Raw genomic sequence first — 117,580 nt, 5'->3', positions numbered from 1 at the left:
ACATCTCTTGTACTAAAACTCAGTAATTTCTTCTATTTCATTTTAGATTTTTGGTCTTTAAATTTAAGCAAAACAAAATTTAATGCTGTTCATACAAAAAAAATAGCTTTCATGGTGCAATCTGTTCTATAAAATGATTATCTGCCTTTCATCTCAATTATTTCCCTTTATCATAATGTCTAGAACTATAATCATGAAACATTAACCCTGATTTTTTTCCTAAGTGGTAGAGTTTTGGTAGATTTACCAATTTCTTCTTCATATCTCTCTGAGTGGATTAATTTTAAAAAAAGAATGAGAATGTATAATTTTTTAAAGATTTATTTATTTATTTGAGAGAGAGAGAGTGAGTGGGGGGAGGAGCAGAGGGAGAGAATCTTCAAGCAGATACCCCACTGATCATGGAGCCTGATATGGGGCTCAATCTCACAACCCATGAGGTCATGACCTGAGCTGAAACCAAGAGCTAAATGCTTAACTGACTGAGCCCCCCAGGCACCCCAAGAATGTATAAATTTTTTTTTTTAGATTTTTATTTATTTGAGAGAGAGAGCAAGCGAGCGAGTGAGAGAGAACAGGAGCGAGGTGAGGGACAGAGGGAGAAGCAGATTCTCCACTGAGCAGGGAGCCAATGTGGGGCTCGATCTTGGGACTCCAGGATTAAGACTGAGCTGAAGGCAGACACTTAACTGACTGAGACACCCAGGTGCCCTATATAATTTTTATATAAAAGTCAAGTCATGACTTCGGGTATCTGGGTGGCTTAGTTGGTTAAGAGTCCAACTCTTGATTTCAGCCTAGGTCTTTTTTTTTTTTTTTTAAGATTTTTATTTATTTGGCAGAGAGACACAGTGAGAGAGGGAATGTAAGCAGGGGGAATGGGAGTGGGAGAAGCAGGCTTCCTGCTGAGCAGGGATCCTGATGCAGGGCCTGATTCCAGGACCCTGGGATCATGACCCGAGCCGAAGGCAGACGCTTAACGACCGAGCCACCCAGGCGCCCTCAGCCTAGGTCTTGATCTCAGGGTCGTGAGTTCAAGCCCCACTCTGGGTTACATGCTGGGTGTGGAGCCTACTTAAAAATAGTAATAATAAAATAAATAAAATTCTAATCTTTGTATCTCTTTCTCTCACACACAAAGGAAAACATGGTAAATACATACAGTGAAATATTATTCAGCCTTAAAAAAGAAGGAAATCCTGTCATACACAACAATATGGATAAACCTCGAGGACGTTATACTAAGTGAAATAAACCAGTCACAGAAGAAAAAATACTGCATGAGTCTATTTATATGAGGTATCTAAAATGGTCAAACTCATAGAAGCATAGAGCAGAAGAGTGGTTGCTAGAAGCAAATGGGGAAGGGAAATGGGGAGTTGCTAACCAACAGGTATAAAGTTTTAGTAATGCAAGATGAAAAAGTTCTAGAAATCTGCTGTACAACATTGTGCCTCTAGTTAACACTATTGCATTGTACAATTGAAAATCTATAAAAAGGATAGATCTTATGTTAAGACTTACCAAAATAAAATTAAAATCAAAAAGAAAAAAAGCATGTCGTGACTTCAAAAATTTACCATCTTAAGTTTTTCAAACACCTTGAAAGCAATTTCATTCCTTAATATCACTGCAATGTTGCACTTTACTAATCTTTTCCCCAGTTTTATTGAGATATGATTGAAATATAAAATTGTATTAGTTTCATGAGTACAATGTAATGGTTTGATACATGTCTATGTTGCAAAATCATGAGCACAGTAAGGCTAGTTAAGTCCATCATTTCACACAGTTACAATTTTTTTCCCTTGTGATGAGTACTTTGAAGATCTGTCTTAGCAACTTTCAAATTTACAATACGGTGTTGTTAACTGCAGTTATCACGCTGCACATCACAACCCCAGGACTTATTTATCTTATAACTGGAAGTTTGTACCTTTTGGCCACCTTCACCCATCCCCCCTGCCACCCTTCAACACTTTACTCATTTCTAGAGATCACTCACTTCTGATAAAAGCAGGAAATATTCATCACTGTCTCAGTGTCGGACTCATTGTGCTGTCTTAAAAGGTTTCACACAGAATGTCCCATGCAACCATCTCATCAACACCTCAGAAATAGGAGCTGTTATCATCCCAGTTTGACAGATGTGGCAATTGAGGTTTCGGGAAGTTCATGAGCTCACCCCATGGTACTTGAATAGTGCAGGAAAAAGTCCTAGTTGGTGCCTTTAGTGTCCTGCACTGCCTCTCCAAGCCCCTTATAGTACTCTCAGGACTCTCACAGTTATGTTACAATTATGTAGCAGGGCACACAAGGCCCCAAGACTTGGTCTCTGGCACATGTTTGTCACGATCGCTCTCCTTTGTTCTTCCCCTCATCCCCTGCATTGTCATTTCTTGTCTTTCCCTTCTGCAAAAATATTTTAAACCTCAGTTACCTGGCAGACTCCTCTATTCATCCTTTAAAATTTATGGGATTTCTCCCCTCTGTATTCTATGTTCAATGCACCAACATTTTCCCCCAAGTATTTATTTATTTATTTGAGAGAGAGAGAGCGAGCGAGCAAGTGCACACATGGGTGGGGGAGGGACAGAGGGAGAGAAAGAATCTCAAGCAGACTTCCTGCTGAGCATGGAGTCCCGTGAGGGGCTCAATCTCACGACCCTGAGATCATGACCTGAGCTGAAATAGAGGGGGGGAGGCTTAACTAACTGAGCCACCCAGGTGCCCCAATGCATCAACCTGTTAATCTGCCCACATTTGTTTGGCTCAGGGTTTGTCTCTCCCACCAGATCATACATTCCTGGAAGACAGAGACCATTTGATTCATCTTTCTGACCCCAAAGTGTCACATAAGGCTTAATAAATGTTTGCTCAATTCCATGATCAATTTCAAGATCCAGTTCATTTGCTAACCCCCTCTGTCACTCCTCTGCTGTGATCATTTCCTTCTCTAAATGCTGAAATCACTTTTATTTTATACTTCTGGTTTACTGCTTAACACATCTGCTGTCTGTTGCCACCTTTCTGTTTTATAGACACAGTCTACAATAAAACAGCCAGGAAAATACAAACCTACTTTACTTGTCTGTCCTCAGACTTAGCCCTAGGCCTTGTTCACATCAGAAACTCAAGGCATGATGATGATGGAGTCAGAAGAGAAAGCAGCATGTTTTCCAAAATGCAGTTATGTTACACACTTAAAAACAACGGCTCCTGGGGCACCTGGGTGGCTCAGTTGGTTGAGCGTCCGACTCTTGATTTTGGCTCAGGTCGTGATCTCGGGGTTGGGAGATGAAGCCCCGAATCGGACTCCACACTCAGCAGGGAATCTGCTTGAGATTCTCTCTCTCCCTCTCCTCCTCACCACTCCCCACCATTCCCTCTCTTTCTCTCTCCCTAAAATAAGTAAATAAATATTGAAAAAAAACTGCTCTTAAACCCACCTGCAGTAGACAGAAGTCTAAGATGACCCTCAAGATTCCTGTCCCTTGGTGTTCATGGTCTTTATAATCTATACTTCTAGTGGGGGTGGGAATGTGAATGTGATAGGATTTCACTTCCATGACATGGTTTCATCATATGGCAAAGCCAAAGGAATTTTGAAGATGTAATTAAGGTCTATAATGGGTCAGTGTTAAGTTAATTAAAAGGGAGATCAGCCTGGATGGTCCTGACCTAATCAGGTGAACCCTTTAAAAGAGGCCTTCCCAGAAATGAGAAATGTGAAGCTAGAAAAGCACTCCTTTGGGCCTTGGAAAGGCAAACCATTAGTTCAACAGGAAATGAATTCTGCCAAAAATGTGTGAGCCTAGAAGAGGGCTCAGATGAGCTCCCAGCCCTGGCTGATACCATTGTTGCAGCCTTGTGAGGCCCTGATCAAGGTCCCAGTGCTGGCCTCTTGAATCATGGAAACAGCGTATTAGGGTTCTTCAGAGAAATAGAACCAACAGGAGATATATCTGTATCTATTTACATTTATGCTATTTATATCCCATATATATGTCTGCAATAGATCGATATCTATTATCTTTTTTTTTAAATATACACTTCAATTTTTTAAAAAAGATTTTATATATTTATTTGACAGAGAGAGAGCCAAGCAGGGGCAACAGCAGGCATAGGGAAAGGGAGAAGCAGGCTCCCCACGGAGCAGGGTGCCAGAGGCCCCGCTCGATCCCAGGACCCTGGGATCATGACCTGAGCTGAAGGCCGATGTTTAACGGCTGAGCCACCCAGGCGCCCCTATCTATCTATCATCTATCTATCTATCTATCTATCTATCTATCTATCTATCATCTATCTTCTATCTAACTATCTTCTAACTGATGAGATTTATTATAGGACTTTGCTCATGTGGTTATGGAGGCTAAGAAGTCCCACACACTGCTGCCAGTAAGCTCTAGAACCAGGAAAGCTGGTGGTATAATTTGGTCTAAGCTGAAGGCCTAAGAACCAAGGGACTACTGATTTAAGTCCCAGTGTGTGAAGGCCCAATAACCAGACCAATGTCCAAGGGCAGGAAAAAGATGGCCCAGCTCAAGAAGAGAGAGTGAATTCACTCTTCTTTTGCCTTTTGGTTCCATTTGGGCCCTCAGTGGATTGGGTGGTGTTTGCCCATGGAGGTGAGGGTGGATCTCTACTGAATCAAACGATAATCTCTTCCAGAAACACTCTTACAGACACAATCAGAAACAATGTTTACCAGCTTTTTTGGGCATTCTTTAGCCCAGTCAAGTTGACACATAAATTAACTATCACAAGTCTACCACTTGTCAACTATACATATCTCCAAAGCGATACTTAATCTCCAAAGAAACACAGTAACAAGGTCATAATTCCTCTTAACGTGATACTACTATCCTGCATACAACCCAAAACCCACTAACCCCTTTCCCAGAAGAGAAGGTAAAGTCCTTGAGTGACGTTTGCTCTTTACTTCGATATTCCATAGCTCAAATAATATAATGTAAAATTAACAGTACCTAGCACAATGATATAAAGTCAGCATATCTATAGTACATGGTAAGAGGATAAGAGAGGAGAGAAAACAAAGATATTTTCTTTTTAAAAATATTTATTTATTTATTTGTCTGAGAGAGAGAGAGAGGGAGAGTGCAAGCAGGGGCACTGGCAGAGGGAGAGGGAGAGGCAGAAGCAGGCACCCACTGATCAGGGAGCCGGACACCAGACTCCGTCCCAGGACCCTGGGATCATGACCTGAGCCAAAGACGGAAGCCCAACCAACTGAGCCACCCAGGCGTCCCCAAAGATATTTTCTTAATATATTTATATATATATATAAACACAAGTGTATTCAATACAAAATTAGGAGGAAATACTCATACAATTACAATCCTCATTTTTGTAACTGGCCATGAGGTTGCAGCTGGTATTTATAACCACCTTCTACTCACCATTTTGTATTCACTTTGCCTTCAGCAGGTCCCTCAGCTGGTCATGGTTTTTCACCTGGTGGGGTGACTCAAACCTTCATTTCTGAAGGGTCTGGGTCATTAATTACTATTCCTACCTGGTTTGGGTTGTTGTAGTTTATATCAACCTTATTATTATTATTTAAAGATTTTATGTATTGGGACACCTGGGTGGCTCAGTCAGTTAAATGTCTGCCTTCAGCTGGGGTCATGATCCCAGAGTCCTGGGATCGAGTCCCGCATCAGGCTCCTTGCTCAGCGGGGAGCCTACTTCTCCCTCTGCCTGCTGCTCCCCCTGCTTGGGCTCTCTCTGGCAAATAAATAAATAAAGTCTTTAAAAAATAAAGATTTTATTTATTTGAGCAAGAGAGAGCGAGAGAGTGAGAGAGAGCCCAAGCAGAGGGAGGGGCAAGGAGAGGGAGAGAGAGGTACAGGCTTCCCCACTAAGCAGGGAGCCTGATGCAAGGCTCAATCGCAGGACCTGAGCTGAGGGCAGATGCTTACACGCTTAACTGACTGAGCCACCCAGGAGCCCCTACATCAACCTTAATCATAGGATATGGAAATACTAAGTGACAGTGTGAGGGTGTCTTGAATTCCAGATATGCTCTTATTTCGCTCCATCATGGAGTATTTCAATTTCCCCTTGGTAGTCGGGACCAATCACCCCAGTAACTCCCTTCCTTACCTGTTGATACAGAAGCATGAGGAGCCCAAAGTGGCTGGGTTGCAGTCTTAACTTTCAGTTCAATGGAACCATTGTTGTGTCTCCTGGTAGAAGCATCTCTTCCTTTGGAACTAGGACTTCTAGGCGAGGAGAGCATAAAGTCATAGGAATAGGAAGCAGACATTTTGTTTGTGGGTTAACAGTGAGTAATATCCCTCCTGTTTCTACCCCTTAATTCCAAAACCCCTGAATCCTGGCTCTGGGAGGGATAGCACCATATATTAGTTGCTGTTTCACAGCATAACCTACCTTTTGGAGAACCTTGCCCCAGTCCTGCAAGGTACTGCCACCAAGCTGGGACTGTAACTGAGTCTTCCAAAGCCAGCTTTGGAAGGATGGTGGGACATGGTAAGAGTGAATTCCATGAGCATGAGCCCATTGCTTCACTTCTTCTGCTGTGAAGTGAATTTCTTGAACTGTGGCAATGCTGTGGGAAATACCATGAAGGTGGATAAGGCATCCTGTAATTCTACAGATGGTAGTTTTAGCAAAAGCATTGCACGCGTGGAAGGCAAATCCATATCCAGAGTAAGTGTCTATTCCACTAAGAACAAGACACAGTCCCTTCCATGATGGAAACAGTCTAATACAATCGACTTGCCACCAGGTAGTTGGCTGACCACCCTGGGGAATGGCGCCATGCTGGGGGCTCAGTGTTGGTCCCTGCTGCTGGCAGACTGCACACTCAGCAGCGGTCATAGCCAGGTCAGCATTGATGAGTGGAAGGCCATGCTGCTGAGCCCATGAGTAACCTCCATTTCTGCCATCATGGCCTCTTTGTTTATGAGCCAGTTAGGCGATGCCAAGGGTGGCTGGGGAAAGGCTGACGGATATTCATAGAATGGGTCATCCTATCCACTTGATTATTAACGTCCTCCTCTGCTAAAGTTATCCTTTGGTGAGCATTCACATAGGACACAAATATATTCACATTTTTTTACCCAGGTATGTTCTTTTCACATACCCATTCCCCAAATTTCTTTGTTGCCAAATTTCCAATCATATTCCAAGTCTTTGATTATTGAACCAAATCATCGGCTCAGACATGAATCAGTATATAATTGCACATCTTGCCACATCTTCCAAGAAAAGTGAACAAGGTGGTGCACTATCTGAAGTTCTGCCCACTAGGAGGGTTTCCCTTCACCACTGTCTTTGAGGGATGCCCCAGAAAGGGGCTGCAGGGCTATGACTGTCCACTTCTGGGTGGTGCTTGCGTATCATGCAGAACCATGTGTAAACCAGGTCTGCATCTTTTCTTCCTCTGTCAGTTTATCATAGATAACTCCCCATGAGGCAACAAGTGCAAGATGGAGGCAAGAAGGCCATGTAGTAGGAGTGGGGAGCATGGGCATTTGGGCCACTTCCTTATGTAATTTACTTGCACCTTCAGGGCCTGCCTGGGTTTGATCACATATATACCACTTTCATTTGATGCTGGAGTGTTGCTGTGCATGCCCAACTTTATGGCTTGGTGGGTCAGATAACACCAGTTCATGATGGTCAGCTGAGCTCACATATAATTTGATGGCCACAGTCAAGCATTCAGCCTCTTCCAGGGCCTAGAAGCAGTCCAGGAGCTATTTCTTGAAAGCAGAGTAACTATCTGAGGAGGATGGCTGGGCCTTACTCCAAAATCCTAAAGACCTGCAATGCAATAAATCTACAGGGGCCTGTGAAAGGCTCCAGGCAGCATCCCTATCTGTCACTCCCACTTCAAGTACCATTGGATCTGTATACCGCGCAAGTGGCAGAGCAGCTTGCACAGCAGCCTGGACTGTTGCAGAACCTTCTCTTATTCTGGGGCCCAGTAAAAACTAGCAGCATTTTGGGTCACTTGGTAAATGGGCCGGAGTAACACACCCAAATGAGGAGTATGTTGCCTCCAAAATCCAAAGAGTTTGGAGAGTTGCTATCCTCCTATGATAAGACAGTGTAGGTGTATTGCTGGTCTTGCCAGCTGAAGGCTGGCTCTGGTGGGCTTTATGGACAGGTATGGAGAAAAAGTCATTTGCCTGATCAATAGCTGCATACCAGGCACCAGGGTATATTAATTTGCACAATGATGAAGTCTCAGCTGGTACAAGAGCTTCACTTGGAGTCACCACCTGGTTTAGCTTGTGATAATTTGATGTTATTTCCTAAGACCCACCCATCTTCTGCATAGGAGAGCACAGTGGGTCCTTCCAGGAATGCCAAATGCTTTTGATAGGCTGTTTTCTTAGATTTGTACAGTTCTAATGGTTTCCACTTGGCCTTCCCCACCATAGTAACCCTCACTGCACAGGTTGAAGAACAAATTGTCGGGATTCTGCCAGCTGCGAGGTACGTCTACTCCAATTACGCATTCTGGATCTGGGGAAATAACAACAAGATGCCTTTGGGGACACACTGGACCCACAGTGAGATGGACTTGAGTTAAAACTCCATTGATCGCCTGACTCTCTTGAGCCCTTACTCTGACCAGAGGGCCATAGTGGCATTTTGGGTCTCCTGGAGTCAATGCCTATTCACAGCCAGTGTCCAGTAGTCCCTGAGAGGTCTAATCATTTCCTTCTTCCCACTGCAGTTATCCTGATAAATGGCTGTAGGTCCTTTTGGGGAAGGCTGGGAGAAAGATTAAGAGTATAAATTTGGTAGAATACTGGGGTGCTGCCTCAAAGGGACCCATTTCCCCTGTTCATTCCAGAGGTTCCTGATTTGTGAACTGGCTCAAGTCTGGGAACTGATTGACGGGCTGTGACACTCTATTTTGTGATTTGAATTAGACTTTTGTTCACTTGACCTAGAACTCTGCTTGTACAGGTCAAGTAAGAATTTCATAGGCTTCCTATTGATTTCATTTCTAGGAACACCATCATTAACCAGCTAGTGCCATAGGTCTGTAGGAGTCAGACTATTCCGCTTGCTTTGATCTGCTGTCCTTTGTGGTAACTACACCCACCTTCCCTTTGATGTTGTAAAGCCAGAAAAGCACTCCTTGGGCCTTGAAAAGGCAAGTCACCTTGAGTTCAATAGGAAATGAATCCTGCCAAAAACCTATGAGCCTGGAGGAGGACTCAGATGAGCTCCCAGGCCTGGCTGATGCCATGATTGCAGCCTTGTGAGACCCTGATCAAGGTTGTAGCTATGTTATACTGGACTCCCAAAGCATGGAAACTGAAATGATAAATGTTGTTGTTTGAACCTGCTACTTTTTTTTTTTTAAGATTTATTTATTTTAGAGAGGAGAGAAAGAGTTAGAGAGAAAGACAGTGTGTGTGAATGGGGGGGGGGAAGGGCAGAGGGAGAGGAAGAGACTCTCAAGCAGACTTCCCACTGAGCATGGAGCCCCACTTGGGGCTCAATCCCAGGACCCCAGGATCATGACCTGAGCCGAAGGCAGATGCTTAACCAACTGAGCCATCAGATGCCCCAATATATGTGAGACTTTTAAAACACTTGTGTGCCAGTTTGAATGAAAAAAATATATATACAATTTTTGGGTAAAGTATCTATTTCTTTTTTTGTAAAATAAAAAGGTAAACTATATGTGAATTAAGAATTTTATTAAAGTCAGTCAAGCTGAGAGTCAACTACGAAAGGTGTGGACAGATCATTAGTGATACACTAGAACTGAAATAATATTGTATCACTAAGTCCTTTTTGAGGAATCTACTAGAGAGCAAGTTCCAGACAACAAAATGACTAAGGCACTGACATAACGGTTGGTTGTGAGCATTAAATATACAGGTATTTTTCTAGAAATTAATACTAATTGAAGATTAACAGGGAGAGTATGCTACCTACTGTCAATATGCTCTGACATTGTAGGTATAGCACAACTATTTAAAAAATAGGGGGAGCCTCTGGGGCACCTGGGTGGCTCAGTCGGTTAAGTGTCTGCCTTCAGCTCAGGTCCTGGGCTTGAGTCCTGGGTGGGGCTCCCTGCTCAGTGGGGAGTTTGCTCCTTTCTCTCTTCCTCTGCCCCTCCCCATTGCTCATTTTCTCTCTCTCTCTCTCTCTGTCGCTCAAATAAATAGGTAAATAAATAAAATCTTTAAAAAATGGGGGGTGCCCCTGAAAGAGGTGGAGATTAATTCCCCACCCCCTGAATGTGAGCCATATTTTGTGACTTGCTTCCACAGATTAGATTATAGAAAGGCAGGAGGGAGGGATAACTTTACAGTGGACAAAACTGGTAAACACAACTTAAATATATGTCTGTGTATCTGTTTACTAAAAAGTCCTATCAACAATTACAAACCCAAAAGCAATGATCATGCCCCACTGCCTAAATTGTGCTATTAAAATATTGCTTCCCAGTAAATAAAACCAGGGATTCTTAGAGAAATGACCGAAGAGTAGGAAACATATAAGATGTGTCTAGAATATTCTTGCCATACCAGATAGCAAAATCATATCAAAAAGAATCAAGAGCCAGCCTAAGCTTGATCCTACAGAAAGATAGAACCAGATAATAAGTAACTCCTAATGAAAGAACACAATACCATAAATAGCCTTTCAAAAAAAAAATCACATATGAGCTGACCAAGAATCTGAATCCAGAGGACAGAGAATCATGTTTGAACTATAGTATTAAGTACAATCGGCAAAAAATCAGACTGCAGGAAACTTCAAGTCAAAGAATTGAGTGCCTTTACAAATAAATTGTAAGAAAAACCAAGGGCCACTTACAGACTAAAGATTTAAAAGGTATATCAAAGATAATAAGAAAACAGGCAAGATAAACTGTAATGTTAAGAGAAATACGTTTGGTTCTTGAAACCATAGAGAAATTTAAAAATGTGATTACTGTAAATGTCAAGTTAGGGATGTCCATTAATGGCAGAGTAGATTTACTAAGATAAATCACACTCTGGGCCACAAAATACATCTTAACAAACTTAATACTATAGAAAGATAGCCGAAAATTCCCCAAGTACTTGGAGGTTAATCCACATACTTTTAAATAGCATATGGGTCAAAGAAGAAGTCTCAAGAAAAGGTAAACATTTTGAACTAAATGAAAATGAAATACAAAGTTTCAAAATTTGTGGAATTCAGTGAAAGCAGTGTTTAGAAGGGAATTTATGTCCCTAAATACATATAGTAGAAAAAAAAAGACCTAAGAATAAAATAATGTAAGCTTCAAGTTTAGGAAACCAGAGAAAGAACAGCAATTTCAACCTAAATCAAGGAGTAGAAATAATTATAGTCACAGTAGAAATAAATGAAATTGACAGCCAGAAATCAATGCAGAATATCAACAAAACCAAAAGTTGGTTCTTCTTTTTTTTAACAGTGCATGTTTTTAAAAAAGATTTTATTTATTTGAGAGAGAAAGAGAGACCACACAAGCTGGGGAAGTGCAGAGGGAAAGGGAGAGGCAAACTCCCCACGTTGCAGGGAGCCTGACACAAAGCTCGATCCCAGGACCCCGAGATCATGACCTGAGCTGAAGGCAGATAATTAACTAACTGAGCCACCCAGGTGTCCCCAAAAGTTGGTTCTTTAGAAACATCATTCAGATTTGTAAAACTCAAACGAGGCTAAGCAAGTTAAAAATAGAAGTCACAAATTACTATTATCAGAAATTAAAGAAGGGACATTAAACTATCAACATAACAGAACTAAAAAAGAATTAAAAGGGAATACTAGAAACAACTTTAAGCCAAAAGATTAGATAATTTAGAAGAAATGGACGAAATCTTAGAAAGACACAAACCATCAACACTGACTCAAGAAGAAACAGATATGAATAGATCTAAAGCAAGTTAGCAAATTGAGATAGCAATAAAAAAAAAAAAAAACTTCCCACAAAAAAAATCCCAGGATCAGATGACTTCACTGATGAATTCTGAGGCATTACCCTGATACCAAAATGGAAAAAGACATCACACACACACATACACACACACGCGTACACAGCAGTATCTTTCATGGCTACATACTGAAACAAACAAACCTAAAAACAAAAGTTAGCAAATGAAATCCATTTATAAATAAAAAAGAATATATGTGATCATCAAATGGGATATATCCAAAGGAATGCAAGGTTGATTTAACATATGAAAAATCAATTAACCTACATGACATTAATAAAGACAAAATCCACATGGTCATCTCAATAGATGTAGAAAAAGTATTTGACAAAATGCAATATCCTTTCATGATAAAACACTCAGCAAAAGAGAAGGGAACTTACTCAACTCATAAAGGATATCTATGAAAACCCCACATCTAACCATCTAATGGTGAAATAGTAAATGTCTTTCCCCTAAGTTCAGGAAAAAGACAAGGATGTCCTCAACACTTTTATTCAATATTTACTAAAAGTTATAGCTAGGACAATTAGACAAGAAGATGAAATAAAAGGTGTCCAGACTGGAAGGGAAAAAGCAAACTCTCTCTTTGTAGATGACATGGTCTCATATATAGAAAATCCTAAGGAATCCATTAAAAAACCACTAGAACTCATAAACAAGTTTTGCAAGTTTACAGGACACAAGATGAATATACAAAAATCCACTGTAGTGACATCAGGGAAGATGGCTAAGTAGGAAGTGCTAGGAATCCCTCACTCCACTGGAACAGTAATCAGATTGGCAGGAAGTTGTCTGAAAAATTAGACACTGGTAACTCTGGAGTACGTAGAACACTTGTAGCATCCAGCAGAGAGTTTGATGAGGAGGCTGGTAAATTTTGTCAATTGCAACTTTGATGAGAAAGGGGATACCATTTCCCATCCTCCAGCCCTGGAGCAGGCATCTACAGGGTCAACAGCCCATGGTCCTGGGTGGCTTGTTGGAGGCAGAGTGGGCAAGAAAAACTTTGTCCTCCAAAAGTCAGGGTTGTACATTCTGATTGCTGTTTTTGATCAGTGTGTGGCAGGCATGGAAGTTGGTGGTTGTTTCAACTCCCATGAGCTGAAGTGCCTCTCAGCCATGAGAGAATTTAAAGACAGGATGTATTTCTCTCTCTCTCTCTCTCTCTCTCTCTCTCTCTCTCTCAGGAGCCACATTTAAGGAAATCTTTGTCAGGTCACTGGATGACTATAGAGACAACAGAAGGGAAACTTCAATGAACACATACAACAAGAAATACACACTTTGCAATACCATATGGAAAAGCCACAAAGGATGGTTTCAGCCACCAACAAGCACAACCCAGCAATCCCTGATAAGTGGGAGAATTAGATTTCCAGAATTACCACAACATGATGCTCAGAATGTCCACTTCTCAACAGAAAATTACAAGACATACAAAGAAATAGAAAAGTATATTCCATCCACAGAAAATAGAGTTTGACAAAAATAATCCCTGGAGAAGCCCAGGTATTAGAATTATTAGTCAAAGAAGTTACATCAACAGTCTTAAATGTGTTTGATGAGCTAAAGGAAACCATGGACAAAGAACTAAAGGAAATTGGTAAGATGACGTCTGAACAAAATGAGAGTATCAGCAGAGATAGAAATTATAAAGAGCAACCAAAAACAAAAATTCTGGAGCTGAAAAGTACAATAACTGAAACAAAAAACTCACTAGTGGGATTCAATAGATTTGAGCAAGTAGAGGAAAGGATCACTGAACTTGAAGATTAGACATTAATTATCCAGAAGAGCAGAAAGAAAAACAAAATGAAGAAAGTGATAGTCTAAGGAGCTGATGGACACCCCCAAGCATACCAACATATCCATTATAGGAATCCCAGGAGAAGAGAAAGAGAAAGGGGCAGAAAAAATATTTGAAAAAATAATGGCCCCAAACTTCCCAAGTCTGATGAAAGACACATCCAAGAAGCTCAACAAACTCCAAACAAGATAAACTTACAGGGATTCACACTGAGATACATGACAGTGAAGTTGCTGAAACTCAAAGACTAAGGGAGAATCTTAAAAGCAGAGAGAGAGAAGTGACTCTTCCTGTACAGGGGATCCTCAACAAGGTTCAGAGCAGATTTCACATTAGAAGCCATTATGGCCAGAAGGCAGTGGGATGACATTCTTAAAGTGCTAAGATAAAACATGTCACCCAAAAATTCTATCTCTAGCAAAACTTCAAGAATGATAGAGAAATTAAGACACTTCCAGATAAACAAATGCTGAGGGAGTTCACTACTAGTGTAGCAACCCTATAAGAAATGCTAAAATGAGTTCTTCAGGCTGAGATGAAAGGACACTAGACAGCAAGTCAAAAACATCAGAAAATATTGAAGAATACTAGTAAAGGTAATTTCACAGGTAAATATAAAAGCCAGTTATTATTGTACTTTTGGTTTGGTTTATGTCTCCCCTTTTCCTATATGATTTAAAAGGAAAATGTATGAAACAATTAGAAATCTATGATAATGGTATACAACGTATAAAGATGTAATCTGTGACAGTTAACATAAAGAGGGAGGGATGGTGATGTACAGAAGCAGAATGTTTATATACTAATGGAACTACATTGATACTATCCAAAGCATATTTCCATAAATTTAGGATGTTAAATGTAATCCCTAAGGTTACTCCTAAGAAAATAACTTCATATATACAGAAACTGAAAGGAGGCAATCAAAATGGTACACTACAAAAAATCAACTAAGTACAAAAAAGGGCAGCAACCGAGGAACTAAAGGAACCCAAGCCATAGAACACACACAAATAAAACAGCTAACTAACAGAAGTAAATTCTTCCTTAACAGTAATCACATTAAATATAAGGGCATTAAACTCTCATATTAAAAGATAGTGCTTGGTAGACTGGATTAAAAGACAGCATCCATCTGTATGCTATCTATAAGACACTTACTTTATTTTTTTATTTTTTTTAATGATTTTTTATTATATTATGTTAGTCACCATACAGTACATCCCTGGTTTCCGATGTAAAGTTCGATGATTCATTAATTGCGTATAACACCCAGTGCACCATGCAATACGTGCCCTCCTTACTACCCATCACCGGTCTATCCCATTCCCCCACCCCCTCCCCTCTGAAGTCCTCAGCTTGTTTCTCATAGTCCATAGTCTCTCATGTTTCATTCCCCCTTCTGATTACCCCCCTTTCTTTATCCCTTTCTTCCCCTACCGATCATCCTAGTTCTTATATTCCATAGATGAGAGAAACCATATGATAATTGTCTTTCTCTGCTTGACTTATTTCACTTAGCATTATCTCCTCCAGTGCCGTCCATGTTGCAGCAAATGTTGAGAATTCGTTTTTTCTGATAGTTGAGTAATATTCCATTGTATATATGGACCACAACTTCTTAATCCAGTCATCTGGTGAAGGGCATCTCGGCTCCTTCCACGATTTAGCTATTGTGGACAATGCTACTATGAACACTGGGGTGCATATGGCCCTCCTCTTCACTACGTCTGTATCTTTGGGGTAAATACCCAGTAGTGCAATGGCTGGATTATAGGGTAGCTCAATTTTTAACTTTTTAAGGGACCTCCACACTGTTTTCCAGAGTGGCTGTACCAACTTGCATTCCCACCAACAGTGTAGGAGGGATCCCCTTTCTCCACATCCTCTCCAACAATTGTTGTTTATTGCCTAAGACACTTACTTTAGATATAAAGAAACACAGGTTGAAAGTCAAAGGATAGAAAAAGATATTCCATAAAAATAGCCAGCAAGAGAGCTGGGAGGGTATATTATACTCAGACAAAAATAGACCGTAAAAGAAAAAGGATTAGAAGAGACAAAGAAGAAACATTTCATATAGGTAAAGCTTTCAATATAGCAATTAGACATAACAATTATGAACATATCCACACCTAAGGTGCCCCAAAATATATGAAGCAAAAATTGACCAAATTGAAGGGGAAAATAGATAGGTCAACGATAACAGTTGGAGACTTCAGTATCCACCTTCAACAATGGATAGAAACAACCAGACAGATGAATAAGGAAATAGAAAATGTGAGCACCATAAACTGATGAGATCTAACAGACAGAGAACACTTAAGCAACAGGAGAATACACATTCTTCTCAAGTACCTATGGAGCATTCTCCAGAATAGACTGTATGTTAGATCACAAAAGAAATCTCAATAAATTTAAGTAAATTCAAACTACAAGCAATATCTTTTTCTTTTCTTTTCTCTTCTTTTCTTTCTTTCTTTCTTTCTTTCTTTCTTTCTTTCTTTCTTTCTTTCTTTCTTTCTTTCTTTCTTTCTTTCTTTTTTTTAAGATTTATTTATTTATTTTAGAGAGAGAGCACCCAAGACAGCCAGCACGAGTTGGGGGGCGGGATAGAGGCAGAGGGAGAGGGAGAATCTCAAGCAGATTATGACCTGAGCTGAAATCAAGAGTTGGATGCTTAATGGATTGAGCTACTGAGGTGCCCCCACAGTATCTTTTCAGTCACCGTAAAATGAAACTGGAAATGAAAACAGAAAGAAAATCAGACAATTTACAAATAGGTGGGAATTAAACAAACACTCTTAACCAACCAAAAGAAGAAATAACAAGGGAAATTTGAAAGCACTTTGAGACAAATGAAAACATAACATAGCAGAACTTAAGGAACGCAGCAAAAGCAGTGCTCAGGGGGAAGTTTATGGCTGTAAATGTATGTGTTGAAAAAAGGACTATCTCAAATCATTTGATAACCTTCATTGTACATCTTAAGGAGTTAGAAAAAGAAAAGCAAACTAAACCCAAAGCTAGCAGAAGAAAGTAACAGAACAGAGATAAATAAAATAGAAAATAACAACGCAATGAAACTAAAAGCTATTTTTTTTGAAAGATCAACAAAATTGACAAACCTTTATCTAGATTGACCCAGAATAAAAGAAGATTCAAATTACTAAAATCAGCAATGAATGTAGAGACATTACCATCAATTTTATAGAAATAAAAAGGATATTCTACCAATGCAAGAAGAAATGGAGGCATGTAAGTGTTGCCATGGGAGTGAGAGGGTAGTGTTGAGGCCTGCTGGGGGAGAAGGCACCCTACACAATTCTATCGCTAGATATAGACACTTCTATCCTTGAAAGGTAAAAATTTCAGTGGGAAACTTTGTCTGTAAAGATGGAAACAGTGTGGCCCTCTGAACTGACACTAAAAATAGCTCCCATCTCAAAGAACCCAGCATGAGAACTTAGATGCTGGGGAACAGCATTTGGTGAATGAATCCTTCCAGCCAGATACAGCACTCTCTTCGAATTCATCACCTTGCATTTGTAATCGGACTGGATCACATCCCATCATGAGGTTCCTGACGACTTTGAACAGTTTTTCAATGATCCTTATAGAAAGACACCTTCCCCAAAGAAATGTAGCACCTATATACAGTCCGTTGGTACGTACTGGATCTTCAGAGAACACTATAATCACTAGTGAAGAGTATATTAAATGGCTCAAGGGTTACTATGGAGAATTTTTCTATGGCGTCACAGTAAATCTCCTAGAACCACCTCCTGTTTCTGCAATGAGGTGTTCCTTTAGAGTCAATGATAATGCGCAAAATCCACAAATGTACGCAGGGCAAATCCTGAAGGTTTAAAAAAAAAAAAAAAGAAACCCGAAGATGCATTCTGTTGTGGGGATAATGGCAATTGATCTCTTTCTTCGGACAGGTCTCTTTGACATATGGTGTGGAAATACTCAGCTTTGCCAGGTATGACAGTGATTTTTTTATAGCTCACGATGTGAAGAACAAACAGGCTCTAGAAAACATCTTCCAGTGGCCATCCAATTTCTGGTAACTATTCTATCACTAAAATGACTAGTGTTTTGCTGCCTCAATCTTCTAAGACTTTAGCTAATGAGATTGAACGCATATTAAGACTGCAACACTGTCAGGAGCTTATATGGCTAATGGGAGGCTCCAACCACTTAGAAAAAGCCAACCACTTCCTTCTAAATCTTTGCCCCATCAATTTACACAAGTTGCAGTGCACTGGTTTCAACATACTGTAGAAAGACACAAGGTGCTGGTGAGGTGGATTGACGGTGAATCTACTGACATACCTGGATTCACTCCAAAACATAGTCATGAAGATAATGTGAATTTGCCAAAACTTGTGGAAACCTTTAAGGAATGGAAAGAGTAGGTAATAGAATACCTTGCAGTTCTCCAAAACTAAGTACCTTCAAATAGGAGTAATTAAAATCAAACACTTGCACATAAATAGAAACTCTGAATAGCCTTATGTTATAGATTTGATGTTTCTGTCCCACCAAAATTCATATGTTAAAATCCCACCCCTTAATGTGATGGTAATAGTAGGTGGGGCTTTGGGAGGTGACTAGGTCATGAGGGTGAACCTCATGAACCGGATTGGTGTCCTTATAAGAAGAGACACCAGAGAGCTTGCTTCCTCTCTCTCTGTTCTCTCCCAGGTGAGGATACAACAAGCAGACTGTCATCTGCAAACAAAAAAGAGTGGTCTTACCAGACATCGGATATTGCTAGCACCTTGATTGGACTTCTCAGCCTCCGGAACTGTGAGAAAGAAATGTTTGTTTATTCTGTGGTATTCTGGTACTGCAGCCTGAACTAAGATACCTGTAAGTGGTGAGATTGAATTGGTGATGAAAAATCTCACAACACAGAAAATCCTAGAACCAGGTGGCTTCACTGGTGAATTCTGCTGAACGTTGACATAAGAATCAATATCACTTATTTGCAAACTCTTTCAACAAACTAAAGAAGAGGGAATGCTTCCAAACTCACTCTGTGAGGACAGCACTACCCTGATACCAAAACTCTAAAATGGCACTACAAGAAAAGAAGCTACAGACAAAAATTCTCTATGACTATAGATGCAAATACTCAAGAAAATACTAGCAAATCAAATTCAGCAGCATACAAAAAAGACCATCCCATGACCAAGTGGGATTTATTCCTAAAATGGAAGGATGGTGTGACATATTAAAAAATAGTCAATGCAGTAAATCACATTAATGAAAGAAAGGAATAAAAGCAACAATCTTCTCAACTGATGCAGAAAAAGCATTTGATAAAATATATAAAAACACTCAATAAACCTGGAATAGTAGGGAAATTCCTCAACATGACAAAAACCATATATGAAAACCCAACAGCTAACATCATACTCACTGATGAAAGAGTGAAAGCTTTCCTTCAGGGTCAGGAACTAGGCAAGTGCCAGATTTCATCACTTTTATTCAACATAGTTCTGGAAGTTCAAACCAGAGCGGTAAAGTAAGAGAAATAGAAGGCATCCAAATTGGAAAGGAAGAAGTAAAGTTATCTCTGTACATAGATGACATGGCTTTACATGTAGAAAAACCTCACGATTCCACAAAAAACTGTTAGACCTAATAAATGAATTCAGCAAACCCGCAGCATACAAAATCAACACACAAAAATCACTTGTATTTCTGTGCCCTTGCAATGAACAAATCAAATGCAAATTTAGAAAACAATTCCAGGGTGCCTGGGTGGCTCAGGCGGTTGAGTGTCCGACACTTGATTTGGGCTCAGGTCATGATCTCAGGATCATGGGATCCAGCCCCGTGACAGGCTCTGCACTCAGCAGAGAGTCTCTTTGGGAGTCTTTCCCTCTCCAGACTCTGCCCCTTCCCCCACTTGCGTGAGCATGCACTCTCTCTCTAAAATAAATTAATAAAACATAAACCCCAAATTCCATTTACAATAGTACCAAAACAAAAAAATACTTAATGTAAAATGGTATAGTTGCTACGGAAAATAGTTTGGTGGTTCTCAGAAAGCTAACCACAGAATTATCATGATTCAGAAATCCTACTCCTAAATATATATCCAAAGTGAAGTAAGGCACTTGAACAGATACTTGTATGCCAATGTTCATTGAAACATTATTTACAATCCAAAAGGTGGAAACAATCTAAGTATCCATCAACAGGTAAATGGATAAAATGTGATATATACATATAACAGAATATTACTCAGACATAAAAAGAGATGAAGTTTTGATGCGCACTACAACCTGACTGAACCCTGAAAAGCTTATGCTAAGTGAGATAATTCAGATACAAAGGACAAATATTGTATGAATCCATTTTCATGAGGTACCTAAAATAGGCAAATTCATAGAGAGAAATAGTTTAGAGACCACGAGGGGTTGGGGCAGGGGGAATGAGGAGTTATTGTCTAATGGTTACAAAGGGGTAATGAAAACATTTTGGAAACAGATGGTCGTGTTTACATACTGTTAATATAATTAATGCCACTGAATTGTATATTCAAAATGATTAAAGTGGTAACTTTTATGTTTATATATTGTTTGCTGTAATTAAGAAATAATGTAACATCAAAAACCACTGAATTGTATACTTCAAATGGGTCAACTATATGGTATGTGAATTATATTAGAGTCAAGCTGTTCAAAATAAATTAAAAAAAATAAGTATTTAGGGTGCCTAGGTGGCTCAGTCAGTTAAGCATCTACCTTTGGCTCAGGTCATGATCCCAAGGTCTTGGGATGGAGCCCCACATGGGGCTCTCTGCCCAGCAGGGAGTCTCCTCCCTCTGCCCCTCCCCCCTGCTCATGCTCTTTCTCTCAAAAAATAAAATCTTAAAAAAAAATTAAGAAAAAAACAGTTGTGTCTGAGTTTAACAAATGAAAAACTTTGAATACGATAGAACACTGTTCAAAGAAATTAAATTAGAACTAAATAAATGGAAAGACAGTCCATATTCAAGATCAGTAAATTTAATATTAAGGTGGCAAAATTTCTTAAAATTATATAAATTCAACATAATACCCATCAAAATCCCAGATGACTTATTTGCACAAACTGACAGGCTGATCTTAAAAATGACCTGGAAATTCAAAGGACCCAGGAAATTCAAAGTACTCAGGACAATCTTGAAAAAGAATAACAAAAAAGAGAACTCACACTTTCCAAATTCAAAACTTACTAAAAAGTTTAGGTAAGATAAGACAGTGTGGCCTAAGTTTAGACATACAGATCAATGGAACAGAATTGAGAGTTCAGGGGCACCTGGCTGGCTTAATCAGTAAAGCATGCAACTTTTGGTCTCGGGGTTGTAAGTTCAAGTTCCACACTGGGTGCAGAGATAACTTAAAAATAAAATCTTATAGGGGCGCCTGGGTGGTGCAGTCGTTAGGCGTCTGCCTTCGGCTCAGGGCGTGATCCCGGCGTTATGGGATCGAGCCCCACATCAGGCTCCTCCGCTGAGAGCCTGCTTCTTCCTCTCCCACTCCCCCTGCTTGTGTTCCCTCTCTCGCTGGCTGTCTCTCTGTCAAATAAATAAATAAAATCTTTTTAAAAAAATCTTATAAAAAATTTCGAGTTCAGAAGTAATTCTTCACATATATAACTAACTTTGACTAATTGCCAGGACAATTTCATGGTGAAATAATAGTCTTTTTAACACATGGTAGTGGGAACAAGCCATAGGCAAAAGAATGAAGTTAGACCCTTTAGTTTACATCAGGTGCAAAAAATAACTCAAAAATGGCTTAAACTCCTAAAAATGGGAGTAATGGTTACAGGGTAAAGGGCTTATTTTGGGGGCAATGAAAACATTCTAAAATTGATTGTGGTGATGGATGCACAACTTTGTGAATGTAGTAGAAGTCATTCTATTATATACTTCAAGTAGGTGAATTGTATGTTATGTGAATTATGACTCCTTTTTTAAAAAAAGATTTTAAGTAATCTCTATACCCCATATGGGGGACTGAACTCATGACTCTGAAATCAAGAATTGCATGCGCTTCCGACTGAGCCAGCCAGATGCCCCTGTCATCAAATTTTTTTAAAAAATAAAAAGAAAGGTTATCACTACTGAGCCCATGGACATGAAAAAGATAATAAAAGAATGCTACAAAAACTCCATGCCCACAAATTTATTAACTTAGATGAAATAGTAAAATTCCTTGAAAGAAATTGCCAAAACTCACACAAAGAGAAGTAGGCCTATATCTATTTTAATAATTGAACCAATAACTCGTAATTTTCCAAAAAAGTACCAGATCCAAATGTTTTCACTGATGAATCTGACCAAACATTTAAGGAAGAAATTATATGAATTCTCTACAATCCCCTCCAGGAAACAGAAGCAGAAAGAACACTTCCTCATTCTGATACTAGCATCACCCTGACCCTGATAAAGTACAAAAAATAAACCACAGACCACTATCTTTCGTGAGCATAGATGCAACTAAACTATCAGCAAGTTGAAACTAACAATGCGTAAAAAGAACTGCACACCAAAACAAGTGGAATTTATTCCAGATATGCTGGTTTGATTAAAAATCAATTAATGTAATCTACTACATAAACATGCTAAAAAAAGAAAACTCATAAGATCATATCAGTGATGGAGAAAAACCTATGCCAAAATCCACCATCCATTCTATGATTGAAAACTCGTGGAAAACTAGCAATAGACGAGAACTTCCTCAACTTAATAAAGAACTTCTGCAAAAGCCCCTACAGCTAACATTTTACTTAATGGTGAGAAATTGGACAGTTTATCCCTAAGACTGGAAACAAGGCAAGGATACTCCCTCTTACACTCTTACTCAACATCTTACTGGAAGTCCTATCCAGTGCAATAAGACAAGGAAAAGGAAATAAAACTTATACAGACTGGGAAAGAAGAAATAAAACTATATTTGTTCACAGATGGCATTGTTTATGTAGAAAGTCCCCCAAAATTGACAAAAGAACTCTTGTTAATATAGCAACATCACAGCATATAAGGTTAATAGTATATGAATTTTGACTGCTTTCCTATATACTACCAGTGAACAATTAGAATATGAAATTAAAACCACAGTGTCATTTATTTTATTTATTTTTAAAAGATTTTATTTATTTGTCAGAGAGAGAGAGAGCACACAGGCAGGGGGAGGGGCAGCCTGAGGGCAAAGCAGGCTCCCCGCGGAGCAGGGAGCCCAGCACGGAACTCGATCCCAGGACCCTGAGATCATGGCCCGAGCCAAAGGCAGATGCTTAACTGACTGAGCCGCCCAGGAGTCCCACATGGTACCATTTACAATAGCATACACACAAAATGAAATACTTTGGTATAAATCTAATGAAATATGTACAAGACGAGGAGGAGTAAAGATGGCGGAGGAGTAGGAGACACCTTTTTCAGCCGGTCCCCCGAGTTGAGCTGGATAGGTACCAGACCAGCCTAAACAACCACGGAACCAGCCTGAGACGCAGGAAGATGCATCTGGATCTCTACAAATGAACATCTCCAGCGCTGAGTATTGAGGTACGAAGCGGGGAGCCATGAAACCGTGCACAGATATCAGAAGATAAACGGAAGGGGGAGGGAGCCGCCGCGTTTGGGCGCCGGGAAGCGGTAGCCACTTGCACGGGAGAGCAGGCGGGGCTCGTGGACGGCACCTGCAAAACAGCGGACTGAGACTGTGAGCCGGGTGCGTGCGCCACCAGGCATCTCGCAGAACACCGGAACCCCGGTGCGCTCACGGGATCCAGACTGAGACCGGGAGCTTCCAGAGCGCACGCGGGGCAGCTGGCGGCGTTAGAAACACAAAGGACAGAGACGCACCGGCCTTGGAAGTGAGGGCTGGGACGCTGGGTGTGCGGTGCACATCCCGGGACACTGCAGGGTTGAGCAGCACCAACAGTAACAGAGTTCAAGTGGCCAGAACATTAGTAGAGAACGGGCCGCAATCCCTCTGTTCTGTGACAGAGGCTGAAATTCGGCCACTGCTGCTCTGACTCTCAGAAGAGGCACAACAGACCTCCAGGGAAAGCCGCCAGAGAACAAAAGCCTGGAAATACCAGCTCAGGGAGTGCCCATCCCCATCTCCCCTCGCAGGGGACACGGAGACTCTACCCAAACAGGGTTGCCTGAGTATCGGCGCAGCAGGCCCCTCCCCCAGAAGGCAGGCTGAAAAATCAAGAAGCCCACAACCCGGGGCGCCTGGGTGGCGCAGTCATTGAGCGCCTGTCTTCGGCTTAGGGCGTGATCCCGGCGTTCCGGAAAGGAGTCCCTCACCGGGCTCCTCCGCTGGGAGCCTGCTTCTTCCTCTCCCACTCCCCTGCTTCTGTTCCCTCTCTCACTGGTTGGCTGCCACATAAATAAATAAATAAATAAAATCTTTAAAGAAGAAGCCCACATCCCTAAGATCCCTATAAAACAAGGGGCACGGCCTGGACCCAGTCAATAATTTGGGCTCTGGACAACCCCGCAACCTCTCCTCATCAGAATGACAAGAAAGAGAAGCCACCCCCAGCAAAGAAAAGACAGTGAGTCTGTGGCCTCTGCCACAGAAATAATGGATATGGATGTAACCAAAGTATCAGAAATGGAATTCAGAGTAACGATGGTCAAAATGATGAGTAGAATTGAAAAAACTATTAACGAAAAGGTTACTGAGAATATAGAATCCCTAAGGACAGAAATGAGAGCGAATCTGACAGAAATTAAAAATTCTATGAGCCAAATGCAGGCAAAACTAGAGGCTCTGACGGCCAGGGTCACAGAAGCAGAGGAACGGGTTAGTGAATTGGAGGATGGGTTAATAGAGGAAAAAACCAAAATAGAAGCTGCTCTTAAAAAAATCCAAGCCCACGAATGTAGGTTACGGGAGATTACTGACTCAATGGAACGATCCAATGTTAGAATCATCGGCATCCCCGAGGGGGTGGAGAAAAACAGAGGTCTAGAAGAGATATTTGAACAAATTGTAGCTGAAAACTTCCCTAATCTAGCAAGGGAAACAAACATTCGTGTCCAAGAGGCAGAGAGGACCCCTCCCAAGCTCAACCACGACAAACCTATGCCACATCACATCATAGTGCATTTAGCAAATATTAGATCCAAGGATACAGTATTGAAAGCGGCCAGGGCAAAGAAATTTCTCACGTACCAAGGCAAAGCCATCAGAATTACGTCAGACCTGTCTACACAGACCTGGAATGAGAGAAAGGGTTGGGGGAGCATATTTAAAGCTCTTTCAGAGAAAAACATGCAGCCAAGAATCCTTTATCCAGCAAGGCTGTCATTCAGAATTGATGGAGAAATAAAGACATTTCAGAATCGCCAGTCACTAACCAATTTTGTAACCACAAAACCAGCCCTACAGGAGATATTACGGGGGGTTCTATAAAAGTAAAAAGGCCCCAAGAGTGATACAGAACAGAAAGTCACAGCCAATACAAACAAAGACTTTACTGGTAACATGGCATCATTAAAATCATATCTCTCAGTAATCAGTCTTAATGTAAATGGTTTGAACCATCCGATAAAACGCCACAGGGTTGCAGATTGGATAAAAAGAAATGACCCATCCATTTGCTGTCTACAAGAGACTCATTTCGAACCCAAAGATGCATTCAGACTGAGAGTAAGGGGATGGAATACCATCTTTCCCGCAAATGGACCTCAAAAGAAAGCTGGGGTAGCAATTCTCATATCAGATAAATTGGATTTTAAACTACAGACTATAGTTAGAGATGCAGAAGGGCACTATATTATTCTTAAAGGAAGTATTCAACAAGTGGATATGACAATTATAAATATATATGCCCCCAACAGGGGAGCAGCAAGATACACAAGCCAACTCTTAACCAGAATAAAGAGACGTATAAATAAAAATACATTAATAGTAGGGGACCTCAACACTCCACTATCAGAAATAGACAGAACACCCTGGCAAAAACTAAGCAAAGAATCAAAGGCTTTGAATGCCATACTCGATGAGTTGGACCTCATAGATATATATAGAACACTACACCCCAGAACCAAAGAATACTCATTCTATTCTAATGGCCATGGAACATTCTCAAGAATAGACCATGTTCTGAGACACAAAACAGGTCTCAACCGATACCAAAAGATTGAAATTATCCCCTGCATATTCTCAGACCACAACGCTCTGAAATTGGAACTCAACCACAAGGAAAAATTTGGAAGAAACTCAAACACTTGGAGACTAAGAACCATCCTGCTCAGGAATGACTCGATAAACCAGGAAATCAAAAATCAAATTAAACAATTTATGGAGACCAATGAGAATGAAAATACAACAGTCCAAAACCTATGGGATACTGCAAAGGCAGTCCTAAGGGGGAAATACATAGCCATCCAAGCCTCACTCAAAAGAATAGAAAAATCTAAAATGCAGTTTTTATATTCTCACCTCAAGAAGCTGGAACAGCAACAGAGGGACAGGCCTAATCCATGCACGAGGAAGCAGTTGGCCAAAATTAGAGCTAAAATCAATCAAGCAGAAACCAGAAGTACAGTAGAGCAGATCAACAGGACTAGAAGCTGGTTCTTGGAGAGAATCAATAAAATTGACAGACCACTGGCAACACTTATCCAAAAGAAAAGAGAAAGGACCCAGATTATTAAAATTATGAATGAAAAAGGAGAGGTCACGACGAACACCATTGAAATTGGAAGGATTATTAGAAATTTTTATCAACAGGTATATGCCAATAAACTAAGCAATCTGGAAGAGATGGAATCCTTCCTGGAAACCTATAAACTACCAAGACTGAAACAGGAAGAAATTGATTCCTTAAACAGGCCAATTAATTATGAAGAAATTGAGTCAGTGATAAACAACCTTCCAAATAAGAAAGCTCCAGGCCCGGACGGTTTTCCTGGGGAATTCTACCAAACATTCAAAGAAGAAATAATACCTATTCTCCTAAAGCTATTTCAAAAAATAGAAACAGAAGGAAAGCTACCAAACTCTTTCTAGGAGGCCAATATTACCTTGATCCCCAAACCAGACAAAGACCCCCTCAAAAAGGAGAATTACAGACCGATTTCCCTAATGAATATGGACGCCAAAATCCTCAACAAGATACTTGCTAATAGAATCCAACAGTACATTAAAAGGATTATCCATCACGATCAAGTGGGATTCATACCTGGGATGCAAGTGTGGTTCAATATTCGCAAACCAATCAGCGTGATACATCATATCAACAAGAAAAGACTCAGGAACCATATGATCCTCTCAATCGATGCCGAAAAAGCATTTGACAAAATACAGCATCCTTTCCTGATTAAAACCCTTCAGAGTGTAGGAATAGAAGGTACATTTCTCAATCTCATAAAAGCCATCTATGAAAAGCCTACTGCAAATATTATTCTCAATGGGGAAAAGCTGGAAGCCTTTCCCTTAAGATCAGGAACTCGACAAGGATGCCCACCATCACCACTATTATTCAACATAGTACTAGAAGTCCTTGCAACAGCAATCAGACGACAAAAAAGGATCAAAGGTATTCGAATCGGCAAAGAAGAAGTCAAAATGTCTCTCTTTGCAGATGACATGATACTCTACATGGAAAACCCAAAAGAAGCCACTCCCAAACTATTAGAAGTTATAGAGCAATTCAGTAACGTGGCGGGATACAAAATCAATGCTCAGAAATCAGTTGCATTTCTATACACGAATAACGAGACTGAAGAAAGAGAAATTAGGGAATCCATCCCATTTACAATAGCACCAAAAACCATACGTTACCTTGGAATTAACTTAACCAGAGACGTAAAGGACCTATATTCTAGAAACTATAAATCACTCTTGAAAGACATTGAGGAAGACATAAAAAGATGGAAAGATATTCCATGCTCATGGATCGGAAGAATTAACATAGTTAAAATGTCCATGCTACCCAGAGCAATCTACACTTTCAATGCTATCCCGATCAAAATACCGAGGACATTTTTCAAAGAACTGGAACAAATAGTCCTTAAATTTGTATGGAAACAGAAAAGGCCCCGAATCTCCAAGGAACTGTTGAAAAGGAAAAACAAAGCTGGGGGCATCACAATGCTGGATTTCGAGCTGTACTACAAAGCTGTGATCACAAAGACAGCATGGTACTGGCACAAAAACAGACACATAGACCAATGGAACAGAATAGAGAGCCCAGAAATGGACCCTCGGCTCTTTGGGCAACTAATATTTGATAAAGCAGGAAAAAACATCCGGTGGGAAAAAGACAGTCTCTTTAATAAATGGTGCTGGGAAAATTGGACAGCTACATGCAAAAGAATGAAACTTGACCACTATCTCACACCATACACAAAGATAAACTCCAAATGGATGAAAGACCTCGATGTGAGACAGGAATCCATCAAAATTCTAGAGGAGAACATAGGCAGCAACCTCTACGTCATCGGCCAAAGCAACCTTTTTCATGACACATCCCCAAAGGCAAGAGAAACAAAAGATAAAATGAATTTATGGGACTTCATCAAGATTAAAAGTTTCTGCACAGCCAAGGAAATAGTCCGAAAAACTAAGAGGCAGCCCACGGAATGGGAGAATATATTTGCAAATGACACTACAGATAAAGGACTGGTATCCAAGATTTACAAAGAACTTCTCAAACTCAATACACGAGAAACAAATAAACAAATCAAAAAATGGGCAGAAGATATGAACAGACATTTTCCAATGAAGACATACAAATGGCTAACAGACACATGAAAAAAATGTTCAAAATCATTAGCCATCAAGGAAATTCAAATCAAAACCACACTGAGATACCACCTTACGCCAGTTAGAATGGCAAAAATAGACAAGGCAAGAAACAACAAATGTTCGAGAGGATGTGGAGAAAGGGATCCCTCCTACATTGTTGGTGGGAATACAAGTTGGTACAGCCACTCTGGAAAACAGTGTGGAGGTCCCTTAAAAAGTTAAAAATTGAGCTACCCTATGATCCAGCCATTGCACTACTGGGTGTTTACCCCAAAGATACAGACGTAGTGAAGAGAAGGGCCATATGCACCCCAATGTTCATAGCAGAAATGTCCACAATAGCTAAATCGTGGAAGGAGCCGAGATGCCCTTCACCAGATGACTGGATTAAGAAGTTGTGGTCCATATATACAATGGAATATTACTCAGCTATCAGAAAGAATGAGTTCTCAACATTTGCTACAACATGGACGGCACTGGAGGAGATAATGCTAAGTGAAATAAGTCAAGCAGAGAAAGACAACTATCATATGATTTCTCTCATCTATGGAACATAAGAACTAGGATGATCGGTAGGGGGAGAAAGGGATAAAGAAAGGGGGGGGGTAATCAGAAGGGGGAATGAACCATGAGAGACTATGGACTATGAGAAACAAACTGAGGACTTCAGAGGGGAGGGGGTGGGGGAATGGGATAGACTGGTGATGGGTAGTAAGGAGGGCATGTATTGCATGGTGCACTGGGTGTTATACACAACTAATGAATCATTGAGCCTTACGTCGGAAACCGGGGATGTACTGTATGGTGACTAACATAATATAATAAAAAATCATTAAAAAAAAAAAGAAATATGTACAAGATGTATATGAGGAAACTTAGAAAACTCTTGAAAAAATAAACACCAAAATAAATGGGGGTATCCATATTTATGGACTAAAACAATATTATTAAGTCAATTCTTTCCCAATTTACTACAGATTCTGTGTAATCCTAATCCAAATTCCAGCCGGTATTTCATAGCTATTAACAGATTCTAAAATATATGAAGAGACAAAGACCCAGTATAGCTAACACAACAGTGAAGAACAAAGTTGGAGAATCCATACTGCTCAACTACAAGACTTCCTATAAAGCTAGGGAGTGAAACAGAGTGGTAGCGGTGAAAGAATAAACAAGTATATCAACAGAACAGAATAAAGAGCCCAGACATAGTGCCACACAAATACAGTCAACTCATCTTTGACAAATGAAGCAAGGGTAATTTAATGGAGATAGTCTTTTCAACACATGGTGCTGGAATAATTGGACACACACACACACACACACACACACACACACACACGTACACAGACCTTACAACTGTCATAAAAATTATCTCAACATGAATCACAGATCTAAATGTAAAACACAAAAAGTTCTATAACAAAACATAGGAGAAAATATAGATGATATTGGGTTTGGCGATGAGTCTTTAGATATAATCCAAAAGCACAATCCACACAAAAAAATATATTGATGTTGTACTTTATTAAAATTGAAAACTTCTGCTCTTCAAAAGGCACTATTAAGTAAATGGAAAGATATGCTGCAGATAGCAAGAAAGCATTTGCAAAATGCCTATCTTTCTGAAAAAAGACTGGTATCCTAAATATACAAAGAACTCTTAAAAGTCAATCAGAAGAGTGCCTAGGTGGCTCAGTCGGTTAAGTGTCTGCCTTTGGCTCAGGTTGTGATCCCAGGGTCCTGGGATCGAGCCCCACATTGGGCTTCCTTCTCGTGGGGAATCTGCTTCTCCCTCTCCCTCTGCCCCTCCCCCCTGCTCATGCTGTCTCTCTCTCCTGCTCTCTCTTAAATAACTAAAATCTTAAAAAAGCAAACACCAAAACCTCAATCAGAAAACAACCTAATTAATATATAGGCAAAGATCTGAATAGACACCTTACCAAAAATGATATAAAGATGTCAAATGAGCATAAGAAAAGTGCTCAGCATCATGTCATTAGGGAATTGCAAATAAAAGTGATACCACTACCTACCTATTAGAATGGCTAAAATCCAGAATGTGAACAACACTAAACTTTGGAGAGGATATGGAGCAATCATTCATTGTTGGTGGGACTGTAAAATGGCACAGCCACTTTGGAAGACAGTTTGGAAGTTTTTTTTTTTTTTTTTTAAGATTTTATTTGACAGAGAGAGAGAGAGAGAGCGAGCATAAGCAAGGGGAGCCTAAGCGGAGGTAGAGGGAGAAGCAGGCTCCCACCCGAGCAGGGAGCCTGATGTGGGACTCGATCCCAGGACCCTGAGATCATGACCTGAGCCAAAGGCAGACGCTTCACTGACTGAGCCACCTAGGTGCCCCAGTTTGGAAGTTTTTTACAAAACTAAACATAATTTTACCTTATGAGCCAGCAATCACATTCCTTGGTTTTTATCCAATGGATTTGGAGAATTTATTTCCACACAAAACCTGCATGCAAATGTTTATAGCAGCTTTATTCACAATGGTCAAAAACCAGAAGCAAGCGAGATGTCCTTCAATAGGGAAATGAATAAACTTGCACATTCACTCAGTAGACTACCACTCCGCAGTAAAAAGGAACAATTTATGATACATACACCAAATGGATGAATCTCAAATTAAGACACAAATAAATATGTACTCTATGATTCCATTTATATGAAGTTCAAGAACAGACAAACTAACCTCTGATAATGGACAGATCAATGTTTACCTTGGTAGGGGCAGAGGGGTTTTGACTACAAAGGAGCACTCTTTTTAGGGTTATGGTAATGTCACATATATCTTTATTTGGATGTCAGCTAAGGGTGTATTTGTCAAAAAGCATAAATCTATTAAGATTTGGGTATTTTGCTCTACATAATTGTACAACAATAACATTGGTTATTTGAAAGAGAAAGTCAAGTTCATGGCTATTTTGGGGGAGGTAGAGAGTTGTGATTGGGATGGGACAGTTGTGGGGCTTCTGAGGTGACTAACAAAGTTCTATTTTTCACCCTGGGTGGTAATTTCAAAGTGTTCTTTTAAAAATTTATGAAGCTATACATTTGTTTCATGTAGTTTTCTATATCTGTGCTGTAATTTACAGTAATAAAGTACAAACGTGTCCATTTTTTCACAGGATGGGTTGAACTGTATAATCTTTAAACAACTTTTAAACTCTAAAATTGTATGATTCTATATTATTACTGCGATAAAATCACTGAAAATGAAAATACTATAAGGCATTTCCTATTTAATGAGGTTTTGAAATATCCAGGTTTCTAAAAAAAATATACATATGAAAGATTTTCTAGACAAAGCGGATGGGTTAAAACTCCCCCCCCCCCGATTTATGTTTCTTTGATTCTCCACTGTAGAGAAAAGAAGCCAAATCCAAGTCTTACCTCAAATATATTTCCAATTCTTTCTAATCCTTAAGTCTGTGAATGATATTTTTCTAGACCAAAAGCCACTTGGTCTCTGGACTATCTCCTGTTTATAAATCCCTGGAAAGCACAACTAATATAATATCAGCAATTAAAAAGTTATATACAAATACACGTCCATATAAATAACATAAATGTACAGAACAGTTATATCTGTAATAACCCGAACCTGCTAACAGCCTGAATGTCTTTTTACAGGTGAATGGATAAACAACTTGTGGGACATGCATGCAGTGCAGAGCTTGGTACTCAGCAACAAAAAGCGATGAATTCTGGAAACACAGATAAATCTCAGGATAAATTTCCATTATGCTGAGTAGAAGAAAACACATTCCTTCCTACAAAGATTACATTGTATGATTTCACTCACATACAATTCCAAAAAATGCAAACTAATCTAGTGACAGAAAGCAGACTAGTGTTTGTCTGAAGATAGGGAGGCAGGCAGGGGTGAGAGGGAAGAAATTAAGAGGCATCAGGAGAAACTACTGAGTCTGATGGATATGTTCACGACCTTGACCATGGTGATGGTGAAATGGGCATGTATACACGTCAAATCTTATCAAATTGTATATGTTGAGATGTTTAATTGATTGCAGGTTAGGCCTCAATAAAGCTGTTTTTAAACAACATACTAGACACAGACAAGACTCTCCCAGCTTCTGACTGTATAAGGCAAGGAAATACTGAAAACGCTATTGTTCTAACCTGCACTAACAAGCTTCCTTTGACGAGTTGTCTGTTTTGTTTAAATTGCGGTGACAATACTTTTGGAGAAGACAGATCTGTAATGCAGGATCCCAAGTACCTGAATCATAGCCAGCACACCACATGAGCTCACTGGGGCAGTATGTGCACAGGAGAAACTGAGGCAAAGGAACATTCCTCTAGCACAGTCTAGCACACTATACTGGTGTCTAGCAAACAACCAATAATACTTTTCAAAGTTGGCTCCATGAAGCAGTGGAGATTATTCTGAGGACTTCTTAGCCTAGGCCACACAGGCCTATGTGGCCTAATCAGAAGCCCACCTTGCTTCTTCTCCAGTGCTATACCAGATGAGAGCTTACCATTTCAACTGGAGGAAGCCTGTTCCAGGTGAGCCAGAGTATTGGTCCCAAAGACCTGGTCAGAACTGACAGAGACTTCCAGTCTTAAATCTATTCACGTCAGGGCAAAGAGGAGAGCTCCAGACTCAAGTTGGCAACCCATGTCCTAAGGAAAGAGAACATCCAGCTAAAAGGGAGAGAGATGCCTGCTTGTATTCAAAGGAAGAAAGTCAAGCTACTATACCATTCGGGTAGCTCAGAGGAAGCAAGAGCAACCTTGTGAAGAAAATCCACGCTCCGTGGCAGTTCCACCCAACTCCTGCAGCCTTAATTGTTCTATAATTTGACCAATTTATACCTGCAATGGGACAAAATACAGTCTTGTATTCAAGATAACCAAGAGCCAACAGATTTTACCGTTGTGACATCTTCAAAATACCAGGGTAAGTGGAACCCATTTATGTGTAATAACGAAACTTTAGCAGAGTAGACTCCCAACATTGTGTAAGAAATTACAGTAGGACACACACTCACATGGTGATCAGCACAGCACTGATTCACTTTATAAAAAGATGCAAACTGCTCATGTACAAAAACCTCTTTGAGTCCTTTATTAACATTTGGAGATGTGTGGTACATACAATTAACAGCATCACACCAGCTACAGAAGTACAAATAACCGAGAACGTACTTCAGAACAAGGATCTCAGAGCAACTTTGGGTGTTGCCTGCTCTGAACCTCCACGAAAACCCAACTCTGACTCACGCAGGACAGACAATATAACGATTTCACTCTGAAATGGTTCTTTAAAAAAATGACAAGAATTAATAGTTCAAACCCTTTAGAGTGTGAGATGTGGCAAGTCTCTCGGTGCCATGGCATTGCTGTAAAAGGCCAGCTCAGGCATTTGAAGGTCAGACAGAGTAAGAACCGGCTGGGATGAGGGGAAGAGGTTTGATTTTCAGTGTAGAGAGAAAATAGATGGTCCAAGCGGATATTTCAGTCCAGGCTCAGTATGGGTCCTGCAGGAATCCATCAGATAAATACAGTTTATAAACCAGAAGGCTGAAAACTGCCAGCCATTCATTTGTGTCACTGATTCTAACTGGCAGACACTGATGCATCAGGAGTCATTTATGACACAGCATGTTTAAGAGGGATATGCCTGTAAGAGAGAATGCAGTTCACTGCTTCAGAAGAGCTCTGATCCGTTTGTGCCACTGGGTACCATGGGTCCCTGTTTTCTTGTGTGAATTAAGGAACACTTCCTTTATTTCAATGTTCCACTTTGAGAATAACCAAAACCCTCCCCCCACCCCCACCATCATTCTTCATAAATTCTGTTTCCAAAGTCCTGATTCTTCTGGGTCTACACTTTTTCCTTTCGCTTCAATTTTGACACCTTCTTGACAGTCCCGTTCTTGTTTAGAAGCTTCAGGACACGGTCTTTATGATCTAAAACCTTAAGCATGGAGTCTCTGGCCTCACTAATCTGGTCCATCACAAGTTTACACCGCTGCATATTTCCCTGCAACAGAAGACATCAACACCAATCAGTCACCAGGAGACCACCAGGCTTTCAAATAACTTTTCACCTATGGAATGAGGCCATTCTGTGGCTTCCACATAGAAAAAAATGTTTTAGTCTTTCTCATAATGCAGGCTAGAGTAAACAGGTTTGTTTTTTTTTTTTAGGATTAATTTATTTTAGAGAAAGCGAGCACGTGTGCGAGCAGGGGTGGGGTGGGGTGGTAGGAGGAGCAGAGGGGGAGGGAGAGTCTTAAGCAAACTTCCCGCCAGGTGCGGAGCCCAATGTGGGGCTTGATCCCATGACCCGTGAGATCGTGACCTGAACCGAAACCAAGAATTGGATGCTCAACCAACTGAGCCACCCAGGCACCCCAAATAGTAGGTTTTTACTAAAGGTATTAGTGAAAGAGGGAGGGGAAACGGGAGAAGTAAGACCGTGCAGTGACAACCCCATAAACTGGATGATCAGAGGGAAAGGGCTATGTCAAACCTGTATCAGTTCATTTATTCGGTGCAGATCATCATCAGTTGCTGCTTTTTTCTTTGGGATAATCCCTTCCTGTAGGTTGGTGAGTCTTTCATAAACATCATGTTCTAGATTCGTCTGCAACACACAATAGGAAGGGCATCATGGCCTCAGAGATACTTTTCCTTGGTAACCTCAGGCAAATGCACCCACCTTGAATCACTTCTGTAAACTGGTATGAGAGCTATTTGGGTGATAGAATCCTTTCTCCCAAGGACTAGGGCGCTAATGTACAGCAAGGGAAACTGATCAACAATGAGTAATAATTTAGGGCCTATCTTCAAGGATAACTTTTAATTACTGCCCTGAATTCACCATTCCTCTAAAAACCCAGTCTAAAGGTTTCACAGAAACATGCTTTTCTAAAGTACAAAAAGCAGCCACGGCACTACTTTTTTTTTTTCCCCAAAGATACTCATAATAGACAATGTTCTTCAGATCACAGCTACTCCAAAGATGGAAAAACTTCATGAGGTTGTTGTTTTGATTGCACCCCCCTTCACCTCCTTGGTGAAGGAAGGATTCCCGCCCAAGGGTTATGGAAACGGACACGTAACACCCGCCAACACTGGACACATGAGATCAATAGCAGTTTACTAGTCAATATACTCACAGCCCAGGGGAGGAGGACACCACACACCACGCAGGGCCACGCAGGGGCTGCACTCAGGAACAGAGTGAACAAGCAGGGGCTGTAGGAGGCAGGCTTTGTAGTATCGAGAGGGAGAGGTGTTCCCTGGTTACCATGGGGATGTGACAGCTTATTCGAACAATATTTCAAACTGGCAGGGAACTAAAGCCCACTAATCAGGAAGAAGTGGGAGTTGAGCCTGGTCCCTGTGATAAGGAGCATTGTAGGGAGCAAGGGCTTACAGTTAGGCCATCTGAGGCTGTTTCAGATTCACAGAAACACAAAATATTGAACCTTAACTGTCGGTCTTATACCACAGTTCAATATATTTTGGTTCTGGGTACCAGACTAAGATATGTTTGAATTCTACCTTGGGATAGATACAGTAATTACAACATTATGTATTTTACATAAAAATTCTGCATAACCCATGTTACTTGGGAATGCTTCGGAATTACTCAAAAGGAAACTCTCTCTGAGTGAACTCCGATGCCTCCGGCATTTGTTCCTCTCTTCAGCAGGACATAACAACTACTAGAACTCTACCCACCAGCTGTAGCAACTGAGCAGCACAGAGGTGAACTTTCCAGCCTTGAGCACGACAGGATACCCCTTTCTGGTTAGCTATTTCCTGCAGCATAGCTTTCTTCTCTTCTGGAACCATTTAAAAAAAAAAGTATATTTCAATTTTTATAAAGCTAAAATAATTTGGGTTCAAGCTACTGATACATACTATTTTATCAAGAATTTCTTTACTTAAATATCTTTAAATAATTCCTTTGCATTTAAGTCATTAGGAACAGAAGTCACAACATGAATAAAAGTTTCTCCTTTTGTTCACCCCTGAAGAATGCTGTAAAGACGTACTCTGCTAATCTAGTGAGTTCGAAGGAGAGCAAATTAATATTTTAATCTCTTAAAGGAAGAGAAATGGTCTCTTGTGGCCTGGAGCCTTGTTCATGTGTGATGCTTGCAAGCACGTGGAGAATTGGGCATGAAGTTTTAGAAGCTTTTTGGTGTTATCTAGATCTTGGAGAAATGAAAGGAATCAAATTTGAACAGCATTTCACATTTGGATAGGAAAGTCCAGTAACCAGAACTGTAGTAAAATAAAAACATATCATTTGGATTGGGGAGAGGGAAAGTAGGATTGAGGGGTACTTGTCAAAGGTGAGTTGAGCTGTGTATGTGAAGTTTTAACTACTGTTTAACTACAACTTAAAATGTATTTATAGGGGCGCCTGGGTGGCTCACTCAGTTAAGCGTCTGCCTTTGGCTCAGGTCATGATCCCAGGGTCCTGGGATTGAGCCCCAGGTCAGGCTCCCTGCTCCATGGTTCTCCCTGCTCCCTGCTTCTCCCTCTTCTTCTGCCTGCTGCTCCCCCTCCTTGTGCTCTAAATCTTAAAAAATGTATTTATAAATTAATTAAAAATTAATTTAAAATAACTAAAAATTATTTTAAAATATTTTTAAAATTTTACTTTATTTAAAATTTTATTCTTGAAAAGACTATATATGTATTTGTCAAAACCCACAGAATGTAGAACACGAAGACTGAGCACTAATGTAAGTGATAAACTTTTGGTGATAAAGATGTGTTAGTGTGGGTTCATCGAATGTACCAAATGTACCACTGTGGTGGGTGTGGGGACTAGGGGTACATGGGAAATCCCTGTACCTTTTTTTTTTATATGATGTTAATCACCATACAGTACATCATTAGTTTTTGATGTAAAGTTCCATGATTCATTGCTTGCGTATAACACCCAGTGCACAATGCAATACATGCCCTCCTTACTACCCATCACCAGCCTATCCCATTCCCCCATCCCCCTCCCCTCTGAAGCCCTCAGTTTGTTTCCCATAGTCCATAGTATCTCGTGGTTCATTCCCCTTTCTGTTTACTCCCCCTTCATTCTTCCCTTCCTTCTCCTACCGATCTCCCTGCTATCCCTATGTTCCACAAATGAGTGAAACCGTATGATGATTGTCTTTCTCTGCTTGACTTATTTCACTTAGCATAATCTCCTCCAGTCCTGTCCATGTTGCTGCAAATGCTGGGTAATCGTTCTTTCTGATGGCTGAGTAATATTCCATTGTATATATGGACCACATCTTCTTAATCCATTCGTCTGTTGAAGGGTATCTTGGCTCCTTCCACAGTTTAGCTATTGTGGACAATGCTGCTATGAACATTGGGGGTGCATATGGCCCTTCTCTTCACTATGTCCGTATCTTTGGGGTAAATACTCAGTAGTGCAATTGTTGGGTCCCAGGGTAGCTCTATTTTTAACTTTCTGACGGACCTCCACACTATTTTCCAAAGTGGCTGTACCAACTTGCATTCCCACCAACAGTGTAAGAGGGTTCTCCTTTCTCCACATCCTCTCCAACATTTGTTGTTTCTTGCCTTGTCCATTTTTGCCATTCTAACTGGTGTAAGGTGGTATCTCAATGTGGTTTTGATTTGAATTTCCCTGATGGCTAATGATTTTGAACATTTTTTCATGTGTCTGTTGGCCATTTGTATGTCTTCATTGGAAAAGTGTCTGTTCATATCTTCTGCCCATTTTTTGATTTGATTATTTGTTTCTTGGATATTGAGTTTGAGAAGTTCTTTATAGATCTTGGATACAAGCCTTTTATCTGTAGTTTCATTTGCAAATATCTTCTCCATTCTGTGGGTTGCCTCTTTGTTTTGTTGACTGTTGTCTTTGCTGTGCAGGAACTTTTTATCTTGATGAAGTCCCAAAAGTTCATTTTTTTCTTTTGTTTCCCTTGCCTTTGGAGACGTGTCATGAAAGACGTTGCTGTAGCCGATGTCATAGAGGTTGCAGCCTATGTTCTCCCCTAGGATTTTGATGGATTCCTGTCTCACGTTGAGGTCTTTCATCCATCTGGAGTTTATCTTTGTGTATGGTGTGAGAGAGTGGTCAAGTTTCATTCTTCTGTATATAGCTGTCTAATGTTCCCAGCACCATTTATTGAAGAGACTGTCTTTTTTCCACTGGATGTTTTTTCCTGCTTTGTCATAGACTAGTTGACCATAAAGTCGAGGGTCCATTTCTGGGTTCTCTATTCTGTTGCATTGGTCGACGTGTCTGTTTTTGTGCCAGTACCATGCTATCTTTGTGATCACAGCTTTGTCGTATAGCTTGAAATCAGGCAACGTGATGCCCCCCAGCTTTGTTTTTCTTTTTCAACATTTCCTTGGCAATTCGGGGTCTTTTCTGGTTCCACACAAATTCTAGGATTGCTTGTTCCAGCTTTTTGAAAAATGTCATTGGTATTTTGATCGAGATGGCGTTGAACGTGTAGATTGCCCTGGGTAGCATAGACATTTTAACTATGTTTATTTTTCCGATCCATGAGCATAATCCCTGTACCTTCTATTCAATTTTGTTGTGAACCTAAAACTGCTCTAAGAAGTTCACCAATTAAAAAAAAAAAAAAAAAAACCCTAACTAGTAGGCAAATATTAGTGTGCATATGATTTAAAAGAATTTTAAAAATTTTTTGGTAATTGGAGATTCACATGCAGTTAGTTGTAGGAAAGGACACAGAGATCCTAAGTACTCTTTACCTGATTTCCACCAGTGGCAGCATCTTGTAAAACTACAGTACAATACCACAACTGTGATGACGATGCAGTCTGACTATTCAGATATTTACCGGTTTCAGATGTACTTGAGTACTTCATATTAAACATTTGAAAAAACTCTTTATTTTGAAATAATGATAGATTCTGAGGAAGTTGCAAAGATGGTACAAGGATATATCTGATAAAAGACTTGTATGTAGAACAAATGAAGAATTCCTACATCTCAATAATAAAAAGAAACCAATTAAAAAGGGCAAAGGATCTGAACAGATATTTCTCGAAAAAAGGTATACAAATGGCCAATAAGTACGTTCCAGTTTCTGTCTATTCCAAAAAAAGTTGCTATGAACAGCTGTGTACAGATTTTTGTGGGGACACAGGCTTTGATTTTTCCGGGATAAATGCCCAGGAATATAACTGTTTGGTCATATGGTAAGTGTATGTTCTAGTTTTTAAGAAACTGCCAAACTGTTTTCCAGAGCAGTTAGCTCAGCAAAGTATGAGAGACAACTGACGTGTGGTATGACAGCACTCTGCTAACCTGCTCTCCAGTGAAATTGGTGAAAATTTTAAAAATAACTATTTAGACCTCTGGAAAGGCTCCTAAGGGAAAACAGAAAATTTCTATTCATGTAGCATCTATTCAAGCAAATCTGCGGTAAGAACAGTGAGTCCATGGTATCTGAACCAAGACCATTCCCTGTTTTTCTCTCCTAGCTCAGTGAGGTGGATCTCCATGTAGACTGCTGCAGCCCAGAACATGGGGTTCCCTCTCCTCCCATCCTGCTTCCCTCACCCTGCTGCTCAGGCTAAGTCCTAGGTGGGTACAACTGAGATGCAGGGGCTCTCTTCTGTTCAATCCCTAGTCTAGAATGGAGACTGCAAAGTGTGCTGAGAACACTGGGCCCTGGGAGCCTTTCTCCTGCTTTGTGAAGTGGTGGTTTCATGCTGGGAGAGGCAAGCCAAGAGGACCCCAGGCTGCTAACTCTTCTTCCCCTTCACTTGATGCTCACCTCCTAGAATGGGGTGTTACTTAGAGAGAAGGCTGCCATTGTCCTCACGCCAACTCCAGAAGCCTAGCACAGAGATTCTGCCTGGGGGAGAAACAGCCCATAAAACAGGTAGCTTCTAATCTTTTCCTAAAGGAACTGACTCCATTTGCCACAGACTATGAAGTTGAAACCTAAAGGTGCTCCTAAGAACAGTGGGGGCTGTAGTGAAAGGCAATTGGGAACGTTGTAGATCAGATGAAGATACAGCCTAGACTGTGGGCTGACTAGTTTGTAGGAAAGAACAAAGAATAAGATGGCTGAGAGAAGTCCTCTTGGGGGCAGAACAAACATCAAACACTAACTTCAGTAACTACTCTGAAAGGAGCTATGATTTGACTGGAATAATTCGCAGAGGAATACAATGTGTATTCCAGAGCACATTCCAGTACTGTGTTCTGGTAGAGCAAACAGCACGCAATTAGCAGGGCTAATCAGCTGCGTGTGGTCAGGGAAAGAGTGGGCGAGAGCTCCACCAGTGCCATAGTCGTCCCAGCATGACTGCTGGCATACTTGAAGCTATGCCTCCCTGAGGAGCAACACTGAAGGGTCGACACACCTGGTGGAGGAGGTGATGAGACTTCACTGAAATAATCTAACCAGTCAAGATACAAACAAATAACAATAACAAGCCTGGGGTGGGGTGGGGAGAGACCAGTATTCAGAGTTATCTAGAATGTCTAGATTCCAACAAAAAATTATGAGGCATGCAAAGAATAATAAAGAGTGACCCATACACGGGGGGAAGAAAGCAGGCAAAAGAACCTGCTTAATGAGAGCGACCAGATGTCAAATTTATTAGAAAAAGATTTCAAAGCAGCCATTATAAATAAATTCACTGAATGGAAGTAATGCAGGAGTGAAGAAGGAAGGTATGATGACCATATCAAATTAAGTTGAGAGACCAATAAAGAGGTAGAAATTATAAAAAGGAACCAAATGGCAATTCTGGAGTTAAAAAGTACAATAAAATACTTAAAAAAAAATTCACTTACAGGAACACAACAGATGGGAACTGGTACAAAAGAGAATTAGTCGAGTTGAAGACAGACTGATAGAGATTATGCAGGCTGAAGAACAGAGTAAAAGGAATGAGAAAAATAATCAGGGCCTCCGAGAAAGAGACACTATTAAAAGCCTCAACACACAGGTAATGTATCAGAAGAAGAGAGAAAGAAGAAATATTCAAAGAAAAAAAATGGCTGAAATGTCCTCAATTTACTGAAAAACGATAACCCAAATATCCAAGAATTACAAGTATGACAAATGCATGACCTCACATAATCAATAGCTGACTTTTAAGGAGAAACAAGGGAGGCCAGAAGGCAGTGTAACTACAGGTTCAAGGTGCTTAAAGGAATGTACGAGAAATCTAACTTCTCTGCATCCTCACCAGCATTTAGCATTATCAGCATTTTTTGTTTCAGCTGTTTTGACAGGTGTGTAGTGACATCTCAATTTCAATTTCTTTAATGGCTAGTGATGTTGAACATTTTTTTAAAAATAAACTTTATGGTTCAGGACCCAATGAAAATACCGCTGCACATTTTACTTGTTATGTCTCCTTGGACAACTGTTGGCTTGATGGTTTCTCAGGATGGTCCTTGATTCTGATGACCTTAACAGTTTTGAAGACTACTGGTCAAGTAATTTTGCAGGCTGCCCTACTATTTGGATTTGTCTGATGCTTCTCTCAGGATTAGAATGTAGTCATGAGAGGACACATAGAGGGGAAGTGCCAATGCCATCACAGCCCATGACGGGTATATACTATTTTTTAAAAAAATTCCAGTATGATTACATACAGAGTTATATATTAGTTTCAGGTGTATGATATAGTGATTCAACAACCCTATACATTACCTCGTGCTCATCATGGTAAATGCACTCTTAATCCTGTTCACCTATTTCACCTCTGGCCCCAACCCACCTCCCCTCTGGTAACCATCAGTTTCATCAGTTTGTTCTCTAACTATAGTTAAGGTTTGTCTCCCCCCCTTTTTTTTTTAAATTCCACATGAGTGAAATCATATGGTATTTGTTTTTCTCTGACCTATTTCACTTAGCATTATACCCTCTAGATCCATTCAGGTTGCTGCAAATGGCAAGATTTCATTTTTATGGCCGAGTAATATTCCTTTGTGTATATATATATCACATCTTCTTTATCCATTTATCTGTCGAGGGACCCTTGGGTTGCTACCAAAGTTTGGCTATTGTTAATAATACTGCAATAAACAAAGAGGTGCATATATCTTCTCAAATTAGTGTTTTCAAATTCCTTGGGTAAATAACCAGTAGTGGAATTACTAGATCATATGGTAATTCCATTTTTAATTTTTTAGGGAGCCTCCATACTGTTTTTCACAATGGCTGCACCAGTTTGCATTTCTATCAACAGTGTGTGAGGGTTCCTTTTTCTCCATATCCTTGCCAACACTTGTTTCTTGTGTTGTTGAGTTTAGCCATTCTGACAGGTGTGAGGTGGTATCTCATTGTGGTTTTGATTTGCATTTCCCTGATGATGAGTGATGCTGAGCATCTTTTCATGTGTCTGTTGACCACCTGGATGTCTTCTTTGGAAAAATGCCTCTTCATGTCTTCTACCCATTTTTAAATTGGATTGTTTGGGGTTTTGTGGTGTCGAGTTATAGAAGTTCTTTTTTAAAAAAATATTTTATTTATTTGACAGAAAGAGCACAAGTAGGCAGAGCGGCAGGCAAAGGGAGAGGGAGAAGCAGGCTCCCCACTGAGCAGAGAGCCTGATGTGAGGCTTGATCCTAGGACCGTGGGATCATGACCTGAGCCGAAGGCACGTGCTTAACCTACTGAGCCACCCAAGCGCCCAAGTTATAGAAGTTCTTTATGTATTTTGAATATTAACCCTTTATCAGACAGGTCATTTGCAAATATCTCCTACCATTCAGTAGGCTGTCTTTTAGTTTTGTTGGTTGTTTCCTTTGCTGTGCAGGAGTTTTTATATTGATGAAGTCCCAATAGTTTATTTTTGCTTTTGCTTCCCTCGCCTTAGGAGACGTTATCTAGAAAAATGTTGCTATGGCTGATGTTGGAGAAATTACCGTCTGTTCTCCTTTGGGATTTTTATGATTTCAGGTCTCACATTTAGGTCCTTAATCCATTTTGAGTTTATTTTTGTGTATGGTGTAAGAAGGTGGTCCAGTTTCATTTTTGCATATTGCTGTCCAGTTTTCCCAATACCATTTGTTGAAGGGACTTTTTCCCATTGCATATTCTTGCCTCCGTTCGTCAAAGATTAATTGACCATATAATCGTGAGTTTATGTCTGGGCTCTCTATTCTGTTCCACTGATCTGTGTCTGTTTTTGTGCCAGTACCATCCTGTTTCAATTACTACAGTTTTGTACTGTATCTTGAAATTTGGAATTGTGACACCTATAGTTTTGTTTTTCTTTTTCAAGATTGTATTGGCTATTCAGGGTCATTTGTAACTGGTTCCATACAAATTTTAGGGTTATTTATTCTAGTTCTGTGAAAAATGGTGTTGGCATTTTGACAGGGATTGCATGAAATCTGTAGATTGCCCTGGGTAGTAATGACATTTTAACAATATTTGTTCGTCCAATCCATGAGCATGTAATATCTTTCCATTTGTGTCACATTCAATTTCTTTCATCAATGTTTTATAGTTTTTGGAGTATAGTTCTTTCACCTCCTTACCTTTGTGTCTTATTATTTTTGGTGTACTTGTAAAAGGTACTGTTTTCTTAATTTCTCTTTCTGCTATTTCATTAGTAGTATATAGAAACACAACAGATTTTCTGTGTATTGATTTTGTATCCTGCAACCTCACTGAATTCATTTATCAGTTCTAGTAGTTTTTTGGTGGACTCTTCCAGGTTTTCTATGTATAGTATCATGTCATCTACAAACAGTGAATGTTCTCCTCCTTCCTTCCCCATTTGGATGCCTTTTATTTCTTTTTCATGTTTCACTCTGTGGCTAGAACTTCCAATACCAGGTTGAATAAAAGTGGTAAAAGTGGAAATCCTTGCTTGTTCCTGATCTTTGTGGAAAAGCTCTCAGTTTTTTACCACTGAATACGATGTTAGCTGTGGGTTTTTCAGATATGGCCTTTATTATGCTGAGGTATGTTTCCTCCAAACCTATTTTGCTAAAAGTTTTTTAAAATCATGAATGGATTTTGTACTTTGTCATATATTTTTTCTGCACCTACTGATATGATCATATGGCTTTTTTCCTTTCTCTTGTTGATGTGATGTATCATGTTGATTGATTTGTGAATACTGAAACACCCTTGCACCCCAGGAATAAATCTCATTTGACTGTGGCAAATGATTTTTTTAAACATATTGTTGGGTTTGGTTTGCTAATATTTCATCAAGGATTTTTGCATCTATGTTCATCAAAGATATTAGCCCATAGTTCTTTTTGTGGTGTCTACCTGGTTTCAATATCAGGGTAATGCTGGCCTCAGAATGAATTTGGAGCCTTCCCTTCCTCTTCTATTTTTTGGAATAGTTTGAGAAGAATAGGTATTAACTCTTCTTTAAATGTTTGGTAGAATTCACCTATGGAGCTCTCTGGTCCTGGACTTTAGTCTGATGGGAGTTTTCCGATTACTGATTCAATTTCATTGCTGGTAATTGGTCTGTTCAAATTTTCTATTTCTTCCTGATTCAGTATTGGGAAGTTATGTTTCTAGGAATTTATCCATTTCTTCTAGGTTGTCCAATTTGTTGGCATATTTTTCAGAATATTCTTTTATATTCCTTTGTATTTCTGTGGTGTCAGTTGTTCTTTCTCCTGTTTCATTTCTGTTTGAGTCTTCTCTTTTTCTTTTGATGAGTCTGGCTAAAGGTTTATTAATTATGTTGATGTTTTCAAAGAACAAGCTCCTGGTTTCAATGATCTGGTCTTTTTTTTTTTTTTTTAAGTTTCTATCTCATTTATTTCTGCTCTATTCTTTCTTTCTTTCCTTGTACTCGTTTGGGGTTTGTTCTTCCTTTCCTAGCTCCTTTAGGTGTAAAGTTAGGTTGTTTACTTGAGATTGTTCTTGCTTCTTGAGGTTGGCCTATATTGTTATAAGCTTCCCTCTTAGAATACCTTTTGATGCATCCCAAAGATTTTGGATCATTATGTTTTCATTTTCACTTGTCTCCATGTATTTTTTGATTTCCTCTTTGATTTCTTGTTTGACCCATTCACTGTTTAATAGCATGTTATTTAATGTCCATGTATTTGTGTTTTTTCCAGATTTTTTCTTGTGGTTGATTTCGTTTCATAGCACTGTGGTCTGAAAAGATGCATGGTATGACCTCCATGTTTTCTAATTTGTTGAGACTTGTTTTGTGACCTAATGTGATCTATTCTGGAGAATGTTCCATGTGCACTTGAAAAGACTGTGTATTCTGCTGTTTTGGGATGGAAGGTTCTGAATATATCTGTTAGATACATCTGGCCCACTGTGTCATTCAAAGCCACTGTATCCTTGTTGATTTTCTGTTTGGATGATTTATCCATTGATATAAGTGGGGTGTTAAAGACCCCTACTATTATTATATTACTATTGGCTATTTCCTTTATGTTTGTTATTAGCTGCTTTATGTATTTGCATGCTCCCATGCAGGATGCACAAATATTTACAATTATTGTTGGATATTTACAATCTTCTTGTTGGATTTTATGATTATATAGTGTCCTTCTTTGTCTCTTCTTACAGCCTTAGTTTTAAAGTTTATTTTGTCTGATATAAATATTGCTACTCTGGCTTTCTTTCCACTTGTATTTGCATGATAAATGCCTTTCCATCCCTTCACTTTTCATCTACTTGTGTCTTTAAGGTTTGAAATGAGTCTTTTGTAGGTAGCATACAGATACGTCTTGCTTTTGTAACCATTCTGTTATCCTATGTCTTTTGGTTGGAATGTTTAGTCCATTTACATTCAAAGTAATTACTGATAGGTATGGATTTGCCATTTTGTTATCTTCCCCCCCATCAGAGAGCGAGAGCATGCACATGGGGAGGGTTGGGGAAAAGGAGGGGCAGAAGAACAGGGATAATCTCACTAAGGCTCCATGCCCAGCGTGGAGCCTGATGTGGGGCTTAATCTCACGACCCTGAGATCATGACCTGAGCCAAAATCAAAAGTCTGATGCTCAACCAATTGAGCCACCCACATACCCCTTGCTACTTTTTTTTTTTTTTAAAGATTTTATTTATTTATTTGACAGAGATAGAGACAGCCAGCGAGAGAGGGAACACAAGCAGGGGGAGTGGGAGAGGAAGAAGCAGGCTCATAGCGGAGGAGCCTGATGTGGGGCTCGATCCCATAACGCCGGGATCACGCCCTGAGCCGAAGGCAGACGCTCAACCGCTGTGCCACCCAGGCGCCCCCCTTGCTACTTGTTTTATGGTTATTTTTCTTTTCTTCTCATGCTTTCTTCTCTCATGGTTCACTGGCTTGCTTTAGTAATATATTTGGATTGCTTTCTCTCTATTTATTGCACATCTATTACCAGTTCTTGATTTGTAGTTATTACCAGGTTTATATGTATAACATCTTATACATATAGCAGTGTATATTGACAGTTGCTTAATTCTGAACAGAAGGGTATACTATTAATTATGATCCATCACTATTCATATTGACCTTGAGCACCTGGCTGAGGTAGTGTTTTGTCAGGTATATCCACTATAAAGTTACTTCTTCACCCACCAAATTAAACTTTGTAAGAAAGTCTCTATGCGCAGACCACACTTAAGGACCGGAAATTTCTATTCCCTTGAATATCTTCTCGTGCACGCCATTCAAGTTATCCTCTTTGGTGAAATGTCTCTTCATGCCTTTGTCCATTTTCTAATTGGATTATTGTTTTTATTTAATGTTAAGTACTGAAAGTTCCTAATACATATATTCTAGATATGAGCTCTTTATGAAATATGTGGTTTGGTAATATTTTCTCCCAGTCTATAGTTTGTCTTTTCATCCTCCTAACAGGGTTTTTCAGATATAAAAAGTTTTTAAGTCCAATTTATTTTCCTTTCTTTTTGTGGACAGTGTTTTTGGTGTCATATTGAGGAACCGTTCACCATGCCCTAGATCCTAAACACTTTATCCTAGGGTTTCTTCTAAAAGTTTAATAGTTTTATGTTTCATATTTAAACCTATTATTCAGGGGCGCCTGGGTGGCTCAGTCGTTAAGTATCTGCCTTCGGCTCAGGGCGTGATCCCGCAGTCCTGGGATCCAGCCCCATATCAAGCTCTTCCACAGGGAGCCTGCTTCTCCCTCTCCCACTTCTCCTGCCTATGTTCCCTCTCTCGCTGGCTGTCTCTCTCTCGGTCAAATAAATACATAAAATCTTTAAAAACAAACAAACAAACAAAAAACCTATTATTCATTTTGAGTTAACTTCTATATAGGGTGTGAGGATTAAGTTAGGGTCTTTGGCTCTTTTTTTTTTTTTTTGAACTTATGGACGTCCTGCACCATTTGTTGAAAATAAGACTCTCCTTCCTCCACTGGATTTTTTTCCACTGGGTCAAAACTCAGTTGAGCATATTTGTGTGGGTCTATTTCTGCACTTTCCATTCTAGTCATCTATATCTATATCTAGCTATCTATCTATCCCTCTGCAAATACCACCCTGTTTAAACTACTGTAAACTATATGCTTTAATATCAGAAAAAACGGTATCTCTTGTTTTTCAAGGTTATTTTAGCTGTTCTACTTTCTATACTTTTCATATAAAGTTTAGAATAAGATTTACTATGTCTACAAAAACCTTTCTGTGAGTCTGGTAGAACTGTATTAAACCCGTTGATCAATCTAGGGAAAATTACATCTTTACGTTAAGTTTCAAATCCATGAACACAGCATATCTCTTCTTTTATTCAGATCTCTTTCAGCAGCATTTTACAGTTTACAGCAAACACATCCTGTAATGTTTTGCTAGATTTATACCTAAATAGGTCATTTTTGGAGGATCAACCGCAAATACTATTACGTTTTCAATATCGGTTTGCACAAGTTCATTTCAAATATCTAAAATTATAATTGATTTTTGTGTGCTGACATTGCATCCTGTGACCTTGCTGAACTCATTTACTAGTTTCAGGAGGTTTTTTTGGTGGAATCCTTGAGATTTTTTTATGTAGACAGTGATATCATTTGCAAATAAAGACAGTTTTATTTAATCCTTTCCAACCCATATAGTCTTTTATCTCTTTCTTGACTTACATGGTGTCTAGAACTTCCAGTACTACGCTGAGTAAGAGTAGTGAGAGAGAGAAGAGAGGACAGCCTGATCTTTTGACTAATCTCAGGCAGAAAGCATTTGATCTTTCACTGTTAAGTATAATGATAGTTGTAGGTTTGTTGCAGACTTTTTATCAAGTTAGGGAAGTCTTCTTTCCCTGTTTTTGAGAGATTATGAAAAAGTGTTGAATTTTATCAATTGATGCAGAAAAATTATTTGACATACATATTTTTCTTCTTTAGCTTTTGCTGTGGGTGGAACTGTGTCCCCTCAAAAGACACATTGGAAGTCCTAACCATTGTACCTATAAAGGTGACCTTATTTGGAAATAGGGCCTTTTTGGATATAAGCAAGTCAAGAAGAAGTCATACTGAATTAGAGGGGACCCTAAATGAATGACAGATGTCCTTGTAAGGATATAGAGAAAGAGATGAGACACAGGAAAGAACGTCATGTGAAGATGGAGGCAGAAACTGGAATGATGTAGTTGCAAGCCAAATAATAATAAGGACTGCTGGCAACCAGCAGAAGCTAAAATGAGGCAAGGAAGGATTTTCTTCTACAGCCCTCAGAGAGAGCATGATTCTGCAGATACTTTGGTTTTGGATATCCAGCCTCCAGAACTCTGAGAGAATAAATTTGTAATTTTAGACCACTGAGTTTGTGGTACTCTGTTATGGCAGCCCTAGGAAGTTAATACAGCTTGTTAATAATGGTGAATCACTGATTTTCAAATGGTGACCCAGCCTTGCATAGCTGGCACAAACCCCACTCAATCAAGGTATAAACTGCTATTTATATGTCGCTGTATTTAATTTGCTAACATTTTGTTACAGACTTTAGCATCTATATTCATGAAGGATATTGATAATTAGTTTTCTATATTTGTACTCTCCTTGTCTGGATTTTGTGTTAGGGAAATACTGGCCTCATAAAATTAATATGGAAATACTTCCTCCTATATTTTAGAAGAGATTATAGAGAACTGGTGTTGATTCCTCTTTAAAAGTTGAGTAGAGTTTCCCAGTTAGAGTATCTGAAAATACAGATTCCTTTGGAAGCTTCAAAACTATGAGTTCATTTTATTCATGAGTTCTAAGACTAACCAGATTGTCTATTTGCTTCTGGTTGAGTTTTGGCAGTTTGTGTTTTCAAGGAATTCTTCTGTTATCTTTTTCTTACTGGTTTCTAGTTTGATTCCATCATGGTCAATGAAGATACCCTGTATGATTTCAATTCCTTTAAATTTGTTGAAGTTTCTTTTATGATCCAGAATATGGTTTATCTTTATGTTTTGTAGGCACCTGACACAATGTTTATTCTGCTGCTGTTGGGAGTGTTCTATAAAGGTCTGTTAGATATGGTGGTGTGTAGTCCTTGCTGATTTTTTGTTACATCGTTTTACTAGTTGCTGAGAGCAGGGTGTTGAAGTTCTAACTACCACCGCTCATTTGCCTATTTCTCCTTTTAGCTTGCTTCATATATTCTCTTCATTTCTGTTTTCTGTACATTTTTTTTTTATTAGCATGTAATGTCTTTTTCTGTCTCTAGTAATTTTCTCTCCTCTGAAGTCTACCTGATTTGGCATTAACATAGCCACTCCTGCTTTATTTTTGCACTGTATATATCATTTCCATCCTGTAACTGTCAATTTACTTACGCCATTGAATCTGAAATGAGTTTCTTAAAGACAGAGTGGAACTGGGTCTTCTTTGTCCATCTACTCTGACAATTGGTGTTTTATTGGTATGTTCAGACTATTTAAGGTAATTACTGAAATGTAAGGCTAAGTCTGCCATATTACTATTTGCTTTCTGTTTATTTCCTGCACTTTTTGTTCTTTGGTTTCTCTTTTCTTCCTTCCTATGAAATTACCTGACCAATTTTCACTATTCCATCTTGATTTATTTATATGAACATGATTTTAAAGCTTGGGCAAAGCGGATCAATACAGTTTAACAGTCAAGAGACTATTTGTATCAATACTTTCAGCTGTCACTGAGCTCAGATAGTTTTGAAGAACGAGTCCCAGAAAGCGGTAACAATCCTTCAGAATGGCTTAAAATGTTACCAGGCAATACTTTAAAACACTTTCCTGCTATGATATGGAATCCTTGTGATGTGAAGAGACGTTTAGTAGCCCATGTCCTCCTTCTATCAAAGGCCACCACTCCCTGGCCTTTGGAAATCTAGCTTATTTTCAGAGCTCAAGGTACCTCGTGAGGAAGAACTGCTGGAAGTGCAGCCACCTCTGTACTTCCACTCAGAGACTAAACTGTCAGAACCCTCACCCATGCTCACAGACATCAAATACCACCCAACTCTGACTCATCTTGAGGCTTCAAGGAAACCCTCAGAGAAATTTCCAAGTAGAATTTATGTGAGGGAGTGAGGAATGTGACCAATTCTCTGAAAACTTACTCTTCTCTGTGCAATGATTATATCTGAGATTAAATATACTTAAAGCATATCAGTAGAAATATTTGTATATATTTGCAAAGTACTATCAGCTGCTTTTATTGTATGTGGGTTTATTAAAATGTAATTCTCAAGCACAATAACAACAAAACCATTTACTCGGCACTTGCCCAGAACTATTTTAAGAGCTTCCCATATGTTAAGCAAAAGGTCTTTTGTAAAATAAACTTCCTGGGGCTTACAATGTATGTGCATCTGACATCCTTGGGACTAATGTGGACTATGTCAAATAACAATCTAGTACAGCTCTTTCTTCCGCAACTACCCCGGGGGCTAAAGAAGTCATCCTGTCACCACTTGGGTTTTCTGGAAACTAGAAAACTATAATTCTAGCTTCCTGTTCTACTGTGATCACATTACAGTCAAGCGAAAGACCAATTTCATGCAACTAACCTTTAACCCGGACATCACTGTACCGCTGAAAGTGGTGGTAAGCAGCCTTCCAGGGGTTCCGATAGTGACGAAGCAAAGTAATGGGAGGTCTTGGACGCACCGGGACATACCTCACACCTTCTTCATCTATTCAGAAGAAAAGAAAAGGAAGGTACTAAATAACTTATTATATATTGTCAAGAGTCCTCAAGGTGTAACTCCAAGAAGTGATCCCTAAGTGAAACCTGATTATGTAAACAGCCTCAGGGATGGACTCCTGACTTAAGTGGGAAAGCTTCACATGACAATAGCTAGCCCAAGTGACCATTACCAATATACTCCTTGGGTGGAGATTTGCGTTTCTCAGCCTTCACCAAAAGACTCTTGGCAGCAGACTTCTCATCATCAGTGCTGTTCGTCTCCATCATATCCCCTTCTTCTGTTGAAATCACATGCTGTTGCTTTCGAGGCTTTTTCCTTGGGGAGGCACCAGGCGGTAGGTCGCTTGTAGGCATGGACAGGTTGTTAGCCAGCAACGCAAGAGACGGGGAGACAGTGCTGGTAGCCAGGGGAGGAACTGCTGTCATAGGAAAAAGAGCACATACATGTATAAGAATCCAAAAATAATGGAAAGCTTTACTTGATTTCCAACCAATGAGAATGGTTAAGAAGACAGAAAAGAGAACTACCACTTATTGAGGCTTCCTATGTGCCAGGCACTGTGCTAAGCACTCTACTTACAGCAGAGGGTGCTGACTGCTTTCTACGATACCACAACTTCACCATCCTTAGAAGGAGGACCCTCACACTTATAGATGGACACACTGCCATTCAGCTGAAAGACTCTATTTACTTGCCTCCTTTATAGACAGGTGTGGCTAGATGAAAACAGAAGTGTGTTGTAGCACTTTTAATAAGTTCCCTTAAAAGGTGTGACCTTCTATTCCTTGTCTTGTCACCCTAGAACTCAGATATGATAGCTAGAGTTCTAGCAGCTATCGTGAATCAAAAGCATGAGGGTCAAACTAGGGGTGTTAGGAGCCTGGATCCCTAATGATTTTATGAAGTCCACATACTATCCCTGGACTGTCTACCTGAACTGTCTTTGCTATTCTGAGCATACAAGGCTTGTTCCTAACTAGGGCCTGGAATGTTCTTGTTCCAGATACCCTAATGACTAGCACTTCATCTTTTTAATGTCTCTATTCAAAGATCACTTCCTCAGTGAGGCCCTTCCTTTAAAGCTCTTCTTAAAACCACAGCGCCAGCCCTAACTTCCCCTTACAGAGCCATATCTCACTTGATTGTGCTTTGCTTCATTGCACCTCGCAGATACTGCATTTTTCAAAAACTGGAGGTTTGTGGCCACCCTCTGTTAAACAAGTCTATTAGCACCATTCTCCCAATAGCATTGGCTCTCTTCATGTCTCTATACCACATTTTGGTAATTCTCTCAATATTTCACAATTTTTCATTATTATATTTGTTATGGTGGTTGTGACCAGTGATTATGACTCACTGAAAACTCAGATGGTGGTTAGCATTTTTTAGCAATAAACTTTTTTCAGTAAAGTATGTACATTGTTTTTAAAGACATAATGCTTTTGTATACTTAATGGACTACAGTATTGTGTAAACATAACTTTTTTATGTACTGGGACATCAAAAAAATTCATTTGACTTGCTTTATTGTGATAGTCACTTTACTGCAATACTTGCTTTATTGTGGTGATCTGGAAATGAACCCACAATCTCCCTGAGGTATATGTGTATTTTATTACTGCTTTATTTGACAGTTTCTCTCTCCTATTAAAATGTAAGCCCTAAGATGACGGAGATGTATGTTTTATATAAGGCTATATTATCAGTACCTGGCATAGAGCCCTACAGTTTAAGGTGTGATTACTGCCAATTTCCTAGCAGAGAGAGGTTAAGAGGAACTACTCAAATCAAGAGAGAAGAACAGTAAAATTGAAAACATTTCATTTCCCCTCCTGGGTTATCCACAGTGTCTTTCAATGAAGTGCTGAGGCTAAATATGGGTAAGCTAGAAGAATATTTCATGGCATAATAAATGCAAACAAACAGCAGCTTTAACAACTGCAGACACAGCACAACCACACCTCTTACTGAACAAACAGCATGGGGGATGGAGGTCTTTACGCCAAAATGGTAAGAGGGCAGTGCTGGCTCATTAGAGAACAAAATGACTTGCCTTCCACTTTGGTTTTATCTGTATTTCATAAATTTTGTACATTAAATGCTATTTTTGTAGTCAGGGGAAGCAGCATTCCTCAATAAATTACTAACATATAAACAAACAAACAAAAAGAAAACTTCCAAAGCGACCTGTGTTTCACACACCTGAAGTTTAGAGTCGAGGAGAGGAGGCAAAGAAAGCAGTGAGGAGTTTTACGATTTTACTAATCACATGTAAGTTTATCAAGAGAGTATTTTCAACAACATAAATCTTGCTTCACTGTGTAACAGGGCAACAAAAATTGGCAGGGAATAAATTGTAACTAATTAGCACTTAGCTGTGATCTTATTTTGACCCTTTTTTATATTTTTAATTTTTTTATACTATAAATGCTTATAATAAGGAAAAATGTTCAAATAAACAACATTATACCACAAAGAACTAGAAAATGAATTTACTGACATTTAACAGAGAAAGGAAATAACAATGAAAAATCAGAAATAAATAAAACAGACACCAGAATAAACAATAACATAACAAAACAAAACAGGCAATGCTTTAACTACATTAACTAAGAAAAAAAGACAGAAGACTCAAACCAAAATGAGAAATAGAAAACAATATAACTACAGAAGCTCTATTTAAGGATATTCTTGGGGAAACGTTCATCTTTTTTATGATTCTGGTAAGAAATAAAATTGATGCTAAAAGGGCAGCAAAAATGGTTTTAGTTTCAAAAGGAGCCTAGCAGTCCCCTTCTTAAAATGAATGACATGCAAATTTACAACAGGTACCAACGGGTCAGGCTTCACAACTGAGGGTCACCCAAGAGTCTGGCCCTCGAGGAGAGCCAGGAAAAGAGGAAGCACATGCCAATAAAGAGAACTCCATGAATGAACCTACCAGAGACTGGCCTCATGATGTCCATTGGTTCCACTTCCTCTTTAACTTTTATCTCAGGTACCGGAGGGCCCAACACAGAGGAGAGACTGCCAGCTACAGCAGCTGATGGTGGAGGGGCAGCCGCAATTGTAGTGACGGGGGGAGTGACGGGGACTGCTCCAGGAATGGTTGAGAGGGCGACAGCTGGTTGTGATGGGGGACTTGTGGCTGCGATCATGGTTGGGATGGTCGGTGGAGGCTGCTGAGCCGTGGGAGGGACTGCAATGGCGGGCTGATCATTATTTTGACTGGACACAGTCTCCATGGACACAGTAACTGGAGTGGCCATCGATACATGGATCTCCGACTTAGGCTTGGCACTGAAACACAAAAGCAAAGATAATGTAGCAAACATCTCAGAGGGTGGGTGTTTGTCCAGGTCTTTTTGTACAATGTGTAGCACAACTTAGACTCTCTTACTTGATTCTAGAAGTTGAACTTTAAGGTAAGCTTTAAAGGAAATTCAAGTTTTAAAAATACCTTTTCCTTGTGCCACCCCCACCAAATTTTATAAGCAGTAATAAAATTAACTTAGAAAATAACATTTTAACAAAATCACTTAAAGTCACGTCATTAAAAGGCAACCAATTTTCACTACGGTAGTGTCTTTTTTTCTCCCAGAATTCTTTAATGCATATGTTGTCTTAGGAAATTTCTTTTTTTTTTTTAAAATCACAATTGTACTTACACGTTGTAGTTTCTTGTAAACCTATTTCTAATAAAAGAGGAAACTCACATACATGGCAAAGATCCAAAAGAAAATAAATTGAAAATAATTTTTCTCCACCTCACACACCCAGCCCTCTACCCAGAGGCATCACATTTATAACTTTCCAGTATATTTTATCAGAATACTCTAGGAATCTGAGGTAGCTACAAATTTAATGTTTAAAACTGTATATCCTATTTTTTTCAGTTTTATCAGAAGTATCCACTCATATCATTATAAATTCTTCTTAAACTTTTTTTTTAAAGAAAAAAAAATTTTTTTTAAAGGTTTTATTTTTGTGGTACCTGCAGTTGGCTAAGCACTTGACTCTTGGTTCCGGCTCAGGTCACGATCTCATGGGTTGTGAGATCCAGCCCGAGTCGGGATCTGTGCTCAGTGGGGAGTCTGCTTCAAGATTCTCTCCCTCTGCCCCTCCCTCCACTTGAATCTGCACACACATGCACATGCTTTCTCTCTCAAATAAAGAAACCTGTTTTTTTTTTAGATTTTATTTTTAAAATTTATTTTATTATTTTTTAAAGATTTTATTTATTTATTTGACAGAGAGAGACAGCCAGTGAAAGAGGGAACACAAGCAGGGGGAGTGGGAGAGGAAGAAGCAGACTCCCAGCAGAGCAGGGAACCCGATGCGGGGCTTGATCCCAGGACCCTGGGATCACACCCTGAGCCAAAGGCAGATGCTTAACGACTGAGCCACCCAGGCGCCCCTAGATTTTATTTATTATTTAAGAGAGAAAGTGTGTACAAGAGCACAAGTTGGGGGGGGCAGAGGAAGAAGCAGCCTTGCCACTGAGCAGGGAACCTGCCCTGGGACTCCATCCCAGGACCATGAGATCATGACCAGAGCCGAAGGCAGCCGCCCAACCAACTGAGCCACCCAGGCACAGCCTCAAATAAATAAATCTGAAAAAAAAATTATTTTTAAGTAGTCTCTACACCCAACGTGGGGCTTGAACTCATGACCCTGAATTTAAGAGTCACTTGCTCTACTAGGCTGAGCCAGCCAGGCACCCCAGTAAAATATTTCATTTAATAGCTGTAAAGACTTACCTACTTAATAGTACTAATCCTAAAAATTCAGGATAGGAAAGGCAATACAAAACAGTACCCCTCAAGTTCAAGGCCAAAAACAACTGGATTTCCACAGGCAAAAAAGTCAACATCAAACAAAACCTCGCACCATACACAAGAATGAATTCAACACGGGTCATAAATGAGTGTAAAATGTAAAACTATAAAAGTTTTATAAAAAATACAAAAAACCCTAGGATTATGTAAAGAGATTCTAGACATGATACCAAAAGCACAATCTAAAAGAAAAAAATAATAAATTGGGTTTTATCAAATTAAAAACTTTTGCTTTGCTAAAGACCATTTTAAGAGGTTGAAAAGACAAGGCACAGATTGAAAAAAAATATTTGTGAAACACATTATATTAATTCCATTTATATGAGGTACCCAGAGTAGCCAAATTCATTGAAAAAGAAAGTAGAATAGTGGCTTCAAGGGGGTGGGGGTAGAGAAAATGGGACTGGTTGAATAATGGGTAGAGTTGTAGTTCTGCAAGATCAAAAAGATCTGGAGATGGTTGCACAGTAGTGAGAATATGCTTAACACCAATGAAATATACACTTAAAAATGTTCAAGACAAACATAAAACCAAAACATGTATGTATGATAAAAGAATTATATTCACAATATATAAAGAACTCTATAAACTCAAGACTAGAAAACATATAATCTCATCAGAACATGGGCAAGAAACACAAATAATGAACAGATACTTCACTAAAGAAATATCCAGGAGACAAAGAGGCACATGAAAAGATATTCAATACCATTAGCCATTAGAGACATGCAAATTAAGGCCTCAATGATAGGACACCATACCCCTATCAGAATCGTGAAAAGAAAATTTAAAAACTTTATAACAGCAAGCGCAGGAAAGGATGTGGAGCAACTTGATTTACAAAAAAACTCCTAGCACTAATAAATGAGTTTAGCAAGGTTTTAGAATAAAAGGGTCTCACATGCTGCAGGTGGGAATTTAAAGTGGTACAGTCACTTCTGCAAAAACGGTTTGGAAGTTTCCTATAAAATGAAAAATATATGTAACTTAGCAACTGCACTCTTGGGATTTTTATCCCAGAGAAAAGAAAATGTATGTCTATCAAGAAAGTTGTACATGACTGTTTGTAGCAGCTTTATTTGTAATAATCCCAAACTGGAAACAACCCCTATGAACTTCAATAAACAAATGGATAAACAACTGTGATACATCCATATGATGTATCATTACCCACTCTAAAAAGAACTACTGATACACGCTATAATTTGGATGGACCTCAGGAGTACTATGTTGGGTGAAAATCAGCCAGCACCATTAGGTTACTGTATGAGAAATATGTATTTATATAATTATATAAATAAAATATATAAAATATAAACCACATAAATATAAAATTTATATATAAATATATAAAATTATGTATATAATTATATAGATATAATTACATATATATAATTATATAATTACATAAATTTATAAAATATAGATATACAATTAAATATATATAGATACAGTTATATAAAACATAAATATATAAATTATATAACTTCTATAAATACAGATATATAAATTTTGTAAATAAAATTATATAGATAATTATATAAATAACATAAGTAACTTACAAGATTCCATTTACATAAAACCCTCAAAATGACAAAATTCTGGTGGTGGCACAGCTACATGGCGAGGTGTTAGGTTTGGGGGAAGGGTATGATTGTAAATAAGGGAATGTCTTTGTGGCAATAAAACAGAGTCACATTCTTTTTTTTTATTTTTTTATTTTTATTTTTTTATAATTTTTTTTTAAGATTTTATTTATTTATTTGACAGAGAGACAGCCAGCGAGAGAGGGAACACAGCAGGGGAGTGGGAGAGGAAGAAGCAGGCTCCCAGCAGAGGAGCCCGATGTGGGCCTTGATCCCAGAATGCCGGGATCACGCCCTGAGCCGAAGGCAGATGCTTAACAACTGCGCCACCCAGACGCCCCAGAGTCACATTCTGATTATGATAATGGTTACATAAATCTATTCATGGGTGAAATTTCAAAGTAGTATATACCAAAGGAAAAAAAAACTGGTGACATTTTAATAAGGTTTATAGTTAGTCAAGAGCATTGTACTAATGTCAATTTTTTCTTTTTCTTTGTAATAACTTTATTCATGAAAGAAAGAGCACGAGTGTGCACATGTGCACGCACACGCAACAGCAGGGGGAGGGGGAGAGGGAGAAGCAGACACCCCGCTGAGCAGGGAGTCCACGTAGGGCTCATTCCCAGGACCCTGAGATCACGACCTGAGCTGAAGGCAGATGCTTAACCAACTGAGCCACCCAGGCACTCTGCCAATTTTTTCATTTTGAAGAAGTACAAGGGATATGTAAGATGTAATCATTGGGGGAAACTGGGTAAAGAGTACATGGGAACTTTCTGTACTATCTTTATAACTTCTGTGAGTCTTAAATTATTCTGGAATTAAAGAGAATTAAAAGATAAAACCACCAGAAACATCAGCAAAAATGTGGGAGTAACAATCTCTGAAAATTCTCTTTCATAAAAGCAACAAAAAACGTGACAAAAATGCCAAATGTTTTCTTCAGAACTCTGGAAATTAATAATCTGGCAAAATTATTCAAGAAAATTAGCTGAACCTCAGTAAGACCAGTAAACTCTGATGTATTTCACTTGTGCTATTTCTGTTCATCTCCACCGCCATGGTAGGCATGCATACCAACAGTCCATGCTCACAGTGAAAACCAGCAGCCTGTAAGCTAACAGAGGGGTTCTTTACCAAAGAACTCTCATTATATAACCTGTCCGGTTGTTCCCATTTGCAAGATTGTCTTATTTGACCCAGCTTGTTCAGTGTAAATAGCTTTATCCTTACAGAGTTTGTTTGTAAAAATTAGATGTAAATGCTGAATGATAGGATGATAACAGGTAGGGCAAACAATAAGCTACCCAAAAAGCTTTAAAAGAAAAGTTGGAGAATGAAATGTCCACAGGTGCTTTGAAAAGCTCCAATGTATTTCTGACAATTCAGGAAGCAACATACACATGTAGGACGATGTGCATACCCTGGACTGTGGTTATGCCAGGAAAGGACTGAGAAGGACACAAGTTCTCACCTCTGGCTGAGTACGAGGCTTTGTGAAAGCAGGAAGAAAAAAGTAAGAAAGAGATGTAAAATTGCCTGCCTCAGTGTTGATGGGTCATCCTAAGACACACACAGAAGTCCTTGGCAAACACAGGAGACTTATTGGTTCCAGACATTCAACAAAATCTGTTCAGTCATTAGCTGACTACAAAGCTAATACAGTAGAGAATTCAGTGGTTACACTAGACAAAGGTATCGATTTTAAAGAATTATTTTATAAAAGTCCCTAAACGAACAACCACAACAGCAACAGCAAACCCTGGGGAGGGGTGGGAATCTGATTTTCAGAGCTGCCACATTATACTGTTTAAAATGCCCAGTTTTCAACAATAATTCCTAGGTATGTAAAGAAACAAGAATGCACTGTTCAAACACAGGGGGAAAAAAGCAAGCAATAAAACTGTACTGAGGACGCAGAGATGTTAGACTTACTAGTCAAAGAATTTATCTATTATAAATATATTCAAAGAACTAAAGGAGATCATGGCTAAAGAACAGCATAAAAATGATGTCTCAGCAAACAGATTAATAAAGAACAGAAATTATAAAAAAAGACCAAAAAGGAATTCTGCAGTTGAAAAGTTGAGCTGAAAGGAAAAAAAAAAACCACTAACAGGACTCAAAAGTGTATTTTAGGAGTGCCTGGCTGCCTTAGTCGGTAGAGCACACAACTCTTGATCTTGGGGTGCTTTGAGCCCCACGCTGGGTATAGAGATTACTTTTTAAAAAATGGCAGTTTAAAAAATAAACCCACATATTTCAGCAGCCATTAGAAGGAATCAATAAACTCAAAGGTAGGTCAACTGAGATTATCCAGTCTGAGAAACTAAAAAAAAAAGGGGGGGGGTGTATAGGAGGAAAAATAAGCAGAGCCTCAGGGATCTTTGGGACAGCAGTAAGTAAACCAACATATACATAACGGGAGTCCCAGAAGCAGAGAGAAAAGGGCAGGAAGAATATCTGAAGAAAGAGTGGCCAAAAACTCCCTAAAATTTGATGAAAAACTTCAATCTATCTAAAAGTTCAACTAACTCAAGTAGGAAAAATTGGAAGAACCCGCACCTAGACATATTATAATTAAACTGTCAAAATGCACAAGTACTTAAAAGTAAAATTCTGTAATTTAATTACACAAAAAAGGTAATATATGGCAAAATATTAAAAATTAAGTCTAGTTGAATACTGTTTGCTCTATTTTGCTATACATTTACAGGTTTTCATATTAAGAACTTCAAAAGAGAATGCTATAAGTTGAAGATATCACCTACAAAGAAAAAGGGATTTTTTATAAAAATTAATTAATTTATTGAGAGAGCGAGCGAGCATGAGCGGGGAAGGGGCAGAGGGAGAGGAAGAGAGAGCGAGAATCTCAAGCAGACTCAGCACTGAGCCCAACATGGGGCTCCATCTCACGACAGTGAGAATCTGACCTGAACTGAAATGAAGAGCTGAACCTTTAATGAACGGAGCCACCCAGGCGCCCTGAAAAAGAGATTTTCCAATTTCAAATTCTCCCAGCCATTGTATTATTTAAGAGTGCAGGTAGGAATTTTGTTTATGGAAAGATGGCACAGATCTACTTTTTCCTGTTGTTCCTGCTAAGTATAGCTGAAAATCATGAGTATTACATATAATGCAAATAGAATAGCTGTTGAAAGATGAAGGTAGACTGGCTAGGGACCTCAGGACCAAAGAATGACACAGCAGTGAATTCCTTGGGTTTCCTTTTTGCCTCATGTGTTCCAGACTGGGTCCTGGAGAACCACAATGCAGAAATGTCAAAAGGCGCAGACAAAAGTCCTAAGAAAAGTCTGCTTAAAGAACCAAGACAGGAGCAGCTCAGCAAGATGGGAAACCTTCAGACAGTAACTGCTCTACCCCAGTGAAACGCCAGAGAAACAACTGTGGTATCATTTCCATTCTCTCTTGCAAATGCTTTGGAGACCCCAGACTTTCACACTTGTCAGGCCATACATAACGAGGCACCTCCATCCTCTCTCTACCATCTCACCACTGAAGTGGTGTCAAAAGAGGCCAAGCAGGGAACCTGGATTTCAGTCCCCCACTTGGCAGTAAGGAGGCAATGTTTTCTCTTCTTCAACTGGGTCGTCTGAGAGGAGAACTGCTAAAACATTAAGCTATAAATAAATTCCAGGGTCTTATAAGACCATAAATGTTCAGGTCCAAACAGAAAACCACTCATCTAACCAAGAGCCAGGAAAATCACATCTTGAATAGGAGATGAATGATGAAGGTATTATCAGATAAGGACACAGATATCATAAAAGTGCTTCAACAAGTAATGACAGATTCACTAGAAATAAATGGAAAAAAACAGAACAATCTCAGCAAAGAAATCAAAATTATAAAAAGAACCAAATGTAAATGATAGAACTAAAAAATACAATTGACCAAATAAACTCACTGTATACTGTCAGTAGTAGAGCGGAGATAGAATCAGTAGGGTTGGGGACAGATCAATATAATTTACCCAATGTCAACAACAAAGAGAAAATAGACTTAAGAGTGAGTGCACTGCACAGTGTTTGAGCTTGGAGTTGAGCCCCCAGCTGATCGATGTCCTCTCAAGTGTAGGTAGCTACATGAGGGGCTAGTCCTTCACTAACACCACAAGGTCTCTGGCTCACTGAGTGGAGTCTGATAGTAATTCTTGCTACAAGAGTGATGGCAGAATAAAGCCATTTTCTGATATGCAAAAAAACCCTGACATCTTACATACTCCTTCTCTACCACAAAAGAGATGCTCTAATAAATCAGACAGTAAACCAAGGAAAAGGAAATGTATACGTGCACCAGGGATAACTTGAAGGGAATTCAGAGCATGATGGACAAAAGGAACACCAGGGATAATAGCTGGGCACCAAGTCCAGAGAGCAACCAGTGCAGACTGGATTAGGTAAAAGCAAGGCTTCAAGGAGGGAGGGATATAATCAAGAAAAAAATGGAACTGAGAGATCTGACAGATCTGTCTGTATTTGGAGGATAGGTTTGGTGGAGAGTCTGAGGATGAATTAGTGACTGACAGAAAACACCTAAGTTTATGTAAGTAATAGCTTATATTATTATCTGACTTCTTTTAAAATTGTTTTTAAATTTATTCGAACAGTTTTTAGATTTACTTTATCTATTTTCTATTTTATAATATTTTAATTTTCCTTAATCTTTTGGCTTTGAATTGGTAATATATTCATGTTTCAAAAGATGTACTGAGAACTCCCCCTCCCTCCCTTAACCCCCTCCCCCACTATCTCTAAACACCACCACTGGACTTCAGTATTTTACTGAATCTAAGCTGCCAGTAATTATACACAAATTTTGTGTGCCACTTAAGAATACATTAATGATAATATTAATGTGTCCTCAATTTTAAATCACATATTGGTTTCTGAGATGTTGATATGTACTTTAGATCTTACTTGTATCATAGTATGTTCCATATGGTTTTTGTTTTATCTCTGCTTCTTTTTAAAATTTTGCTCACTTTTCCCAATTCTATCCTCTATGTCTACACTGTTTTCTATTTTAATTTTACCTTCATTCTGTGGTTTCTTTTATATCTTTACTGAGTTCTGTCCCTTCATGTGTCATCCCTTTATGTTCTGTCATTTAGTCCTGGGAGTCTGCATTTCATCTCTGTGTGTTTTCCTTCACTGAGGTGGTGCTGACTTCATTAAGTAATTTAAATTCATAGTCAGATTTTGAAAATAAGTTTCATCTGTCCTGCTTTTCTGGTAAGTGTTCCTACTGAACAAATGAGTATATTTTGTTGTTCTTCTTCTACTTTTTAATTTTAGTTATCTTCACATGAAGATCCTTTTATTACTCATCAGTGAATGAGTTGGGCTATTCCTAAAAACAGCAATTTACATGAGATTCCTTTCACTTGGGCGTGGGAGTGTGGGGAGACTGCTCTGATTTTAGCTAGTTATTTTTCACAGTCCAAATGCTCTCTTCTTTCAGGTGCCACAGAAACAGACTGCCAACTGCAAGTAAGGCCAGCTGGGTGCCTGCCTGTGCAGTGCCCTACCTCCACAACCTATCTCGGAACCATACTCAGTCCAGGAAAGACTCTGAAAATAGCCCCCTCTCACCCAAGTTTCTGCACATATTGCTGCTTACAAGGAATATACTTTTGTACTTCACAGAGTGCTTTTCACCTTTAGGAACCCTATTTTTTCTTAGCATTTTAAAAGTAACTCTAGTGCTACTTAAAAAAAAAAAGAAACAAAACCTACAACACTTTAAGCAAAAAAGGTAGTGTATTAAATTTGTAAAATTTAGTATCCAATGCTGGCAACAACATGGAGAAAATGGGAACACATTTCATGAGGATATAAACAGGTACAGTGATTGGAAATCAGAATTTAAACTCTACATGTAATTTGACCCAGTAACGCTACTTCCAGAAATATATTCCAGAGAAATGTTTGCAAAAGGGCTCAACAGTAAACAAAAAGATGCACTGCATTACTTGTTTATTACAGTAATAAATGGAAATAACCTAAGTGTTCATTAAAGGAGGACTAACTATGGCACCAACACATCTGGGAACATCACATAGTACAGGAATACAGTCTCCTTTTCTAGTTTTTTATTTTACATCTCCTAAGATGACATGTCCTAAGGCATGGTCTTTGTACCACCTCTACTCTCTATTTATACTATCAGTAGACTTTCTTCTACTCTCACGGTGTAAAAAACATATATCTGTTTATAATTCTCAAAACTTAATCCCCAGCACAGATCTCTATCTTCAATTCTAGAAACGGATCTACTTTGGAATTTTTTAGTGGGCTATACACGTGACATCTCCACTTGGCTGTGTCTAACCACTTGGAGATCTCAAAAGTAAAATATTTAAAACTAAATTCTTAGATTTTTTTTCCCTTGTTATTCCCATGCAAAACCTCCTAGCTATCATTGGTTTCTCCCCTTCTCTCTATCAGAAAATTCTGTCAGCTGCACCTTCAATACATATCCAGAATCTGAACTCTTTAAGACTTTTACTATCTCCATTCTGGTCTAAGCCTCTATGATAGTCTAAGGTTCCATCATCTCTCACTTGGGTCTCCCTGCTTCCACTTTTGCTTTCTTGCAGTTTATTCCCAGCACAGTAGCCAGAGTAATCTTTAAAAATAAGTCAAATCATGTCATTCCTATGGCTCTCAGTCTCACCCAGAATAAAATCCAAAGGATTCTGAATGGCCCTTAAAGCCCTACATCATCTGGCCCTCAGTTGTATCTCTGAACCATGATGTGTAACTATCCCCTTGTTCTCTTGCTGTTCCTTGTGAGTTCCTAACATACAGGCAGTCCTGACTTTGTACGATCCTGAGATGTGTGAATTCTACTATATCATGTAACTATATTACACGAGTGCCCCACCAATCTGTTCAAATTTCAGTTACCACTGTATATTAACTGTAAGTAGTTACATAAACTTTATGCAATGTTATGCAAACTTTGCTGCTAGCTCCTCAGTCCACAAATCACTATGTAACTAACAGATACGCACCATGATCTACGACCAATCACATCACTTCCTTTGAAGTATGTCTGTGAATGGTCACTGCACATCTGTTATTTAGTTTATGCAGATGGTAAAGTGTGGAGCTGTGCTGTTTCTTGTTTCCCAGGGATAAACTAAGGTGAAATTTTACAATAATGGATGACAGAAAGAGAGTGAGAACTGGCCAACAAAAACGAAAATGCAGGAAAAAAACAGTAATTCTGGAAGTAAAATTGGATGTGATTAAAAGACTTGGAACGGGCAACAGCAAAGAGAAGACAGGATGAGCCCTAGGCTTGTATGAAGATATGGTATGGACCACATAGAAAGAACCCAATGAATATTAAAGGAAGATAGTAAAGTCATCTCATCTCATCTTTTAGTTGAAATTGCACTAGGAGCAAAAAGCCACTATGGTGAAATGCAGTATTTACTTCTACTTTGGATTGATGACTATTAAATAAATAAATAAATGAATGAATGAATGAACGAATGAGTAAATAAATAAATCCCAGTCATTTAGGCCAAAGTGTTAAAGTTAGCTGCCACACTGAAAGAAAATGGCCACTTACAAGGAGAATGAAAAACAAAAGCAACAATAACAACAAATCCTTTTCTGGCCAGTAAAGGCTGGTTTATTTAAAAAGTTAATAAATTAATTTTGATGAATTAATGTTAAGCTATCTGGTGAAGCCACTAGCACAGTTAAAAGATGCTGCTGCAGGGGTGCCTGGGTGGCACAGCGGTTAAGCTTCTGCCTTCGGCTCAGGGCGTGATCCCGGCGTTATGGGATCGAGCCCCACATCAGGCTCCTCTGCTATGAGCCTGCTTCTTCCTCTCCCACTCCCCCTGCTTGTGTTCCCTCTCTCACTGGCTGTCTCTATCTCTGTCAAATAAATAAATAAATTCTTAAAAAAAAAAAAAAAAAAAAAAGATGCTGCTGTGAAATGCGCACCCGGATTCCATGCATTAGTTAGGGCAGAGGGCTCTGATGAAAAGGATGAAGATGTCCCTAAGAAGTGATGCTGGCAAAAAGTTTCACATTAAAGGAACTCTTGGAGATAATCTGCCACCATTGAAAAGACAAAGGATAAAATGTCAGAAGCAGATCCAAACTTAGAAAGGATCATGACAATTCACCAACGCACGGAAGGACTGTTGTGCTCTTCACCACTGAGTTACACAATGTGGAGGTAGCGAGCACTGTTCAACTACTCTTGATTACCTTTTAAAAAGAAATAAAACTTTAATTCTCAGTGTTTCTCGGGTTTAAATTACAGTGTAACAAATAAATATTAGTTTTACTACTTTTTTCACTTCTCTATATATGGTAACTGATGATAAGAGAGTTTTGAGTATTTTCATAACATTTTAAAGGTCATAGAATAAGCACAACCCCCACCCCCTAAAATTAAGATAATTTTTCATAGCTTCCCCCTGCATGGTTATTTTTACTTTTCTGCACTAATGTGCAAAGTAACTACCGCATGTCCTCCTACATCAAATTCTTGGCCCCTGCTCTCTCCTCGGCCTGACGCAGTTGGACATCAGGAAGCATGTGACTGTTCCTTTGTGCTCTTAAACGTCTACTCAGAGAAGGCTTTCTGGACAGCATCACCTCTTCCTCCTGCTGCCTTACATTCCTTTCACACTGCCTTCTTTTTCTTCACGTATTTATTTCTTACACCTACTAGAAAGTAAGCTTAAGGAAAATGGAGACTTTGTCTTAGTCACTCTTCTATATTCCCAGATTCTAAAATGGTACCTGGCACACACAAGGCAATAATTTTTCTTGAATGAAGTTTGTTTTTTTTTTTTTTTGAATGAAATTTTATGATGAAGTAGATAAATACATCATCACCATGGCAAGCTATAACTGATATAAGTAAAAACTGCAAGATGTAGAACACTCTAATCAGCAAGATCCTGTTTTTAAGACTTACTCTACATGTGTACATAGAGAAAGACGTGGAAAGATACTTAACAAAACTGTTACCAATCTATACAATTCTGGCCAGTGGATTGGCAAGGTAGACGGAGAACAGGATAATGATTTTCACTTTATATTTTAAATATTTTTATAGTGTCTCTTTCCCAAAATAATATTACTTGTGGAATTAAAAAGAATAAAGAAAACAGTATATATTAACTACTGTCATGATATCATTTTTTTCTTTTAAAGATTTAATTTACTTGAGAAAGAGAGTGAGCGCATGAGCAGTGGAAGGAGCAGAAGGGGAAATTATCTCAAGGAGACTCCGTGCTGAGCACAGAGTCCAATGCAGGGCTCAATCTCATGACCCTGAGGTCACGACCTGAGTCAAAACCAAGAGTTGGTCACTTAACCGACTGAGACACCCAGGTGCCCTATGATGCCATATTTGATAGCAATAATAACTGGGGGTTACTCTGAGGCAGGCTCTGTCCTTAATGCTTTAAAATGCATCATTTCATTTAAATACATAAGAATTCTATGAAGCAGATGTTATAAATACGGCTATTCATAAATAATAATCAGAGAGGCTGAACAATGTGTCCAGGTCACACAGCTAGAAAGTGGATGTAAAAAGATGCACGTAGGCAAATTATGTAAAATTTGTCACATGTGTTAGACTTTTTCCTCCCCAATTATGAGCAGTTGGAAGCAAGAGTGATAACATTTATGTGCTCACCCTGCAGGCCTAGGTGACCCGGATGTACTCCGCATAGAGCTCTCCACTCGAGGGCTAGCCACTTCAGGAGGCTGAGGAGGAATGAGGGTTTTCCGAACTGCCATTCTGAAAGAGACCAGACAAACCCAGAAAACAACAGTCCGAGGGCATTAAAGGATAGGAAGTACATAGTTGCTAGGCATACCTATTGCAAAATAAAAGCACTACACTGGCTAATCCATTTTTAAGTGGATTTTAAAATTTTATCGAAAGTAATACAGATACATTATTAAAAAAGCCAAATTGCACTAAAAAGCTTTTAACAAAATACAGCAGGTCCCCATCCCCATATCCTGCCCATCTCTCTCCAGGAAGCAACCACTGTGACTCTTTTAGCTGATACTTCTAGTATGCCACATCTTCTTTCTACTCATTATCAAACTTGAAATCCACATTACGTGTTCACGATTATTATTATGTCTATGTATTTATATTGACCTGAGAAAGTTCCTGGAAGTCAAATGAGAAAAGTTGGTCAAGTTAGTGTCAACTATGCCATGCAGTAGAGGCCACAAATGGCTCAAACTGAGAACCAGTGGGCTCAGCAATGTGGAAGCTGTGAGTAATCGTGACATGTTTAGTTTTGGCAGAGTGGTGAGAGCAAATGCTAGACAAGAGGGGGTTGAAAGAAAATGGCTAGAACCAGAATTTTTGCAAAGCCTAATTAATGGATCTAGATAGTGATCATCAAGTCTGTTAGCATCTCAAAAAGGGTGACCACCAAACATCATTTTAATTTATAAAGTGCTCTTGCCAAAAAAAAAAAAAAAGAAAAAAAAAAAAAGATATATGAATCTAATCAAGCTTTAGATTCAAGTAACAACTTAAGAGAAAATGTGTGGAAGAGACAAGAACAGCAAAACTACACCACAGGGGTAGTGGGTTGAATTGTGGTCCCTAAGAGATATCCAAGTCCTAATCCCTGTACCTTTGAATATAAAAAAATACGGTCTTTGTGAATGTAATTAAGTTAGAGATCTCAGAGTAAGAGCCTTCTAGCTTTAGTGTAAGCCCTAAATCCGATGACTGGTATCCTTATCACAGAAAGGAGAAGGAGATTTGAGACATAAAGACACAGGAAGACCATGTGAATGTGGAAGCAGAGACTGGAGTGATGTGTCCACAAGCCAAAGGTCTGCCAAGAGCCACCAGAAGCTAGGAGGGAGGCATGGAATGGATTTTCACTGGGTGCATTCAGAAGGAACCAACTCTGTTGACACATCCTGATTTCAGACTTCTAGCCATCAGAACTGTGAGAATAATTTTTATTTTTTAAAGATTTTATCTTTAAGCAATTTCTATACCCAACACGGGACTCAGACTCACAACCTTGAGATCAAGAGTCACATGCTCTACTAAGTCAGTCAGGCACCTCTGTGAGAATAAATTTCTGTTGTTTTAAGCCACCAGATTTGTGGTAATTTGTTATGGCAGCTCTAGGAAACTAACACAATGTGGATGCAGTTGACAAAATCCAGGCAGGGAGAGGGAAAAGTCTACAGAACAGACCAAGTTTCAACAAAGAAATCTCAAGGAAAAAAGAGATGAAGGAAACCTATAGAAGAGTCTTAGGAGACATGTCAACTGATCACAATGTGGGCACCTTATAATATACCGATTCAAATAAATTAAACAAAAACTTTGTGACAATTGAGACCACTGGAAATTTGAACAATGACTAGATATTTAATATTATGAGGTTATTATATTTTTTAGTGAGTACCTCAATAGACACATGCTGAAATATATACAAATGAAATGACGTGCTCTCTAGGATTTGCTTCAAAATAATATGGTAGAAGGGGGTGGGTAGGTATGTAATTAAACAAAACTGTCCCTGAGCTGATAAACTGATAACTGAAATTGAATAATGGGTATACATTCATATGTTCAAAATTTTATTATGTTTCAAGTTTTCCATAATAAAAAGTAAAAAATAAACAAGACCAACTCCACTAACTACCCCCCCAAAAAGCAAAGAAAATCATTAAACCTAATGAGATACACCACTATACATCCACAGAACAACCAAATTTAGACTGCCAATAACAAGCGGTTGGTGATTATGAATGCAATGATCCCCACGGGCTGCTTAGAGTGCAGGGGTATAAACACTTGGAAACACTGTTGCCAATGTCCACCAGAGCTGAACATAAGTATAGTTTCCAACTCAGCAAATCCCCTCCGAGGTACCCATTTACCTATGTATCAAAGGTCATACAAAAACATTCAGGATAACATTATGGCCCCAAACTGGAAACCACCCAAAGACCTATGGATAAACTATGGTATTGTTATACAATTGCATTTCATATAGCAATAAAAAAATTACTATCACATGCAATAAGGTGGATGAATTACATCAAACCAAGGGAAGGAAGGTGGACTCACACAAAAACGTGTAATGTATGATTCAGTAGAAGTTCAAAAAGAGGCAAAGCAAATCAACAGAGTCAAAAGAAAAACTGGTTAGTTGCCTTTGGGAGAAAGTGCTGGTATGTTGTTTTTCTTGACCTAGATAGTGGTTGTATGCTGTGTTCACTTGTGCTAACTAATCACGGCATACATGCATTATCTTTGCAGTTTTCTATACCTTAGTGAAAACGAGAGAAAGAAACTGGAAGAAAAACTTGAGTTAGCAAATACACATAACTCCTTTATTTTCTTTGAAAATAGGAGGAAAAAAATGAGGTAGGTAGTGGAGCAAGGTGGCTCAACAGAGTTTTAAGATGGAAGAAATGACAGCATGTTTATACTTACTATGTGAATGATACACTTGCGAGAAAACACTGATTAAGTAGGAAAGAGGGAGAAGCGCTACAGCACTGTTCTCAGCAGGTTAGAAAGGCTGAGATCAGGCTACAAAGGCTGAGGTCAGCAAAGTACCAAGAGTCCATTCATAGTAACTGATGAGTAGAGCATGGGATACAGATGCTGGCAGGAAAGGAGATGTAAGAGCCGGAGTTGGTGGAAATTCTCTTTTGGGTGTTTCCATTTTTCTCAAAAAGTAGGGAACAAGTTCATCATCTAGTAGTGAACATGGATGAGAAGGTGTGGAAGTTTTGAGAGGAGCAGAGGTAAAACAGCTATCCAGGAGAGTGGCTTAGAAAGCATTCTGTGTTGGTCCCCTATAAGATCCTAGTGGAGGTTTGTGAGGTTAAGCAAGGCCAGCCAACATGGTTGTTTACCCCACCACAGTCTGCTGCACAAATTCAGCAGAAAGTTGAATTTGACTCTGGTTCTGACAAAGTGAAGGGGGGGTAAGGAAGTGGGGGCTCTATGCAAGGAAGTGATCGTAATGGACCACAGGAAATGAGTCAGGGAGAGCAGGGAAAGGCCATGAAAAGCAGCAAGGAATAACGCAAAGGTGGTAGTAGCTTCGGTGGATCGAAGGTTCCCCGGTGGGTACTGCTGGAGTTGCAGTACCAGTGCCGGCAGGCAGGAAGACAGAAGTTAGGGGGACTGGCGGACAGAAGAGGTCAGGGAAGGCTTGTGCTTGTGGGTGTGTGCTGCTGATGGAAGGGGTTGGACAGGGAAGCATTGGAGCAACTGAGAAGCCAGAGAGCTGGGAAATCATTTTGGACAGAATGAGAGCCAGACGTTATGGATCTTCTGAAGGACAGACAAACATACCCACAAATCAAGTAGAATCTGATGCAGCCTCTTGAGCTGCCCTGACCAACAAGGTAGCCTCTAGCCATATGGGGCTACTAATCACTTGACTGGGGGCAAGTGCAAGTAGGAGCAAAATTTTTAACGATAGTTCATTTAAATAATTCGTATTTAAAGCTGATCTCTGATTCAGTTATTAGAAAACTCTGCAGTGTACTTGGAATAACTTGGATATGTGAAAGTACTTTTTCAACTGCAAATTTTATGAAATCTGAATACAGACTGAATGCTTTCCAAGAAGGATGGCCTGAAAGTGGCAGCGAGGCACAAAGAGGGCATCAACCCCACCACCAGGCCCAGTGACAGAAGGATGGGGAGGAAAGAGAGCCACTACTTTGGACAGAGTGTAGGAGCCCAGACCCTGTGGGAGAACCAGATTCTAGTTAGTTAGACTCTGTGGCAAATGAGAGCAGTGTGCCCCATGGAGGAGGCAGCAACCAGACTGTACCTCAGTGACTTCAAGCCCTCCAAATCCACACAAAAATGAGCACCATCCAGTGGGAAACAGGCAGACTCTCTACAGGGCTCTTCCTGGGAGAAGAAATGTGAATGTGTTCCTATAGAAATGCAGACTACAGAGAGAAATCACAACCAGGACTGAGGATGAGGGAAATGCGGGAACTTGTACATGTGATGGAGGTGTTAATTCATGGTTTGTTTTGGAAGGTACTTCGGCAATACCTGTCAAAACTAACAATGTACACATCCAGAGTTTCCTCTTCTTGAAATTATCCTAAAAGCTACAATGAGTCCACAAGGACCGCTGGAGGATAATGTCTGTCTTGGCAATGTTTTAAGAGTGAAAAATGAAAAATAATCCAAATGGTTTATCAGTGATTATGTACATATATGATGGTCTATCTTTATACTTAAATATTACGCATTCTTTAAAAAAAACAATGTAGAACTATATGTAGTGATATGAAAAAATGTCTCCTTTGTATGAAGAAAAAAACTAAAATCATGTAATATTCCACTTTTCTAGAAAATGTTTATAAATACATTAAAAGAATTATGTATCACCTAAATACATTATGTATCACCTAAAAAAAAAAAAAAAGAAAGAAAGAAGGCAGGCACACTCAAAGAGGAAGGATACAGGGAATTCTGATGACAGAGTCAATTACAGAGGCACAGCAGTAGGGTCATAGGGAGGCGATGAAGTATAGGAGAAGGGGGAAGATCTTTTTATCTCGAGGGTTATGAAATTTCAAGATGTTTATCTTAGCGTTGGTTTAACTGTGTCCACAGCATCTACTGTGCTGGGCATTTCATGGTTCTTTAAATCAGGAAACTCATGCCCTTCAGGTTTGGAATTTTTCTACGAATAATTTTTAAGTGATCTCCTTTCCTCTTCTCTGATCTCTTGCTGAAACTCCATTACTTGGAGGTAGGATCTCCCGAACTGATTCTTTTAATTTCTTGTCTTTTCTGTTTCCTATCTTTTTGTTTTTTTACTCGACTTCTGGGAGATTTCCTCGATTGTATTTTCCAACTCTTCTACTGAGTTCAATTTCTGCTCTTGTAGTTTAAATTTCAGGACACGCTCTTTGTTCTCCACGTGTTCCTTTTGTGTAGTACTGCCTTCCTGTTTCATGGATACATCTTTTTTTGTCCTTTGAAGACAGCATCCACAGTTCTGGTCTTTATTTGCTTTTGCTCTTTGTTTTTAGTTTTATTTTCATTGCCTAGCTTCCGTATCTTCCAGGCTGTGTTTTTCAGTATGTCTGATGGTTTGTATCTTGCATTGTTAGAAGGCCCCTCAGATACCTGGTTATCCTTGGTTGTGTGTTCATGATGAGGAGTCGAGGACTAACACTGGTCAGAACCTCTGAACTTAAAGAAGAACTTGTCTACTTTTTTTTTTTTTTAAGAAAGGGAGTGAAAGAGAGAAAGGGGAGTGGGGGAGGGGCAGAGGGAGAAGGAGAGAGAGTATTAAGCAGGCTCCACACCCAGCACAGAGCTCAATGTGGAGTTCGATCTCACAACCCTGAGATCATGGCCTGAGCCAAAATGAAGAGTCGGGTGCTTAACTGACTGAGCCACCCAGGCGCCCCAGACATTGCCTACTTTAAATTTCACTGTACTGTGATCTGATTCCTGACCTTACAAAATCCCTAGTGTTGGTATCTTTGCATCCTTCCCCCTGGGCTGGACAATCCCAGCAAGAAAGTAGAGTCCTCATCTCACTTTTTGTCTACAGCATTCAATTGCCAGGGTCCTGCCAGCTAAAAGTGAGAAGTGGACTGGAAGTCTCAGCCCTCTGAAATTCTGTTTCTAGTGAAATACTCCTGGCCCTCCTTATGCTGATTGATCCCAGTAGAACATCTGCAGAATTTAACCCTCTGGGTGCATGCTGCGGTTGGGAGGAGCAGTGTACAACAAAGTGTGGGTGGGGAAGGGGATGAAGGGGTCTAACCTTCTCAAACACATTTGAACCCAGCTTCCTTCTACCCCTTGTTCTTCCTGTTCCTGGTCCTTCTGAAGCTTCAGCAATTTAAATGAGGATGCTTCTCAATGTTCTCCTTTACAGACTTAAAATTCAGCTTTCTCACAGCTAAGTGAATGATCACTTACCCACCTGCTTTTCAGCTTCAAAGTTTGGTTGCTGTTGTCTTCTATTCTCCCCATCCTTGTGTGTTTATATCTTTTTTAAAAAGCCTCTTTGCTAAAATTTCTATAGGGTTTTAAGGGGACAACAAATTTAGCACTGTGTGTTCAACATGCCATGTTATGCATGAGCTTTGCCTTGCATTTTCATTGATAAGGTTTCTTTGCCACAGACTGACTTATCTTTAAAAGAGACTCCGGTCGAGGCAAAGTCCTGCACATCTGGAAACCCTATATGGACCCAGCAGTTTATGTTCTTGCTATGCTTTCAGCTTTATAATCTTCTGCTGTTGATGCACATCAGCTTGGTGGAGCCACAAAAATGCTGCTCTGAAGTGTGACTGCCCATCTTCTACCTCCCAAGTTTTCAAGGTAAGTTTCAGAGCACAGCACATACCTTCCTGTCCATGACCCACAGCAGCTCAGAGGTTCTATGGCAACACCATCCACTTCTGCTACTAAATATGACCCTTACTTAATACACCTGGGATATTATTTGCCCTGAGCAAAAATTCATGCTTGCCGATAAAGAAAAAAAAATACACAGTACACGTTAACGTGCCTACCTAGACAAGCCTGAAGGGTCTATTAGAAGCTACTCAGAGTCTAGAATTAAACTCCCAAAACTAGAGAGAACTCCTAAAATAGTATGCAATAGCTGCTTATAAACTGACCCCCTGCCAGACTCACAGATTCTTACTGTCCTACATTCTTTGCTTGGCAAGGCTCTACTGAATAAGCCTGTGGTCAAGTTATTTTGAAAGAGATTAAAAAACGCTACAGAATATGAAAGCTTAGAGTCTGCTACCAGCACTGGATGAGTGCCTACTGTTTCTACTAATTATATCCAGGACTAGAGGTGTCGTGTGGCACTACTGGGTCTACCTACCCATCCGTGGCGGGTTTCTTCCGGAGGATACTTGGCCGGGGGGATGAGCCCTGGGCCGGAGCATTGGTGCTAGCACTCTGGCTGTGGGTCTGCACCACTGTTGTTGCTGCTGGAGCAGCACTGAATGGATTGCTGATAGGGTTGGCTACAATTGTGGCGCCATCTGCCAACACCACTGCTGGAGGGCAGGGAGGGGGCAAGAGAGAACAATGAAGAAAAGGAAACAAAAGAAACATTAACTAAAATGTCAAAACAAAAACAACCAGACCACCAGAATTAGAGTACCCATGTTATGACTGTCCAATTTCAAGAAAGTAAGGGATGAGCACAATGTTCATCTGCCTAAAAGCAGATGGCAAAGTGGGAGAGGTTACTAAGTCTACTGGTGCACATTTCTCTCTGCGGTATAATCTTAACTAATAAATAAGATAAAGTACATAGCATACTTCAAGAAATAATCTCCTACAATTTTTGTGAAATACCATTGCCTCTCAATCCCTAAAAATGATACCAAAAATCCCTAAAAATGATACATTAATTTTACAGCTTTACATACAACTCTGAAGAAAATCTTAAACAGAGTGAGAACACTATAATAAAGGTGAATTTGCTCTCTCAACTTTACAGAGTGCTTCTAAACACATGCAAACACGTATTAGGCTGTTTATGTACATAATTCTTAATGTTTACAATGACTATGACAGATAAGTTCTACACAACTCATGTTAAAAGAAGAAACTAAGGCACAGAGAAATTACTCAAGACCACCAAGCCCATAAGTGGCAGAACTAGGATTTAAACCTAGTATATCTCCTTCCTCTACACCAACTTCCATGCAAAAAACTCAAATTACCTGAAGTCTTTCCTTCAGACTGAGGCTGCTGAGTACCCATTGGTGCAGGCTGAAGTCCCTGTGTGCTGATTGGGGTTGCCGAGTGAATTCCCTGTGTACCCATCGGTGCTGGCTGTATTCCCGGAGTCCCGATGGGGGCTGGCTGTATCCCCTGTGTACTGATGGGTGCTGGCTGGATCCCTTGGATATGTCGAGCATGAGAAGCATCCACTGTCATCAACTGCATGGGGTTTAGGTGGACTGTGGATGCCACCCCAACGCCAGTTTGAGCTGTAATGGCAGAGTTTGGAGCCTGGGCGGAAACTGAAAATGATGCAGAAAGTGACTACAAGAATGTTAGCTCTGATTAGACACAGTCCACATAAAGAGAAAAACACTAAAATGAAAACAGAATTTTCCACTGTAAAAGATCTAAACCCTGAGTTTTTATGTTTTTTTTTTTTTTTTTTTTGAGAGGGAGAGAGAGAATCCCAAGCAGGCTCCACACCCAATGTGGAGCCCAACATGAGGCCTGGTTCCACAACCCTGAGATCATGACCTGAGCTGGAATCAAGAGTTGAATGCTCAGCCGACTGAGCCACCCAGGCACCCCAGGTCTTTTTTTCTTTTTAAGATTTACTTATTCATCTGAGAGAGAGAGAGAGAGCACAAGTGGGAGGGGCAGAGGGAGATGGAGAGAGAAACTCAAGCAGACTCCGTGCAGAGCACAGAGCCCGATGTGGGGCTCAACTTCACAACCCGAAGATCATGACCCGAGCCAAAACCAAGAGTTGGATACCCAACCAACTATGCCACCCAGGAGCCCCATAAACTCTCATTTTTTTTTAAAACAAAGCACTATATAAAGCTCTACATATTGGAGTTTTTTTCCCCACTTCCTATTAGCGTGATATGATCTTGCTGCAGATTATAAGGAAAGGATTAAAACAAGAAAAAGGAAATCATCTATTAAATTCCAAATGTGAGCCATGCCAACTGTCCTAAATAATTAAAATAAAACTCCTGAGATACATCCGCAGCTCCCAGGTCAAGAATTTTGCTCTAATTGATGGAACCACCATCACAGGCATTTTTGATACACAGTGGTTATGAATTTTAAATTCCATATACGTGCTGAAGAGAGAGAACAAGCAAGTTTCCTTTTTTTGCTACTGTGTTTATTAAAAACAAACTTGACAACAACAAAACTAAAAACAACAGCATTCCCAGGAAGCAAAAGAGAAGGAATTTCTATTTGTGGAAAGGAAAATACAAATGATGTTTCTTCTCAGTCATCAAAACAATCCAGAAAAAGATATATGCACTCCATATTCACTGAAATGTTATCTACAATAACAAAGATATAGAAACAACCCTAAGGGTCTACTGATGGATAAATGGATAGAGAAAATGTGACATCTATCTCTACACACACACACACACACACACACACACACACACACACACACACACACAGGAGAGTATTATTTAGTCTTAAAAAAGAATTAAGTCTTGCCACTTGACAACATGGATGGACCCTGAGGGTATTATGCTAAGTGAAATAAGCCAGCCAAGGACAGAAAAAAAGCCCGTATGATCGCAGGGAATGGGGGATGGGAGAACGGGTGAAGGGGGTCAAAGGTACAAATTGCCCATTACAAAATAAGTAAGACTTGGGGATGTAATGTACAGCATGATGACTGTGGTTGATAATACTATACTGGATATCTGAAAGTTACTAAGAAGATAGATCTTTAAATTCTCATCACAAGAAAAAACAATTTGTAAATATCTGTGGTGAGGGATGTTAACAAGACTTATTATGGTGATCATTTCATGATATACACAAATACCGAATCGTTATGTTATACCCCTGAAACTAATATGTCATGTCAATGATAACTCAATAAAAAAGGGGAAACAATTGATGTAATTTAAGTTTTATAAACCATATAGTGGTTGAAAAAAGGTAAATTGTTATTGTCAGTGAGAAAATGACAGCAAAATGTTAGCACGTGTAAATTCATAGCTACTGCTACACTGCAATTCTTCCCTTGTTGTAAATGAAAGAAAAAGAAAAAAAAACAATCAACCTGACAAAGCTATTAGTTTCTTCCTGAGAAGTGAATGAACCCTTGTTTCTGTTCAGTAACAGTTGTGGGCACTTGCCTGAACATGCAGTCTATCACTATGCCAAGCCTTTCAAGATCCAATCTCATTCCATGTGCCGCATCCTCATTCACACTGCACTCCTGCCAAAACCAAACCACTCTGTTCTGAGCACATATTCTGTGCTAATACTTTATTCACACACAGCAAAGTGCTTTCCCCCAATCCCACCCCGTGGCTCTGTCCTCTGCATTCCAAGAGGCTTTCCAAATGTCACTTCCTTTAGGAAATCACTCCTGACCTCCACCCCTACCCTCTCAAGCAGAAATAACCTCTCCTAGCTCAGACGCAGGCTGGCTTTGTTCAAGCCTCTTTAATTGGAACTTGGCACTTTCTCTCTAGTAAGAGCTCTTCATGTCTTAACGCCTATGAGGCTCTAAGCTTGTTCAAAGTGAACTGTTTAAGAGTCAACTTTACAAATAGAGCCTAACATAAGACTTTACATACAGTAACAAGGTTTCAATAAATATCTGTAAAATTAATAAATGCATGAATGAGGGCACTTGGGTGGCTCAGTTGGTTAAGCATCTGCTTTGGGCTCAAGTCATGATCCCAGAGTCCTGGGATCGAGCCCCTCATTGTGTGTCGGGCTCCCTCTCAGCAAGGAGGTCTGCTTCTCCCTCTCCCTCTGCCCTTCCCCCTGCTCATGCGCTTTCTCAAATAAATAAATAAAATCTTAAAAAAAAATAAATGCATGAATAAATAAATGAATGAAGTGGAAAACATCTCTAAAACAAGTGAAACTTCAGGAACAATTTGAGAGATTGTAATCCAAAAAAGATTACTTGCAAAATATAAAAATTATGCATATACATTCATAATTACATGTTTATATCTAATACCTAATGAACCAACAAGATTCCATCTTTATAAGTAACCAGAGGCCATGAAATTGGTCTAATCCATCATAAACTATGTATTACAGAAATCTCATATTTGGCCCCATTATATACAAATTTTCCTGTCCTCTTCCTGATTTGAAAACACCTGCTTTAAAATCATTTAAAAGGAGCCACCTGAAAACAGGACACTGTAAGCTGTTTAATAAATCATTCCTTCAGTTGTGTCCATCCATGCAAAGATCCACATGTCTGAGAAACAACACATTACCATCTGTCATCTGCACCAACGATGACAGTACTGGTATTGGAAGAAATAAATTGCTGTTGACTGGACTATTCGTTTTTCTGTGTTCCTATCCATCAGGACTACCGTAGTGGTGAAAGAAGACACTTGGAAAAATAATAATGTAGAGAAACAAATGGCTGGCAGAATCCCCAATACTTCTGACAGTGCTCTTACAATGCATTTTTACAAATAAATGTTTATATAAAACGATAGTGTCTGCATAGCTTGTTCTAGCTCAGGAGAGCCTCTGCAGATCCTTTTCAGTTGGATAGCATTGAGAGAAATACACATTGGTCACGAGTTACCTAGCCCAGAAAGACAACATGACTGCACTGTTATAGAAGTATCAACTGGCTGAGCTAGATGAAGGAACCTGAAGGAAGTGCTGTTACTGATAGACTTAAGAATTTTCAGCAATTAAGGTAACACACACACACACACACACACACACACACACGAAATTTACTTCTTAATTGTCAACATGGTTCTACCATACTTTTTGTGTCATACTTTTGACCATAATCAATTAAACGTGGTTTTATCTTTATAGGATTGTTAATAAAGAACAGTTATAAGTTTCCTTTAAAAAGATGTTATTACTTTGATGTACAGCAAAATATGACAGAAAATTCAGAACAATTCATCAGCCTCTTCCCCACATTAAAATAAACCTTGGGGAGGGGCGCCCAGGTGGCATAGCTGGTTAAGCATCTGACTCTTGGTTTTGGTTCAGGTCATAATCTCAGGGTCATGAGATCAAACCCTGTGTCTGGCTCCACGCTCAGCGTGGAGTCTGCTTGAGAATCTCTCCCTCTTCCTCTGCCCCCACCCCTTGCGCACTCTCTCTCAAATAAATAAACAAATCTTCAAAAAAAAATTAATAACTAAACCTTGGGAAAGTTTTATGGAAAACAACAAAAAAACCCAATGTAGTGACTGAGGAACCTGTATCCAAAGCTATTTAAATACCTTAGAATTTGGAAGTTTTAGACCAACACTGTCCGATGGAAATTTAAGTCATACACGCAATTGTAAATTTTCCAGTTGCCACATTAATAAAGTAAAAAGCAGGCCAAATTAATTTTAATGATATACTGTGTTTAATCCAATATATCCCAAATATTAAAATTTCAAAATATAATCATTATAAAAATAATTAGTAAAATACTTTACATTCTCTTTTCCATAATATGTTATTTTCAAAATTCAGGGAATGTTTTACTAAATAAAACACATTTCAAATCAGATATTGAGTTCAGTTTTTATCAGATAAGTTTTTATCAGAAATATTTTACTTGTATTTTGGTTCATATCACTAAGTTGTTCCAAACATATTAAAAATTTCTCTAATTTTAATTAAGTAAAACAAAACAAAACAAAACCCAGTTTTTCATTTGCGCCACCCCCCTTCAAGTGCTCAATGGCTCCATGGAGCCCTGGCTGCAGTCCTGTTTCACACAGAAGGGCAACACCCACAATCTGGACAATCTGGCTCTCCTATGCCAAAAGTGAGCCGAGGGTCTCATAGGAAAAGAACACACAAACCCTGAGGATTAAGTATTGTTTTTTCTGGACTGGCAAAAAGAACACTACCTACAAGTCAGGATGGTGAGTGTTGAGCATAACTGGACTAATACTAAAAACACATCAGATATCCAGAAAACAACAGAAGCCCCATAAAAGTATGGCTTTTATCATTTTAACTGTACTGCCATTTTAAGGTATAATAAATTGTTAACATAATTATCCTCAGAGTGGGATAAAATCATATAAATACACTAACAAGTAGCAACCTTTTTACAGACCACAGAGGTGTGACCTAAAACCTTAAAGCTTCAGATTTTAGCCTTATCTGAACCTGAACATAGAAGGTGGAATAATTAAATCCATACTACAAATACTCACTGATCAATTTTCATCTCATTGCTTGCAAAAACTGGAATGTTAAAAGTCCCCTTAACAGCAGGGCTCATACCTGGATACTGTCGGATGGTGGACACGGAGCTGGTGATAGGGGTGTACGTGTGCGCAGCCAGTGGGTATGCAGAAGGTGGGTACGTTGGCAAAAAGTATTGGAACTGAACGGGAACAGACGGTCTATAGATGGAAGACAGATAATATGAGCCAAAATGGGCCTATTTTCTTCTTTACTTTCAAATGATCCTATCCCCCAGATCCTCTTCATACCCTTATATGCCATACCAACATTTCCCCAATTGTGTCCCAAATAAACTGTTAGATCAAAGGACACACATCCAGAAAGAGTAGTATTCTTAAAAATAAACGGGTACTATAAATACATCAATAAACATAAAAATATACACAGCAACAAGTACCAAAACCAACGCAGAAAAACTTAATAATCAAGGTTTTCTCTGCTCAACTCCACTCAAAGTTTACACTGGCAAATCTTACCAAATACAAGTAAAACAGATAATCCCAAACTTACACAAACTGATTCAGAAACCAGAAAAAGAAGAAACAAGATCAAACTTAACATAGCCCTGATAAGAAAACTGGATAGGGAGGATAGGAGAAAAGATTATAAACAAATCTCATTCTCTACATCAACACAAAATTTCTAAATAAAACGGAATTAAGTACTGTATAAAACAAAATATATGATGATCAAATAAGGTTTACCACAGGAAGATAAGAATGATTTAATATCAAAATTTCTATGAATGTTTTAATTCTTTAAAAAATTAAGTGTTCTAGAACAATCATTTGAAATATCACAAAAGATATACAAAAATATTTAACAGAAACATAACAATATGTTAGCTATACTAGAATTAAAAAAAAAATTACTTCCCCCTCCAAATTTTGATAGCATTCAATACTTATTCATGATATAAGTATCTGAAAAATTGGAATGAAAAAAAGCTTTGTTCCTCAATCTGAAACTAGCATCTACCAAAATCTATTCTGAAAGTTCCCAAGAATTCCCATTTAGGTCAGGAATAAGGTAAGACTGTTCACTATCTCTGCTGTATTCAACATCACATTGGAAGCTCCAGGTAACAAGAGAAACACAGGTATGAAAAATGGAAATGAAAAAATCCCTCATCCTTCAAAAAATTGTCATTATTTGTAGAAAAAATGAATACCTAGACGGGAAATCCAAGAGAATCTACAAACTTTTAGGGCTAACAGGTGTGTTCAGCAAGATGAATGGACACGAAGAGCAATATATTAAAACCTGTAAGCATTCCTACACACCATAATACTCAAACAAGAACATTTAAAAATGATCCAATTCCGAAACTACTTCATTTGCACTGTACCAGGTTCTCATTGGTAGAGAAGAGATACATAAAAGGAACGGAAGAGGTAACGGGGTTGAATCAGAAGGATCAGCATGTACTAAAGAGTTGTTTTTGTTTTTAAGATTTATTTATTTATTTTTTTAAAAGATTTTATTTATTGGACAGAGATAGAGACAGCCAGTGAGAGAGGGAACACAAGCAGGGGGAGTGGGAGAGAAAGAAGCACGCTCATAGCAGAAGAGCCTGATATGGGGCTCGATCCCATAACGCCGGGATCACGCCCTGAGCCAAAGGCAGACGCTTAACCGCTGTGCCACCCAGGCGCCCCTAAGATTTATTTTTTACAAAAGAGTGAGAGAGCGAGTGGGAGTAGGGACAAAGGGAGAGGAAGAGAATTTCAAGCAGGCTTCCCACCCGGCATGGAGTTCGATCGGCAGGGGCTCGATTCCATGACCCTGAGGATCATGACCTAAGCTGAAATCAAGAGTTGGACACTTAACTGACTGAGCCACCCAGGTGCCTCTAAAGAGTTTTTATGATGTCACATACTTCCTATTTCTGTCAGCTAAAACAGCCTGGAAGAAATGACAGTCAAGTAGCAATAAGCAGAGCTAATGCCTAGAGCCTGGTTTCTAAATGATGAAAACGAACCAGGGCTCCATGGAGAAATGGTAGATTCCAGGGCTCAGGTAATATTCAGGAGAAACTTGGAGTATCTTGTTGCAGTGGGAAATAAGGAAGGAGTAGAATGCATGGGACATGGAAAACCCACAGGAACTGGTCTGAAGAAGCTCCCAGAGAGGATCTGAGCATCAAAACAGATGACAATAATGAGTTATAATAATGAATAAACTAAATCCACGAGCCCATGCTCATTTAAAAAAATAAAATACACAACAAAATAAATGGGGGTAGATAACATTTATTTACATAAGAATGCCAACTGATAAATGTGGAAGAAATGATAGAAAAAGTCACCATTTTGCAACCATCTACTGATTCGGCCAAGAATCCTCAACAGATGCTACTGCCACTGAGTGAAAGTTTATTGAGGAACAGGGTATTTATAGTCTCCAAGTATTTTCACACATATTTAGTGGCTTACAAAGGAGAAAAACAGGGGCGCCTGGATGGCTCAGTTGGTTAAGCATCTGCCTTTGGCTCGGGTCATGATTCCAGGGTCCTGGGATCGAGCTCCACATCGGGCTCCCTGCTCAGCGGGGAGTCTGCTCCTCTCTCCCACTCTGCCCATCCCCCCTGCTCATTCTCTCTCAAATAAATAAATAAAATCTTTAAAATTAAAAAAAAAAAGGAGAAAAATATACCTTTATAGAAAAATCTGGCAAACATCACCTTCACTAGGTAATTAGTGCTGACATGGCTAACAATGAGACACAGGGGTGGCAGGAGCTCTCTGATGTAGTAACAGTGAAAAGAATGCATCACCTAAGTGGTATTTGCTCCAAAAATGCATAACCTCAATCTAACTATGAGGAAACAACCCAACAAGCCTAAACTGAAGAGAATTCTACACAAACAACTGGCCTACCTATACTCTTCAAAAATGTCACTGTATGAAAGGGAATGAAAGGCTAAAGAATCATTTTGGGTAATTGCACTGTGGTTATGAGAAGGTCTCTGTTCTTTGGGGATGAAAACTAAAGTACTCAGGGATAAAGGGTCATGACGCTGCAACCTATACTCTCAAACCAGCTCAAAATAAATCAAACACAGAAACACACCAAATGAAAAAGTAGGTACTGGTAGAATATCCATCAAAAGAAGAATGGCTAAATAAACACAGCACATTTTCATAAAATAAAAAAAAATTATACACTATTATTTTCAGGAGGAAATCTGAAAATAAAAGTATATATATATATACTATATTTCTCAGACATTCGATGTTACTGAAAAATCAAAACAATTAATGACAGAATGGGGCAGTGTAACTGGCACATTCCCTCCTACCTATTGTCACTTCGGGTTTCCATGGCCACAGGATTTGGAGAGGCCCGATGACCTGAAATGGGAATCAGGCTACTCCTCTCTGCAGGGTAATCAGGCTGGATCCGAGGAGACGTGTGTGTGATCTGCTGAGGCACCACCTTAGCTACAAATGCAAAATCCAATCATATTACCTCTCAGATGCTTTTACTGGCATGCCAAAACATTCTTGGCCAGCAACAATCTTAAGAATGCAAACAGTAATAAGAAGCCTGGATCTTCAGTTTTAATCAAAATAAAAAAAAAAAGATGAATACACGAGTCTACTGAATTATTATTTCAAGCCAATCATCTACTGATATATTCATATTCGCATACTGTTATTTGTCAAAGCAGGGTTCAACATCAATACTTCAACAAAAATATCAGCAATCAGGCCCTGACCTGACTTCCTGAAAACATTTTTTAAAATGAGAAAAATTTTTAACAACAACAACAACCGACAAAATTCTGAATACCAACATGGCAAAGACCTTAGCTTCTACTGCAGATTCCACAGCTCATTAGTAATGAGTCAATCATTCTAATTTCCAAGTCTCAGTTTCCTCATCTATGGGAAGGCCTTCTTTAGATAATCACTTTACTTCTAAGATCCTCTGAATGTCTTGTGATTTTGCACAATACTTTACAGCAAAATCAAAATGACTATAGAGTTTTCAAATCTAATGTGAGGCTCAGTTTGCTCTCCTCTAGCATTTGCAATCAAGTTTTGTTTAGAAGGTACAGCTGAACTGGGACATACTTTAGTGTTCTTACAGACCTGTCTGTTAACTCCATGTGGGAAAATTTGGAAAGAAAAGCTGCAACCTACATTAGGTATATACAAGGACAGCTACCAACTGTATAAGACCCCAGTTACACCAATGACAGGCACATAAACACTGGAGACTAGGATGACGACACCACATTACCCAATGTGCAGCACACTGCACATCAAAGGTAAGCAGCACAAGCCCAGCATGATTCCCAGCTATTTCCTGAGGGAGGCAGCTGGAGAAGTTTCTGCAGGGAGATGGCTGGGATGCCCAATTCAACCACTGATGATGACTTGTACTGGCTAAGGCAGAGAGAAGCTGCCATGAAACATTTTCCATCAGTAGTAACCAGAGGGGGGAGTTGAGTGGGAAGCAACTAAGTCTTGTTTCTCCACTGTGCCCATAAAAGGTAGGAGAAAAGAATGCTTCCAACAGGAATGCAGCTGTCATTTGGCAAAGTGGCTAACTACTGGCTGGTAAACTATACACACGCCCATGAATTTATATCTGTACCTTTTTTTCTAATTAAAAAAAGCCACACACTGTTATAAAAAAAAAAAACTTAAGGAAAAACATAATGCAAAAATCATAAGTTAAACATAATGCCACGTCCAAAGATGATCCTTGTTTTCTGAATGCTGTGATCATCTGATTCTGCTTTTTAGAATTTCGACACCACTGACTGTCCTATGTGGGCCAGAACATGGAGAAAATAAAGATGGTATTTCATTGGAAATAAGCATTCATTAAAGGCAAAAACTCTATGCTTATGATTAATCAGGCTTCCCCCCCCCCCCCCGACTCAACACATCCTATTGGTAAAAATGGTTGAATTCAATATTTAACCTCACCTGGAGAAACAAGTGTCACTTGGAGAAAGCTGCTTAGGTGATTTTAATATACCCACTAAACCTCCACTTGAAAATCAATGCTCTAGGGTTAGTATCAGTTTCCTTTCTCAACTGAGGTACCTTTGCACAGGGACCGTATAGTGATGTAACAAAGAAATATTTGGCTTACTATAAAAGAAGAGAAAACCAGAGCATAAGCCTGATGGAACTTAGACCCAAATCTATCACATTAAGTGGCAGATGCTAAATCTGTTTGGACACTTCTGTCAAATGATTTTCACAACTATAATTTAGCAAATGGTTAAAAATCAAAGATAAAACAGCTGGGAGATATGGAATATAATACTGTAACTTAAGACAGGTAAAAAGTTGATAGTTTTAGCCAAACGAATGCACGTACTTCTGTCTCCTGGTAGTCCAAGTTTACTTCCACAGTGTGGTCTCTCAGCAAGATACAGTGACATAAATAAGAACTCATCTCTAAATAATTCTTTACAGAGATGATTCAAAATGAAACCAGAGAGTCCCTATAGGGTACACTGCCTTCCTTTACTCGTCTTATTTTCTTTATAGCTATAGATATGCTAGTGAGACTCTCAACTATAAAAATGGCAAGAACAAGCCTGGCTCTGTTTTTACAGTGCTCAGGGTAACTGATGACACTGTTAGATACAGTCAGAAAATGGTGTGAAGTGACATGGAATAAGCAACAATCTTTTTCAACAAAAGTGCATCAATGCTAAAATCACGCACACACTCCCATCCTCCACCCCACTCTTTACAGGAGGGTTAACAACCTTCACCTCAGAGGGGTAAGAAAGGAGTATGTTCTCTCTGATGCCAAGCTGACGTGAGCAGTAATGTGAGAAGAGCCAGCAACGGTGTTTTCATTGCTAAAAGCCTACTGTGGGGCTTAGTATCAATTTAAGAACAGACATGGCTGAGTCATCTAAGGGAGGAGTAAGGGCTTCCTGGGTCCCACCATCATTCCGGAAAAGTGTCGTCCAAATTCGCACAGAGGGAGGTGAAGCTGTCTTACGTGGGAAGGAAGGAACTACCACAGTGCCGGACGTAGCAGAAGAGAAGCCATACTTCTATGTCTGGTCACCGGATTTCTGACAGTTAAGTATGTCAGTGTGTCACCTTACAAAAAGCACGCTTCTAGAAGTTTATGAAAAATATGGCAGCTGTCCTATATCTCTGGGAGTAAACAGTAAGATGGCATGCTTATTGTCATAAAACCAAGGCAAAGCTAACACCAGAAACTAAACCTGGGCGTTGTGAATTAGAGAGAGCAGTACTCTGCCTCAGAAGCCAGAGTCTGCTTTGGAAGCTGTGACAGTGAGACATCAGCCCCTAGGACAGGTGTAGGCAAACTGTGGGCATCCTGCCCAATGCCTGTTTCTGTACGGCCCATGAGCTGTATGTGGGTTCATACTTTGGAATGGCTGGGGGGAAAAATCAAAAGAACATTTCATGACATATGGAAATTATATGAAATCCAAATTTCTGTGTCCATAAACAGTTCTACTGAAATGTAGCCACAGTCATTCATTTACATATCACCCACAGCTCAGCAGTTGTGACATGGACCTATGAGGCCTGCAAAGCCTAAAGTATTTATTATCTGGCCCTACAGAGAAAGGATGTCAATCCCTGCTCTGAATGACTGTCTGGCTACCTGAAACTTCAAAGATTTTTTAAATATTCAAAGCATATATTTAAAAGGGGAATAAACAAAGCCTAGAAGAAATTTTAGGATGTTCTTGAATTATCTTGAGGTGGCAGTTAGATGATAACCGAGGGTAATCAACCTGGGGGTTATCACCCTTCTCGCTGTGCACTGCCCAGAGAGTTTTCCTGAACAATCCATCAGCATACAAGTTCTCTTCATTCCAGGTCCTTGCTTCTTTCTTGCTTTTTCTGTGGATCTCATCTAACTATGTTAGTGAAGTTAACTTATTTCTTTAAAAGGCACACACAGGAAAAGTTAAAATATGAGGAATGAGGAGTCAAAGTTGTGTTAAAATAACGTCTACTTTCAGCTCTCAAAGATTATTGTCCTCTTTCCCCCCTATGGCCAACGTCAAATCTGTATGACAGATACACCAAAAACTGAATTCAGTGTTGCTTTGAAAATCAACAATAATTTTTTAAAAAACCCCAATACTAGTCCTCTATATGAAGACCTGGTCAGAGGGGCCGAAAAATCCCTTTTAAGCTGTATGTGAAGGCTGCAGGACACTTACCAACTGGGATGTTTGAGGTGGTCACAGCAGTAGCATGGGATGAATGTGAGGGCATTGTCATGGTAACAATTGTACTCGTGGGAGCTTGTGTGTGTGACACAGATCCTGAAATTGGAGAAAAAAAGTCTTCAACAATGGCCTCTCTACACACACTACAGATTCTCAAATACCTGAGAAAAGCTCTAGGGAAAAGATAATTCTTCTAGTCTATTCTTTTCCTCTGACTGAAGCTGAGAAATGAAAAATTAACTTACCTCTCATGCCTTACACTACCTTAGGAGGAAGGGCAGGGTTGCCAACTTACCAGCCGTGGTTGCTGAAGGAATGGTGTTGGTTGCCAAAATAGGTGCTACTGTTGCCGCAGCCACTGGTGTGCCAGTACTGAAGATAGTTTTCTGTGGGGGTGGGATATCCCACAACACAGTTATAAGCAAGAACATTTCCCCCTCAATCTAGTTTAAAAGCAATCACTGCCTTCAATATTGCTAGTTCTCAGCAAGTTTTGCACAAGTCTGGTTTTAACCCACAGCCTCCACAGACGGTTTCACCTCTGGTTTTACCTGCGCCATGGTATGAAGCTGTTGTTTTGGCGTCCCTAACGCAGGATGAGATGGCAGTGTGATTCTTGTTGTTACATCCCGTGACTGGGCAGGACGCTGAATACTAATTGCTGCAGATGGTGGATGCTGGATAGACAAAGTTGGCCGACTGAAAAACATAGAAAAGACATTATTTCTCACTTGTCTCCAGACATGATGCAGGCGGTCAAGGCCATTTACTATCTTACACTAGACCACCATCATACAGTTTTATTTTTTAGGTCTGTGACATCCACAGGTGAACCAATGAAGTAAATGGCCTGTCGAGTTTCTCTCCTATAAGTCCCATAAACCTCACTGCCAAAGGTATCAATATGCACCATGAACCGAATCAATTAATCCTTAGTCATTTTCAGCACTCTCAGTGCAGTTAACCAATACTCTTGGACAATCTTGAGTAAGCATTATTATAATCAATACCTTTCACTCTGTAGACAAAGCTGGAGATACACACTAAGGTTTTCACATTATGAGGGAGGATTACAGACAACCCTGATTAACAGTAGCCCACCCCATTGCCCCCAAAGCACTAACCTGCTCTCAATTTCCTATCATTCCTTACCGTATCATTCCTTCAAAAATTAGTTATGATTGTCTAATGATTGGAAGGGATAGCAACACAGAAACCATGTCAAATTAACTAGCAGCAAGCTACAAAAACTGCAACAGTGGCAAGAAAACTTGACATTATAACGAAGTTGGCATCTCAAGTCAGAGGGGAAGAATGGACTATTTAATAAATGATGCTGGGAAGACCATGTAGCCCTCTGAAAAAAATAAAACTGGATCCATGCTTCATGCATTACTACACCAGGATAAATAAGAAGAGGATCAAAGATTTTACAGCAAATAAGAAGTACACGAAGACAGAAAAATTCTTTTATGACCTCAGAGTGGAAGAGAACTTTTTAACTACTAAAAGCTTTCAAAATCCAAAAGCTATAAAAGATTAAAAAATTTGACTCTGTGAACAAATAAGCAAACCTACACAGCAAAACACACAAATGCACTATAAGCATTGTCAAAAGACTCCTAAATGAAAGTGTAATCTTCTTAGTATACTAGGGACTCCTTGTAGTCAATGAGAAAAATAACAGCCCAATAGAAAACAAGCAAAGGATATGCATATCCAGTTCACTAAAAGGAGAATGCAAGTGGCTCTTTAACAAAGAAAAGATGCTCACTCCCACTCACAGGAAGAGAAATACAATTTAAAATACAGAGATATCACTGTTTACCTATCAGATTGGCAAAACCCCCCAAAATGGACAGCATAACGTTGTTCAAGCTGCAAGGAAATAGGCACTCCTAAATACTCTAGAGGGAGTGTGAACTGGTACAAACGCTAAGGAAGGCAATTAGTAGGTATCGAAATTGTAACTGCATATACCTTCTGATTACTTTTGGGAATTTATCCCACAGGTATTCTTGCATACATGGATAATGACTGAAGTATAAGGTTATTCTCTGCAATATTACTTATGATAGTCAAGTACTAGAAACAACCTCAGACCCATTCACACGTACAATGGATCACTGTGCTGGTACTAAGAGAACAATGAGGCTGTATAAGTAAGGAAATGGGAAACTTTTAACACATGTTGTTATATTTAAAGAAAGGAGAATATATGAGTTAATTTTGGGTAAAAAGGACAAAAGTAAGAACTGCATTTGAATCTGACTATAATTAACACTGGACGGACATCCAGTTAGTTATTATCAAGTAACTTAGAAAAGGTAAAAGGGAAGGAACACAGGATCCTGGTGGATGGGGGACAGAGGAGAGAGTGACCCTCCTTCCTACACATCTTTTTATGCTTTCATATTTTGAAACCACGCGAATACAAATTAAAAAGAAGTGAATAAACTGGGCTGTAAGGGTAAAAACTTGATTGAGACTGCATGTGTCCCAACTAAGCAATGGTTTCATCAAAAAAGCATCCACTCTCAAAATGCTTTAAAAACAGACATGACCGGGTATCAGTGAATGAAGTGTTCAAACTGAATGAAGGATGGTCTTTTCTCTGAAGAAAGACAGCCAGATGCCTTATCATTGCAGTTCAAAGGAAAGCTGAAATACTGGCCATAGATAAAACTACAGAACTTGGTGGAACTCACTGAGAAAGCCTACTACTGGAGACTGCATCTTTATGCTTTCCAGGATGAGCCATTTCCCCAGGCCCATTCCCTATGTTCACCCAAAATGTAAAGGACCCTGAAAGATTTCCCTTAAGTGACTCTCATGTTCTCAAGCCAGAAAAACCCTAGAAACATAAAAACCTGAATAATCCTAAAAAGTCCTAGGGTCATTCATTTTAAGCCTTTTTATTACGCCTCTTCCACTAGTCATTTTTAAAGATTTATTTTTCATTTTTTATTTATTTGAAGAGATAGAGACAGCCAGCAAGAGAGGGAACAGAAGCAGGGGGAGTGGGAGAGGAAGAAGCAGGCTCCTAGCGGAGGAGCCTGATGTGGGGCTCGATCCCAGAACGCCGGGATCACGCCCTGAGCCGAAGGCAGACGCTTAACGACTGCGCCACCCAGGCACCCCATTCCACTAGTCATTTTTAAAAGGCTGGGAATGAGGAATGGATGTTTTCTGATAATTTAAATGTCCACTTTGAGATTTTGTTTAGGTTTCATTTTCTCTCTCCATGTGATAGAATCCAATTTTTATTATGAATAACACAGCCCAAAAGTTATATCCAGAAACACAAAGAAGAAAAATACAAGCTCTGTGGCTAGGAGTCACCGCTGGAGCAGCAGCACTCTGGTAACACTATTGGACTAGATTAGCTGGTACACGTCAGGCCAATTCTGACCATGATCCCCACTATTACACTGAGAGTTCAAGTACTTCTGTGGCTCCTAAAATTACTGAAGATGACCATTACAGCAGTTGTCGTGGAGTTCAAATGCATGCTGCAGGGTCAGGTGTTCAGTACAATCCCTGCGGAATGAGCCTGAGGATATTATTCTTGATGCAGCAAGTGGAGACTCAGACCTTGCTCAAAGTAACAGGATTCTGAACACCACTAGTCCAGTCAATGAACAATAATTAGGACTTTGTTTTGCAGCCTGGCTTCTTCCCTGTATGGCTTTCACACCTTCCTGAAAGGTGACTTTAGAATAACATGAGAAGAATGATATTTGCTGACACAGATCACCTGCATAAACTTGTCACTGCAACTGTCAGGATGTTTCGGCAGCTTTACCAGATAAAAATCCATTTTGGAGACTGGAATTTTAATAGTTGACAACATACTATGCTAATTACACCTGCTCCCAGCATTTACGATGAAAACCATTCAGAGAGATACATGTGTATATAATTAAAGTAATGACAAAATTTAGGACAGATGAACTTCATTATAAAAATAATTTTGAAGGGCCTCATAACAAAGAATAAGGTCAACATTTGAATCACCAGAAAAGGGTCTCAATTCACCTTCAATATACTCATATTTAAAAGGTCTGGCTCATAAAAAAATAGCCAGAAAAGAATATTTATATGAAGTATTTAAATACATTTTTAAGTGTTTTTGAAAGAACAAACTATAGTACATGGTAGTCTTTGACTTTCATTTACTCTTAATGGGAAAAAAACGCACGAACATTTCTATAAGGTACGTTACATGTTAGGCATATTTTAATTCCTTTACACATATTAATGTTAAGTACTCCTTTTAATGACCTGTGAAGTAGGCAATATTATTGCTATTTTCTTTTTTCCCCATAGATTTATTTACTTGAGAGAGAGAGAGAAAACACGAGTATGAGCGGGGGAGGAGCAGAGGGAGAGGGAGGATCCTCAAGCAGACTCCCCGTTGAGTGCGGAGTCTGATGTAGGGGTGGATCCCAGGCCCCTGAGATCATGACCTGAGCCAAAATCAAGAGTTGGACACTCAACTGACTGAGCCACCCAGGCGCCCCTATTATTGCCATTGTCTAGGTGAGGAAACTGAGGCATTTACTCTTTGGCCTAGCACTCCTATTTCCACAGATCTTGAAAGTATACCACTACCAACATGCAAGAGCACATGCTGAAATGTCCATCAGTACATCCATAAGCTGGGGTACAATGCAGTCAAAAGTAAACAATAAATAAGATATCTCTGCGTACTGATTTGGAATCATATACAGAATATATTAAGAGAAAAATGCAAAATACAGAACAGTATATATAAATACAATATGCTGTTATTTTTTTTTTCTTTAAAGTTTATCTTTTTTTTTAAAAATGTTTTTATTTATTTATTTGAGAGAGAGAGCCAGAGAGGGAGAACACAAGCAGGAGGAGAAGCAGAGGGTGAGGGAGAAACTGGCTCCCTGCTGAGCAGGGCCTGCCATGGGGCTCGATCTCAGGACCCTGGGATCATGACCTGAGCCAAAGGCAGACACTTAACTGACTGAGCCACCCAGGCGCGTCCCAACATGCCGTATCTGAGGGACAGACAGGAGAGTGATACTCCTCACTGTATACCTTTTTGTATATTTGTATTTTGGAAATATGTGAATATAAATTAAATAACAGAAAATGTTACTACATATCCCACAGAAAAAACAATCACTTCAAGTGACCTCTGAATACATTTCCACTCTGTTTAGTGGGATCCAGTTTGAAGAAAAAAAAACTGGGGGGGCGCTTGGGTGGCACAGCGGTTAAGCGTCTGCCTTCGGCTCAGGGCGTGATCCCGGCCTTCTGGGATCGAGCCCCACATCAGGCTCCTCCGCTATGAGCCTGCTTCTTCCTCTCCCACTCCCCCTGCTTGTGTTCCCTCTCTCGCTGGCTGTCTCTATCTCTGTCCAATAAATAAATAAAATCTTAAAAAAAAAAAAACTAACTCATTTTCACTATATAAACGTTCACAACTTTTGAATTCTTTCATACCATCTGAATATATACAGGTAACATAAAATTAAAATGAACAACACAGTCTGTTTTATGTTGGGCAGCTGTGTCTCTTTATACCTCAGGCAATATTTTCAATTACCAGGAAGTGTCCGCATTTTACTGAAGAGGAGACTACGGATCAGGAAAGTTGAGAAACTTGCCTAATGTCACACAGCTAGTGAATGATAGAGCTAATGGTTAAAAAAAAGTCCTAGGTACACTTCTGCATTTAAAAGTTACTTTCTTCAGAGTTCTGTTCCAGACCCTCTTCTTAACTCTACTGATTCCCTCTGGAGAGACTTAGATACCTCAAAGCTTTAACTGTAGCCCACAAGTTGATGACTTCCAAACCCATTATCTCTGGCACGGACATCTCTTCAATCACCTGCTGACAACTGCCATTTTATTGTTCCATGGATAAACTCAGTATCCCAAAAGTCAACATTCTTTCTAAAACTAACTTTCTTTCCCTTGTTTCCTTTTTATTTACTTGGTCAAACAAAGAAGAGACCAGAGAGGCATCTAGACTCTCTCTTCCTCACCACTCTGCCTTGTCTCGAGCTGGCATTTGAGAATTATGGATAGTCTCTAGTCTGACAGCTACATGCCTACTACCCCTTCTTCTGTTCTTCTGTTCAGTGAATCACTTCTTGTTTATATTGCCAAAGGCATCACATAACTAAACACGTGAATCAAGAAAGACCTCCTGGTGAGACTCACATCCCACTGCCTCCCCCCAACTTTCACAGCCTTACCACAATATGGCTTGGGATCAGAAGGACAAACATCATCGTGTCTTCACCCAATTGTGTCATTTCTAGGAAGCATCACAGATCATTCCCTCATCAACCAGACTTTATCCCTGTATTGGCTCTATAGAGCTCTCCCTTTTCAGATATCCAACCCTTCCAGTGCAGCCTCTAGACTTATAGTCCATTTAGCCAAATACCCTACATCCTCAATCTCTTCTCTGAATATATCCTTTACCTCTCTGCCCTAATGAATCTGGGTTCTCCCCTGAGAACACTGCTTCCCCCTCCAGCCCTCTCATCTGGGAGACATTTTTTTCTCTCATAAACCTCTTCCCTACATATACCGTCTTCCTAAATAATCTTCACAACTCTTCCCTGGACTCCAAACTCATCTATTAATCAATCTCAACATCTCCACTTGGGTGCTCAGAAGTCAGCACATCCTTCCAAGGCCCAAAACTAGTCTGCAATTCCTCCCGGAAACCTACTCCTCCCATTGTTCCTCATCTCAAGTTACTGCAACTCTACAGAGGCCAACTAGCAGGGCCAGAATCCTGACTCTTCTTGTTCTCTTATTGCCCCTATGTAATTCCTCTGAAATCCTCAACCAACTACAAAACTCTATTCTGAATCTAATCATGTCTTTCCACCTCCAGCAATGATCTCTTCTGGATTCCTGCATACCTTTCTAAACCATCTCTCCATTTCTAACTTTGCCTCTCCACAGCAGCCAGGCTTCAGATCATGACACTGCTCTGCTCAAAACTCTGCTAAGGCTTCCCCCAGCACCCAAGCAAAGTCTAAACCTGTATAGGGCTTCCTAAGGCCCTAATCTGGAGACCCTGTTACCTCCTAAAATAATCTCTTGCCACTCTCCTACCATTAGCCTCTTGCTTCTCCTTATCTATGGCAAACACACTACTGTCTCAGGGCCTCTACACTTGTTGTTCCCACTGCTTAGAATGCTCTTATCCCACACAGTCACAGGGCTCACTTCATTATGCCTTTCAATTTTCTGCTCCAATCTGTTCTTAATAACGGTCCTCCCAGATCACCTTACAGGAAATAGTAAGCCTGTACAGCCTACCCTGTCACTCCAGATCCCACCCTAATTTTTCCCCAAAGCTCTTTTCACCATCTAAAAAACGTTGTCTTTTATTTGTATGTCTCCAGCCCCTAAAAAATAGAAACTCTATGAGGACAGGAATTTCTGGTTGTTCACTGCTTTATCTCCAGCATCTAGAACACTACACAGCTCATAAAAAGCACTCAGTAAGTGTTTATTGAGTTAAGTGAAAGGACAGAATGGAAAGGAGGAGGGCCTGATCTCCAAACCCCCAAATATACCTAAGTGCTGAATCAGTAGCATGTGCTGCAGTTGTAGTAATGACTGGAGACTGAGCTCTGGTGGCCGAGACAGTTGCTACCACAGCAGGAGGGATGGTATTAGAGGTGGTCACAGGTGGACGAGACTACCAAGAGAAGAGAAAAAATATTTCATTTAAAACAAGAGGCAAAACAACAATAAGCCAAACACTGAAAGTATAATTTGAAACTTGGGTCTTCAAACAAGCATGTTTGTGTCCAAATGAAAGCAAATTCTCACCATTCTCAATAAGGAATTCTCTTTTCAGACAGGTAATTTTAACACCCAAGAGATGGAATTACCAAAAAAGATCCTATTTTGGCTGGATGGACTATATAAATTCCTCCTTTCCAAGCAGGACTGGATGCAACACTTTGTCCTATTAGTATGAGTTGGGATCCAACCCTTCAGATCTAGAGTGCCCACGGATTCATTGCTGGTTCTGGTGTAAACATTTTACACTACCACACAACCAAGTGCTTTCTACAGGGGGATCTCAGCTGTTGGATGGAACTGCTGGCTCTCAGACCCTCTAAGCTAGCAAACACATGAAAACAGCACTTGACTGTGGAAGAGTCAGGGTGCCCAGATGCTCTCTGGCTGTTTTCACATGGATGTACTTTCCCTACCTTGCCCTAGACTACATCTGTGTGTAAAATCTTCACAAGATAAATGAGTTCCATGCTGGACTTCACCTGCTTGTCCACCATTGATTCTTTTGATCATATGAGCTCTCCAGAGCAGTCCCTTTCTTGACCTTGATACACACAGTTAAATTGGCAAACGCTGCCCATCCTGGATCTGCCTCTCACTTCCAGACCTTTTACCTATTGTGCCTGCTGTTACAGCTTGTTGTCTCACAGAACTGTCACACTATCTTTATTGAACTCCTTGTCTTGGTTCTTTCTCCAATCCTTTCTGTGCACCATTTACACTCCAGGGGCCTAATGAGTCTCCAAATGTGTTTTATAAGCCAGCAAAGTCTGTTATTTTGTTTTAAATTGAAAACTCTAGGCTGGACATGTACTACCCCATGTCCTACTCAGCACCCTTTCTGTCTTAAATCCTACTGTTTCACATACATTACCAGTCTGGCCCCCAAAGTATCTGCATTTTCATCTCCTGTCTGTGATTCAGCTCCATTAGTCTTTCAAGGATATTTCTTTGATTGTATGTTACTGTGTTCAAAAACCTTCGTGGCTCTCTGTTGTGTACAAAATCAAATTTATACTCTGTATCTTAGAGCTCTGAATTTAGAGACATCACAATGTCACCTCATAACACACTGTACCTCAGCAGTACTGAGCCCATAGATTTCCTTTAAAAAATGTTGAAAGGCTTTCAATGATGTCTTCTTTGAAAAGCATACACACGTGCATAATAACGTGCACAAAATACGTAGGGGCTCATAAATTGCGATCTGAATGAATGAAAACCTCTGGGTCTGCCTCTACTAAACACTGAATGTAACCACCACCATCTTCCTCACCACCATTCACAGTATTGTTCCCTTTCACTGCCTCTCCACTTCTCTGAATCCCTGTTACCACACCCATCCCAGTGAAAGCTTCCTTTACCATGGCTCCTCTAAATCCCGACAGCCGATCACATCACAATGTATATAACCCAACCTTCCCGACCTCTTGGCAACTAGATCAAAGGTCACTTGAGGTCAAAGGACTCTCCCAGGCTCTAGCAGAGTAAAGAACTCAGAGTAGGCACTTAATACTTGCTGACCATCCACAACCGGACATGCCTGGATTGGTTGATGAATGATGTGCTGGACTGCTGGTTGAGCTGTAGCAGCATTTGGCAACTGGGAAGTCGGCCTCAGGACCGTGGTTACTTTAGAACTAGACATCACAGCAGCAGCGGCTGCACCTGGAAAAAAATTTTTTTCACTAGTATGGCTTATGGGCTCACAATTTACATAATTCCAATTATATGTCCTAGGAAAATAGTGTGAATAGTTTCTAAACCTCAGTATGTCAGTAATTTAGCAGAGGTGCTATATGTATTATTTCCCTTTCCTCACACAGAAAATTAGCAGAATGTGCACTCAAGGGTTGTGATTTGATAAGATTAATAACCTGTATTGCTTTTTCAAGCACATTCTTGAACGAAACTGACTGTTGTTTTTTTTAACTCCAAGTACGTAGAAAAGAAGCACGTACTGAATAGCACAGTGTGGTGCCACCAGCTTCATTTAGGCCAAGGCTCCAGCAGCGTAACCACCAGCGACGGTTCACTTGAACCACCAGTGCCTTTGTATCATCAGTGCGAACATCAACCCGGTACTACAGGCAAATGAAATCTTAGTATTTTAATGAAAGTAGTTTTGACCTAACAGAGACCCCCTTGCAGTCTATGAACTTCACTCTGAGAACCACTGAATTATGTTACGACCAAGTAAACCTGGTTTTGTACTTGTGAGCCTGATTTCGCCAACAATGATTTTACACTCGCCAAAAGAAGGTTACAATTTCTGATCAAGTAGTTGAGAAAAATCATTAAATTTAATACTTGAGAACCTATTAGAACTTAGTTGTAAGAATAAATTCATCTTATGGCTATGTTACTTGAGTAACCATTATCACTAAACTTTAAGAATAGTCAGTATTTGCATTTCTGACTTTCTTATTAACAACAAACACCGTTTGGACATCATAGCTTTGAGGAGTTCCTTATTACAAAGGACAATCTTTAGACCGTACTAAAAAATGTGAACTGCTTCAAGTTTACACACACAAGCATACACACACTTGCTGAAATGCAACTATAATTCACATATACTAGATCATGCTCAAAATGTGTATTGCTCTAAGTTATTTCTGTTGTCCTATAACTTTTAATAAGATGATTCTAGATATATTTTTTGCTAACGGTAACAGAAATCTCTTACCAAATATCTATCTGCCACTGCATTTGAGAATTTGAACAAAACGTGCAGTTTTTACCTCGAGGTAAATGAGAAGCTCCAATGTGAAGAGGGGGCCCAGGAGCATTGCTGCGGATAATAGACATCTGTACATTTGTGGTCATGATGTGATGTAGGTTACTGGGATGTCCCTGCAAGAAACAGGATGTAATGTTATTTTCATGTGCTTGGTTTTAGCCATTGATGCTTAGCCATTGCTTCTAGGAGGTCAGATGCCTCCAAATGTGGGTCAGGGTGTTCCTTTAGACAGTGAGTATCCCAAGGGAAAGGACTTTAGCTTTTTTTTTTTTTACACATAACATACTGCATGATGACCTGTGCCAGCAGGCATGTGGTGACTATAAGGACCCTTCAATGCTTCAAGCCTAGCTAGGTGCTAGACCTCTAATAGATGGACACATTTGACTGTCCACTTTGGGACATTCTCATCTTCAATATTAGTTTTTCACACTTGTTTTCTCTACTTTGGCCAAAAGCTTATTTTTTCCTATTATATTTTCTTTACGTGCCACTGCATTCATCCATCCTTTATGCTACTCAGGACTTCTAAGTAGACGTCAATTAGCACGCAGCAGGTACTCCCCTCCGAGTTCTTTAGCTCCCCCCTTAGATGTCCCTTCCTCACATGCTCCCAGCCCTGATGCCAGTGTTTCCCAGGCGGGGGTTCCAGTACTTCCGGGAGTACTCAGCAGTACGACAGAGGAAGAAAATATAGTGTGTCTTCTTGTATACCAATTTTTTCTTGAAAACTTGAAGGGAAAGGTTTTTAGATTCAGGTTTTTTCACTCTCAGTAATTCAAAATATTTAAGTAAATCATGTACATGTTTATGGAGTAGGAGTAGAATCTCAGGAAAAAATTTAAGTTAAAACATGAGACTACGAAGTAAGTGTTTACGCCTGGTGAGCTGCTTGAGGGAACCAGCTAGGTGCCCAAGAGATACACATTCATTCTCCTCAAAGAAAATCCTAGAAATGCACCACTGCCATGAGGCTATTCTCAATCCCACACAACTGGACTCTGAGCACCTCAAGGATACAGACTGTCTTAACTAGATTTGTATCTCACACTGAGGGTGCTGCCTCACACACAGCAGATGCTCGATACATACTGGCCAAATGACAAACACCACTGTGCATGTTGGTTTTATTTCCTGTAGATATCCTTCTCTCTCAAACCTACTATCTTCCCCTTGCAGATATCAGTGACCATTTAATTTTTTATTTAGTACAGTGCCTAATGTACTGCTGGCATTCAATAAATAATGATCAACAGTTTGGCATCTCAGTTTGAAAATCAGCAAATTAAGAGGAAAAAAACCTGTTGTCCACTGATTGTTGCCACAGGAATGGCTGAAGCTTGAGGGATGCTACTCTCCATGGTAACGGTAACCTGCCCTGGAACCTTGGGGGGAAGTGACAAGGTAGAAGGTGGAGCAGGAGCAATGGGACGGCTAGGCATGGTGGGCTTCGGGGGCGGCTGCAAACAGAAAACCACACGAAACATATCAATAGCTTTTTACGAGTGATGCATTTCATTCTATAGTTAAAAGTACACAAATCAAACCTGGAGAGTGCCAGGAAAGATCCAGAAGCCTTATATATTTTATCTCTTAGCATCACAGCTTTTCCACTGAAGTACCAGCATTTCCATTTTACAGATGAGGAAACATACAAAGCAAGGCTATGTCACCTGCTCAAAGCCACGCAGACAGTAAAAACTAGAACTGGGACCGAGGCCCAGATCTACGTGGCTCACAGCCCACATTTTTTCTTCTATACAATGCTGCATCCCACGTTTGGGCAGAAGTAAACAAAACTCCCAGTAACTGAAACACAGTCATGAGGTAATATACAAGGCGATATTCTCAGATACCCCCGAATTAGCAGCTTTAAAACAAAACCTTGGAGAAGAGTGCCACTCCAAGATAAAATCTGAGTTAGCATGCCCATAACTTGAATAAAATCAATGTCAAAACGGATACTAGAAAAGATCCTGTGATGCCAACTGCCCAGCGGCACAAGACTAGGCACTGCAGAACAGCAGGGCTCTAAGTGACAGAGAAGAGCTGAACTGACGGGTCAAAAAGAAAACACTACGATCCTGGATATAGCCTAAGACTTTGTGAAAATCGTCAAGAAGATTAGCCAGTCTTTAGCTGTGGTTTAATGTGAAATTTTAAACCTCTCCATTACCTTCATAAGTCCCTCCGAAAAGGAGAGTGGCACTGCTGGCGTCAGATGTGCTGGTGGGGCTGTCACTGTGACGGGTGTGCCCGATGCAACAGCATGGTGTGTAGACAACATCTGCACCTGTGGATAGGGCCTTACCACAACAGGCTCTTGCTTCTCTTCGCGGGACTGTAGGGAGCTGCTGGAACCCATGTGCTCCCTGGCAGTGACTTCAGCCTCTCGACTAGATTCATCGTTGACTAGTAAGGACATTAAGGGAGAAATAGCATGTCATATGCTTCCAATATTAATATTAATGAATTGCACAACACATACAAGAGTGGCACTTGCAACTAAGTTTCAGGGTTGACAAAGTGACCATTTCTTTGTGAGATTTTAAGGAGAATTTGGGCATTAGGTTCCCCTAACAGATATCAAACCCAAGAGCCACACCTATGGAACACAGGACTTACTTTGGATATTGTGACTTTTCCACTCCTATGAACAAAGGGCCTGATAACTATCTAAAATTAACTCAAGGGGTACCTGGGTGGCTCAGTCGGTTAAGGGTCTGCCTTCAGCTCAGGTCATGATCTTGGGGTCCCGGGATCGAGCCCCACACTGTGGTCCCTGCTTGGGAAGCTTGCTTCTCCCTCCCCCTCTGCCCCTCCCCCTGCTCATGCACGTGCACTCTCTCTCAAATAATCTTAAAAAAAAAAAAGAACTCAGAAGAGCAAAACTAGATATGTTTTCATTTAAGATATTTACAAAGTTATAAAAACATAACATTAAAACGATAATTTAAATACAATTTTTAAAAGATTTTATTTATTTACTTGTGAGAAAGAGTGCACACATGTGCACGACTGGGGGAGGGGCATAAGGAGAGAAAGATGCAGATTCCCCACTGAGTGCGGAGCCTGATGTGGGGGTCTTGACCCCAGGACTCCAAGCCAAAGTCAGACAGTTAACCGAGTCACCTAGGTACAATTCTTAAGTTCAAGAACATATGGGTTTTCAAAACAAATTTCCTACAAAGCAAACATGGAAATCTCCATCATTACAATGCACACAGTCTCTGAAACTCAACAATTCCATGTATAGGAATGTATCCTATAGATACAAAGGCATATGTGTAAAATGACTTGTGTATAAGAGTATTTGTTTTACCATTTTTATTCCAATAAAGGAAGTTTTAAAACCTACATGTCTATCAACAGGGGACTCGCTATATAAATTATGGTATACTCCCACAACAGACTACCATGTGACTATAAGAATAAAACAAGGAAGCTTTTTAGGTACTCTCATGAAAAAACTGATAGCATCATGCAAAAATAACTAAGAATATACAGATGAAAAAAACAAGGTACAGAACAGTGAAAAAGTAATGAAATTTATACAAATATATTTGTGTTTATTTTCTTATGTAGAAACATAACTCCCAAAGCATCTTGATTTCTTCATGGCAAAGAAAGTGGATTCTGGGAGAACAGGGATAAGAGAAACACTTTTCACTGTATACTTCCTTTGGGAATTTTGGACCATGAAAACATGTAACCTATTTAAAAACTAAGTTAAAAAATCAAGGACTTGGGGCGCCTGGGTGGCTCAGTCATTAAGCGTCTGCCTTCGGCTCAGGGAGTGATCCCGGAGTCCTGGGAGCGAGCCCCACATCGGGCTCCTGCACTGGGAGCCTGCTTCTTCCTCTCCCATTCCCCCCTGCTTGTGTTCCCTCTCTTGCTGGCTGTCTTTCTGTCAAATAAATAAATAAAATCTTAAAATAAAAAAATCAAGGACTTAATCTAATAAAATAGAGTTCATGAAAATATTATCTCATACTTGTCTACCATTTTCCCAAAATGATATTAACATTTTTTTGAACATAGAGATTATACTTATGTAAAAAATTTTAAATCTGTAAAACTATCAAGAAAATAAAGCTGCTCCCAAAGTCTATTTCCCAAAGGCACCAAGAGTTAATATGTTGGTAAAACCTTGAGACATTTCTCACCTCTTTAATTTTGGGGGGGGGGGTTATTTAACTTTTCAATGAACTATTATCTTCATAAAGTGCACAAATGTTAACTCTACAGCTCAATGAACTTGCACAAACTGAATACACCTGAGTAACCACAGCACCCAGCTCAAGATGCAAAACATTCCCTACAAGCCCTCTGCTCAGCTGGATTCCTCACTATCCCTTCCAAGGATATGCACTATCCTAACCTCTAGCACCACAGATTACTGTTATCTATTTTTGAACTTTATATAAATAAGACTCATAGCAAATGTACTCTGTTGTATCTTTCTTCTTGCACTTACGGGTATGAAGTCCATGAATGTCACTGCATGTAGCTGCAGATCTTTCATTGTCAGTATAGTAGGTCACTGTGGGAATCAACTACAAATTATCCATTTTACTGTTAATAGGCATTTAGATAGTTTTCACTTTTCAGTAGTGCTAGTAATATTCCCACACATCCCTTTTGGTGAACTATTCACCATTTTTATTGGATATATACCTAGAAGTGAAATTGCTGAGCAATATTGAATATATACTACATAATTTAAAAAAATGTTAAATGAAATTCCATTGCATAAATATACTATAGCTTCTTTTTTTTTTTTTCTTAAAGTAGGCCCCAAGCCCAGCATGGAGCCCAGCACAAGGACTGAACTCAGGACTCACAAATCAAGACCTGAGCTGAGATCAAGAGACATCTGTCTCTTAACCAACTAAGCCACCCAGGCATCCCAACTATAACTTTTTAAACCATTGTATCACCGGTGGACTTTTAGGTTATTTCCAAATTTTTTGTTATTATCCACAACTTGGATAAAAATCCATATGTACTTTGAGGCCTCGTTAAACGATTTCCTCAGGAAAAAAATGTTTGAAAATACGTGTGCTGGGTGAAAAGACTGATGCATATTTTATTTTTTGTTATATATTGATTTTTCTTCCTGGTCATTATTTTTTTTAATTTTGATTTTTAAAACCACTTTATGGGTGATAGGTATTAAGGAGGGCACTTGTGATGAGCACTAGCTGTTATATTTAAGTGATGAATCACTAAATTGTACACCTGAAACAAATATTACCCAATATGTTAACTACAATTTTTTTAAAAACTTGAAATCAAAACAAATAAATAGAACCACTTTATTGATGTATAATTTACATACAATAAAATGGCTATTCTAAGAGTGGAGAGTTCAACAAGAGTTTTTTTACGTTCTTACCAACAACCTAGGCACAGAATGGCTGGGTCAAATGTTAAGTGTTTGACTTTATGAGACTGCTGGAATACCTTCCAAAGTGGTTGTATCCATGTTATGTTCCCGTCAGCCAGTGTATTAGAGTTCTGGCAGCTCCTAATCCTCACAATTCTTGATACACAGACATTCTAGTGGGTGTATAGCGGGTCTCTCATTGTGATTTTTTTTTAAGATTTTATTTATTCATTTGACAGAGAGAAAGACAGCCAGCAAGAGAGGAAACACAAGCAGGGGGGGTGGGAAAGGGAGAAGTAGGCTTCCAGCAGAGCAGGGAACCGGATGTGGGGCTCAATCCCAGGACCCTGGGATCACACCCTGAGCCGAAGGCAGACGCTTAAGGACTGAGCCACCCAGGTACCCCTCTCGTTGTGATTTTAATTAGAATTTCCATGACAAGGATGTTGAAAATCTTTTATGTGACCACAGGTTATTCATATATATCTTTCTTTGTGAGGCATATGTGTCTATCTTTTGTCTGTTTTTTAGTCAATCAGCTTTATTGAGGTACAATAAAAAAAAACCCCACTAATTCTTTATATAAAATCAGATAAGATTTTACAAAAAAAGACTGTACTACACGGCTCCTGGGTGGCTCAGTTAAGCAGCTGACTCTTAATTTCGGCTCAGGTCATGATCTAAGCGTTTTGAGATCGAGCCCTGCGTCAGGCTTCGCACTGGGTGTGGAGCCTGCCTAACATTCTCTCCCTCTGCCCCGCCCTCTAAAAAAAAAAAAAAGTATACAGTACTATAACCACAATACAATCACGATACAAAACATTTTCCATTATTTTCACTGGTTCATTCATGCCCCTTCGCAGGCAATTTCCTCCCTCCCACCCTTCTGTACCTTAGAAACCACTAATCTGCTAATACTATAGCTTTGTGTTTTCTGGAATTCCATGCAAATAGAACATATGCTATGCGGTTCTTTGTTTTTTAAGATTTATTTATTTGAGAGAAAGAGCATGTGTGTCGGTGCGTTGGGGGGGATGGGGAGGGAGAGAAGGCAGAGGGAGAGAATCCCAAGCAGACTCCCCGCTAAGCCCAAGGAGGGGCGTGATCCCAAGACCCTGAGACCACGACCTAATCTGAAACCAACTGTTGGAAGCTCAACCAAGTGAGCCACCCAGGCACCCCAGTACAACGTGGTCCTTTGTGTCAGCCTCCTTCTCTTAGTACAGTTGACCCTTGAACAACATGGGTTTGGATTGCATGGCTCCACTTACATGTTGATTTTTTTTTTAAAAAAACATTTTATTTATTTATTTGGGAGGAGAGAGAGAGCATGAGCAGGGGCACGGGACAGAAGGAGAGGGAGAAGCAGACTCCCCACTGGTCAGGGAGCCTGATGTGGGGCTTCATTCAGGACCCTGAGATCATGGCCTGAGCCGAAGGCAGACACTTAAATGACTGAGCCATCCAGGTGCCCCTATGTGGATTTTTCTTTTTTCTGATAAATACAGTACAGTGCTGTAAATGATTTTCTCTTTCTTATGCTATTTTTAATAAATTTTCTTTTCTCTAAGCTTACTTTATTATAAAAATACAGTATATAATGCATATAAAATATAAATATGTATTGTTTATGTTATCAGTAAGGCTTCCGTTCAACAGTAGGCTATTAGTTAAGTTTCTGCAGAGTTTAAGTTATACTCAAATTCCTGACTGCACGGAGGGTCAGTGACCCTAACCCCAAGTTGTTCAAGGGCTAAGTGTATAATGCTTTTGAAGTTCATATGTTGTTCTATATACCAGATGTTTGTTCCTTTTTAATGTTGAGTAGTATTCCACTGTACATGTAAACCAAACTATATTTAGTCACCAGTTAATAAATTCTGGGTTGTTTCCAGTTCTTGGCTATTATGAATACTGCTTCTGTGAACATTGAAGTATGGGTCTTTGGACATACATTTTCATTTATCTTGGGTAAATATCTAGGAATGGGACTGCTAGGTTGTATGATTAAGTTTATATTTAACTTTATAAGACACTGCCAAACTGTTTTCCAAAGTGGCTAGATTATTTTGCATTCCCACCAACAATGTATGACTTCTACTTGCTCCACAAACACATCAAACTTGGTATTGCTGGTCTTTTAATTTTAGTCATTCTACTGGATGTGTACTATTTTCTGTGGTTTTAATTTGCATTGCCCTGAGGATTAATACTATTGGGTATTTTTTATGTGCTTACTAGACATTCAGATAGCATCTTTGGTGATGTGTCTATTCAAATATTTTGCCCATTAAAAAAAAAAATCAGGCTGTCTCATATAGCACAAGCTATTGACTTACAAGGGTTCTTTATATATTCAGGATGTAAGTTCTTTGCAGATATATTTATTGCAACCGTCTTCTCAATTTGTGGCTTGCCTTTTTATTAATAGTGTCTTTTGAAGAGTAGACATTTTAAATTTTGATAAGGTACAAAATACCAGTTGCTTTTGTAATTAGTGTTTTTTTGCAATCTAAACAATTTTTGTTCACCCCAAGATCGTAAGCAGTTTCTGTATTTTCTTTTAGAAATTTTAAGTTTTAGATTTAGATCCATAATGATACTTTGTGAGTTAATTTTTCTGTACGGCGAAAGTAAAGGTCAAGGTTCATTTTTTCCATATGCATATTCTGGTGTTCAAGCACTATTCTGTTGAAAAGACTATCATTTCTCTATTGAATTATCTATGTACATTTGTCAAAAATCAATTGACCATTACGTGTGTGTCTATTTCTGGATCCTCCACTTTCAGTGATCTGTATCTCTATCTTTATGCCAGTATCACACTGTCTTGATTAGTGCAGCTTCACAGCAAGTCTTGAAGTAATGTAGTAGAGTCTTCCAACTTCCTTTTCATTTTTTTTTTTAAGGGGTCAAAATTGCTTTGGCTATTGTAGGTTCTTTGGTTTCCACATAAATACAAATTCAGGCTGGCAATTTTTACAAAAGGATATGATAGGATTTTGATTAGAATTTTTTTTTAATCTACAGATCCCTTTGGGTAGAACTATTATCTTAAAAATGCTGAGTGTTTCAATAGATGAAAATGATTGATCATTTCATTTATCTAGGTTTTTAATTGTTCTTAGTCACATTTTTCATAGTTTTCTAACCCCAAGTCTTACACACATTTTTGTTAATGTATCCTTAAGTATTTGTGGGTTTGTTTTTTGTGGGGTTTTTTTGATGCTATTGCAAATGACATTTAAAAAATTTCATTGTTCATTGCTAGTACTAAAAATATAATCAGTTTTTATACCTTGAACTTTTATTCTGCAACCTTTACTAATTTCACTTATTAGCTCTAATGGCTTCTTAAATATATGATCTTTATATATAATCATATTGTGAACCTTCCCTCCTGTCCAAACAGATTTTCCCCTTAAATTTTTAAGGGAAACAGACAATTTCATAACTCTCTCCCAAACCTATTTGTTCAGAAAAACATTGATTTTTTTTAATTTTTATTTATTATATATATAATATATAACATAATATTTATTATAATTATAAAAAATTTTTTAATGTTTTTTTTTTATATTATGTTAGTCACCATACAGTACATCCCTGGTTTCTGATATAAAGTTTGATGATTCATTAGTTGCGTATAACACCCAGTACACCATGCAATACGTGCCCTCCTTACTACCCATCACCAGCCTATCCCATTCCCCCATCCCCCTCCCCTCTGAAGCCCTCAGTTTGTTTCTCAGAGTCCATAGTCTCTCATGCTTCATTCCCCCTTCTGATTACCCCCCTTTCTTTATCCCTTTCTTCCCCTACCGATCTTCCTAGTTCTTATGTTCCATAGATGAGAGAAATCATATGATAATTGTCTTTCTCTGCTTGACTTATTTCACTTAGCATTATCTCCTCCAGTGCCGTCCATGTTGCAGCAAATGTTGAGAACTCGTTCTTTCTGATGGCTGAGTAATATTCCATTGTATATATGGACCACAACTTCTTAATCCAGTCATTTGTTGAAGGGCATCTCGGTTCCTTCCACGATTTAGCTATTGTGGACAATGCTGCTATGAACATTGGGGTGCATATGGCCCTTCTCTTCACGTCTGTATCTTTGGGGTAAATACCCAGTAGTGCAATGGCTGGGTCATAGGGTAGCTCAATTTTTAACTTTTTAAGGGACCTCCACACTGTTTTCCAGAGTGGCTGTACCAACTTGCATTCCCACCAACAATGTAGGAGGGATCCCCGAAAAACATTGATTTTTGACAATTTCACTATGATATAATGTACTGACAATTCTCTGTTAAGCTCTTTTCAGAATCATTTAGAACAAAAGAATCTTGGAAGAATAATTAAGAAAACTTGTTGTAATTCATACTTCTGACCTTTGAACATGTATTTGAAATCCTGATATGCTTAGGATGCCAAATTAGTTCTTCTAATAAAAGTAATAGGAAATATAGAGAAATATTTAACTCCTTACGGAAAAACGTTTATTTTCTTTCTCAGAGTCACTGAAGGAAAAAACACACACAGTATTCGAAGTTAAAATTATAGACAATTTTGGTTAAGTCAATAATTTCCTTCTCAACAAAATCTGAGGGCAATTATTACTAATTGACACCTTTTTTTGTTTTTGTGTGTGTGTGTTTTTTTTAAGGATTTTATTTATTTATTTGACAGAGAGAGACAGAGCGAGAGAGCAAGCACAAGGAGGGAGAGTGGCAGGCAGAGGGATAGGGAGAAGCAGACTCCCCATGGAGCAGGGAGCCCGACTCAGGGCTCGATCCCAGGACCCTGGGATCGAGACCTGAGCTGAAGGCAGACACTTTGCCAACTGAGCCACCCAGGTGCCCCCGATGCCATTTTTAATAAGCAGTATAATTCTTTGTAAATAGACGTTCAAAAATATTCTCTTTAAGCTATACTCCTTTAAATCATTCCATGAATTTATACCAAAGACAATTTGTCAAAAATATTTGTTAAGGAACAAAGAACTTTAAGTCGCTCTGTAAGGACTTGTTGACAACTATTTTGTGCCCTACAATGTAGCAAGTATAGCACATACAAAGGTACACAAGGTTCCAGATTCCAGGACACGATTCCAGCCTTCACTCTAGGAGGTCCTACCCCTGACTCCTGTGGTCTAGGCAGCAAAGACCTCCTAGAGAAAGTGACACCTGAGATGAAACCTCAAGGAAGGACAGGAATTAATCAGATAAGTGAGTGTGAAAAGGAAGAAGGAAGATTGTGGCAAAAGGAACAATGTATAAAGACTCAAGGTCAAGAATATTGGGAACTTTTTGTCCTTCATTTAGAAAATGAGTAGTTACTATTAAGCAGGAGACAAGAAACAGCTTAAAATTACTTCAAGTCTAAAGAGAACTAAGATAAATTTGTAACAAAAACTAAGTTGGCAGGAGGGAAGCAGAGGCTGAAACATCAGACAAAGGTCCATAGCTCACATGTACAAGCCAGAGAGACACAGCAATTAAAGATGATGCCTGTGTTCCTGGTTTGAGCAATGAGCAGATAGTTTTACCATTTACCATGATAAGGAACTTAGGAAGCAGGCGGTGAAGAAAAGGGAATAGAAAAAGGAATACTTTACTTTGCAATGTCATTTTTTTACTTGATATATATACAGAGAAAAAGACTACTTGAAAGAGTACCTCAACTTTAGCACTGATGACTGGACTGGATACTTTGTTGTGGAGCGCTGTCCTGCCCATTTTGGATGTTTAGCTGCATCCCTGGCCTTTAAATATCAGATGCCAACAGCACCCCCTAGTTGTGACAACCAAAAACGTATCCAGACATTGCCAAATACTCCCGGGACTGCAAAATCACCCCTGCTGAGGACCAGAGATCTAATAGAACTCAAAGGGCATACCACTAAAAACTAAGTGCATATATGTGTATATATTCAGTTGACCCTTGAACAATGCAGGGGTTAGGGGTGATGACCACACCGCATATAACTTTTGACTCCCCAAAAGCTTAACTAATAATCTGCTGACTGGAAACCTTGCCTGTAACAGTCGATTAATATGTATTTTGTATGTTATATGTATTATATTCTTACAATAAAGTAAGCTACACAGAAAATGTTATTAAGAAAATCATAAGTAAGACAAAATACATTTACAGTACTGTACTACGTTTATTGGAAAAAATCCACATGTAATGGACTTCTACAGTTCAAACCTGTGTTTTTCAAGGGTCAACTGTACTTTTTTTTCTTTTTAAACCTTCTTTCCTAGCTCATAGGCTCCTAAAATGCCTTACACACCTTTGGACTCCCTCATGGCACTATTATACCTCTGGGCCTTAAAGGAGAACAAGGAGAACACATTAATGTATTTAAAATATAGTTCTTGTAAGCCTTTTTTGCTATAAGTTTCACGTATAAGCTAGTATATGAGAAAGGATTAAAAAAGGAATTTTTAAAAAACCTTGTTTGTTTGTTTATTAAGGGTGGGAGGGGCAGAAGGAGAGGAAGAGAAAGAATCTTAAGCAGGCTTCATGCCCTGCGCAGAGCCTGAGGTGGGGCTCAATCTCACCACCCTGAGCTGAAATCAAGAGTCAGACAGTTAACCAACTGAGCCACCCAGACACCCTCAAAAAACCTTGTTTAAATTAGAATTGTAATACATCCTTCTTCAAATTCAATAAGCTATTATTTACTAAAATCCCACAAGGAATTTGCTAATTTTTAAATGAAAAAACTGGCAATATTCTTAAAGCAAGAAACAATATAGAAGAATGTCACATATCTCACCTGTGGCAGCTGGGTTTATCAATCCTGCAGAACCACTGTTTGCAATCTGTGAAGGAGCCTGGCTTAGCCCAGTGGAAGGGGTTCCTAACCGAGGAAACTGCTGAGAACTCATTTCCACCTGCAGTGCATACAGTCATATGGTTATTACTAAATTCTCACATTAGAATCAACAATGAGAAATTAAAGCATCTCCAGTACCTATACTTTCCCTTAGAAAAACAAATGCAGCTTCATTCACCTAGAAAAATTACTTGTGATCAACATACGGTGCAGAAATGATCTAAATTCTCTAAGTTTTTAAGGCACATGGATTCAAGCAAAAGTAAAATCGTTTGTGTGGTGTTGGGGTATACTATGACACTCTGTAAATACTTACAGATTACCACTCTAAAAAATCAACACTGAATTCTGTACAACAGCCATATGATGGGTATTAACACAATACGTAAGTATCTGTATAAAGTTTTATGAAAAATGGCATGTTCCTTTGAAAGACTGAAGCTCACACCAAGGTGAACACAACTGTCATCAGTATGTCATAGGAGGAACCTGAGGGGAGATGCCCTGTTCTAAGAAATCAGAAAGCTTGTATCAAGACCTAATCTAAAAGGAACCCTCAAATGGTTTTCTGCACAGGCCTCCATTTACCGACTTCCTCCCCCTTCTCTCACAGACCCTCCACTGAGCCAGAGGGACCAGAGACCTTCGCTACTTTCTCTAAAATCGACCCCCACTTTTCCCTCAGGAGCCAAGCTCTACCGATATTCCCAATTCGCACGCAACCCCACCCCCACCCCGAAGCCCACGGCTGAGATCGCATAACACAGGTTTCCAGACACACTTCGGGTGTCTGAGACTTTGTCTTGGGGGGGTAGGGAGGACGGCGTTCTGGGGAGCCCCAGGACAAGCGGTGTGCCTCTTTACCTGCAGCCGCCGCCCGCCGCCCGCACCACCCGCTTCCATCTCGCCGGGCTGGGGGTGCCGCGGAGGGCCCATTTCGGTGGCAGCGCTGGACTCCTGGGTCTTGGAGAGGACTCCTGCCGGAGCGCGCCTCGGGCCCGCCGCTGCCCAGCCCAGCCGGCCCCGCTCACCCCCGCCACCCCGCCGCGGCTCCGCTCCAGCCTTCTTCCCCCGAACCTGCCCCTACCTCCCCCGCCCGCCTATTGGCCCCACGCCGGGCGCGTCACTCGAGTCCCCGCACCAATCCGCGGAGGCCTGCGCGCTCTGATCCCGCCCCACCCTCCCGCCGACTCTCAGCCAATCAGGCGCGAGCCTCGCCGGGGCAGCCCAACCTCTCGAGGCTGAGCCAATGGTAGAGGAAGACAAGCGCTCCCGGAGAGGGGGGCGGGGAGGTAGGAGGCCCCGCCTCGGCCGGGGTCTGAAAGCGGCGGGCGCAGGGCCCGGATGTGGAGAGTCACTTTAAACTGCTCCAGGAGCCAAACTCCCTGGGCCGCCCGCCCGCCGGCGCTCCCCCGGCCGCTCCACTTCCCCGCCGGGGCCCACGCCCGCCACGCCCCCAAGCCCGAAACAGCCCACCCCTCCTGGAGCCTCTCCCTTCCTTGCCGCAGGACGCCAGGTCCCTGTCGCCGGCCCAACCGCCGTGCCCAGCTCGTGAAAGAGCCTAGATCTGAGCCGTAGGAGAGGAGGCACCGCTGCCCTTCCCCAGGGACGCACAGCGGGACGGACGCTGCAGCCCGGCTCGGCCGCCCCGCCCCCTCGTCTCCTCCCCTCTCCTCCCCTCCCCACCCGGGCGCCCGTCCCGCCATTACCTGGGTGCTGCGCCGAGGGGCCGCCGCGCCGCCTCGAGCTCGCTCCCGTGCGCTCTCCGCCTGTGGTGCGGACGCCCTCGGGCTCCGGACCCGCCGCCGCCGCCGGGGCGCTAGCACTCTGTCCCCCACCCCTCAGCCCAGCGCCGCTGCTTCCGCCGCCGTAACGAGCCTCTCACCTATTGGCTGGGGTAGGCCCCGCCCTCCTCTGGGGAAGCCAGTAACCACTCAGTATGAGCGGGAAAGCGGACCGGCCTGCCCCTTGGGGCCGCGGAGGCCTCTGGGAAATGTAGTCTCCAGTGTCAGGAGGGCGGGCCTGGGCGGGACCTCCAGGCGACCCGGCCGGTGCAACACACCCCTTTGCTGCCTGGAGTGGGTTCTGCCTTTTCTCTTTGCCTAGTAAAGAGGTAGTGGAGCCCATCCTTTTGCCTTAGCTGATGGCACTAGGTTTCATTTTACCAAGGGAAGTGCGGCATGGGAAAAGGCTAATGGAGGCAGACTATAGCGGGACGAAGAGGCCGCAGGCAGGGCGGAGGGTTTTCCTGACTGTGCTCACTTCCCCGCGCCGCGTTGTGGGACTTGATGTCACCACCGAAGGCGACGACCGGCAAAGCCTAAGCACCGTTGGAGAATCGGATGCGCTGAACTGGAGCAGCTCTGTCGGGTTTGCGCCGAGCGCGCCGCTGTTTCGAGAGCAGCGCACCGGGCTCGGCGGCCTCAGAGTCGTGCTCCCTCGGGTTAAAGCAGACTGGCTCAGAGAGGGGCTCCTGGCACAGGACTCGGGCACTGTGCACTTGCTCAGTTTTTCCAGATTACAAAGAAGAGAAAGGGGATGGTGTTGCTTTGTTGTTGTTTTGTTTGGGGTGGAGGATTGGAGTTTGTACACCTGTAGAAGTCTTAGCCAAAATTGGTGAAGCAAAATTTGGATATGTTAATAGAGATTACGTCCCCCTTCTCCTTTCCCAGATGGTAATTTAGGCCTGGAGTTTTGTAACTAGTTAGAAATAAGTGGGGGGTCAAATTCCTCTTTCCTATCCCGCACAGCTGTGTAAGATAACTGCTTGCTAGGAAGACCGTAGCTCATAGCAACAAGGATGAGTCTCAAGTACCCCTCTCCTTCCTCAAGCCACTTTCCTTTCTCACTTTCTTCCCTTCTTAAATTTCTTCTAAAAGTAACTGATGTGATACACTGTAGCCTCCCCTCTCCTTAGGCAGTCTATACCCCTTGTTGGAGTCTGCACCTGCCACCCTTCTCAAGCTGCTCCCCAAAAGTTGCCAGTGTCCTACTTCACCCAATGGTCCTTGCTTAGTCCTCCTTATGTCTAGCTTACCAACAGTAATTCCTCCTTAAAACGTTCTTCTCTTTTCCTCTATAACCACGCTCTCTCCTGGTTCCATTCCTATCTGTATCAAGCTCCGTTATACATTTTCTTTCTCAAAAATACAGCATTCTCCAAGGCTCCTACCATCTTATAATGCTGTACTATCTTCCTAACTGGTTTAACGCACTCTCACAGTTTCAAAGATCATTCTTGATAATGACTCAAAATCTTATCTAAACAATAATTTCTCTCTGAGTTGTACACCTACAGTCCCACAGATATGTCTTAAAATCCCCTGAAAGGTAACAGACTGAACACCTTTATTGATTTGCCTCATCTATGAACTCCTTTTGATTTCTGGGTTTGATAAATTACATCACCATCCTCTCCGGAGGCCTTTGGTTTTATTGTTGTTATTTTCCATTTTTCCATCTCCCAATGTCATTATATGTACCTTTGTACCCTGTTTCCAGTAGCTTCCATAGCCTTGGCTCAAGCTTTCGCTCTATCTTGTCTGGATTATAGTAGTGCTGTAATTGAGTGCCCCCACCTGCATCTCTTCCTACTTCCATTCTGTCCTCCACAGAGTTCTTTTCCTAAAACATTAATCTGAGTCCATTCTTCCCATCCATGGTGATCCAATAGCTTCAGAATAAATCTTTAAATCCTGTATTGAAGGTCTTAATAATTTAGTCCCTCCTACTCAAACATAGGGTACTCTCTCAACAGTAGTTTCCACCAGTTCTCCACACAGTTTGATTTCCAGTGCTTTGCTCAAGGCTGACATGCCTTCTATAAGGCCCCAACCTTCAGCGATCATTGGTAGAGTTCTGCCGATTCTACACTACCTACCTGGAAAGAAAATTATTTATCTTCTCCTACAAGTCTTCCATGAATTCTTCTCCCCTCTCCTCCGACAGGATACTTCCTAGAACTTCTTCAGTACTTCTAATATAGCACTAACCTGTCTACCCTGTATTCTTCCTGGAGTAGGCAGAGAGAGAGAAATTACTCATCTTTATACCTCCAGTCAAAAGGAAGGATTCGATAAATGTTTGCTGAGTATAGTCACAAACACATCATAGTAGATGGATGAAATCTGAGTTTTCCTTAGTTACGAGGGACAGTCTCTGCTGCTTTATTCGTATGTCTCCAGTCCTTCATATCATGGATACCTGAAGGAAAATCCATGGTTATGTTGCTAGGGTTTAGAATCCCCATCCACTGAGCTTGGTGTGCTGAAGACATACCAAGACAGTCCTGTTGCCCCAGCTGAGCTGAATCTTCCATACATCTCGGGTATTCAAGCCCCCTGTCAGTTTCAGGGGCTTATTAGTATCTTGGGTCTTGATAATGATGTTGCTCACATAGGATAGTTTGGATGGCTTGAGCAAAGACACCAACAGGTACCATAGCTGCTTGGTGGTTATCTAAAGTTAGGCAAGTAACTACTGCCCTCTTCCAACAAAGAGGACAGGTTCTCAATGCAAGCGTCCTGTGGTGGTCAGTCAAGAGTCAGTGGGTGGTCTATAAGTGTTGGTGAATCTGTAACAGGCCTTTGGCACTGGACCCCAATGGTTATCAGTCTGTAAGAGCCTGGGTGGTCTAATGACACTGTTTGTGATTCCTCTAAGTTCAGATACTCCCCTTGGCCCAACTCTTCAGCCAGAGAAAAATAGTCCCTTCCAGTTCACTCATCTGTAAAGTGATAATACCATTACTTATCTCCGTCTTATTGTATAGATTAAATGAGCTACAGATATAAAGGGTGTAATGCTTTTGAACTTTGACATATCCATTGTTTTTTATTTTTTATATTATTTATTTTTTAAATTAACATATAATGTATTATTTGTTTCAGGGGTACAGGTCTGTGATTCATCAGTCTTACACAACACCCAGTGCTCACCACAACACACACCCTCCCCAACGTCTGTCACCAGCTACCCCATCCTCCACTCCCCTCCCCTCCAGCAACCCTCAGTTTATTTCCTATGATTAAGAGTCTCTTATGGTTTGTCTCCTTCTCTGGTTTTGTCTTGTTTCATTTTTTCCTCTCTTCCTTTATGATCCTCTGCCTTGTTTCTCAAATTCTGCATATCAGTGAGATCATATGATAATTGTCTGTCTCTGATTGACTTATTTTGTTTAGCATAATACCCTCTAGTTCCATCCACATCCATGTAAATGGTAAGTATTCATCCTTTTTGATGGCTGAGTAATATTCCATTGTATATATACCACATCTTCTTTATCCATTCATCTGTTGATGTACATCTGGGCTCTTTCCTTGGCTATTGTGGACATTGCTGCTGTAAACATTGGGGTGCAGACACCCCTTCGGATCACTACTTTTATATCTTTGGGGTAAATACCCAGTAGTGCAATTGCTGGGTCATAGGGTAACTCTATTTTCAACTTTTTGAGGAACCTCCATACTGTTTTCCAGAGTGGCTGCACCAGCTTGCATTCCCATCTGTTGTTTTTATAACCTTCATCTGTTTATTACTCAGGCCAGTCTCAGCATCTATTTCCTCCTTCTGTGCCATTATCCCTACCCCAAATGCACCTATGCTAGGAGTGGTGGACAGATCCTAGGATGACCCTTTGTGATCCTCCTCCTGGTATTTGTTCCCTGGAGTAATTCCTTTCCCTTGAATGTGAGCAGGACCTGTGATTTGTTCTAACTAATAGAAAATGGCAAAAGTGATGAGATGTCACTTCCTTGACCATGTTATGTTCTTTGAGACTGTCTTGCTGTCAGACTTACTCTAGAGGCTCCTACTTGGCCTGATGAAGCAGCCATGTGACAAGGCAAGGAACTGTAGGTGGCCTGTAGGAACTGCTAGCAACTTCTGGGATTTGAGTGTGGCTTCCAGAAAACACCTGCAAGAGTTTGGACCCCCAGTCCTACACACCAAGGAAATGAATTCTGCCAACAACTGATTGAGCTTGGAAGTTGAATCTTTCTTAGTCAAGCTTCCAGATAAAAACCTAGTTCAGTTGATACCTTAATTGTCACCTTATGAGACTCCAAGTAGGAGACCAAGCTAAGATACACCTAAACTCCTGACGTACAGAAGCTATGAGATAATAAATGTGTATGGTTTCAAGCTGCTAAGTTTGTGGTGATTTGTTATGCAGCAATAGCTAACTGATACACCCAGAGTAGGGTGGCATCTGACCCTAGGGCATCTATTCTATAGGCTATCTTGAAGGAAGGTTCTGTTCAAACTAGAAGAAATGTAATTACCCAACCTTCTCAATTCTCTTCAGAATTTGAAATATAGAGAAGAAGAGAAGGAGCAGAAGCTGAAAAGCCTGAGCTTCATGAAAACCAAGAGAAAAGTGAGCCAGAAATAGTCTGGAGCCATAGACAGAAAAGAGCAGCATGGAGTTCCTGAGGATCACTGGTAGTCATGGGAAACCCCTAGAAGCAGAAATACATAGGGGCCAATTCACCAGGCAGTGGGTGG

General features: G+C 39.9%; 1 protein-coding gene, 1 non-coding gene and 1 pseudogene across 13 annotated transcripts; 2 read left to right on the top strand and 1 right to left on the bottom strand.

The window, feature by feature from the left end:
* The first annotated feature begins 17,004 nt into the window (after positions 1-17,004).
* On the top strand, positions 17,005-18,233 carry LOC113263382 (archaemetzincin-2-like; annotated as a pseudogene).
* A 15,416-nt stretch (positions 18,234-33,649) lies between these two features.
* On the bottom strand, positions 33,650-112,916 carry SAP130 (Sin3A associated protein 130). Of its 12 annotated transcripts, none has more exons than XM_026510227.4 (22): positions 112,786-112,916; positions 111,017-111,134; positions 101,017-101,252; positions 100,142-100,300; positions 98,842-98,953; positions 97,641-97,765; positions 95,866-95,990; positions 88,834-88,981; positions 88,578-88,668; positions 88,274-88,378; positions 84,383-84,524; positions 81,118-81,239; positions 75,867-76,169; positions 75,014-75,191; positions 67,804-67,908; positions 54,612-54,970; positions 51,840-52,088; positions 51,530-51,655; positions 36,300-36,403; positions 35,732-35,824; positions 35,083-35,196; positions 33,650-34,590 (listed from the first exon to the last, which is right to left on the bottom strand). In XM_026510227.4, exons 2-22 carry the CDS (start codon positions 111,126-111,128, stop codon positions 34,432-34,434), a joined length of 3,267 nt encoding a protein of 1,088 aa, XP_026366012.1. In that variant the 5' UTR covers positions 111,129-111,134; positions 112,786-112,916; the 3' UTR covers positions 33,650-34,431. The 12 variants fall into 12 exon arrangements, with proteins under 12 accessions (XP_026366012.1, XP_026366015.1, XP_026366016.1 ...); XM_026510230.4 differs by having other exon boundaries at positions 75,014-75,188; XM_026510231.4 differs by lacking the exon at positions 35,732-35,824.
* On the top strand, positions 62,136-62,283 carry LOC113263522 (small nucleolar RNA SNORA62/SNORA6 family). The gene has a single exon (XR_003319242.1). It is a non-coding gene; the product is annotated as a small nucleolar RNA SNORA62/SNORA6 family (small nucleolar RNA).
* Positions 112,917-117,580: the final 4,664 nt, after the last annotated feature.

Source organism: Ursus arctos, unplaced genomic scaffold (assembly GCF_023065955.2).
Source record: "Ursus arctos isolate Adak ecotype North America unplaced genomic scaffold, UrsArc2.0 scaffold_1, whole genome shotgun sequence".
Lineage (NCBI taxonomy): Eukaryota > Metazoa > Chordata > Mammalia > Carnivora > Ursidae > Ursus > Ursus arctos.
Note: the sequence above shows the minus strand (reverse complement) of the source record. Positions and strands in the feature narration are given on the sequence as shown.

Coding starts and splice junctions, on each gene's coding strand:
- SAP130 (XM_026510227.4), bottom strand. CDS start 111,128: ATGAGTTCTCAGCAGTTTCCTCGGTTAGGAACCCCTTCCACTGGGCTA. Junction 88,379..88,577: donor TCCTTCAGCAACCACGGCTG/GTAAGTTGGCAA, acceptor CTCCAATTTCAG/GATCTGTGTCACACACACAA. Junction 67,909..75,013: donor AAGAAACCCGCCACGGATGG/GTAGGTAGACCC, acceptor GGTCTCTTTCAG/AATGGCAGTTCGGAAAACCC.